We start from the raw sequence: 121,896 nt of genomic DNA, 5'->3' as shown, positions 1-121,896 counted from the left end.
AAAAAAAAAACCATTACTCCCTTAACCAACCAGTAAGCAAACTGCTATGTATATGATATTCCATATGTGTAGTGTGAATAAAGGAGGGAGGTATTTCAAGGTTTCCTGGAAAGAGTGCAGAACAATTCTAAAATTATATGTGAAGAGTCTATGTTTATTTTTAGCAAAACTCAAAAATCTTCTGAATTTGGAGACCTAGGATAAAAATTCCCACTCCTCCATACAGGAACATTATTTATTTACTATGTATAGCTAACCATCAATATGTCACTAAAACAAAAATCACTCCTACCACTTTTATGCTTTAGCAATTCCTTTTATTCCAATACAAAATCCCAATTTCCACATAACTAATTTGAAAAAAATAAAGAGTTTCACACATTTTTTTAAAGATTTTTTACGAGAGCATGAGCTGGGGGGAGGGCCTAAGAGGGAGAGAGACGCAGACTCCCCACTGAGTAGGGAGCCCATGCAGGGCTCAATCCCCAGCCCTGAGATCATGACCTGAGCCGAAGGTAGATGCTTATTAACCAACTGAGTCACCCAGGCACCCCTCACACTTCATTTTTTAAAATTAAATTCCGAGGTTGGGCCAGACAAGATTAAAGCTCATATATTATCTGATTTTAAAAGCTTTCCCCTAAGGAAAAGATTCCAAAATTTAAGATTCTTACTTAATCTGACTATGCTGCTTTAGCTTGCTTTCAGCAACTTACTCTCTAAACTTTTTTTTTTTTAAATTCTATTTATTTATTTGACACAGAGAGAGAGATTACAAGTAGGCAGAAAGGAAGGCAAAGAGAGAGGGGGAAGCAGGGTCCCGGCTGAGCAGAGCCCAATGTGGGGCTTCATCCCACAACCCAGAGATCCTGACCTGAGCCAAAGGCGGAGGCTCAACCCACTGAGCCACCCAAGCGCCCCTTATTCTCCAAACTTTTAACAGCTCTTCTCTCCCTTACTACTTCACTCAACTATCAGGGATTTTTTTTTTTTAAAAAAAGATTTATATATTTGAGAGAGCACACACAAAGAGAGCGGGGGTGGAGGGGGGTGGGGGCAGCGAGAGAGGGAGGGAGTCTTAAGGGTGTGACCTGAGCCAAAACCAAGAGTCGCATGCATAACCAGCTGTGCCACCAAGGCGCCCCTCACCTACAAGGGTTTAATTATAGCAGACTCCTGGCATCCATAAGCCACGCCCTCCCCACCCACCCCACTCCTTAGTCTATGGCATGTCGCAGTCTGTTGTTTTGCTCAGGCTGTAGCTAAGCCTGAACCTAGTGTGCAATGAATGAGTTTGGTGGGCAACAACAAGAAGTTGCTGCTTTTTGTTCTTCACTCCACTCTTTGCTCATTGTGAGGTAATGTGCTACATGTGACAGGAGTAAGAGATCTCAAAGAGTAGTCGTTTTTCATTTCCTTCCATTCACTCTCTTATTAACTGGTATACTCATCTTGGAAAAGCTGAGAAATCTGATACTAAAGCAACTCAAAGTCAGCAGGCCTATGTCTGAAGCATGCCTAATCTAAAAATTCACAGCACAGGACTGTGTCCTGCACCCAACAAGCACTGAATTATTTTTTTGCACCTTTACAACTTTTAACAAACATATTAAATAATAATTTAAACGGTTTAAAAGCAATGGTAGCAGCTCACAGGAAGTAAAGGCTGCTGTCTTTGTAGTTTTTCAAGTTAATACTAAATGACTTGCTAGAAGCTAACTCAAATGGGTCCTGGCAGAAACTAGATGTTACCACAAACAGAAAAAAAGATATTCTTAATACACTGAAAACAACAAGCAGTTTTACTCAAACCTATCTGGGGTCAATAATGTAATCTAATTTCATCCAGAAAAATTAGGAGTTTTAAGAAATCTTTGACCTGTACATGAATGGTTGAAACAAAGTGAAACCATGCTCTGCTGTGACTTCCAGTAATATATGAAGAATCCCTAAACAAGTCACAAGGGTCTCTTGTCTGAAATCAGAGGCACACAAGTCTTTAATAAATCAGTCACAAACACAAGATGGTATTTTAAATATACAGTAGGAACATTTATTTTAACACTTCTAAAAGATACTTCTCCATGCCTGATGATTTGATATAAAAATCAAACACATCATACTTTCCCCCTCAGTCTTTCCACATCAAGGGCAATCAGAAATTTGTACAACATGAATATTTGCTTCTGAAACAAAAATTACAAATTAAGTGATAACAAAAATACACAAATCAACTGGACCCTAAACAAATTTCTAATGCAGTCTTTCCCCTTTCCCCCAATCACCTAGAACTTCTTTCTTCAGCCTCATTCTGCTCCTTTTCCTTTCTTTGCTTGGCCATGAACTTCTGTTAAAAACAATTTGCAATATAAAATATCTATTAGGTGTTGCTCTGCTCTGTGTGAAAACATATCTAATATATTTCACTGAATTTATAATTTGTAAGAGCCTGATCCTACAGAGATTAGAAACACAGTGCCTTACATTAACATTCTTTCCTTCCATTCACCAGTCATCTGATATTTATGACATACCAGGCATTACGCTTGGTGCTTGGGGATTCAGTGGTCAACAAGATAGGTAAGGCCCTTTACCTCATGGAGCTTACATTCTAGTGGGGGAAGAGAAACAATAAAAGAATAAATAAGACAAATTTTCATGCTGGTAAGCACTATAAGGGAAAGAAATACAATAAGGGAAGTGACTGAGGTAAAAACCCTTCTTGGCAGTAGGAGGGAGTTTTGTACTTCTAGCTAGGTCTGTCTTAAGCAAAAGTCTTTCTGGAAGATGACATTTGAGTCTAGACTTAGCTAAAAGTGGGGAAGAGGCAGCTATCATTAAATTTTTCAAGGAAAAGAAGTGGGACTGGGAGAGGGCAAAAGGAACAGGGATATAAAGGTGCAAAAGTAGCAAAGGGGCCTTTTATATACAGGAAACCAAAAAAAAAATGAGAGTACCAGAAAAACTGCAACATAGTGAGTAATAACAGAGAGTAAGGCCAGAGAAACAGAAAGGAATCAGATCATGTAGGGCTTTACAGACATAAAGCCAGTGGAAATTTTAAATGGAAAAATGACACAAGTTAAGAGCACAGACAGTGTAGCATAATGGTTAAGGGTTTGAGGCTAGAATAAAACAGAGCTACGTTAAAATCCCAAGTCTGCCACTAACCTGCTATGTGATCTTGGGATTAGATACTCTTAAAGCCTTTTTTCCTACCTTTAAAATTGGAATGATTAAAAAAAAGTAATAAAGAAGTTTGGAATGATACCATCTACCTCATAATGCTGATGGGGAAGGTATTAAATAAGCTTCCAGCAAATAACTCAATGTTAGCTGAGTGTCGGTACCACAAATTCAATTTAGAGGCTATATAAAATAACCTCAAACATTCAGGAGGAATGCAGAACCACTGCTTCAACTATGGTTAATAATGATTCTCTAAAGGAGCACTTCCTAAAGATGAGTACAACTTAAAAGGCGGGTGAGGGGTGTCATTAAATCAGTTTAGGAAATGGGTTAAATAAAGTTAAACAGATTCTCTCTGACTAGACAATTCACAAATTTTAGTATGTTATTCGTCTGTTGACTCTTTAAGGGGCCATCAGAATACACGGTTTCCCACACTTTAATGGAGAGTTCACAGGACTAGTGATCTGTAGAATCTACCCTGGGGAATGCTGCCAGAGGAAAAGGAATAAAGACTAGACATTCCTTGCAGCATACAGTGAAGACTGTACTTTTGACTACAGAGGAATAAACTGGCATAAATCTTCAAAAGCTCTCTCAAAGGAAAAGAATATACGTTCTGGGTGAACACTTAAGTAGTCTGATTACAATACCACCTGGAGTATTTTATGAGGTGTTAAGAAAAAAATTTACCTCTGTATTTTGCTTATGACGAGTACTCTTGCAGTGATTTGTCATTGCTTTTTCACCTGAGTAGAAGAGGGAACAAATTGGACAGAAGAATCCAGCCTTCGGTACAAGGAAGTCTAAATCTAGAGGACAGGAGGAAAGGGGGGAAAGAGAATGGAGGGAAATTAATATCTACAGCTGTGTTAATCAAGTTCTCTAAACATGACAAACATGCTAATCATAGTATATACTTTTATAAACATAATATATATGGCTAAGTATTTAGGGATCAAGAGCAATTAAGCCTTTAATCACAAAACCAAGGGCTTCACTTATTTATTTATTTATTTATTTTCCCCCTTCACTTATTTATTTTAAAGATTTTATTTATATATTTGACAGAGAGGGAGACAGCAAGAGAGGGAACACAAGCAAAGGGGGAGGGAGAAGCAGGCTGAGCAAGGAGCCTGATGTATGGCTCCAGACCATGACTTGAGCCGAAAGCAGATGCTTAACGACTGAGCCACCCAGGCACCTCCCGAGGGCTTTATTTTTAACATATTCTGTAATACTCTAAAGCCTCCAGGAGATCATGAAATTTCTTCAGAATAGCAATTCGTTGAAAAAGAATCTAATGGTGTTTTTGAAATGAACATCTTTGGAATCCCATACAATAAAAGCAGAAAAAAAGAGGCAGAACGATGGACAACTATTTGCCTGAGGAATATGCTGAGTAAATGGATATGGTGCTCCTTTAGCCCGTTTTAGCTGGTCACAGTCTGCTAGCTTTTCAGCATGTTTACTTTACTAAAATTTCTGCCTGGGCAATATAACTTAGCTCTTACCAGAGCAGCAAAGAAAGTACCAGGAATTAAAAAAAAAAGACTTATCCCAAACTTTTAAGGATGGAAAAAAAAAAATCCTTGCTAGGTAAAAAAAAACCATTATTTCTGTTTTCAGAAATGTCAATAGTCATCTAAACAACACAACACTTACTATGGTACTGAATTTTTATTTCATATGGATAAGGAAAAATGTTATGTTTACTTTACCTTCAGGGATATCCGGTACCAATGATTTCCCTAAAGAAGAGTCCTCAATCTTCTTACGTTTTCGTTCTGGTTCTGAATCCTTTAATCCAGATTCCTCATCAACTAAAATCATTAAAATTTTTCAAGGAAAAGAAGTCATTCAAAATACATGTACAGTATATAAAGCTAACACCAGATAATCCCTGCCTTCAAAATTAATTTATGGCTCTTCTCTCTAAGTAAACCTTCCTTGGCTGATTCCACGGGACCACTCTTCCAAGATTCTTCGATGTTAGGAAAAAAACAGACTAAAGCTAATAGCATATTTTATTTATATACTGTTCTCAAAAGAATTTAAAGGGTAATTGGAAGAAGTTCAAGCTCTGTAATTACTGTCAAGAGTTAACTAGTGTATGGAAAGGGCTGGGGTAGGAGAGTGTGGATTGAGGAGGAAAGGATGTGGGCAGAAAATATTCTCATGCCCTGTACTGAGGCCTCCCAGTCAAAAAATACTGAGCCTACACTGATAAAGACCCCTGTCCAACAGGATCACAAGTGACATCACAAATGTTCAAGTCCACTAAAGTAAATAACATGTAAGAAACATGCAGTTTTGGCAGACTCTGCACAATATGATCTTGGGGAAGACAAGAAAGGAACTGGTTCCAAGCAATCCTGCTCACCTTCAGTAGCTATTAATATCTTTTTGTTACATGGTAGCTGACAAGTCCCTTTCACATATATACCCTTCGTTTAGCTTTAATCGCCTGTGAGATAGGCAGGTCAAATCACCATTATCCTTTTTTTTTTTTTTTTTTTTTTTAAGATTTATTTATGTATTTGACAGAGAGAGAGCACAAGTAGGCAGAGAGGCAGGTAGAGAGAGAGGGGGAAGCAGGCTCCCTGCTGAGCAGAGAGCCTGATGCGGGGGCTCAATCCCAGGATCCTGAGATCATGACCTGAGCCGAAGGCAGAGGCTTAACCCACTGAGCCATCCAGGTGCCCCTATCCTTATTTCTTCATAGATGGAGAACGCAAAACCAAGAAGAAACTGGTATGGCCAAGGCTACAAGGTTTTTAAGTGACAGGTTAGAAGCAAAGTTTGTGACTTCAAGTTCAGTGTTCTCTTCATGCACCTGGGCTACTCTTCAACAAATCTGAGGAGATGGACAGGAACCATGAAATCATTTTTTTTTTTAATAAGACTTTATTTATCTGACAGAAAAGGACACAGTGAGAGAGGGAACACAAGCAGGGCAAGTGGGAGAGAGAGAAGCAGGCTTCCCATGGAGCAGGGAGCCCAATGAAGGGCTCAATCCCAGGACCCTAGGATCATGACCTTGAGCTGAAGGTAGACGCTTAACGACTGAACCACCCAGGCACCCCATGAAATCATTATTTACTCCTCTCTTACTCCTTGTGTTTTATTTTTTTTTACTGGTCATCAAGTCTTAAAGAGTTGATTTAAAAAAAGGCCATCTCCCTTTTCTTGACTTGATTAAAATAGCCTCTAGTCTCTTCCTACAACAGTTTATTACCTCATCAGAATAACTAATAAACTTCCTCAAACATATTTGCTCCTGCCATTCCAAAGGGATGTTTATGTTGTAATAATAAATATATGTTATATATAATCATATAAATAATTAAATAGATTAGGAAAATACTTCAGGTTTAAAACTGTTTAGAAAATTACTTTTTCTTCAGCTAGGTTCTTCTATCAAACATATTGTCCATTAACAGAAATAAACAGTTATATAAGCAGTAAATGAGTCACTTTTCTCTATTCTTCAGTTGAAACAAGGCAGTTCTAAGAAAGCTGGTAGCTGCAAACAGAAATCCTGGGGTGAAAACACCCTCATGAAATCATGCTAGGAGCTATCTGCCAGATTACTAAATTACTACCTATGGGCTTGGTATCAAGGAGAGGTTATGGAGAAGAACAAAGGAGTGTACCCACTTGGCCATGGGAGACAGCTTCAAGAAAGAACACATGATCAAGTAATGCATAATGCAGAGAAGTCAAGTTAAGACTAAATAAGGAAGAAAAAAAACTTAATAAATCAAGTTGGACAACAATCCAATGGGGATTTATCAATATAAACTTCAGAATGGTAGTTTACAAAGAAGCCAAAAATACATTCAGTTCATTGGGAGGAAAAGAGTAAAAATAGGTGATTACTTCCAGATACTTCCCCCTGAAAGGAAAAAGAGACAAGGTGGGAGCCAGAGGATTCAAAGGTTAAGGGCATGGTTTTTTAAATGGGAGACTTGACCGTATTTTGTATGTGACTTGTCAAGGAATATAAAACAGAAGCTGGCAGAGAATGGACCTCCCGTACTTGCTCTGGTAAATGGAAATAAAAGCAAGGATATCCAGGATAATGAGCTGGTTAAAGCAGTACATGATGCAAAGCAGGAAAAGACTTATATTACACCTGGTCAGGAAATGGGGAAGAAAGGAGGCCTTATAACCAACAGCCCAGCTGAGATCAGGTTCAATGAACTGAGACTCAATGACAGTTGGCAGTTTTTCCTTAGAGAAGACAGAATAGAAAAGCAAAAGGAAAGGAGGGTGCATCAAAGAGAACATATGAAGGATCCCCTGTAGTGCTGAGTCACCCTAGTAACTGATTTTTCGCTCTAACTCTGAATCTGTTAATTTGAGATCTCGAACTGTGTGCTTCTCTTCCTATCCTTCTATTATTTTTGCTATGAATATAATGGACAAAATGACAAATATCTGAGGGACTAGAGTACCTCTCTTACTAGACACCGGTCCATATTTGTCTCAACATAAATTTTCTCAATGTTACGACATCTTTGGCTGTCTGCATGGCAACCTCCACAAAGCAAGGGATCTGGGTCCACAAATAAGAGGTGGATAAGCAGTGATTTCTACTTGATGCGGCAACATGGTCAGAATAATCTCTCACATATATCAACTCCACAAATTTGTCATATTCTACTGTCACATTCTATCACAAAAGGGATTGCCTATTATTCTGTTATCCATTCCATTATGTTCCATTATCTCTAAATTACAAAGACTAAAATCTTTATCCAGATAAGGTTGCTTTCCCCACCCCCACTCTATTTCACTGTTTTTCTACTTCTCTTCTTAGATGGTAGACCTTTAAGAACTTCAGCCACTAGTTTGTGTTACTCTCTACTCTCCTCCCCATTTCCATCAATCCTGCTTTACCTTCACAAATTTGGAAGGCCTCTTCACCTTTCCTTGGGTCTGCCGCAACAGCTTTTCCCGATGCTGGTGTTTTCCCAATTCTAACTCTCTTGGTTGGTGTTTTAGCTTTAAAGAGAAAGTCTGATTTACTGCTATAGTAATAGCATGCCATTCTTAGTTCAGAAGTTATTTCATCTCCCTAAAGTGAGCTAAACCTTACTCTATACCATCAAAATATTACTTAAAAGTGAAATGACACCTTTACATTTTCTTCTAAATCCTAAATCTGAGAAGAACTGGGAGGCAGCCTGGTGTAATATCCTTCTACTAATGAAAAGCTGTCTTTTCCAGTAACACAAATATACCATTTCCATTCTAACTTGGGCACTGTAGTTTACTTTCCAGCTTTGTCATCTTTTTTTGGAAGTATGATAACTGAGGACAGTCTGCTCTGTAACTAAAAGCAATCTGTAAACTTGTACACATTCCTTTGGAAAATATCACAGGCCCTCACTTTTCATTAACTTCTTATATCAATATAAGGACAATTATGAGTAACGCTACAACATCAAGTTTTAAAATTTTAAATGTAATCCCCTCATAAAGCAGAAAAATTACTACTTCTAAGTATCTACCTGCTACGTGTCTTTGAATCATGGTTTTCAGGTCCTCTTCCATAACATTCTCACTTATTGAACCAGCTTGGGAAAAGGCTTCAAGCTTCACCTTCCTTGAGTCCGTAGCTCTTTTTTTCCTATCCCCTCTTTTATCTGTGGGACGGTCATTTCTGCTTTGTGCTAACTCTGCTTTTAAATCATTGTCTCCATCTTCCTCTTCTCCAACTTCATCAACAGTAACAAAATTAAGTTCTTCTTTAAGGTTGTTAAAATCTGCCAGAGAGTCTTCATCCTCTTCAGTTACTTCATCCAAAGTGACTAAATGCAGATCACTGCTGTCATCCTGTATTTCATCTACAGTAACTAAAGCAGAAGGGTCTTCAGGCATCTGGGAAGAAATGAACTCAATAGGATCCCTTCCAGTACTTCCCTCATCTCCTTTAGCATTTAAAGTGGCAAAAGTTAAGTCGGCTGACTCATTTAAAGGTAGCTCCTCAACTTCTCCAATTTCATCCACAGTTACCAAACGTTCCTGTTTGAGAAGATCTTGCTCTTCAGCCACTGACAATACAGTAACATCTTTAGGTTCACTGTGGGAAATGCAATCATCTTGATCAATTAACTCATCTAATGTAAGGAGTGAATTTGAATTTTTTACCATTTCTTCCATATTTATTTCTTCTTCATCAATTACTTCATCCACAGTTACTAGAGCTTGTGCTAGGTGTGCAGCTCCATCCTCCTCTTCCCCAATCTCATCCAATGTTACAAAAGATAATTCTCCCTCAACAACACGAGGGGCAGGAGTTTTCCCTTTCTTCTTCTTTACGTTAAGTTCAGAGGAAGGGGTATTTTTGAAACTGTCTTTTCTTTTTCCCTTTAGTGGATTTTGCTTGGCTTGAAAAGTATTTACTTCTTCTATAACCTCATCCACAGTGACAAATTCATCCAAATTAAATGGAAATAATGGTTCCTGTTGAAGAGACTAAAAAGAAAAAAACAAAAACACAGACCCGTAAATAGAACCAATTACTGATAACTGGTTAGGTTCCAAATAGTCCCAGCAAATGTGCATGAAATATCATCTGTGAGAATTTCAGTGCAAAGAAGTTTCCTATAGGCTGAAATAAACTTTTTTTAAGGCCACACAAATGAATTAGCTCTAATTCACAGAGCAAATACCAAAGGTAAAATCCTAACAATATCGACCCAATTCCACCTTTACTTAAATTCAGTTAAGACTGCATTTCCTAAATGATGTCCAGGTTTTTGAAATATGAAACACAAAAAAATACTACATTTAAAGTATTTATCAAACATTGTAGAGCATTTACCAAAGCACAATGTGAAAAATTCATTGTTCCCTATTAAATGATACCTAACAAGTGTTCTAGGAGACTTGCCCGGCTATTAGAAGCACCTCGAATGTAGCTAGAAAGTAAATAGCTAACTAGGTATAATCTAGTTAGCTACAACAACATTAATATAAAACATTATACAACATTAATGTAATATATTAATATGTTAATGTTAAACAACATTAAGTTTACATTTAGAGAAGGTTATATGAAAAAATTCTTACTAAATAAGACTTAATGCCAAATGCACTTGAAAAAAAAATAGTATCTCTAATTCGAAAAATGGTGAGACTACTAAAGAAAATAAATTCCCTCCTACAAATTTAGTATGCTATCAATGACTAATTACTAGCATATATAATGACATAAGAACATATACCCAGTAATTTTGGGGGAAAGAAACATTTAAGCATTCATATCATCAATTTATTAATTGATAGTATAAATTTATTAATAAGCCAACAGAAACATCATCCTTATTATGCTTTTTTAAAAAATCCTTATTATGCTTCTTAAACTACTAACATTTCTCCTTTGTGCCCTGATAAAATGACCAAAAAAATATTCTATGAATGGAAAAACCTAAAATATCAAACAACAACAAAAAAATAACACATTTATTTGGCCGGAGAGCTTAGTACCAGGAAAGCAAATCTTAGATCCTATCCAGTTAGGTTAAACTGAGCCATCTCAAAAGGACCACCTGTTCGGAAGTTCCACAAAATGGCAAGGATGCTAGTCAAACACCAGCCTTCTTTAACACACATGATTCTATTGTGTTTATAACCTACTGCTGTCAATAGGAGACTGGAGGGATTTTTCTACTCTAATTCGCTTCCCGTCCCTGCATAACTTTTTGCCCTTCATGAACACGAATAACTTAGCCTAGCTCAAGGTCAAAAAACAAATTGGTGGTAGGGTCAAAAATAAAATACCTCATTCCTGTCTCTTGCTCTGTTATCAAATTGATTATTATAGGAGAGACACTAGTGGTAAGATAGATGAACTCTACTGTGGAAAGACAGAATAGAAGGCTTATTAGTGTTAGTGAATTGTTTCTCACCTCTTTAGATTTGGAACTTCTACCAGTGGTGCTTTTAGGATTCTTAGTGTTTTGCCCAGCCAAGGTCTGAAATATTAAGTAAAAAATACAGAAAAATAGAATTTACAACCATGTTATTAATGTTCTTTTTAAAAAAAAAAAAAAGAATCCAAACACCAAAAAATATCCAAACACATTCAATTATGCAAATAGTTAACAGGTATACCACACTAAGTCAACAATCATTTTAACAACATAGGCATCATCTGTGTAAGTTGTAGGTAAACTCAGTTTCACTGATCTTCTCTTCCCAATACCCACAATGTCTAAGTTAGGCAATCAGTAAGCCGATAAAGGAAGTTTCAATTAAAAGAGAAAACGGTTTCCCATTCAGATGCAGAGTAGTAAATCACCTCAGGAGAGTCACTGCAGACTTTTTTCTTTTTTTTGTTTTTAAAGCACACCTGTATTTCTGACCACATTTTATCCAAACAGTGCTTTTCAAACCTGTTAATAAATTACAAACTTGAGCTTACTATTCTAAATGTCTACTGGCTTCCATCAGTAGAATCATTAAGAGAAATGGGAACTTGGGAGTGGAGTGAGGAGATGAAAGTACAAAACAAGATTACATCTCCTACCCCAAAGCTACAACAGCAGAGATACTCATTTCAAAGATACACTGAGCCATTCTTCCTACCCTCCTCACCTTATTGTTGCTGTCATGCCGTTTCATGACGGAGGGTCTAGCCTCTGTTTCCTGAGATTGTTTTGTAATATCCCTGTAATCCAGTTCAGAATCCTTGCCTTGCAGGGCTGAGATCCTTCCACTGCCTCCTCTGGTAACACCGCTCTGACTGGGTTTGAATTTATTGCTGCTTTCAGCCAAGCCTGACCTGGCACTTGTAGGTTTAAGGAGACCCAACTCCTTGGCTGAAAGCTTCTTTTCAGCATTAATTTGATCTCTGAGTACAGATTTCAGAAAACTTTTCTGGTTCTCGGATTTTGAAGTAGCTTTTGCCTTTAGAGAAGAGACCATACCGGCTTTGATGCTTGATTTAGTGCTAGATGCATTTGATACAGCCAACATACTAGTTTTACTAGTTTCATCAGGCTTATTAGCCTGACCCATTCCTTTATTCGGGTATCCCTTGGTCACAGCATTTTCTGCAGGCTTTTCTTTCACTGCTGCCACGATCTTTTCCAACTTCTCTGTAACCATCCTAGCATCATTCTTTTCAGCCTTCTCTGCTCCTATTTGCAGATCCATTCTGGTTTCCTTACTATTAAATTCATTTTCTTCCTTTTCATCCGTGTTACTTTTCTCAGAAATTCCCTTTGTGCTCACTGCCTTCTCATCCCCAGTGGAAATTCCTGGTACCAAGGCCAAAACACAAGTAGATGGTACTATTTCTGAAACAGTTTCATGTTTGTCCACTTCAGCTACAGCCTCTATCATAGACTGTGTAATCCCAGAAAAGAAATCTTCTGCTTCAGATGGAGATTCTTCTAGAATTCCTTTGATGTTCCTTTCTTCTATAAATGCAGTGTCAGATGTTGATAATTCTGTTGTAGGGTTAATAATTTCTGCCTCTTCCTTCTCAAAGTCACTGGTATACACCTGCTGATTTAAAACACACTCCTCTACATTTTCAGTGAATAATTCAATACTTATTGGAGTGGATGCTACAAGAGGAATTTCCACTTTGACCTCTTCTTGAGTTTCAACTTCCAACGTTTCAATTGCAAAGTCAGAGTCACACAGTGCCTTTTCAGGTTCTTCCTCACAAGTTTCTTCCTGCTGTACGGATGTTTCTGTTTCAACGTTGGGAACAGTTTCTTCAACCTCACTAGGTTTAACAGAGAGACTATCAGCTGCTGTTTGGACCTCACTTTCATCAACTGGACTGTTTTTCAAGTCAGGGCTAAAAGTATTTAAAAACAAACAAAAAAAGAACACAAACAAAACACAAACAAAAATCAAACTATGATGAGAATTCAACCATTATAAATAATCCTGTTGATGCCAACTGTTAAGACTTCTTGATGCATTAGTAATAAGCACTGGGAAATCCAGCCAATCAGAATTAAAATGGTTAAGACGTTGTGATATAAATATGTAAGCAATATAAAATTTTTAAGAGATCCTCCAGTGCCCAGAAGATTTCTTTTTAGTTCAAAGGAAATAATGGCAAAATTATGACCACTGATACAATCCTTACAACCAATTTTTTCCTTCTGTGTCACATTTGCACTAGACATGAGGAGGCTGAATGTGAATCTAAGACATCTCAGATTATTAAGATCTTCCCAACAGTGGTTACTGAAATAATAAAATATCTGTATAGTTCTACAACGAAACTAACAGTCCATGCACTGAAATTTAAAATTTTCAGTGAATCTTATCTAAAATGAACAGAAACTGGTCGGGAGAAAAAGCTATACTCCTAACAATGTCAACTTTTTTTTTTTTTTAAAGATGTGAGACGGATTTGTTTTTCCCAAGAACTGTATTTATTAATAACAATACCGAAAAGAAAACTTCCTTTGGAAATATCTTTTAAATACTCTATTGGATTTAAAGTTAGAGGCAAAACAGAATCATCTTAACATAAATTAGGTGCCTTTGGCTACTTGAGAGGAAGGTATATATTAAAAGAAATCTTTCCAGTTACAGAGAATAACTTAGAATTCTAATACATAATTTAAAATTTTAAGTAAAATTATTCAGAAAAAATGAAGAAAATACATGCCAAGTAAAAGCAACTGATCTTATTTCACTGTGGTCTTTCCAAATCCAAGGTAAATAAAATTATGTGTGGGATTCTGTAATTCAACTTATTTCATGGAGACAGAGATAGAATAAACTAATTTTTATATTAATGTTCCATAGGTCAGAGGTTATCTTGAAGAGTGACAAGAAAAATCTTAGCTTCCAAAACAATGTCCAACATGCAGTCAACACAAATCAAATTTAACTAATATATTCGCTTATTACATTAGAAGCAACTGGTTAGAGGAAGACACCAGAAAGCGATGCCGTATCAACACCTCACAGTAAAGAATATTGGGTTTTTGTTCCTCCTACTTTTCAAAGAAGGAGGGGATGAGACATCCCCTTGATATGTTTCCCCAAAAGTGGCCATAATACCCTTCAGTCAATGCAAAGTGATGTGTATCTGTGTCCCAAGACGTTAATATTTCAAAACTTTGGAAAAAGTACGTGCTACCATATCAGGGTCCAATCATTTAAACCAATAAACTGGTCTTCCCCACCCCCACCGAAGATGGTTAAGTTTAAACTTCCAAAGGAGATCTAAGAGATCAGAGAAACACCTCCTGATGAAGTTATAGAAGCAGAGAGTGTGAGGAATTTAAGTTCAACAGTCTGTAACCACACACCTTAATTAGTATGTATTCTACTTATTTGTATAAGCTTCCTCTGTATGCTGAAAGGGTTTAAAACGTCTACGGCCATACCACCCTGAACGCGCCCGATCTCGTCTGAAAGGGTTTAAAACTTCTTTTTTGAAATTATTCACATCGCTTAAATTCAAAAATACCAATGGCTGATTTTAAGTGTTCCAAATTCTTAGAACTAGTCAGAATAAAACTTGTGGTCCAGCACAAATACAACAATGGTAAGAAGTTCTGACATTCAGTTACAGCAGTTATGTAAATAATACCTTTCAAATGTAAGCTTTCATTTTTAAATTGTAAAACTTATTATCTAAATAAGGAAGATTAAATTCAAATTCCTGCCTCATTACAGAACTGCACCATTAACCCTAAAGGCTTTACAAATTAGGGTTATACAAAAACAGCAATCTACTCAGCTAGAAGGGTAACAATGGAGATTTTTATTCCTGGCTCTAGGATACAGCAAGTCCTTCCCCTTTACCATATTTAAAGTTTGTCAATAGAAAAAGCTATTATATTTTATACAAAATGGATCACTATGCAGTTTCAATACTTCAAACAGAGAATATGGACCTACTTGAAAAAAAATGACTTAATATGCTGTTTGTGTTTGTCTTTTAAAATTACAGGTTTGGTTGCCTGGGTGGCTCAGACAGTTGAGTGCCTGCTTCTGCCTGGGTCACGATCCCTGATCCCAGGACTGAGCTCTGCATCAGGCTCCCCACTTGGTGGGTACTCTGTTTCTCCCTCTGTCCTTCACCATGCTTGTGTTCTATCTTAAATAAATAAATAAAATCTTAAAAATAAATAAAATAAAATAAAATTACAGTGCTTTTTCACAGAATTCATTTACCAAAAAATTATGTCTAGTTCTTTGGCTAATATGGGAAAAAGTCTCCATGTTCATGAAGTTAGCCTGAAAAGTCCATTTGATATGTCAAATAAATGAAATTATTAATACCAGAGTCAAAAAAGACCTCAGTCTTTTAGAGATCAAAGGAAAACTACATCATATTTTGGGAAATGCACAAGAAAGAAATACAAAAGGCATTCAGGATATAGGTATCTAATTTCTACCTCTGACCCACTTCCATCCCCCCATAATACCACGGTTTCAAAACAAAAAAAGCTGGGTGTGAGAACAAAGGTTAACAACCATATGCTATACTTTTCAAGAAACTTTAGACTGCAACTTAACAATACTGGAGATTAGTATTTATTTAAGAGGACCACTGAGTACTTTCCAACATTGCTAATGGGTTGGTGAAAACTGTACCTTGCATCCTTATTTGGAGCCTTAATTACATGAAAGGTAAATACGGTATACATGGGAGGGAATGAGAAAAGGCAAAATGTAGAATATTCCTAAAATATCCGTAAGAGATTTCCTTTAAATAGGAAATATATTTAAAGACTTTACACTAATTATAAACAAAAGGATCACATTCATGATGAATCAGTACCTGCAAGTCCTTCAAAAACAAAAACAACACAACAAGCACCAGTATTTTCCCAGGATCAGTTTACTCCAACCAAGAAATGTGAAGTATTCAGGCCTCATCCCACATCTTTTTTTTCTAATGTCATATAAGTCAGAAAAAAAACTGACTACAAAATGGGAATTATTAGTACTAGAATTTTTAAAATTAACTTTATAAGATTACCATAATAGGTAACTATCTGTAAACTCCTTAAGAAGAATCTTTGATTGGGAAGCCAAGATAATGAGAGGAAAAAAATGACTAGAACACAGACAATAGCTGTTCTTGCAGACCTAAAACTATGTCAAATGAAATCTATAAAATGAGATTAACCTATAAAACGAATTTTCGGAAAAGCCTATACACTTAGCCAATTACTGTGGCCAACTGTAGGTCCATCTATATTATATGTAGCATTACCTATTTATTGCCCTTTGTGGGCTTTTAGAGCCAACAGTGCTGTTAGTATTACTTGTTAGTATTACTTCTTAGACATGGGAACATAATTGGTATGATGGTGTACAACTTAAAAGAAAGTCTGTGCTGGCAATGTATGTATAGCAAACCTAATTGCTTAAAGTTTTTGTTTTTTTTTTTTAAAGATTTTATTTGACAGAGAGAGACCACAAGTAGGCAGAGAGGCAGGCAGAGAGGAGGAAGCAGGCTCCCCGCCGAGCAGAGAGCCCAACGCGGGGCTCAATCCCAGAACACTGGGATCATGACCTGAGCCGAAGGCAGAGGCTTTAACCCACTGAGCCACCCAGACGCCCCTTTCTAAGCACTCGTAATCAACTTTATCATTTAAAAGCCTCATATAAGAATTACTAAGAAAAATCCATAATACACCCCGCTTTTCAGGCATCTTAAAATTAGCGCATCAAATTAAACAAACTTTCCATATTTAAACACTTTCAAAATGCTCTTTCAAACTGGTAAACTCTTACCACACTGACCTCTAACAAATAAGAACAAATCACTTAGTATTAAAAAGAGGAAAGAATTCTAAATCAGCGATTCCCAATGAAGAGCAGTAAAAAGAAGGTTATTAGTTGGTGGGGCAAAGGTGGTGATAAAGGCGGTATTCATCAGGATGAATAAGTCACTGAGAAGAGGGTGTACTATATGTGGTCAGACCAAGACTGTGAGTCACTAGCCTATGTATACACTGAAGAACAAGTTTTCACCTTTCATCCAAGCTTTCATACATTATTTTGCTTTAAAAATATCTTTTCCCCCACTCCAATTGTCTTCAGAAAGTATCAAAATATACTGAATACCTTCTTTTCAAAAGAACGTACAATGATTAAAATTTTATTACTGTGTTTAACAATTTTGGAAAAGAAAAATCTACAAGAATGTAATGCTGATAACGGAGTCGAGCTGTTCAAGAGTTTAGCAAAACATTTCATAAAGAAGTCATATTTATGTATTTAATTCAAACTGTATTTACAAATTTAGTTTTTCTAAAAAAAAAAAAATCAGTAAATACTTGAAAGACACTAAAAAACAGACAAAACAATGCCTGGTCAAACAGTCCAAAAAAAACAAAAAACAAAAAAACACACCAAAAAAACCACATACATACACCGTAACATTCATATATATATACAAAATAGACATGAGAGCTACAAACATTTTACTACAAGTGAACAATTATAAAATACAGAAACAAAATTCAGTAATTAAATACTTGCAAAAATGTTAGTAAGCGTAAAACAACATACCTTTCTTTTCCTAGTTCTGGGTCTTTGTCAGCTTGAGCCTGTAACACAATTCCACATTTCATTAGAGGCTATTCTACAAGATTTTAAATATTTATCCCATCAATGCTATGTTTTCTGTTCTTAAAATCTAAGCAAAAAAACCAAGACCACATCTTAAAACTGTATCAAAACAGTTTTTGGTGTCCACGTAACTATCAGGTTCTAGAATTATTATTATTTTTTTAAAGATTTTATTTACTTATTTGACAGAGAGAGAGAGACATCACAAGTAGGCAGAAAGTCATGTAAAGGGGGCAGAAAGCTCCCTGCTGAGCAGAGAGCCTGATGTGGGCCTTGATCCCAGGACCCTAAGATCATGACCTGAGCTGAAGGCAGAGGCTTACCCACTGAGCCACCCAGGCACCCCTAGAATTATTTTCTCATTAGATAAAAAACCCTAAGTTAGGTGATAGAGAATAATGGACAGAGAGCAATTAATGAGGAAAAAAAGTCTCCTTAATGCTGATATAAAATAAGAAACTCTTTTGGATGCCTGGGTAGCACAGCTGGTTGAGCACCAGACTTGGTTTTGACTCAGGTCATGATCTCAGGGTCCTGATATCAAGCCCTGCATCAGGTTCTGTGCTCAGCTGGTAGTATGCAGGAGATTCTCTCAGCCCCTCACCCTCTGGCCCTCCTCCCATGTGTGTGCATGCATACGTGTATGCTCTCATTTTCTCTCTCTCAAATAAATACAATCTTAAAAAAAAAAGAAAATTTTTTATCTTTAAAGGCTTGGAAATACTGCTTTTTTTTCCAAGAATAAAAACCTGAAATTTCAACATCTTCATTGTCCAATTATTATTTAAAAAGACTTCTATCAATAAGGGAGATGAGGTGACTTAAAAAGCTTTCTACTCAAAACACCTAGTGGTGCCTGGGTGACTCAGTCGTTAAGCATCTGTCGTCAGCTCAGGTCCTGATCCCAAGGTCTTGGGATGGAGCCCGTCACTGGGCTCCCTGCTTGTCAGGAAGCCTGCTTCTCCCTCTCCCACTCCTCTCCTTATATTCTCTCTCTCGCTGTCTCTGCCAAATAAATAAATAAAATCTTAAAAAAAAAAAACCAAACCCACAAATACCTAGAAGCGCTGAACAAAATTTAACAATCCTTTTTTTTTTTTTTAAAGTAGGCGCCATGCCTAGGGTGGAGCCCAGTGTGGAGCTTGACCTCATGACCCTGAGATCAAGACTTGAGCGGAAATCTCAAGTTGGATGGTTATCAACTGAGCCACCCAGGCACCCCTAACAATAATCCTTTTAAACATACTGAACCACCAAGAAAATCAATGTCCTAGGGCCCAAAACAGAAGCAGAATTAAACTTCAATGCCTACGTACCAAGCATAGGTCTAGACCCTGGACATATCAGTGAACAAAACAGCAAAAACTATCTGTTCCTTAGAGCTTACATATACCAGCTACAGGTTGCTTCTCTGCGAATCATGTGCTCTGAGTTAGAATTACCTTTCTTTAGATATATTAAAAACTGAAAATTATACTTTAAAGAAAGTTGAATAATGTGCTTAGAAAGGATTTCTGGTGTAGTAGGTACTGGGAGTCCCAGAGTAAAGGCCTTTATTGGGGCATTTTCTTGGGTATTCATTCTACACTCTAATGACATGTAACCAAAATTAAAGATGATAGTTGATAAGCCCCATCCATAGTATTTACAAGCAGTCTTCCCATTCATGGGAAAAGCTTATGGGGGGAGGAGAGCAGTCTGCATGACAGCGGAGGAAATCTATATCAGATACCTGTATTAGCTAACTTGCTTCCTTATTCATAAAGAGAAAAACAAATGCACAACAGAGAGTAAGATAAAAATACAAGATGGACTAAAGATATTTCAGACAATGAAATACTCCACAAAATCAGTATAGGTGCTAATTCCACAAAGAACATTAAAATTTAAAAAGAAGAAATAATCAAAGAAATAATAAGAGAAAGACCTTTTCAGGTGAAGGAACACACTAATCTTTATAAATTCACTGAGTGCTCTAAAGCAGGATATATGAGTAAGTCCCAAACCAAGATAAAACCTTGCTCACTGGGCTAGCCATACTGACCCTGCCTGGAGTTTCTGAATCATCCAATTTGTCCTTAAGGACTTAACACTTGCCCTTCAGTTTAAAAACCTCCTCTCTCGGGGCGCCTGGGTGGCTCAGAGGGTTAAAGCCTCTGCCTTCGGCTCAGGTCATGATCCCAGAGTCCTGGGATGTAGCCCCACATCGGGCTCTCTGCTCGGCAGGGAGCCTGCTTCCTCCTCTCTCTCTGCCTGCCTCTCTGCCTACTTGTGATCTCTGTCTGTCAAATAAATAAATAAACAAAATCTTAAAAAAAAACAAAAACACCTCCTCTCTTACTTTGTTCAGGTCTCAAATAACTATTCCTCAGAGGGACTATCCCTGCCACTGTAAAATAAACATTCCCCCCAGTCCATTACTGGCTACCCTTTTATCTTGACTGGTCTCCATAACACTTCATAGCATTTCTTAACTACCTGACATTGAGTGTGTGTACATGTATAATCTTTTTATAGTTTATCTTCTCTGCTAAAGTATAAGCTCCTTGAGGACTAGGATATCAACTCCTCTGTTTATCAATGTAGTCCAATGTCTAAAACAGAGCTGCCACAGAAAAGGAATTACACAGGTATTTAATGAACCAATCAATAAATGCTAAAAAGTTTTCAAAAGAAAAAAAAAATACATAATGGTATGATTAGACTCAGCCTTCTTGGGGTGGCTGGGTGGCTCAGTCGGTTAAGCATCTGCCTTGAGCTCATGTCAGGAGGCCAGGGTCCTGGGATCAAGCCCTTTATCAGGCTCCCTGCTTAATGGGGAGCTTGCTTCTCCCTCTGCCTCTGCCACTACCCCTACCCCTGCTTGTGTTCTCTCTCTCTCTCACCCTCTCTCAAATAAATAAAATCTTTAAAAAAAAAAAAAAAAAAAGTATCAGCCTTCTCCTTAACAATACAGTTTAAGGGGCACCTGACTGGCTCAGTAGGTAGAGCATGCAACTCTTCATCTCAGGTGTGTGAGTTTGAGCCCCATACTGGGTGTGTAGAGATTTATTAAAAATAAAATCTTAAAACAAACAAAAAACCTAATACAGGTTAAGAAAAACAATGAAAGGAAAAACAATCTGGGCACAAAATTCTCCATCCAAACTATGAATGAAATATGTAAAAACAAATAAAGTCAATTTCAATTATGCAGGGATTCAAAAAGTTCACAGTTCACAGAGGTGCCTGGGTGGCTCAGTGGGTTAAAGCCTCTGCCTTCGGCTCAGGTCGTGATCCCAAGGTCCTGGGATTGAGCACCACATCGAGCTCTCTGCTCGGCGGAGAGCCTGCTTCCTCCTCTCTCTCTGCCTGCTTCTCTGCCTACTTGTGATCTCTGTCAAATAAATAAATAAATAAATCTTTAAAAAAAAAAAAAGTTCACTGTTCACACATACTTTCTGTGGAAAAATTACTGGATGATGTGATCTAACAAACATAAAAGCCAAACAAGAGAGGAGGAGATACAGAATCCAAGAAATAACAGAAATTAGCCTAGAAGAGCAATAAAAAGAAAATAAAGGTGTATAGCTGCTTTACAAAACAAATGACAATAAATTTAGAACAGGGTGCTTTACCAAAAGAGCAGACTCTATTCAACAAATAGTAATTAATGGCCTGAGAAACATGAAGGCAGTCTTCCCTTTTCCTCTCAACAATAACTGCCCTACCACAATTGTACAGGAAAGCCATAATCCAAAAACTGAAGAAAACAAAAACAGCATCATTTTGAAAAATAAATGGGAATATAAGAAAGTTACCTCCAAGTATACAAGTTACAGATACTCTATTTCCTTCTTTATAGAGCTGTTCTCATACTACTGAATTCTATAGTATCTTCTTCTTTTATTTTTTTTTAAATATTTTATTTATTTATTTGACAGAGAGAAATCACAAGGAGATGGAGAGGCAGGCAGAGAGAGAGAGAGGGAAGCAGGCTCCCTGCTGAGCAGAGAGCCCGATGCGGGACTCGATCCCAGGACCCTGAGATCATGACCTGAGCCGAAGGCAGCGGCTTAACCCACTGAGCCACCCAGGTGCCCCCTATAGTATCTTCTTAATCAAGATATCAAAAAATATAGATATTATCTTTCAGTACTTAGATTTAAGCTTTCATGCTTCTTATGCAGAGTAACTATAGTTACACAACTAAAAGTTGCAATGTATACCTGCGTAACATTACAGTTAAAAAAATGAATGGGGGGGTGTCAAAGAATAATACAAGGATGGTAATTAATTAGTTCACTATAAACATGGTCAATTAAAAACCATAATTAAAAAATTATTTAAAAAATTGGGGGACAGAATTTATTTCCATTTCCTAGTCTAGCTTAGGCATTAACTACTTCTCATACAGACCAAGATAATACCTTGAAATTAGTCTACCTGCCACAGCCATCAATTTATCATTTGTTAAATGAATATAATGGACACTATATGACATGTTCAAGATTATGAGGCTACCTTATCAGGTGTGGGGCTAAGTATACAGTAAAACAATGTGTTTTTCAATTTAATAAGCTGTAAGAATAAGGTTCCGAGTAAAAGCTTGGGAAGTAAAGTATCATTCAGGCAGATGTTTTCTATAATCACTTGTTTCATTTTCTTTACGTCTAAAAATTTGGGACTGTATTTTTAGAAGAAAAATTTCTTCTAAATATGCTCCCCATAATTCTGAATAAAGTAATAACTTCAAAATATCAAAACACAAAATTTTTAAAAATACCATGTATTGCTGAGGGAAAAAAACCCCTAAGAACTTCCAATTTTTTCTGAAATTATCAGGTTAAACAAGCTACTCAAATTTGTGCTGAAATCAGTACCTATCGTGGGGTGCTGGGTGGCTCAGTTGGGTCTGACTCTAGTTTTCTGCTCAGGTCATAATCTCAGGGCCATGATATGGAGCCCCATGCTGGGCTCTGTGCTCAGCAGGGAGTCAACCTGAGGATTTTCTCTTACCCACCCTCAACCCCTTCATTCTCTTTCTCTAAAATAAACAAATCTTAAAAAAAAAAAAAAAAATCAGTACCTACCATGATGCATTTACTTATAGATGCTCTAATTTTATTTTAGACAGTGGAATTTTCTTTATCTTGAGCTAGCACAAGATTTTTAGCATATTAATAAACAAAAAACATGCAGATACCAAATATAGGCCCCATTATTTACCTCCTGTTATGGAGATACAATGAAACTATTAGAGGAAACAACTGAGTCTGAATTTAACTCTTTCAAAAGTGGATTACTTAGAGTTTTCTTACATGTATTATTATTACTGTGTAGCCCAATAATCTGTAAACTCTTAAGTCTTATACAAGAGTTTATAATAAAGAAAAGAATAAGTAAACTTCTTTCTATCTGGAGGCAGCCAAAATGGACTCAAAGTAGATTCTGCACTCTGGAGAGAATCATGATCATGTTACATATATGGAATCATTCTACACATATTTTCATAACAGGTTTCAGAATGAATATGCTACCTTTTTCTTTTTCTTTTTTTTTAAGATTTTATTTATTTATTTGTCAGAGAGAGAGCGAGCGAGAGCGAGCACAGGCAGACAGAGTGGAAGGCAGAGGCAGAGGGAGAAGCAGGCTCCCCACGGAGCAAGGAGCTGGATGTGGGACTCGATCCCAGGACGCCGGGATCATGACCCGAGCAGAAGGCAGCCGCTTAATCAACTGAGCCACCCAGGCGTCCCTATGCTACCTTTTTCAAAATTATTCAATTTATTGTAATTAAGACAAATTTACACTGTTCCATAAATCATGAAAATTGTAGTAGTGACTGCAACACAAATTTCTAAAAGAAAGAATATCTAAACTCAATACCAGTTTAGCTACTCTCTAATTCTTGAAATTTCCTTCTGAGTACATGTTCTAGCTTTGGAAGAGTGACCTTTATACTTTCTTCATTTTCTAAAAGCACAAAAGTTGACAGAAATTCATCTTACCTCTGATGAGTCCATTTTTGGAGATAATGTGCAGGTCAATACATGGTCACCTATGTTCTGTGGATTTTGTTTCAGAAAGCTATACATTGACTGAGCAGATTCAGGGCTATCTAACTGAAGAATTGCCTTTGGAGAAGATTAAAAAATATATATATTAAATAGTTCCACAAAAAACTAAAGTAGAATTACCATATGATCCAGGAAGCCCACTCTGTGGTAGTACCCCAAAGAACTGTAAGCAGGAAATCAAACAGACATTTATACACCCATGCTCATACCAGTGCTATTCACAACAGTCAAAAGGTAGAGCAGACAAAATATCTATCAATGGACAAGCAGATAAACAAAATGAGCATATGCAAACAATGGATTATTATTCAGCTCTAAAAAGGAATGTAATTCTGACATATGTTACAATATATGCTGGAAGATATTAAACTAAGTGCAATAAGCCAACCAAAAAAGATCAAATATTTATGATTCCATTTATAAGAAACCGCTAGAGTAGTCAAATTCATAGAGACGGAAGTAGAGTGGTAGAACATTAGTTGTCAGGGGCTAGGAAGAGAGGTACGGAGGAATTGGTGTTTAATGTACAGGGAGTTTCAGTTTGAAAAGATAAAAGTTCTGGAGATGGACTGTGGTGACAGTTGTATAACAACATGAATATACTTAATGCCAGTGCATGGACATTTAACATGGTTAAAACAGTAAATTTAATTCTATGTATTTTAGCACAAGAAAAACATTCTTTAATTTTTCTGAAGAATAGATAAATTTTTCTTCCAGACTTCAAGTGTGATTACAAAGGTAATCTTCATTTCAAAGGAAACAAGAAAAAGCAATCCTTAAAATGTTCCAAAGTCCAGGCAAAACAGGAGATTATGATAGGTATTTTTAAGAAATTAAAAAAATAACTACCAGAGGATTAAACATATCTAAAGTAAAAGTTCAAAATTCCTTAGACCACCTGTCTTACACTATTTCTTAAGTATCAAACATGCTCTATGGAGCAGTTAGAAGCATGTCAAAGAAATTAGTATCTACCTTTGGTGAATCAGTTCTGAAGCAAACACTGTCAACTTTGATAAAAAATCCTACCTTCCTAGGTAAATACATGGTTGCTCAAAATCTAATTTTACTAGACAAGTATCTGAATTAAATATTAAACACAGAGGGCACAGCAAATATAAACAGATTAACAATTTCTTTTAAGGAAGAACAAAACCCCTAAGGGATGATCACTTTGTACTTCTTTCCATATAATGAAACAAAAAGAGCTAACTCTCTATGTGCTTTACAGCTGGAAGTAACTTGGAAAGTATCTGGTAACACCTTTTTTCATTTTATAAGTAAGAACTAACTAAAAGTGTAAATCAACTCAGCCAAGGTCACAAAGGTAGTAAAGGCTAGATGAACTCACGCTTAAACTTTCCCGTAAGATAATGTTCTTTGCACATACTACCACTCTCCCTTGTGCAAGTTTTATTTTCCATTAAAACTAGGAGTTCTGGGGCACCTGAGTAGCTGGTTAAGTGTCTCCTGATTTCAGCTCACATCATGATCTCAGGGTTGTGGTATCAAGCCTTATGCCAGGCTTCCCACTCAGTGGGGAGTCTGCTTGAGATTCTCCCTCTCCCTCTGTGCGCGCTCTCTCTTTCTCAAAATAAATAAATAAATGAATCTTAAAAAGCAAAACAAAACAAAAACACACTAAGAGTTCTGAGGAGAAAGTCATCATCTCTTTCTTTTTATTATAGCCCAAGAGAAAATATGCTGATCTATCATAGTTCTGCTAAGAAATGATATTTATAGGTGTTTCAGCTCAGAAGACAGATTAAAAGTCACAAACCTGAAGAGTACAGGGCTCAGTCATATATTCTCTACAGAACATATAGCTAAACCAGGAGGGACCTTGTTACCTTGTTTTTATTACTCATGAATACGTGGTGAGCCACTTTTCCAAACTGAAGTCCAACACAAAGCACACACTGAAGCCCATCTTCCGGCAAGTTATCAAGATGTACAAATCGATCGTAAATTTTATCTGTATTTGCCTGTAATTTTTTTTTTAAGAGACAGCACAGAAAAAGAGAAACACAGCTCAAGTATCAAACTATAAACACAGATTAACAGAAATTTAATTTTTCAGAGGTCAGATGATACCCTCTCCCAAGAGTAAGAAAATGACTATTGGAGTGAAGACAGTGAGATCTTAGTTTTAGATTTGAGTGATCAATGAAACGATATACTCAAACAAGAAGTATAATCCTTCTTCTATCAACACAGTATTTACCTAGAACACTTTGTAACTAAGCCACTTAATATAGCTCCAGTATCTAGAAAATATTTCACTTTAGGGATTACCATGATCCTTTACTTCTTATTTTACCAAGAGAAGATCCATCAGACACTTTCATCACCCCCAATATTTTATTTTTTCAATTTAAATTCAATTAATTAACATATAATGTATTGTGTTATCATATACATATAACATACATATTATATATCATATACATATACACATATCATATACATATAACATATAATGTATTAATGTATCAGAGGAAGAGTTCAGTGATTCATCAGTTGCATTTAACACCTAGTGCTCATTATATATCACATGCCCTCACCATCACTTCAATGTTTTAAAATGAGCGGTAAGGTTTTCTTTTATTTCTAACAGGTGAATAACCCAGGTTTCCATCAGTTAAACAAGTATACAAAAGCATTTAAATGCAAAACTTACCTCTGGGTCATTTTCTTTAATCAAGGTTGTAAATATAGCTTCCTAGAAAGGCAAAACACAGGAAAGGTGGAAGATGTAAGTCTTCCCCATACATATATTTATTTATTCAGGGTTTATAATAACCTAACCTATATGAATAAGAATTAAACGCTGTTTCATAAAATGAGAAGTCAGCAGAAGTTTTGTTCCTTCTAAAAATCTTTCCGTCTTCCTGAACAAATTATTCAAGTTCCACCTTAATACACTTTAATTCTTCCCATTGCCTTAAGTACATTAAAGATTAATAACATTGTATTAGGGGGAGGACATTCAAATTCATATATAAGGAATAAGAGATTTAATTTAGCAGACAATTAGAGAATTCAAATTATAAAACAAAAAGTTAACTAAGCAAAGTAGGAGATGAGGAAGAACAGAAATGTAGGCTTGCAAAAAAAACAAAAAAACCACCACACAACAGTTATTTAGTATAGTTATTTAGTACTGTACAGTTATTTAGTACTGTTGACTACAAAGAAGGCTAAGAGTAGCCTGAGACAAAAATGTCAGAGCTGGGAAAGGAAGGGCTAGCTAATGGATGGCTTACCTGTATAGGAAAGGAACTTTAACTTACAAGATTCTGGTTCTTAAACTTTTTTTTTCTTTTCAACAATATTGACACATATAAAACAACTCTACCATTACATCAGAGTGATTCGCAATGGAAGGCTTTCTCAAATAACACGCATTTCCACCTTCCTCTAGAGATTCTAAAAACTGCTTCATGCCTCTTAGTTGATAATAAATAGTTGATAATAAATGTTTGTGTGCCACAAAGAAACAGTGAAGGGTTTCTGAATCAGTTGACTTTGAACAGATTTATATTCTATGTCAGTCTCATTACTTCATGGAGAAAGATTTTGAGGGAGACAAAACTAAAGGTAGGAGACATAAAGAACTACTTTAGTTGGGAGTTTTCAAGAAACAAAGCAATAATGGATGGGATAAAGGGGGAACAAACTACAGAAATGTTTATGATTTAAATTATACAAGACCTAATGATGGATGGCTGTGAGAAAACAGAGAAAAATTAAAGATAACATCCCAGTTTGGAGGACAGATAACAGCAGTAAAATAAGAATACAGAGTTGTCTACAGATAGTAGTTTTCAACTTTTTTCCCACTCTGACATACATGAGGGATTAGATTCCCTCAATACGGAAGTAATTCTCAACCACTGGGATAGGAGACTGTGAAGAGACAGGAAGAAGCTTTTTCTCAATCACTCAGAGAGAACATGTAACCCAAAGAAACAAGCTAGAGCACATAACCAACTACAATAAACCTGATCCAAAAATTTTATAATATTCTAGTAAAAATCATGCTAAGTCTATTATTTACCTCATCTTTTATATTCATGTTTTCAGGAACCATACTTATTGAGAGTTGATTTCCATCCATTGATATTGGAAAGCAGGTATAAAATTTTATCATAGATTCTGCAGATTTTCTATTTATTTCCATAAATATCTTTTAAAATAAAAAGTACAAGAACAAAAAAATGTCTTTAAGTTACTTTTTCTTGAAAAGATTTAATACTAAGAGTCAAATAACTTAGTAAACATTAAGATAATGCATCTTCAGAAAGTGAGGCCAACAGACTCAAAGTATTACAACCATAAGGAAGTAATAATGAATGAATGGACTCACAAGGCAATACTAAAGAGAAATAAGATAGGACATTCTAGTAAATGACATTTACTAGAAAATCTAGGAAGGAAATAAGGAAAATCTTATTTATCTTATTCATCACTGTAGTCTTAGTACCTATAGCAGTATCTAGCATATAGCAGGTTTTAATAAATATTTAAATAAATAAATTTAATGACTGATAAAATATGAGAAGTATGAGAATTGAAAGAACCAAAGAAATGTGTAATGATTACCAATGATTATTTTTAATTTTGTTTTCCTAATTATAAAATTATAGTGCCATACATTTTGGTTTTAATTTTCATCCCTGGGTAAACGAATAGTTGAACATTCTTCTCTGTGTTGGTAGTGGGGCAGAAATCTTCCATATTATTTGATCATAGTTGTAATTTTTTTAAAGGAATTATCTATTTGTGTAATCTTTCAATTTATTTATTGAACTTTTAACATTTTATAGTGTAATTAGGGTATGAATCTTTGTTTCCCTTTTACACAAATATTTTTAACTTTTAATTTGCATCTTGCTTTGTTAATTTTGCTTATATGATTGAATCTGGTATTTTTCCACATAATATCTGGAAAAGTATTAAATCTCTAAATAGTAATTCTACTCAACTCTAATCAAAATTGGACAGATAATAATCTACATTTTCTATATCTGAATTCATATTTAATGTATCTACTTATTCTATGGTATGATTCTGAATTATTCACTTCCAAATTCCCACAATTTCCCCCTATTTCAATGTACTGTCACATAAAAAAAATTATTTTATAAAAAAATTTATTTTTATTCTCATCTCTAAATAAAAACAGCTTTAATGAAATATAATTTACATATCATAAAGTTCACCAGTATAGGTGTAGAATTCATTGGTTTTTTAGTAATTTATGAAGTCATTCAACCATTCAAATAATCTACTTTTAACATTATGTGAAACTGCATTTAACTCACTCATTCACTCTCTTCTTCTACTCTGTTTTCTGAAGCACACTGGCTCTGGCTACCAGCAAACATATATCCTACTCAATGCTCTCTAGTGATCCCCAATCCCTTTCTAATGTAAGAACACTACCATCAGCCACCAGAATGGTGGTTCCATTATTTAAACTTTCCTGAAATCTCACTCCCTATAAGATACCTTCCACAAGTTGTCTGTATTAATATAGTGTTTTTTTTTTTAATTAAAAAAGCAGTATGTACTTATTACTGAAAATGTAAAACACACAGATAACCTAGGTTATTCTAAGTACTGACCACATCTCTATCTGAGAATGGTTACTTCCCATTTGAGTGCAATTGGTAAAACAGAAGCAATACTAATAAAAAAGTGCTACAAAGCTTGTTAAGTTGTTATAAAACTCTGTATTAACATACTGAAGATATAAAACATTTCTTTAGACTAAAATTCTGAGCAAAATTTTGACACATTTAGTAAGCCAACCTCCCCATCGTTAAAACTAGGTCAGTTCAGAATAACACTAAAATACGGGATGTTTTATACTTTAAAAATCCCTTAGCTTGAATGGCTTAATTATTTTGAGGTGCTCCTTTTAAAAAACCTTTCTTTTTAGTTTTTTGAACTTAATGTTTTTCAAAATGTGCTTCAGACAATATGAACAGCTATTATCAACGCTTACCTTTTTATGAGATGATAAAATCAAAATATCCTTTAAACCACCAAATGGTTTTACTAGGTTGTAAACTTCTTCTATAGAATATCCTTTATTAGGCAAATTAGAAATAAGTACCACACACATTTCCTCTGTTTCCTTCAAAACAAATTTAAGAGTTGACATTCAAATTTCTTTAACTGCTTTTATATTTACTTAAGTTTATGCGGCAGATCATGGTATGTTAGTATTTAAACTGCATTTAATACTAAACCTTATCAATTAAGAAGGCCGGTCTGAACCTCAAAACAAAAGAAAATGCAAATTTCCTCTCTTTAAGTACACAGCATAATTTCAGTCATATCAAGGCTTTTCGTTCTCTTTTTCAACCACTGCTTAAAAACACAAGTTTAAGGGGACACCTGGCTGGCTCAATCAGGGATGCATGCGACTCTTGATCTTGGTATGAGTTCAAGCCCCACAACTAGGTAAGGAGATTATTTACAAAAATAAAATCTTTTAAAAAGTAAAAATAAAATAATAAAAATGCAAGTCTATTTATTTTTAAAGTGCAAGTTGAAAAACACCAGTTTGTCTCTGACAACTCCTTCATGCACGGCTGCCATTCCTGTGCTATGCGATGCTAACACCCCCAAGCTCCAAAACAGAACATAGCTTTTCATCTTGCTGAATAAAATAATCTTTTAGGTAAAATTAAAAAGTTTCCCTAGTGCCTTAGAAACCTTTCCCTATAACCCAATTCCCACTACAAAGTAAATACTTTCACTTCTGTCTTCTTTTCTTTCAGATCTATTCTTCAAGAGGACGCTCATCAATGCCAATTTTTCCTTTTAGTGAATTTGGAGAAATATCCCCAAAGGTGTACTAGAGTAAACTGGACAACCTGTGACTTTTCTTTTAGAAAAAAAAAAGTGGGGGATAGGGATGGGGAGAACCAGGAAGTTGTAATTTTCACAAATCAGTTGAGAATGATTTTCAACTACCATGTCAACTGTGTTCATAAATGGTTCCTTTGTAAGTGCTTTAAGTCAATCTATTTGTGCTTTAAAATATTCTTCCTGAGGGCGCCTGGGTGGCTCAGTGGGTTAAGCCGCTGCCTTCGGCTCAGGTCATGATCTCAGGGTCCTGGGATCGAGTCCCGCATCGGGCTCTCTGCTCAGCAGGGAGCCTGCTTCCCCCCCACTCTCTGCCTGCCTCTCTGCCTACTTGTGATTTCTCTCTGTCAAATAAATAAATAAAATCTTTAAAAAAAAAAAAAATTCTTCCTGAAACAAAATAGTTAAGACATACTACCTAGTTACTACTTGAAGAATGCATCTATCAGTCAAAAATAAACTTACTGTTTAGCACTTGAATGATCTCAAGATCTTAACCAGCAAAATATAAATTAAATTAACAAGATATTAATAGTCAAAATCACAGATGAACCACAAAAAAAAACAGTAATGTGAACTTTCTGCCCTTCAAACGAAACTTCAAATCCTACTCACTATTCTAAAAACACAGAGAACTGGTATTCTAAATATTAATTTATCTCCCACTTGCCTCTAAGAAAAAAGAAAACAGATTTCACAAAAATTTTACTGGTTTTAATTTGGCAAACTGCTTTTCTACTCAAAAACCCATTTTGGCCTAAACTTTTTTTCCTGGTATAAGGTAAACGTCAAAAACATGTACGTTTATTGATCATCTGCACTTTAACTTTTATGACTTACTCTGCAACTCAAACTCTATCTAAAAAGTCACAAATGACAGGGGTGTCTGGGTGGCTCAATTGGTTAAGAATCCAACCCTGGACTTAGGCTCAGGCCATGATCTTAGGGTCCTGAGATCCACCCTGGAGCCAGCTTAAGATTCTTCCCTTTCCCTCTGCCCCTCCCCCATCTCTCTATTTAAAAACAAAAACTTAAGGTGAAACAATAAAACTCAAAAAAAAAAAAAAAAAAGACGTCACAAATGACAGGTTTTTCACCATGCCAAATCCTGTAAATTTTTTAGTGGGTTTACAGTAAGTAAAATATATTGTGTCAAAGTTTCCTAAGCTTTTAAATAGTAAGTAAAATATAAAGACTGACCTTGTTAACTGGTTCTTTTTCCGTGGACTCCACAGCAGCTTCTGAAGATACAAAATAAGGTAAGAATTCATGCAGATATATTTTATTTACCAAGATCCCTCTTTTTCCACAATGGATTAAATACTAGCTGCATGAAAATGTACACAAATGACAAAATACTACAAAATGTAAGAAGGAAATAGCTACAGAAATAACATTTCATTTTTTTTCTTATAAGAGCAAAATTTCAGAAAAATCAAGAGGGTGGTGACCTGAATCATAATATTTTAAGTTTCATTAGTATGAGCCTGATATTTAAAAAAATATACATGTATATAAGACACAAAACTAAAAATCTTATTTCCTTAAAATTTGATTTTCCATCTTTAAACATAAGAGAACAAAATGAAACCTTTTTGACCTACCTGAAATAGTTTCCTTAGCACTATTTTCAGTCGCTTTGACTTCCATACTGGTCTTTATTTCAGAGTTTTCTGCATGAAACAGTCTGCTTTAATAGTCTAGAAAAACACGCTAAAATAATTAAACTAATGAATCTAAACAGGAACTTAAATTTGCTTATTTTGTCACTAAGTATCCTCAGACTGACCTGATTTAAGTCAAAGCTAATACAGGCTTTTCTCTGAAAATCAATAAAACAATACCTTTGAAGATTTTAAAGCAATAATTTCAAAATATACCTCAAATGTATACCAAGGAGATCTAAAGAAAGCACTTAAACGAACGAAAGCCTTTGGAGCTTACCTGGTACAATCACAGGTTTATTGGCATCTTTGTTTTTGACAATGCCAGCTTTTTTGACTTCCAAAGACTTCTTTCCACCAGATTTTGCTTTTAAAAGTAGAAGTGAACAGTTATTCCAAGGATCTGTTCAATCATTTAGCATGTTATATACTCATATATATAAGAAATGTGGTCCAACTTCATTATAAAGGCAGTTTCTTTTCCATATATTTATGATTTCCATTTAGGTCTGTTTACCAGTAAGATTAAAAGCAAATTTAAAGGGGTCCCTGGGTGGCTGAGTTGGTTAAGTATCTGCCTTTGGCTCAGATCATGACCCCAGGACTCTGGGACTGAGTCCCACACAGGGATCCCCACTAACAAGCTTCTCTCGCTCCTCCTGCTCGTGCGTTATGTCTCAAATAAATAAATAAATTTTTAAAATATCCCAAATTTAAAATGATACAATCTTGTTGATGGCCACTAGTTTATCTTCCATGTGGCAGAAGCATGTCATAATCGCATAGAAAATTTTTTAAATAATTTCAACAAAGGCTCTTCAAAATTAGCCTATATATTAATAAACAGATCATGTTAGTTTCAACATGTCACATTTCTTTCTTTATGGAGGAAATACATTCTTTTAACAGGGAAAGAAGAACATTTTTTGGAGTAACAAACTGAAAAATTTACCAGCTGGGGAAGGTAATATGAAGCAACAGCTCTAAAAAATGAGGAAAATAAAGATTTGTAGGGGGAAGTAGCAGAACAGTTTATAATTATACAGCTGTCAAAAATGTTTCCTCTGGGGTGCCTGGGTGGCTCAGTGGGTTAAGCCACTGCCTTCGGCTCAGGTCATGATCTCAGGGTCCTGGGATCGAGTCCCGCATCGGGCTCTCTGCTCTGCAGGGAGCCTGCTTCCTCCTCTCTCTCTCTCTGCCTGCCTCTCTGCCTATTTGTGATCTCTCTCTGTCAAATAAATAAATAAAATCTTTAAAAAAAAAAAAAATGTTTCCTCTGCAAAAATCTGCAGTAGCACACTGTCAAAGACCAACATATCAAAAAACAGTAGTCCCATTATGTGTCAGGTTTTAAATATCAAAGAAGTATCTCCTAAACCTTTCAAGATGTTATTAAATACTATAAATCTTATGAATTTCAAACTTGCTTTTGATGGTATCTTTATTATATTCTTCAAGGGAGGATTAAGAACAAACTTAATCCTCTTCCTCCCAAAAGTCTTACCTGTTTTGATTGAAGCTTTACCTTTAGCAGCTACTGTTACCACAGACTTTACAGAACCCGCTGATTTCCCTAAATCACAAAGTTGTAGTCAAATTGGTTTATTTAACTAGTATCAACAATCCCCAAATAACCTCTTAAAGAATATGAGTGACAAACCATATTTTATCCAAAACATAAAATGTTATCTTTGGGGCACAGGTCACTTTCTAAATCAAGCAATGACAATATCATCTTCAGAAAAAAGTATCACTAAAGTAAGAATTCACCTCCCCAGAGAGGTACTTAGAAAGAGCATTCAGGCAAGTTAAATAAATCTCTGAATGTGTGGACCAACTAAGAATTACTAACTGCAAGGATATAAAAACAGTCCCATAATGCTTTTAATGGTTTCATAAACAGTTATAATTAGGGTTTCCCAGCCCAAGCTTACTTGGCTCCCAGCTGACTAAAAAGCATTCAAGAACACCTTAATCATGGTTAAGCCACATAAAGCCTACTTTGACTCATTCCTACTGGACTCTATGTGAACAAGACTCTTTAAATTGCTCTGACCCTTCTTCGTACATACACATCTGTTACTCTTGCTTATTTTCAAAGATAATGTATAAAGACTGTGATCATCAAAGTGTCACTGAAAAGATCACTAGAGAGCAACAGAGGTTTAGCTCTGAAATTTAGGACTCATTAACAACTACCAAGGCTGCTGCACTATGAGGAAAAAAGCTCAGAATCAAATTACCAGTAGATCCAAGCTGAATTCCAAATTAAATCGTCAAGTCTTGGGGCATGAACCAATTTCTATGCACATGTGCCCATGTGTAAACAAGGGTGGTGACTGCTTTAATTACTTGAGGAATCCTTTTAAGAACATGATTATGCTTTTGAAAAGTTATAATACAAATAAAACTAATGACATGTAAAAATCAACTGAACTGTTTACAAATTCACCCTTTATATCAAAGACAGACCCTAACCTTTCCCAAAAAGATTAATACCAATCATTTATAGAGTATCACCTAACCAGTCATTTCTTAGTCAACCCCAAGTTTGGACACACTGCTGTGTCACATAAGCTGAGCCCAAAGGGTCTTTCAGTATTTCTTTCATTATCCCTGTATTATACATCAATTCACTTTAATACTTCTAGCTGGGCACCAGAGCTTAAGGAAAAAATATGGAGAATTAATTTCCCAGCACAGTTAAGGGGTGGCTAAGCAGCTTTAACACCCATTTCCCCCCAAATCTCTACCAGAATTCCCATAAATTTACTATCAAAGTAATACCAAACTGTTTACTAAATAAATGCATCCTCAAAACAAGATATCTAGCTTCCCCTGACCCCTTCAGATTACTGCTTCAAAGAAACTCTTTTATGAAAATTCTGGATCTGCCACTAACAATGGTTATTTACCAATGCAAAGCTGCATCCTTTCTACTATTACAGAGAAGATAATTTAATACATTGATTTCTATCCACTTAAAAAGATGACCCTGGGGGCGCCTGGGTGGCTCAGTGGGTTAAGCCGCTGCCTTCGGCTCAGGTCATGATCTCAGGGTCCTGGCATCGAGTCCCGCATCGGGCTCTCTGCTCAGCAGGGAGCCTGCTTCCCTCTCTCTCTCTCTGCCTGCATCTCCATCTACTTGTGATTTCTCTCTGTCAAATAAATAAATAAAAATCTTAAAAAAAAAAAAAAAGATGACCCTAAATGAACAAGCATTTAGCAGAAATGAGAAGTAGGAAGGATAATGCTAGAGGAAGGAGAAAAAATAATTACTTTAAAATCCTGAAGGGGCATCTGGCTGGCTCAGTCAGTTAAGCGTCCAACTCCTGATCTCAGCTCGGGTCTTATCTCAGGGTTGTGAGTTAAACAACCACCAAGAAACCCCACTAAAGTCCATAACAACTGATAATGAAATATAATTCTGCTGTTTGTTATCTGAACTATTTTATAAAAGAAAGTTTCCAGAGAGACCTCAATAAAAGAGAAAGCGGAAAATTATCTTATTTTGATAATTACTACAAAGAAGGAGCATTACCTAAGTCTCCTTTCTCAGAATTCCTAGATGGCTATAAATTTAAAAAATTAGTATATACCCAGCACATACTTTGTCACATGAAATCCAAGATAACTGTTATATACTTCTTAAGTAATTTAAAGTTAATAGGTCTAGAATTCTAGTAAAAAACATACCTGAAGACTTAATGACTTTGGCTCCAGATGTCTTGGCTTGTCCAGTTTTGGCTAATAAGAAAAACATTATCAATGACGCATTACGAATACTATCATTTAGACTTAGGAAAGAGCTAATCTGGCAATGACTGAAGAAACACTGTAAAAAACATCCTTACGCTCATCTTTGTAAGCTTGTGGAACTATATAGGTAAATTCTGAGACATGCAATTGCTGAGATGAAAGGAAAAGATTTAAATTTTGACAATATTAAATTGTTCTACATGAAGACTCTACCAACTGATATTCCCAAAAACAGTACACAAGAGTAGGGCTTCCAATTTCCACATACAGTAATTAAGAGAAGTTATTAATCACTCCAATCTAAGATGGACACTGGTACAGATTAATTTTTATTTCTTTAATCAGGAATAAAGTTATATTGACTTTCATATGTTTAATTCAACACTAAATCTTTCTCTGTGATCCGCTATTCTAATATTTGCCAATTTATCTTTTGGGTTGTTGAGGTTTTCTTATTTATTAAGAGGGCTTTACATATTAAGAAAATTCATCTGTATCACAGAGGTAACAATTTTTTAAAAAGTTATGCAAAATACTTATGTAAAAATAATTTTTATGTAATCAAGTATTTAAAAGGGAAGGATGCCCTTGCTCTGCAATTAAAACCAAACAAAAAAACTCTCCATATTTTCTTTCAGTACTTTTAATTACCACTTTGTGAATTACAATCCGCTGTGATTTATTTTATTAACATGCTTTACTTTTACAAAGTGACAAGGCAATTTAATGAGTAATTGATCTTTTCCTGGATAATTTAACATATTACCACAATTATTTACTGATATGTAAATATGTTCTAGAAAATACCCCTGGAAACTCTCTGTCCTACTGACCTTTTGTCTAGCTGTACAACTACAAGAAACTATTTTGAGTCTTTACCTCTGTTACTTCTTTTAATATCTGTTGGTGCTCATCTGTCCTAATTACACTTCCTCTGCAGAATTTTTCTGTCTATTCTGTTAATTCTTTATTTATAAACTTTATAATCAACTTGTACAGTTTAAAAGTCTTATTGTTTGTATCAACTATATTCAAATTAAAAAAGAATCTTACTGGCAGTTTTATTGGGTTCCTAACATTTATCTTAAGATAAGAAAAAAAGGGGCGCCTGGGTGGCTCAGTGGATTAAGCCGCTGCCTTCGGCTCAGGTCATGATCTCAGTGTCCTGGGATCGAGCCCCGCATCGGGCTCTTTGCTTGGCGGGAGCCTGCTTCTCTCTCTCTCTCTGCCTGACTCTCCGCCTGCTTGTGATCTCTCTCTCTGTCAAATAAATAAATAAAATCTTTAAAAAAAAAAAAAAAAAAAAGATAAGAAGAAAAGACAGATTATAATGGTGAGAAGCTTTCTATCAAGGAATGAGCTGTTTTCCACATAGCATTTCTTTATGTCTTACAATAGTAGTTTAAAATTTTCATAGTTTTTACCCTTTTTATTTTTTTTATTATTATTTTTTAATATTTTATTTATTTATTTGACAGAAATCACAAGTAGGCAGACAGGCAGGAAGAGAGAGAGGAGGAAGTAGGCTCCCCGATGAGCAGAGAGCCTGATGCGGGGCTTGATCCCAAGATCCTGGGATCATGACCTGAGTCAAAGGCTCAAACCCACTGAGCAACCCAGGCGCCCCCCCCCGCCCTTTTTATTATTTTAAACAGAGTATTTTATTAGATTACATGTAAGTGGTTATTCTTTCTACATAATAAAGCAACTGAAACTCTAAATTAATTTAGAAAATTAAGGTGGCTAATTAGATTTAAAGGCATTTCAGTAGACTCTCTTACATTTTCTGTCATACATACACATTTGCAAATAGTAATATTGAATCATACTTTCCAATTTTTATGCCTGTGACTTGCACTGGCAAGTGGCTGTTAGTTTTAGGACAATATTTAAGCTACTTCACAGAAATGATGAATATCCCTTCTTTTGTCCCTAACCTTAATGAGAACCTTCTACTACTCTCACTATTAAGCCTATGCTGGCTTTTGACTTGATATATGTGTATGTTCATATGTATATAAGCAAAAGTTGTGTGTGTGTGTGTGTGTGTGTGTGTGTGTGTAAATATAAAACACACTATCATATTAAGGTAGTTACCTATTTTAAGAATTTTTTTTTTGATACTAGGAACGGATGTTGAATTTTACCTAATATCCTTAGCATTTACCTTTTCTCTACTTAATATGGTGAACTGAATTTAAAAGATTTTCTAATTTTGAAACACTTTTTTATATTTCTGATGTGATCTCCTCTTGGGCACACCATTACTATCCACTTAATGTGCTCCTCACCTCTACATGCTAAAATTTTACTTAAAAGTATTACAGCAAAAAATGTTTTACATCAATGTTCATAAGAAAAATTGTTCTGTAACTTTTATTATAACCACTTTATCAGCATTCAAAACATTTAACTTGTTTTGTGATAATTGTAAATTCACAAGAAGTTGTAAGAAATAATTGGGAAGAATACCATACGCTTCACCCTGTTTCCTCTAATGGTAATATTTAGCATAACTACGTACTATGTTACAAACAAAACTAATACACTCTACCAACATTTCCGCAGTTTTACATACTCATTAATGTATAGTTAGTGCTATAAAATTTTATTATAGATGTGTAGACTGCTATGACCACTGATCACAATACAGAATAGCTCCATCCTCACAAGGATTACAGCAACAGCTACTTGTCTCCCTCCTCTTCAACCCAACAACCACTTGTCTATTCTCTAACTCTACAGCTTTAACATTTCTACAATGCTGTATAAAAAAAGCTTGGGTTTTTTTGAGATTTTTTTTTCATTCAGCGTAATTCCTCTGCAATCCATCCAAGTGTTTCATCTATCAATAATTTGTGCCTTTTCATTGCCAAGTAGTATCCCATGCTACAGATACATCACAGTTTAACCATTCACCCACTGAAGCACATCTGCCCTGTTCCCAGTTTCCAGCTACTATAAATAAAGATGAAAACATGCATACAGAGGTTTTTGCATGAACAGGTTTTGTGTAAATGTAATTCATCCATCTAGGATAAATGCCCAAAGAGTGTAACTGCTGGGTCCTATGGTAATAACACACTTAATTTTGTTTAAAAAAACCAAAAACCAAAAACTAAAAAACTGCAATACTCAGGGTGCCTGGCTGGCTCAGTCAATAAAACATGCAGCTTTTGATCCTGGGGTTATGATTTGAGCCTCACACTGAGGGCAGAGATTACTTAAATAAATAAACTTAAGGAAAAAAACAAACAAACAAACCTGCAATATTCTTATCTGTACCATTTTAAATTCCCAACATCAATGTACAAGTTTCTCCACATCTTCAATAACATTTGGTGCCACCATTTTCTTAGTTTATCCTTTCTGAGAGGCATACAGTAGTCAGCATCTGATGTCCCTATTAACCTGCTTTTTCCTGTTTCCTTCTCTCCACCCCCCTTTTTAAAGAAAATATTCCTTTTCTCTAAATGTCATGGAATAGCTGAAATAGAAATAGATTTATTAATTCCTTAAAGGTTTGGTGGAACTCATACATGGGAACTATTTGGGCAGAATGCTCTAAATGGAGGAATAAAGGACTTAAAGAAAGTCACTTTTAAAAAAATGTCTAATTCCAGTGTAGTTAACATACAGTGTCATATTAGTTCCAGGTATATAATACAGAAGTTCCATATATTACTCAGTGCTCACCAAGATTAAGTGTACTCTTAATCCTCTTCACCTATTTCACCTAACCCCTCACATACCTCTCCTCTGGTAACCATCTATTTGTTCTCTATAGTCAAGAGTCTGTTTTTTGGTTTGTCTCTTTTTTCCATTTGTTCATCTGCTTTGTTCCCTAAAAGAAAGTTATTTTCATCTGGGAATTGGAAAATATAAAGGTAAGATACATTTATTTTAAAAAAGAGAGAGAAAGAAAGAAAGAAACCAATAAAATCTTATAGAAAGAAAAATAATTAAACCAAGGATGACAAATCAGAAAATTTGGGCTATGTTTACCCATGGGTTCAGTTATAACAATACAAACTTAGTTTGAGTGCCCCCTGTATTCTTCCTCCTACAAATACTTACTAACCCTTACACTACATTTAAGGAATGGAAAAATAAAATATTCCCTTACCCAGCCAAGTGAAAGAGAGAGACTTCTAAGCAAACTACTAATACCATGACTCAATGTATTCAGTATCACTAGAAGGGAACTGAAAGTTTCTAATTGCCTAGGTGAGCTAGGGAAGATATCACAAAGAAATTATATCTGAGATGGGCCTTAAAACATAAACTAGAATTTGCTCCAACTCCACCCCAAAAAAAGGAGTCTTAAAAGACATTCTATCTTCAGTACCTTGCATAAGGCCTGGTACCTACCAAGTAGGTACACAGTAAGAGCTTACTGAAGTAAACTGGAATTCAGACAATTCCAAACAAACAGACAGCATAAAGGTAACAAAACATTAAAAAGGAACCTGGGACAAAGGGTAAAGAGTCATTAATTCAATGCTAAAGAATCTGGACTTTCTCCTATAGGTCACTAAGAGCAGAATAATCAGATCTGCCTTAAAGAGATCAGTGTGAATAATGAAGCTGGTAAAAATACCAGTCAGGAGGCTATTTGCAAAATTCAAACATAAAACAATTAACGGTGTGATGAAGGAAAGGCAAAAGACATAGCCTGAGGTAGATCTGAAAGAGAAGTATTTGAATCAGCCACTGAATGGATGAAAAGAGGAAGGATGTTGTTTAAATATGAACTAGATAGGACAGAAGAGAAAAGCCAGGGAAAGGATTACTTACAATTTCTACATTGGATGATGACTGGTAACTGTTAGGTAACATAAGAAAATAAGAGTTAACTTGAGGGAGTAGAGGTCTGTACATGTATGTAAGATGTCACTGGTCCCTAATGCTGTACGAAGATAAAATCAGGAAGACAAGTATGACTTAAGAGGAACAGACATTTAGGAAAACCATTAAAAGAAGATAAAAGAGCAATCAAAGGAGATTAAGAACAAGTTTTCAGGGCGCCTTGGTGGCTCAGTGGGTTAAGCCTCTGCCTTCTGCTCAGGTCATGATCTCAGGGTCCTGGGATCGAGCCTCAGCAGGGAGCCTGTTTCCCCCTCTCTCTGCCTACTTGTGATCTCTCTCTCTCTCTCTCTGTCAAATAAATAGGGTCTTTAAAACAAAACAAAACAAAACAAAAAACTACGCTTTAAAAAAAAAAACAAAACAAGTTTTCATTCTCAGATAGCTTAAAATAGGTGAAAAGCTTTGAAACCATAGTTTTAGATCTGAATTCTTACTCCAAGGAAGTCATTTAACCTTGAGTATGTTATTAATCTCTGAATCTGTTTTCTTATCTACAAAATGAGGTAATTTGAAAGATTAAGAAAGATAATGTAAATTTCCTAGTGTTAGTGTAACCAATGGCAAGTTTCTTCCCCTTGTTTTCTGTCACCTGGCATAGATTAGGCCCCTTAGAAGACTCTACTTTTTAACAAATCATTATTTTATTCTAAATAGTAAATTCAAACTCCAAATTAACCCTGAATCTCCTTTCTCCTGTTATAACACTTTTCACTTTATAAAACAAGTTATTTACTATATATCATGTCACCTCAAATTAGTATATAAGCTACTTGGATATAGAGATCTTGCCTACTGGTTTACTGATGTATCCTAACACTTTAAAAAGTACATCCAATTTGGGCGCCTTGGTGGCTCAGTGGGTTAAGCCGCTGCCTTCAGCTCAGGTCATGATCTCAGGGTCCTGGGATCGAGTCCCACATCGGGCTCTCTGCTCAGCAGGGGGCCTGCTTCCCTTCCTCTCTCTCTGCCTGCTTCTCTGCCTATTTGTGATCTCTGTCTGTCAAATAAATAAATAAAATCTTTAAAAAAAAAAAAAGTACATCCAATTATGAGGATATAGTAGATGCTCAGTATTCTTTCTTTTTAACTAGTGATAGGTAACGGTCCTAAAGTTTCTCTTTTTGATCAAATTATACTTTTGCCTCCTTCGTGTACTTCTCTTCATCCTTGCTTATCTGTGCATATAGCTAAAGTCTTTAAAACTACCTAATTAGGGGAACTTAAGTGCCTCAGTTGGTTGAGTGTCTGACCCTTGATTTCCACTCATGTTGTGATCTCAGAGTCCCAAGATCAAGCCCCATGCTGGGCTCCACACTCTCAGTGTGGAGTCCGCTTCAGTCTCCCTTCCCCTCTACCCCTCCTTTTTCTTGCTAAGTCGTGGGCACCCATGTGTGTGCACTCTTCCTCTCTCTAAAAAATAAATTAAAACTATCCTAACTGACTTGTCACTACTCAATCTCACATTGCTGATCTCAAAAAAGAAATCATGCACCCTTTGCTTTCTCACCGGACACTTTCTCCACCCTATTCACCAGCCTCTCTGTCTTTCTACACTTCTTTTAGAAGGGAGGGCATATTTGCCTTGAAGTGCTTCTCCCCTACTCACTGCTTTTATTATGTTAGGCCCACTCCCAAAATCTAGACCTTAAACTTAACAATTTCTAAAGTATCCCACTTTCAAATCCATTGACTGGCTGACCTAAGGATATCTCCACTAGGTAAGTTTTTGAGATCTGAAATTCATCAATGTTGAAATCTGAGTTCATGGTTTTTCTCAAAGAAATCACTGCATCTAAGTTTTCCTGTTACATAGATATAATCAATATCACCACACTCTTCTAGTAAAAACTACCTGGCCTGAAACGTTGAAAATTTTAAATTGTTTTAATTTTATATTTTATCCACTAGAACATTCTATAGAATAAACATTCAGATTTTACCTTCTCACACCATTTTAATTAACATTTTTATATTCAGTCCCTGTTACCTTAAAGTGAACCTAACTGTGTTTTCTCAGTAAGATTTTTCTTTTCTCTTTTCTCTTTTTTTTTTTTTTTTGTGCAAAAAAGTGATTTTATTCAAGCATTGGGATCAGGATCCATGGGCAGAAAGAGCTGCTTCAACAGGATTTTTCACTCTCCCTTTGTCCAATCTACATAAAAATCCTAAACAATTAATGGTTCTTTATTCCCGATGGCAATTTCCCAGAGTCTGTACTAAATCTTACAAAGGAAAAATGGCAAGCACCCTAAGCCAAGCTTCATGAATAATGAGTTACATAAAGCTAAATAGGTTTCTCTCCTTCAAGACTTCATAATCGAAATGTGTTCTGGGGATTTTTTTTAAGGAAAAAAAAGAAAAAGAAGCTATAATACAAATCTGATCCAAAACATCTTTTAGGAATTAGTCTCTCACACACATATTTTGAGAAATGCTATTAATGAAGTCAAATCAAAAACTTCCCAGCACGCTTCAAAAACTTCTATGAAGTGATTCCCCAATTCTGTTACCTTTGTTGTATCATCTCCCTAACTTCTCTCTATCCCTCCTTCCCCATACATACACACACACCGATTGCTGAATAGAAATCCAGAACTCACTATACACCTGTCTTTCCAAAAGAGAACATACAAAACAATTTAACTTTCTAAATATAGTTTATATCTACTTTATTTTAGCTTTTCTGTCTCATCCTTCCCTATCAAGCTATCTCTTCTTAAACTTAAGAGTATTTGTTTTGCAGTAACTTCTTTCCAACCCTAAATGGAAAGAGAAAATTCAGTTTATCAAAACTGTATAGAAATTCACTTAGCTAGATTCATAATAAAGACCCACAATGTTTTCCTGAGTATAAAGAAACAACTTTAACACATGAGTGTAACAACTGATTTCTTTTTGGTCTTCTTTGTTCACCTTTGGGCTCTCAGCAAACTTTAAAAATAAAAGGAGACTAAACAAGCAACCTTAACAAGCTTTGTTTTTGTATGTTTTGTCTTACTGGTACGAGATGAAAGTATGACAAAATTAACCTTAACAGAGATTACTTATGGAACTATAATAGGTATTTTACATATACTATCTCACTGAGTCTTCTAGCTTAATATAGGGACCAATATTGTTCCCTTCTATTAAAGCACAATAATGGTTTCCTAGCATCATCTTGCAAGAAGTTTCTAGTAAACTGACAAAATATACTTATTTGGAGGAGTATTAAAAGTAACAACTTACTGGCAGAAGCTGGAGTCATAGTTTCAACAGCTTTGGAAGCATCTATATCTTTTCTATTTGAAAGAAGAAAAAATTAGGCAAAGACTGAAATTCCAAGTTCTAAAACTTCTAAGAATGCAAAAGCTTAAGTCTAAAAAAGCTTAGAGATGCCTGCCTGGATCAGTATGTAGGGCATGAAACTCCTCATCTCAGGGTAATGAGTTCAAGCCCCATGTTGGGTACAGAGCTTACTTAAATTACTTAAATTAAAATTTTAAAGAATAAAGTTTAATTTAATTCAATTTGAACAACTGAATTAAAGCTGGAGTCCATTTAAACTGGAGTCAGGATAATAAATTTATAAATAATGCAATTGTATAAAAATTTTGAAGTTTTCATTCATATGCACATTCATTCCTGCATATGAAATCATGGAATTACTTACTTTAAAGAAGCTGCAGATGCTTTCTTTGAATCTGAGGTCTTTTTCTTCAACTCTTTGTTCTATGAAAGAAAAAGATTTTGAAAAAGAAAATCTTAGTTCCTTCCCCAATTATAAACGGCACTTTAGAAAACACAAGCATAAAGAAATACAATAAAAACATTATTATGAGATTCAGAACAATCTGACATATATTTACTGGCTATTCACCAATTGTCAAGCACAATTTTAGGCACTGGAGAGGAGCAGTAAATAAATAATAAATATTTCAGTAATAAATAATAATTATTATAATATAATTATATGTTAATTATATATAATTAAATAATAATATAATATTAATTTCAGTAAATAAATAAATAACTTCAAGAGGTAAGGAAAAAAAGACCTCAAGGAAATTTAAAAATACATACATACTATGTCTGTTAGCAACAAGTACTATGGAAAAAACTAAAAGAGAAAGAAAACGGAATTGCTCTTATTGGGGAATGAGGAGCAACTATCAATAAGTCTGTTATACAAGTCTCACTGAAAAGGTGATATATGAGCAAACAGCTGAAAGAGGTAAGAGAGCAAACCAAACCATTCCCTGTGTTTAGAGCATTCCAGACAGAAGAACAGCAACTACAGAAAACTTAATGAGATCCATGCCTATTAGCTTGTTTAGAAGTACAAAGGATGTGGGGCACCTGGGTGGCTCAGTGGGTTAAGCCTCTGCCCTCAGCTCAGGTCATGATCTCAGGGTCCTGAGATGGAGCCCCGAATCAGGCTCTCTGCTCAGTGGGGAGACTGCTTTCCCCCTCTCTCCCTGCCTGCCTCTCTGCCTACTTGTGATCTCTCTCTCCCTCTCTGTCAAATAAACAAATAAAATCTTTAAGAAAAAAAAAAAGTACAAAGGATGCTTGGGTAGGAAATAGAGGAGAGAAATAGGTATGTGGTGGTTACGGGGTAGAGTGTGGGTGGAATGGTGGTGTAAACTCAAGCCATTTTGAGTACTGGTTTTTCCTCTGAGTGTAATGAAAGGTTCTGAGTCTAGGAATGACAAGATCAATCTGGTTCTATCTTGAAATACAGTCAAAGTGAGTGAAAAGGCAAGGAGAAAAGGACAATATTGTCGTGATGCTACTGTAGTAACAAAGAAAAAATGATGACACACTGGGCCAGGGTAATAGCAATTAGATCCTGAAATGTCATGGTATTATTTGAAGTATTTTTATAGACAGTGATAAGAAAATGTAGATCAATAGTAAAAGATGGAATTAATGAACTACAAAGAACTGATCTTTCTTCCATTTAACCTTGAGAATGTGTTCCTCTGCTAAGACTAGACTATTCCTTTTCATACCTAAACTGTTTCTTCCTGAGTTACTACAGGCTGCCCCTGCATAATTATAAAATTAAAAATCTTCTTACTACAGGCTGCCCCTGCATAATTATAAAATTAAAAATCTTCAACAGTATTAAAGTGGTGTCCGCTTTCTGGAATTTCAGTTATATGCAAATGGAGTCTCCCGAATATATCCACCAAGTCTTTCCTCTTTATCACTAATAGACCATAAGCTCCAAGAATGAGAGCCCATCTGTCCTGCTCATCACTCTATCTTCTGCAGATACCACAATGCCCGACATATATAACAGATTTTTAAAAAAAGTTTTCAGTTATAATGAAATTAAACTCTCATCCGATGAATTCTTTGGTTTTATTTCTTTACTCATTAGATTTTTCTATAATGTTCAAACCACTGATAACTGTTTCCCAGCATTGTTTTCATTTCCATGCAATCTTCCTGGATCTTAGCTGTCGACTCTGGCTTTTAGATATAATGTTGCCATGAATCTTGCTGAAAATACCAAATTAAAATTTGAAAAGTGTTGTTTTCATTTTGTTTTTGTAGAGCTGAGCTGCAGCACTATTTCACAGTTTCAACAGAAAATCAAGTGTCCTGCTCCATTAAAGACAATTTTGGGAGTATGGACTACTATCCATTTCTAAGGGGAAAAAAAAAATGCTTGCTTTCATCAGATTCTTGGTAGTGCTGGTAGTGAAGGTAGCTCAAAAATGGCTAAAAATCAGTACTAAGAATTGAGGTCTATACTGGCTTATAATTAAAGAAAAGGTAATTCAGTTTGTTAGAGTTGTGCAGATTCGTATTTTAATCCTTCAGGTTTAAATACAGGGATGTGAGAAATTTTCACCTTTTCTGTAACATTTCCTTATTGATTTGAAGAAATAGCCAAATGGAGAGACTATACTTTGAATCAAAGCCAGAGTCAAAGACAGTCCTAACATGAAGTATCAAATGTGGGCAGAAACGTTTTGTCTTAGTTTGACTATTCGTGCCAAAATTAAGATCTGGGCCAAGAAAGCTACAGCACTGCCTTTGTTCCTAGTCTGGGTTCCCAGTCTATTTTTGGCTTGCTCTGGCAAGGAAATCTGATGTCTTCCACTGTAATAAGAGGCAAAGGTTATCTGTACACTTCCAATCTTAAACAGCTATGGCTGGAGTTCTCTATGGGTTCTCCTCCCATTAGTCCCTAGGAAGGCTACTTGATTACAACAGAGAGGTCATTGAGTTAGCCCCATCCAAACTATATTTAGTTGAAGAATTATCAAATTTTTGACACATAGATGGCATGTTTTCTAGATTATAGGGCTGACAGCTTCCCCTGTTCATTACTATGAAAATCAAAATAGTAAATATGGCTGGCTCTTTCTGGACTCCTGTTGCTACCTTACCAAAACGTTATCAAAGAGAATTATTTTAATCTGACTAAAATATTCTAATAACCTAGATGTATCCTTATTCATCCATGTTCCCAGATTAAACTTTTCAATATTAAAAAAGAATGACTTTCTCCCTGGTTCCAAAATTTAATTATCAGTCAGGTCTTGCTTGATAGTAACTGGTTTAAGCTATTATTTCTCCTTCCTATCTCAAGTATACTAACCTACCTGAAACCATTACTATCGTTACAATAAGCTGGCTGGCTAGATGAGTCTTCTAAATGGACTTCATTGTTTTTTTTCTCTTCTCCCCTTTAATCACTCTGCTAAGCTTGCTTTCTTTGCCTTCTTCAGTCATTTGCCTAATTCATTCTGCAGCTCACTCCCAAATGAATCTATTTAACCTATCCATTTTGCATCATAGCTCTATTCAAAACCTTGATTAAAATTTAACTGTCTACAGGATAAAGCTTACATTCTTAAATTATACATTCAAATTCTTGCTTCTCCCTAGCCTCCTCTGCAACTAGAGAAGGTTGCATGTCACTGTTCTGGTAAATCAAATGTAGGTAAAAGTTGCTGAGGAACTCATTCTTCCACAAAAATATAAATTAAAAAATCTTTTTAAAAAATCAAAATCCCTTTTTGCTTTTATTTCTTTTTCCTTTCCTTTTGCTAGGAAGATAAAAATGATGCTAGAAAGTACAGCAACCATCTCACAACCGAGGGTGAAAAGTACATAAAGGTGGTGAATCAAAAAAACAAAAAGCCTGGGTTCCTGATATTATGGAGCTGCTTCACCAGCCATGGGCCACCTACCTATAGATTTCCTATTATGATATAAATAAACCTCTTATTCCTTTCATAAACCACTGGTGAAGTTTCTGCTAGTTGAAAAGATAAGAAATCCTAAGTGATAAAATTGTTAATAACTAGGGTTACCATAAAACTCATTATTTACATCAGGACAATGGAAATAAATAGATGGCACGTAATAGATGTAACCTAGGATCATGGGTTACTCTAGTAGTAACTAACCAGAGAGCATAAATGAAATAAAAAATATAGATCCTTTATGGAATAGTGACTTAAGTAGTAATTATGATATACACAAATAAATATATCAGTAAGAAAGAAACTTAACATCTCCTCCAAAATGTACACTGTGGAAACATTACAAAAGAACGTTATGGAAAGACACTAAATGAAATCTAAATAAATGGAGACAATCCCTGCTTCTGAACAGAAAGAGTATTATAAATCATAAATATAAATTCAATACAATATGAAACTCCCAATAAGATTTTTCAGAGAACTTAAACAGATTCTAAAACCAACAGCAGGAGTAAATGTTCAAGATTAACCAAAATAAAAATTTTTAAAAAGATTTATCTACATATAGATAAATAAATTTATAGATAGAGAATGCATGTGTGTGTACACGAGAGCATGAGCAGAAGAGGAGCATGGGTGGGGGAAGGGAAGGGGAAAGAATTCCAAGCAGACTTAACGCTGAGCATGGAGCCCAACGTGGGGCTTGATCTCAGGACCCTGAGATCAGAACCTGAGCCAAAACCGAGAGTTGGATGCTTAACCAACTGAGACACCCAGATGCCCCAAATAAATTTTATTTTTTCAAAATAAATTTTAAATAAAGAACAAAGAAAAAGAATTCTACTGGAAAGATAGGCAATTATGTAAAATTATAATAACATAAGAACTGAAATTACATAGTATTATAATAGAAATAAACGGACTCATCTAACAATAGTCTGATAGAGATCTATGTGTATAGGGTAACTTATACACATAAAGATAGCTTTTGAAATCAATGGGGAAGAACCAGTTAGGTATAAATGGTGTTGCACTAGTTGGTTATCCACTTTAGAAATAGTATTGATCTCAATAACACATTAACCACAACTTATAGATTAAAATAATAATGGAATTATATCTTTTGGGCACTGGTATAGAGAAGGTCTTCTAAAGACAAAAGAAAAAAAGCAGAAGCTATTAAGAGAGGAAAAAAACAACTTGAGTACACTGAAATCAAAAACTTTATATATGGATATACACATAAACAACATACTGGAAGAAAATATTTCTCATAAGTAATATAAAATTGGTATCGAAAATCATGAACACATTCAAATTAAGCTTTTTTTAAAAAGGTAAATAACCCAATAGAAAGATGGGAAAAGCTTTATACAACTCATTAATACAGTAATAGCTATTATATTAAGATACTGAAGTTTAATAATAATCAGGAAAATGCAAATTAAAGCTCGATAACATATTTTACATACTGGATTTTTAAACTGCAAATCTTAGATATTGTGGATAACACAGAAACACCAGTCCTCTCATTATTATCAAACTACATTCTTATAGCTATTTAACAGGAGATCTGGTATTATTGCATGTTCTGCAACCCAGTAATTCCACTGTAGATATCTCTTTTAAAATAGTACCATAAAAAAAAAAATAGTACCATAAATGCATAAGGCCTGTAAAAGCCATATACAAGGAAATTAACACAGTAGTGAAAAATTAGAAATAACCTAAATATCACATCCATACGGAACTGGTAAAATAACTGTGGTATATTCATACAAAATGATACCACACAGGAGTTAGGAAGGAGGAGGAAAACCTGTATGTACAAACATGGTTAGATCTCCAAATCAAATTGCTGACTGAAAAAATGTGTACTACAGGGGCACCTGGGTGGCTCAGTGGGTTAAAGCTCCTGCCTTGGGCTCAGGTCTTGATCCCAGGGTCTTGGAATTGAGCCCCACATTGTGCTCTCTGCTCAGCAGGGAGCCTGCTTCCTCCTCTCTCTCTCTCTCTGCCTGCCTCTCTGCCTACCTGTGATCTGTCTGTCAAAAAAAAAAGTATACTACAAAACCCTTTTAAAGTAGACATTCTTCAGCAAATACAATAATTACCTGAAAAGAACACTCATACACAAAGTAAAACTTACTGATATTGAAGTACTTCTATAGACATCAATAAATTTATAAACTGAACCATAAAAAATGATCTAGAAAGACTAAATTAATAAACAGTAATATTTCTAAGGAAGCAAAAGGTTCAAAAGAATATATACACTGTAATTCTGTTTATTTAGAGTTCCAAACAGGCAAAACTCAACTATGGTATTAGAAATCAAGTTAGGGGTTACTTTTGGGCAGAATGGAGGGTATAAGGATTCAGAAGAAGTATGCAAGGGGCTTCCAGGATGTTCTCAATGTTTTTTTGTGACCTAGGTACATTTCGGAGATGTTTGCTTATTTTGTTAAGCATCTTCTCCTAGTCTACTGCTTGCCATTTAACATTGTTTGTAGTGCTATTTATGTAGATATAAAGTTGTTAATTTCAATGTATTTTAATCCATATGCATACAATCTACTGAGTGAACATTTATGTTCAATGCATATTTCTATATGTATCATACTTTATAAAGTCAAACTTAATTAACAATAATGAGACACGTTTGATCTAAATCCGGTTTACCTGTTTTTTCTTTCCTGGAACACATATTTTCACATTTTTCCCTTTTATCAGAAGAGGTGTTGTTTCAATGTACTTCATGACTGCAGTAACCGCCTCTCTAAATTCCATTTCCAAGTAAGCCTAAATAAAATGTATTACATTTTTGGTCAAAAATCTAACTCAAAACTCTCTGCATGCCTCAGTACTTTTTGTGGAACATAAAACTATGAAATTACCTCAAGTCCTGGTTGCTTTTACATCTTTTTGTTTTGCTACGTTGTCACTTGATCTCTAGGGTTAGTTTTCATACATGAAATGGACATTTAACCTTATAGAATTTCTGTACCATTACCAAGATAAGAAGAGGGGAAACAAGGGCCCATGGCAGGCTCATGAACAATGAGAAATAGGAAGGCAGGACTCATGGAATAAATGGAGAAAAGACAGGATTTGGCCTTAGTTGCTGTAAACCTGACATTTTTAAGGCTTACTGAAATAAAGAACACTACCAACTACATTCCCATTTTGTCTCACAATTTTATCTTTTTCTTAGTATGGGAGTTGTTCATAATTCTGATGAACTTTACCATGTTGAGTTACAGGACTATATATAATCCACATGTAAAAAATACTGTACAACAAAATCATTTTTTAGCATCATCTTAACCAGTATGCTAAAGAATTGGAAAGCAAACTATAACCTGCCACCTGTTTTTGCAAATGGTTTTTTTGAACACGGCCATACCCATTCATTAGTATATTTTTGGCTGCCTTTGTACTACAATGGCAGAACTGAATAGCTACAATCCTATGGCATACAAAGCCTGAAGTATTTACTATCTGGTCCTTTACAGAAAAAGTATGCCAACTCCTGTTCTAAAAGATATAAAATGGTATTTGGGGACCTTATTCACTGGAATCCAAGCATTTACATTAACTCTCAATTAACAATTACATTTGAAGCAAAAAGTGCTAAAAGATCTTCATAAAGTAATAACCAGACTTTATAATGTAGTAACTTTGTATGTATTTTTAGAACAGAGTGACTGACTCACTTCTTTCCTATAAGGAACAACGAGGACATCATTAACTTTTCCAAATGGTTGAAATATTTTTCTAATATCTTCTTCAGTGCAGCCATCCTCTGGTAATTCAGATATAAGAAGAACTGAACCATAATGTGAAGACTGGTCCTTCCGAAGCTATTTTTGAATGAAAGGAAATTAAAAATAAGCCAAATTAAGCCATGAAGTACAAAAATAATAATGCCCAATATAATTTCTGCCATTAAGCTATGTCCTTGAAACAGCCTTCTCTAAATATGTTAGCACAATTTAAAAAATTTTTAAATGCTAAATAAAATAGAAAAAGATAGGTTTTATATTTTACCATTCGACCCTAACAGTGATCAGAGCTTACTGGTAACACAATCATAGATGCTCTTTTCTGTTTAGAAGCATTCTGTAACAAACAAGACCTATGGAATGGTCCAAAACCACTGAAGAATACTTTTCTACATGAATCTACATGGCCCATCACTAAGAAAGATAAAACTACAGCTTTGTGCACTTTGTATTTTGTAAGCTGCGATGATCTCTAAATAGAGGTATACTATTTTCAAAACTTATATATAGCATGTATAAAATCCGAATTTCCTATAATACCAAGTTTATCAACTGTATAAAAACTGACTTAAAAAAAAAAGTTCCACTGCCACCACCTAGAGTTTTGAAACAAAATGAATAGTATAGATTAATTTAGACTCTTCAAAATCTTCTCTGTACTAAAATTTCTTCCTAACACTCTTCAAAACTGCGTAATTACACGTTGATTATTTTAAGTGTATTATTGTTGATTATTGTTGATTATTTTATCCGTCTAAATATAAGCTCTTTAAAGGCAAGGATTTATAGCTGTTGAAAATATTTAGACAATGTTAAGAGTAATATATACCTAAATACCTGAAGACTTGTTAATATTACATTAAACATCTGATAATCTGCCTAAACACTGGCAACTGTTCTAATGTTCTCAAGATGCTTTATGTAGAACAATACCTCTGAGTATTTTAACTAGCAGGTTACAGTCAAAATATATTAATAAATCAGTAATAGAAAAAAGGCTATTCTATATTGGCCAAGAGAGTATTTGACTTCTGAACTATACTGCAAAAAAGTAAAAAGTAGATTAAAAATGGTCAATTCTCAGTAAAGACTCACTTTTACAGCTTACTGACAAAGATGACAAAAAAATCATTAATGTTGCTGGTGTGATTACATTCACTTCCCCCACCGGATAGCAAACTCATCACAACAACCTGCCTGTGTGGTTAGCCAAAAACAAACCATCAGAATGTTCTCACTTTTGATACACTGAATGCCAAACTGCTAGGATTTGTAAGTTACAAGATTTTGACTTAATGGACTTTTTCTAAATTCATAAGCACAATCAATAAAATATTCCAAATCAACATAATTCAACAAGTTACGATTTCAAACTTTTAAAATATGAAAATAAAAAATTCAAACAACTTTTTTGTATTATAATGACACATGTATGTACACACTTACATTAACAAACTACTGACCTTACGCTGGAGAGAAACAGGTTTTTCAGACACTGGTTTACATTCTGATGAGGTGTCATCTTCAATATTCTTGGCTTTGTAACGAACAGAATGTCCCCCTAAATTTGCATCACTCTTTGCAAGGTTTGTAGATTTAATTGATGCCTTTGATCCACTGCCCATTTTAGGCTTTGGGGCCGGTGAAGGTCCTTTATCAACTATTTCAAGATGTTTCTGTTTATTGAATTCTGGCCCATGCCCAGATCGTTGTACTACATCTTCTAATGCTTTTTTTCTATCTAGTAAAAAGGACATAAATGCAACTTCAACAGAAAAGAACTTAAGATGAAAACCACATTATTTTATAATATAAAATCACATTATTAAAGAAAGAATAACTCCTTAATTGCCCAAATATTTATCACACAGAGCCACTGTCAAGCCAGACAGGAATCAAATATACACAAAACAATTCTCAGTCTTTAATTCTTCACTCATGATCTTATCTTATACCAACGGTCCTCAAACATTTGATTTCAGTATCCATTTTCACTTTTAAAAACGGAAGACTCTAGGGGTGCCTGGGTGGCTCAGTGGGTTAAAGCCTTTGCCTTCAGCTCAGGTCATGATCCCGGGGTCCTGGGATCGAGCCCCACATCCGGCTCTCTGCTCAATGGGGAGCCTGCTTCCCCCTCTCTCTCTGCCTGCCTCTCTCTGCCTACTTGTGATCTCTGTCAAATAAATATAATCTTAATAAATAAATAAATAAAAATAAAAACCGAAGACTCCAAAGAGATTTTGTTAGACTTACCAATATTTACCATAAGAAACTGAAATTGAATTTTTTTTTTTTTAAGATTTTATTCATTTATTTGTCAAAGAGAGAGAGAAAGCACGCAAGCAGGCAGAGAGACAGGCAGGCTCCCTACTGAGCAAGGAGCCCGACATGGGACTCCATCCCAGTACCCCGGGATCATGACCCGAGCCAAAGGCAGCGGCTTAACCCACTGAGCCACCCAGGTGTCCCTGAAATTATTTCAAAATATTTACTAATTCATTTAATAATAAGCTCCTGTGTTAGCATAAATAACATTTTTATGAAAAACAACTTTAATTCCCAAAACAAACAAAAAATTAGATGAGTAGCACCACTGTGTATTTCCCCATACACTTTCATGTTGGGCTTAAAACCTGAATTCTTGGGACATCTCGGTGGCTTAGTCAGTTAAGCATCTCCCTTTGGCTCAGGTCACAATCCCGGTGTCCTGGGATTGAGCCCCACATCAGGCTCCCTACTCAGTAGGGAGCCTGCTTCTCCCATTCCCTCTGCCCCTTCCCCCTGTTCATGCTTGCTCTCTCTCAAATAAATAAAATAAAATCTTAAAAAAAAAAAACCAAAAACCTGAATTCTCGTATCTGCTTCTGCTTCCAATCTGATGGATACATTGCTCTGGTTGAAACATATAAAGGAAAATCAGCTTCACATAGTTGGAAGACGCCCCGGTCGTGGAGACCTTTCTAAAAGATCTCAGAAAACACATATATGAGCTATTTCTAAAAATGTCACTTAACCAATATTAAGACACAGGTTGAAAATAGGAGAAATTTCAAAAAAACTTTTAGATTAATTCATGGGCACACTAAGATGTTGGCATATCAGTGGTTTTTAAATTTGATTTTAGGTAGATACATAAACTCTTCCACATTTCTTCTGATAGTTAATAAAAGGAAGAATGGACTAGGTTGGGATGCGGGTCGATTTCACATAAAATTCTAAAATATAGTAAAACAGAAATTCCATTTATAGCTTATTAAAAGAGCTAAGAAAAACAGCTCAAAACATCAGCTTTTGTTAGATCTTTTCTTTTTTAGAAGATTTTATTTATTTATCTGAGAGAGAGAGAGACAGCGAGAGAGGAACAACAAGCAGGAGGAGTGGGAGAGGGAAAAGCAGACTTCTGGCTGGGCAGGGAGCCCAATGCGGCGCTCCATCCCAGGACCCTGGGATCATGACCTGAGCCAAAGGGAGACACTTAACGACTAAGTCATCCAGGCACCCCAAGTTTTGTTAAATCTTGACAGCAGCAGATTATGTCATGTTTTCAAACTTACTAAAAATACAGAACTGAAAAATTCAAACACAAAAAAATCCTAAAAAATTCAGTCAAAATAAGTAAATTTATTATGTTATATACTGTAGTATGTATTATTATTCATAACCATAGGTGTACCTGATGATTTCACTGATCTCCGTGATGTCCTTTCAGGGCTAACTGATCGGTAGCATTTTGGACTATCTCTAAATGGATTTTTCATTCGATATGGTGAACGGGATCTGGATCTGTATCTGGAAATGAAACGATGGCAGATTTTTGGACTTCGACTTCTTGGTCTGTATATATAGCGTATAGGGCTTCGAGATCGACGGAATCTGTGACTTGAGCTTGATCTTCTAGAATGTCTAGGACTGGGGGAATGAGAACGTCTTCTTGGAGTTTCATTTTCATTTCTATTGCCTTCATTTCTATAAAGTATGGGGGGGAAAATTACAAGATTTAGCAATTTAATGTAAATTTAACTTCTATGACAGAGGCTCCTTCTTAACAACAGACTATAAACAATATCAAACTCTGATAGTATATATTTATTTAAAACAAAAACCTATTTGTTATGACACAATTCACCCTCATAGATAAATAAAAAATAATCATAACAGATGCTCAGTCTTCAAATTGCTTGGATCCCTGTTTTGCTAATATACAGAAGAGGACCCTCTGCCAATTTCTTGGTCTCTTCCTATATCATTTTATAGTCAACTATATATTGGAAGTATTAAGTTATATAAAGGATTTAAGAAATGATTTACATAAACAAATGTTTTCAATATTTTCCTCCCTGAGAGATTATGCCATCTACAAATATTTCTTTGGTTGCTGTTACTTTATGTACAAACATTAAATACAAGTTTAAAACTTATTTATATACAAACATTTTATATATATATATAAAATGTTTATATACAAATATACAAAAAATGTACAAAAATGTTTATATACAGGAGCGCCTGGGTGGCTCAGTGGGTTAGAGCCTCTGTCTTCGGCTCAGGTCATGGTCCCAGGGTCCTGGGATAGAGCCCTGCATCTGGCTCTCTGCTCAACAGGGAACCTACATCCTCCTCTACCTCTGCCTGCCTCTCTGCCTAATTATAATCTCCGTCTGTCAAATAAATAAATAGGATCTTTTAAAAAAAAAGTTTATATACATTTTGCATGTATATAAAAATGTTTATATGCAAACATTTAAATATAAGACTTCCTAAGGAATACAAAACTTAATAAAACCACTCCTAGCCTTCAAAACATTTGTAACATAAGACCCCACAAACAAAACAATAACAAAAGCAGGAAATATTTTCAGAAAGACTAAAAAAAAGGAAAGAAAATGGAAGTTCAGAGAGGCAAGCTATCACATTTAAGCTGGGATAATTAAAGGTTCATAGAGATTATTGCATTCATCTGCTGTTTAAAAGTAAAAATAAAAAAATTTTAAAATAAAAGTAAAAATGATCAAATAGGAAATCAATTAAAAATAAGACCTTTTTTTAAAAAAGCACCTATTTACTTTTTTTTAAACCTTTTTTAAAAAATTTTATTTATTTATTTATTTGATAGAGATCACAGGTAGACAGAGAGGCAGGCAGAGAAAGAGGGGGAAGCAGACTCCCCACTGAGCTCAGAGCCCGATGCAGGGCTCAATCCCAGGACCCTGAGATCATGACCTTAGCCGAAGGCAGAGGCTTAACCCACTGAGCCAACCAGGCACCCCTACCTGTTTACTTTTAAAAGAAAATCAAGTCTCAACAATATCACTATTAAAAAGAATTACCTTCTTGATGGGAGGATCTCAGGATTCCAATCAGGATACCTATTTTGAGAATAAATAGTATTAATAAACAGTTAAAATGAGACTGTATGTCTCAATCCTTCCCTGCAATGTATCATCAGGAGGACTGTTCAAAACCTAAGTTTACATAGTAATTTATTAGTATATTAAGTATGAAAATTTTCTTGAAAGTATGATATTTTGAGTGTCTAATTCAATAAATAATCAAAGCATTATTCTAGTAGGCAATTCAAGGAAAAGAAACACATTCCCAATACATCAAAGATTTCAAAGTTTCTTAAAGTAAAACAGGCAATACACATACAAGTGTTAAGATGTATAGAATATGTGTCATGTTAGGTAGGGGTTAAAAGATAAGGACAGTTCATGCACTTTGCAGAACTCCAGGAGACCCCATTCTACACAAAACAACATGTACAGTGCTCTTTATACTGTACCAGGCAGTCCTCGAAAAGATACATCTGGTGGAAGAATTAGGGGAAAATCCGCAGAAAAGGCTACATTTCAAGTAGCCCTTATGTCTACCAATAGGCATGGTTCAAGCTAGGTTTGATGCAGCGGCCATACATAAAAGAATTGAGAGGCAAAACAAGTGTTCTATTTCATGAACTGGTCTGGTTGCAGCATGGAAATGATAAAAAAGAATTATGGGTGGGGGGAGGTCCTTGAAATCAGGTAAGGAGATTGCACATAAGTAAAAAGTAACAGAGAACCAATAATAATTTCTGAAGTGAAGAGAATACAAGAATATTTTTGGGCCAATTGGAAATAAATATCTGGAATTGTGGGGAAAGATTAGGACTGAGATATTTGAAAACTAGTCATGAAGAAGCCTATACAGTATAAGGGTTGTGTTAGATTAACACAGAAGATCGTTTGTAGGAATAAAAAGGGCTGAGGACAGAATATTATGCACACTAACACTGAAGAGTAAAGCAGACAAAGACAAACGACTAAGAGATTAAGTAGTAATCACAGAAAGAAAAAGTACAAGAAACAGTAATATCACAGAAGACTAAGAAGAAGACATTTTCCTCCTCATCTTTTCTAGAGAACCTGAACTCTGAAGGTCAATTTAGGGGCGCCTGGGTAACTTAGTTAAGTGTCCAACTCTTGACTTCGGCTCAGGTCATGATGAAGATCAAGGCCTGTGGTGATTCTCCGTCTTCCTCTGCCCTACCCCCAACCCTGGCTCTCACACACCCTCTTAAAATAAATAAATAAATAGATAGATAGATAGATAGATAAATGTATGTATGTATGTTAGCTGATTGGAAATTTTAAAAACATTTTTAAATTGGAAATTAAATCATTAAGACAACTAATATTCAAAAACAAGCTTAATAACCAAGAGAAGAGCCAAGTAAGGAAATGGAGGCAGCCATCTCTTTCAGCAAGTCACCTGGCAAGAAGTCCGGTCAAAACCCCAGTAAAAGTAAAGTAGTTTTTATTTGTTGCTATTTGCCTAAGACACTGTTATAGCAGGTTAACACAACAACAATTCTCAACTTTGTTTTTCCTTGTCTGCCTCTACTACAAAGGCTAAAAAAGCTAAATATTTGCTTTCCTAACCTTCTTGGAATAAATATAGCCAGTGATAGGTTCAAAACAGTGAGACAGACGCAAAACCACTGGCAAAATTCTTCTTGCCTCTTGCCCCCTTTGTCCTTCTTTGATAGCAGCCATGATGCCTGAAGCATCTAATTGTAACTATAAGGTGACAAACTATGAAGAACAAAAAAGTCAACTTTAATCCAGTGTATCTATCACCTGGCATCAATAATTAATTGTCAAAACATGGATAATTCTGTTTCATTTACACTTAGGCTTTTAAAAACTTTCCTCAATCTGTTACCATATAAGAAGATAAATTTCTATTTTTACGGTATGGTGTTTAAAAGCAAAACCTCTGGAATTAAGCTATGCTAGGTCTAAGTGTAGGTGCTGACATTTTATGGCCATGTATCTAAAAGCCAGTTACTTAATGTGAGTAAGCCTTAGCTTTCTTAAATGTACAATGCTAGAAATATGCTGGTTGTCAACACACAGATGTTATTAAGTTTCTGGCAATCTCTGGTTTAATGGATTCAAAAGAGCTTATTAGTCAAGAGGTCATAATAATGTTCTGGATCCTCACTAGTTTGACTGCTAGAATACATGTTTTTGTCTCTGGTGCCCAGGGCAGAAAGATAAAGCATGTGTACTATTCTGCGGGTTGAGGTCGGACTGCCTGTACATTGCATAACAAATTTAAAATGTGCTTCAGAACCATGATAACCCTCACACAGGCAGTACAGCACAATGGCAAGAACAAAATGACAGTATCTGTGTCCCAGTGCGGTTAAGTATAAACGTCACTTATAGTTTCTGTGACAAAAATATTCAATATGTATTTAATGATAAGGAAACAAACAGAAAAGTACAAAATGTACTTTGGGACATTCTACAAGACAACTCTCCTTTCCTGAACATTTCAAAATAAGTTAACATTGTGAAAGCATACTTCTCAGATCAATGAATGAAGGAATGAACGAAAGGTACAGGAAGGTAAGAGAAGAAACAAGCAGAGTGGGCTATTCTAGCTTAAGAGACTGCAGCACACGAATCTTGACTGCCTTGTGGTTTGGGGGTAGGCAGGGATTCAGTGTGGCTGTAACAGATAACTACTGCAGAAAATTTTCCTTATTCTTAGGAGAGAGATGTTGAATTGAGGAGTGAAGTTACCATGTTTTCAATTTATTTTCAAATAAAGCTTCAAAAAAGCTTAATAGAAACATAAAACAGATGTGGCAAATGATAATAATTGGTGAATAAAGATGAATATATGAATGTTTACTATCCCTTCAACTTCTGCAGCTTAGAAACTTTTCAGAATAATCTGCTGAACAGAAAATGGGCTAGACAGACTAGCTATACCAACTATTTGCTGTGGTTCAGCAAGGAAGTTGATTCTCTATGCCTCAGTTTCCTCACTGGTAAAATCACAAATAATCATTATACATACATCTCACAGGGTTGTTTTGAAACTTAAATTATGTAAAGGACTTAGAATTGTGCCCAGCATACAAGAAGAATGTAGCTAATACTGAGGGGCCTGGGTGGCTCAGTTGGTTGAGCATCTGCCTTCGGCTCAGGTCATGATCTTGGCATTGTGGGATCGACCCCTGCATTGGGCTCTCAGCAGGAGAGCCTAATTCTCCACCTGCCTGCTGCTCTGCCTTCTTGTGCGCGCGCTGTCTCTCTCTCTGTCAAATAAATAAACAAAATCTTAAAAAAATCTTAAAAAAAAGAATATGGCTATTATTTATTTTTAATACTAAAATTCGGATGCACTGTGTCTTTTCTCAGGTTAACCAACTACTCCTGTATCATAATCCAGAAAGATCCAACAAAGACAAAGAGAGGGAAAAGATAATCAGCCTCAAGAAAAAGAATAAGAAGGGCGCCTGGGTGGCTCAGTGGGTTAAGCCGCTGCCTTCGGCTCAGGTCATGATCTCAGAGTCCTGGGATCGAGCCCCGCATCGGGCTCTCTGCTCAGCAGGGAGCCTGCTTCCCTCTCTCTCTCTCTGCCTGCCTCTCTGCCTACTTGTGATTTCTCTCTGTCAAATAAATAAATAAAATCTTTAAAAAAAAAAAAAAGATTTTAAAAAAATAAAAAAGAAAAAGAATAAGAACCTAAATATACATATACCTAAAAATACATATACATATTTATACCTAAATATAAATATACATATATACATAACGTATATACCTATACATTAAGGTATAGAAACAAAAGGAACACAATGTAGCTTTAAAAAAAACAAAGAATGGAATAGCATATATTTTGCCACAGAAGGATCCCAAGCACCTAATCAAATCTATTTTTTTTTTGTTATTATTTTTTTGCAGTGTAGAGAAAGCCAACAAGGAATCATTCAAGAGCACAAAGCCTGAAAAAGGTAAATATGTGGGCTAGAGTAATAAAAGTGACAGGCACAGAAAGCACTTCAAAATCAGGGCCTAAGTGCATTAAAAGAAAAAAAAAAAGGCCATCTATACAGAAGGCTTTAATAGGCATATGTGCCATTTGCTCTAGTAAATTAATGGCAGTGTATGTAGCTAGAGTCTTATTAACATTAATGCCAACCTACAGCAAATGACTCACTACCACTTAAATCCCTCACCTTCGTAAACATTAGACATCCTACTGGATATCTATGAGAAAATTTGTGGCTTAGAAGAGATTTTCTATTTATAGTGGCAGCTAGGCCTATCTAATTCAGATGATAAATTATCTCCATATAATAACCTGTGTTTGTCTGCACAGCATCTACTTAGGGAAGAAACCATCTCTATTCATAGTCTATATGATTCAGGTTGGGGTTACCACACTCAACAGCAGGAGAAGGTACACAACCCCAACACAGGTAGAGTACCCAATTCTCCCAACTATTATAATTCATTTCGAGATGGACAACTAACTCAAAGTGGACCAAAAAAGTCAAACCTTGGACTTACACAGGAGCTTTGAGGAAAGAGGGTTTTTTGAGAGTATTTTTGTTGTGTTTGTTTTGAACTCCTAGAATTACTAACTACACAGTTCATTTAAGTCCAGAATTACGGGAGTCATTTTGCTTTGTGGAGGAAGTATACCTGGGATCTCAAGAAGCCAAAGCAGAAGAGAACAGAACAGCCAAGAAACAATTTCTGACCACTCTGATTTCTGTTTGAAAATCCAATTCAGCTGTTCCTGAAACTAGAATCATAAATTCCCTTACTTTAAAAATGACTTTGGGGTCCCTGAGTGATGTAGTCGCTTAAGTCTGTAGTCAGACTCTTGGTTTCAGCTCAGGTCATGATCTCAGGGCCATGAGACAGAGCCCTACATCGAGCTCCACGTTCAGTGTAAAGCCTGGTCAAGATTCTTTCCCTTCCTTCTCCCTCCCTCCGTACTCCTCCCCCTACTCAAGGTCCTGCTGCCCTTCTTGGCTCTCTCTAAAAAAAATAAATTAGTTAAATCTTTAAAAAATAAATATAAGGGGCGTCTGGGTAGGGGGGTTAAAGGCTCTGCCTTCGGCTCAGGTAGTAATCTCAGGGTCCTGGGATCGAGTCCCACATCAGGCTCCCTGCTCAGTGGGGGGCCTGCTCCCCCCCCACCTGCCTGCCTCTCAGCCTACTTATGATCTCTGTAAAATAAATAAAATCTTAAAATAATAATAATAATAATAATGAATATAAAATAAAATAAAAACTACTTTGAATTAAGTTTATCACTTATGACTGGAAGAGTCCTGAACAATCTTAAAATATTTTGATAATGTTTTCATAAAGAACAAAACCAAAACCCAAAACAGCTGTGACAAAATCATTTGCCCCAAAACATGTTCCTATCATCAGTTTAGGGACCGGTAACTTCACACAACTGTATCATTGTGTTTAATGAGTACAGGGAATACAACTGAATTTTGTTACTCCATGAGATATATGAGATTCCTGCTGAAGTCACACTTTTCACCTTCATAGGTGTCTGTCTTAGAAAAGCAAAAGGTTGGGGCGCCTGGGTGCCTCAGTGGATTGAGCCTCTGCCTTTGGCTTGGGTCATGATCCCAGGGTCCTGGGATGGAGCCCTGCAATGGACTCTCTGCTCAGCAGGGAGCCTACTTACCACTCCCCCGCCCCGCCTGCCTCTCTGCCTACTTGTGATCTCTGTCTGTCAAATAAATAAATAAAATCTTTAAAAAAAAAAAAAAGGGCAAAAGGTTGAAGAACTGAAGAAACAATGCTGAGGAACCAACACATTTAGCTTGTTTATCTCCCACTTAAGGTTTATTCTTTTTTTTTTTCCCAAGATTTATCTATTTTGAGAGAGAGAGCACAAACACATGAGCAAGCAAGCAGGGGAAGGAGCAGAGGTGGACGGAAAGGGAGAGGAAAAGAATCCCAAGCAGACTCCACACTGAGCAGGGCATGGGGCTCAATCTCATGACCTGAGCCAAAACCAAGAGGCTCTTAACTGACTGAACCACCCAGGTGCCACTAAGATTTATTCTTTTATTTATTTATTAAGGTTTATTCTTAAAATAGGTTCTAAACCAGAGGAGAGCTTTGCACATGAAATTAAATATTGGTGTTTGGTTTGCGGTGGTTTTTAGTTTTTTATCCTTTGGGAAAGTGGAGCAGATAGGAAAAGGGAATGCTATCTACTCTAAAATAGTTAAACCACTGCAAAGCCGGCAAGGAATGAACCCATGATACTAAGTCTACCTACTGGGAATAATTAGAGAGAGAAGAAAACATCATATTTAATTCTCTCCTTTTGGAAAAAGATTAAACATGCTTCATAAAATATTTCAAATATGCAATAGCTTTCTAAAAATATTTTTCTCTAAGGTACCACACTAAAGTTATTAAACAGTCATACCTGAACATTACTATTTCATAAATTTGCTACCTATAAAAAAGAAAAATTTGTTCTTACTGTTGACGTAACTGGCGGCAACTCTCAATATGAGTAGATGTATTTTGATGCTGAATCCAATCCTATTGTGAAAGGAGAAAAGCACTGAAATTAGAATATTCCTCACACTATGAAATTAGGCTTTTAAAAAATGACACAGGATTCTTTTTTCAAAAATTAACAAATGTAGTTATAAATAACATTTGACTACTCAAAAATATTTCACAAAAATAAAGTACCTCCAAACAAAGGTACTTAATACCAGACCTTACTGATGCCATTTTGAAACATTTTAGTATAGAAAACATTTAAAAAATCATACCCATGGATACTCATTTTGAAATCAAATATATATTTAACCTTGGAAAAAATAAAAGCATTTTTCAGAAATAATTCATCTTACAAATAAAAATACTCCAGAAAACACCAAAAACTCCAAATAAAATAGTATCTGAAATGGCATCTCAAAAATATAGTATCAAAGACTTGTATCTCTAAATTCAAGCTAACAACATCAACAACAAAAAATCCTACCTCTTAGGTCAGTACCATTCCAAACAAGGTACCCACTATATTGACAAAGGATAAGATTAGTAAAAATATGAAAAACTGCTGATTAAATCTAGTTTATTTTCAGGATTTAAGGGAAAGTAACACCACTTCAAAGACACAGTATCCCTTACATAGAACTTTACAATGAACAAAATGCTTTTTTAATACATTACTTCATTTATAAATCTGCCCTAAAATTACACTGTGTACCCACAAAACAGCTCCTGGAAGATACATCTGATTAAAACTTTTAGAAAAGACAATGTACAGTTTTCAAAGATACAGTCCCCCAAGTGAAACAGTTAAAAGCAATGTGTATTATTACTCAATGTTTTATTGTTTCTCCGGCATTTGGATAGGTAAAAAAAACTTACTCAACGGTTCTGTATTTTAAAAATGCTCCTTGAGGAAAATATTATTCATATCCATTTCAAAAACATTTTAATATGTCACTGCTACAAACTAGAAGTTTCCACAGTTAAAACCACAGTTGACACTAATTTTGGAATCTGTCTTGTCAAGAACCATCTGAAGACAAGTGCATGCTATTTATAATACTCAGCAACAGGTTAGGAAAAACCCTAAACTACTTCATTAAGCCATGAAACTGATTGTGGATTGCAAAAAAAAAAAATGTCTGCATATCCCGCTCAATGGTACAAATAGAAATCTAGAAGAGATTGGCAGTGAAGAATCTCTAGTACTGCTGAACCCATGTCTTTGACATTAACTGGACATTGTTTACATCAAACAGACACACTGGCAAATAGTAGTTGGGCATAATTTATTTACACCATAAAGCATTTTATTTGAATAAGTTGCCATCATTTAAAAATCCAGTGATTTCTACCCCCAAATGCAAACTTGCAGCTTTTCTTGAAAAAACAATACTGGATGTATTCTGTATAGCAAGTATCAGCTGATGCTGATAGCTGCCCTATTTAAGGCATACTCCCCAGTTCTATACAAACATTCATATATATATGCATATGAATACACACACACACACACACACTCACACCAAGTACTATTTAACAGGCCCACTTCACTCATGATAGCACTTGCTTTAAGCTCAACAAATATACCTATGCCACCCAATTTCTAGACTGTCTAGAGTATTCAGATTAGATAAAAAGGATCCAAAAGCAGTACTGCCTCTCTAGAGAAAAAGTGATAATTACTTACTAAGCAGGAAATGCTTATAAGACTGCAGACTTGAGTAGGCACAGAATCAAACTGTGAAAATACCTACCCATATGAGTTTACTCTATCCTCCAATTATCTCAAAAATCTTTTATGTCAATTAATATTTTCTCAAACTGAATTATTTAAGTCAGATCGATAGCTTCTAAACTGAGGACAGCCCAAAAGACATAACATCTGAACTAAGCACAGCTCCTTCTCTGACATCTGAACCCCAATTTAGAAAAGAAATACATTTTACAGTCTACTGTTGCCCTTTTCAGGCTATAGTTTTAAAGATTCAGCGGTGGGGGACTATCTGTCAAATGACAATTAGCCAAAAAAAAAAAAAAAGGCAGTTGATAATTTACATTAATTGGCTACATTATTTACAATGTCATATAAATGCATATTTACAAGGCAGCAAGATATATCACACAGAAACAAGAGAAGTTGTTTGTACCATCTATGTCCATGTTCACAAATCCCTATCATGGGGTCATCTAGTAGTGAAGAATTCATTAGTTAGATCCATCATGCTGTTATTAAAAGAAAAGGTGTTTTAAATGGCAATCTCTGTGAATTCTAATGAATCAATTACTAATGATTTATTTTTCGAAGTTTTATTTTTATCATACTAACCCAGACTTTCACCATCTTAAACTTGAAGGAACTAGGGAAGTCTCATATTCGGTGCCCTACCATTATCTTTTCTCATTCTTATTCATCCTGCATATATTTGTCAGATTTATCTCCCTAAAATACACTTTGAACATGTCACTTCATGTATCAAAAACCTTAATTAGCTTCCTAATGCCTCTCACCTCAAGTCTAAACTCCTTAAGCTCACCTCAAGTCTAAACTCCTTAAGCTAAGCTTTTGAAGGCCTTTGGTACCTACTGTTACTGCTGACATCTAAAATGTCATACCTCCTCCCCTAGGTATATCTGAAGCCTACTCATTATTCAAGACCTGTATTTAACCAACTGCATGAAGTCTTCCTTCCCAAATCCTTCCAGGCCAGATTCAACATAGTCTCTGTCACTAAATCTTACCCAACTAGTCTTTTGAAGTCAGAAAGTACATTTATACTTTTGGGGGGAGGGGCGCTTTCTTTTTATCTGTATGAGATGATGACGGCAACTACACTTACTACAAAAAACATGGAACATATCACTAACTCACATGTCATCCTGTACACAGGGCATGCTAATCTTCTATTGATTCAATTTTAGCTAAGTGCTGCCAAAGCAAGCATTATTTATACTTCTTTTTAATTATATGCTGCTAAAAACACAATAGGTGTTGATAAATTAATAAAGCTGGCCTGAACCGATATAAGCGTAAAGTCAAGATAGATAATATTAAATCTCTCTCCCCTACAGCACATCCAAAAAGTTAAATGCAATCACTGAACGATGTGATGCCCTCTAATTTTTAAAATTCCTTTGGTGTGTAATTTTTCTCTTCAATGAGACTGTTTAAACTGCTTAAGACCAACATCTTCATTTTATATAGCTCTCATTTCTGCCCAGCATCTAATATAGCCATGTATGAAACTGGTAATCAGTAAATTCCTACTGAATAAATGTATACCTTTTCCATTCAACAAAATAAAAAATTTTAAGTTCTTTATTTTAATATACCTTTCTTGGATTCACCATGACTAGTTAAAAGTTCAAATGGAACACAGACATCCTATTACTCAATTAGGAACTTAGATCAGCACTACTTAAAGGCTAAGTGCTATGAATTATTCTGAGATTTTTCAAGATTTGGCTATCTCCCTTGATAAGGACACCAACTATTATTTTACTAGAACTCCACAAATTTGGCTAAAATGAGGAAGAAAGCCGCTTTCCTTTGCTAGAGTTAACAAAAGCATCAGCTGAAATCTGTGAGTGGATAATACAAAGACAATAAAAAAGGGCAGCACTGGAAGTAGAAAAAAAGAGAATTAAACACCTATAGGTTTTTAAACCTATACAAAGTATATAGCCAATGATATGGCCTTGAATCGAAGCTTATTCCATAGGAAGTACATTCCTTCCTGACCATTTATAATATAAATCCACAAATCCCATTAGTGAACAGAAGAAACAGTGGTTTCCAAATACATGTAAGTAAGTAAATCATACTGTAGAATTCCTACACAAATCCGCCAAGGATTACAGTTGACCCTTGAACACCGGTTTGAAGTGCACGGGTCCACTTACACACAGATTTTTACAGTATACATAAATGTATTTTCTCACAATCTTCTTACTATTTTCTTTTCTCTAGCTTACTTTTATCATAAGAATACAGTATACAATACTATTAACATACAAAACGTATTAACCAACTATCTATGCTGTCAGTAAGGCTTCTAGTCAACAGGCTATTAGTAGTTTTTATGGAGTCAACTTGGACTTTCAACGGTGCAGGAGTTGGCACCCCCAAGCCCCAAGCTGTTCAAGAGTCAACTGTACTATCAAAAAAGTATATTCTACATTACTCTTCAGCACTTCTATAAAATACTTTCTTCAAATTATACTGACGATAGAGGTACCTAAGGCCTTTTTTATTTTTTTAAGATTTTTCTCTCTAAAGTTTACCATTTTACACTATTCTGAGTTGACAGCTAACCCCAAAATAATTATTCTTGATTCAATTTTGCTATGGATTAAGTTTAGGAAGCTCCTTCTCATGAAACACTAAAAATCCTAGTCTAGCTAGAATCAGAAAATACTAAAATTAACATTAACTGTCTTTTAGCCCAAGACAGGTAGACACATGCAAGGCTGCAATACACTGTCTCTTGAAAAGTGTGCAGTACAAATATTTTATTCCAACTTTTTATATTTTTATAGTAACAGATTCTATTTAAAGTTGACTCATGAGATGTTGTTTTATAAGTCCATGGTTTATGTTATATAAATTTTATGTTGCATGAATTTTCTGAGAGAACTAATCCAAAAGTTCAAAGTACATGGACAAACTAGGTCATGTGCCCAGTCACAGGAATACAGAAAGCCTAACACTCAATCCAGTATTTAGGCCAAGACCACTTAGATTACAACTAAGCAGGGAAGTTGCAATCACAAATAATTTCTGCCATGTCCTCAATGCCTAGTTAAGACCAGCACAATATAAAAATTTAGAGGAAATTTGGGCGCTGAGTATCATTATACAGTGATCTTTAAAAACACTCACCTTCAAATGACTACATTCTACGTTACACAGAGAACACAAATGTGGAAATATTCTTGGAGACGCTGCATAATAATCATTCATCATAGAGGGAGTTGGAAGTCTCTTCATCTTCTGGGCATCAGCATGTGAAAACTTTGGTAACCATGATGCTTTCACAATCCCAAAGGGCGACTGAATGGGAATGTCAGCCTCTGACTGGTAATTCTTTTTGCTTCCTCCTGATCCATGTACACTAGATGAATTAATCACAGGTTCATGTGGGATCCGCTCTTGCTGGCTTACAGCTGAAATTAATTCTGATGAAAAAGGTTGCTGGTTCATAGGTGGAGGAATAAGAGACTGATTCATTGTCTGGTTAACTGTTTGGCTAATGGATTGACTGACGGATTTTACTGGTTCAAGGACTGACTGTCCTGAAATGTGTAAGCCTGACATCTTAGTTCCACTCTCAACTGGGAAAAAGGACTGATTATTAGAGGACTCACCGGGGAAGTCCATCTGTCGAAACACATCTTCAACAGGAAACATAGAATTACATATCACATTTGGAGTGGGAACAGAAGCAGAAATGCTCTGCTGTGACCGAAATTCATTCTTGACCTCATCTGTTGGAATTTCAGGATCATAAATACGTACTTCAAGTGGATCTTCTGTGTAGCCGTATTTGCTTGCATGCCCATAATCAATCACATTACTTGAAACTGCCTCATTACCAAGCGTTTCTTTATTTCTGCTGTGAGAAGGCAAATTGGGTAATCGACGCCCCATCTTTCGCATTCTTATATCCCTCAAAATTAATGGCATATTTTCAGGTGTTAGCTGTTCATCAGGATAGCGACTGAGTTCTTCTAAATCTTCATTAGATAATCCAAAACTTGCTAAGATACTTGAGGCACTCTCTTTTGTATAGCGGCTCTGCACTTGAGGACTCTGCTCTGTAACCTGGGTTAGACTCTGTTTCACTCCCACTGATGCAGATATATGATGCTCATCATCCCACCGGCTACCATGAGGCTTCCCCTTCTTTTGTTGAACTTCATGAAAATCCAATTTTTCTTTGGTCAATCTTGGGTCAGTTCGGTGTTGAGTTACCTGAACATTCATTCTCTGTGGTCCCATGTTCTGATAAGATTCATGGCCAGCAAATCTGTGCGGAATTCCACGGGCTCTCCCTGCTGGGTAAAATCTTGGAAGACCCATGGATCCAGGCCTCATAAATGGTCCTGGAGGCCTCATCCCAGAAGGGTTAGGTGCTCGTGGCCTCTGAAGTGGAAAGTTTCCTCGAGGATTAAACCTGGGTCTCGACATGGCTATTTTCAAGAAAGCCTGATTTAATAAAGTATAAGGTGGTGTTGAACTATGTGAGGCAACGGCATTCAGCTGCTGAAGCGCCAACTGAGTCTTAATCTGAGCAAAGTGCAAAGGAGATGGGCCCAACAGAAGTGGGTTTGCAATGCCCAGGTTCAAGGAATTCACAAGTGGTGCGAAATTTTCCAAGAATAACACAAAGCTGAAAGTTAAAACACAAATATTAGATCATTTTAACTTAAACTACGTCATGAAGTGGGTTCTACAGCCAGTGTAAAGCATTTTGAAATAAAGCCATGAAACCATCCGCCATTTCATATACTTTTAGGGTGTTTACGAGAATTGTTAACTTTCCCAAAATGTTCTCTTCTTTTCTTTCCCGAATCCAGAGCACACACCCCAAACCTCAAGCCAGAGTTCATGTACAAAGTGTTGCACTGGGTGCTGTCCTAGGTGCTGAGCGGTAATTACAAATCCTTTTACATAATCTTGAAAAACACTGGGGATTTATTTCATGCTTTGTTACTGGAAAAAAAGAGGAAGTCATTAAAATATTTAGAATGTATTATTCTTAATATGTACGTTAGGTACGAACCATTAAAACAAAAACTGTAAGCCTAAAATTTTACAAGACCCATTTCTCCAAGACACAGTGTTCCTTGAAATCATATCTCACAAATTCCGTATAGTAATTAGATTATGCTTAAGTTTCCGTTATTAAACAAATGTTTCTTTTAAGAAGAAAACTTATCATCAATAACTTGACTAGAGTCTGACAAAAGAGTGCGCAGGAGCATAGATTGATTATAACAGACAACATAATATGCAGCACAACCACCAGTCACCTTTCTCTTGGATTCCCTCCAGTGTATAGGCAAATATGTATAGATAATACCAAAGACTACGTTTATACTGTTCATGTGCCAGTGACTGTTCTAAGCACTTTACATGGATTGATTAATTTAATTCTCACAACAACCCCTTCAAATATTAAGTTTTACAGACAAGGACACTAAGGCACAGAAATTAAGTAACTTGCACAGATAATAAATGACTGGGCCAAGATTTGCACTCAAGGTAATTTAACCCCATAACACATGCTCTTAACCACTAAAAGATGTGAGCAAGAATATTTTGCAGTTCCAGACACTGTATTAAACTGGTTGCTGTCCAGCCATGAGAGCACAACCCAACTCATTCTAATCTGAGTCTCAGAAAAACAGTAGTTTAGCTATCATTCAGGACCAAGGTCAGCGACCACTGAACTTGACTTCCTCTCCCAGTTTAAAAAAAAAAAAAAAAAAAAAGACTATGCCTGTTTACCTACTTTTATACCTGACAGAAATGCAAGGTGGGAAACACAAGGTCTTGTGACATCTACACTTACTGTGAAAATCCACACTACAGATCATATTTGATGATCATCGCTTTCTGGTTCAAGCCACAACTTCACCCATAACTCCACTACATCCTTTTTTAATTTATAATGGTAGTGAAATGTTAATTTGGCTGAGAAATGGGCTTTATCTGGTTAACACACTCCCTTCTAATCATCTGTTCCAATCAAAACAAACAAAATAACTTTGCCCTGGACCCTCATGACTTACTTGATTTTACTCAATGGTCAGCCCCCATTAAACCTTTCTGACCACAAAGGCCCACACTTTCTTATTTGTTGCTTGTTCTATTTGGGATTCATACATTTTGTGTTCATATGTGTGGTCTTTTTTTAAACTATCCACTGTCAATTAAAAGCATGTTTATTGCTGTCTTATCTTCCAAGCATAAACTCTACTCCTACTTAAAATACCCTCAAATAGTGAACCATGAGAGACTATGGACTCTGAAAAACAATCTGAGGGGTTTGAAGTGGCGGGGGGGTGGGAGGTTGGGGTACCAGGTGGTGGGTATTATAGAGGGCACAGCTTGCATGGAGCACTGAGTGTGGTGAAAAAATAATGAATACTGTTTTTCTGAAAATAAATAAATTGGGAAAAAAAATACCCTCAAATAGGGGCACCTGGGTGGCTCAGTGGGTTGAAGCCTCTGCCTTCGGCTCGGATCATGGTCCCAGGGTTCTGGGATCAAGCCCCACATCGGGCTCTCTGCTCGACAGGGAGCCCGCTTCCTCCTCTCTCTCTGCCTGACTCTCTGCCTGCTTCTGATCTCTGTTAAATAAATAAATAAAATCTTAAAAAGAAAAAATACCTTCAAATATTTGTTAACCTGTTTGATCACATCCAGTCATTAACATACATAACTAATTTTCAAATCGGAATGAAACACAACAACAAAAATTACACAAGCTTCTAATTCAACAGATACAAGCAGCAGACACAAGTTTAGCAAACAATGAAATGATATCCGAAATCTGTCAATAATGTTCATTTATAACAAACTCCAGGTCTTTTTAGACAACAGCCATACGAAACCGTGCCTGTTTTCCATAAAATAGAATTATTTCCAAGAAAACTTTGTCATACATAAGCAGTTTGTCATCTAGTTACTCAAACTGTTTCAGCACCGTTTTTCTTAACTGGTGAGGACTCTTCCCACAACATCAGGAACACAAACTCTCCCAAGTACTGTTTCTCCCCCATAAGGAAATCAAAAAGAACAGATTTCAGTCATCTAACTACCACATGGAATTGTGAACAAGGTATCATTTAGAGGTATGTAAGTCCTAAGTTCTTTAAAGGAAAAAAGTTACCTACATATTTCCTAATGGGTCTATGATATATGTTCATAGACTGTAAGAGAGCAGCCCTTCACAAACTGTATTCTGCAGAAATATCCTGTTAAGACTGTAGGTCTTCCACAAACAAATTCCCTGGTCAAGAAAAGTCTGAAATGCATGCACTAGCTACTCTTCCTAGAGAGACATGATGCTTACTGTACATTAAAGGCTGTATGATGCTGTTGTTTATTTAAAAACTTCATTTTGTGCTTCCTAAACTTGAGTCTTCTTCATGCTTATACTCAGAGGTGATATTTCAAATATTTAGTAACTGGTAAAGCACAGCAAGGAACAATTTTAACAGTAACTTGTGTTACAGTGTGCAACAAGGGTCCTGAGCCCCTCCTTTCTCTACCCCCCCTTAAGCTTTTAGTTGCTATAGCATAAGGTGGGGAGTTGGGGAGAGGGGGACAGTCCTCGGGAAGAGACTAAAAGAGTGGGAGAAGTGGAGGTCTGCCCTTGGGGAGAAAGCTACTTACTAATAAGGGCAGAATTATTTCCATGTTTCAACAGCTGCCATTATCTGTATCAGTGTTGTAATCACGAATATCAGTCCTGAAAGATTCAAGATTCATAGAATAGTTTGGAATATAAACGAAGAGAATTAAAAGGCCTTTCCCTAACTTAAATTTCAACTCTCAGTAAGCAGAGATTTGGCTTGTTTGCATTTTTAGCCTTAAAACACACACGTGTGCACACACACTAGATGTCCTATCTCGTCTGACATGTAGTGAGTGACTTACATGGTGAGTCCCAATGTGAAATCTAATGAGGACACAGCAGTCCTGGCTCTCCCAAAGAGGCTGTCTTCCCTTCTCTCTTGGTACAAGTTAGGGGCTTAGTCATAGTTATATATGAAGCATTCTGATTCCAGGACCTACTGTTGGCTAGAGGTAAGAAAGTTTCTCTCCAGATATGTGTATCCTGGAAAATCCATTATTATAAGCAAACATCACTCTTTCAATAGGTCTCTTTAACTAACCTCCCTTCTAAGAACAAGTTTAATCCTTCTGAACTTTAAGCCAACACTTTTAACTTTTATCCCAAGACTCCTTCTGGATTTAAGACCTATTCTAAGTATATTTTCATTTTAGATTGCATTTAGTTACTATTTTCAGACACTGATTGACTGATGTAAAATCATCAAACACATTCTTATGCTACCACTATCACATTTAATCCTGGTAGAAAAGTTTCTGACAAAGTAGTCCATCAAACATCACTAATGAGGAATTACGATTAAATTACTTTACTATATATGTATAGTAAAATTATAGTATAGTATAAATTACTATACTATACTAACATATGATAAATTACTATACTATACATGCTCAGCTGTCTCTAGTTCTATTTCCACTACAGTGGAAATTTTCACTACAGTGACATGAATGTTAAGTGTGAAGCATGAAACACAATGCTCAACACTGGTAAGAACTGACAGAGACTATTTTTAAAATATACGAAAAAGTATGCCTACAATGCATATGCCAAGTAACAGATCTTCCATGGCTAAAAAAACATTAAGTAACTTTATGAGTTTTCTGTAAATGAAATTTAAGGAGTACACCCATATTTCATTTGCATAATTGTCTTTTTATTTTGTAAGTGTAAGCATATTTCCTAAATGATTAAAAAATCACTTAGGAAAGTTATGGTTTAGTCTCTCTTAAAACTATCATTCACATTAACTGCAAACAAAACGTTTTGATTAAAAAGAAGCTGGTAATTGTAGTTCAAGCGTTTCATTTATAAAGTATTACAAACTTTCTTTTTGCAGTTATATAATTTTCAAGCTTCATTTCTTCAACTCTAATGTAAAGACAGGCAAGCCCCACCGATCAGCATCCTTTCCTTTGTTGCTTAACTTGTCTCCCCTTTGTTTAAACTTCAGCCCTACCAAAAATGCCTCTGGGTACAAATACTCAACGCAAATGCTAATCACTAAATGAGGCATAGGAATTTATCACCTCAACAGATTCAGAAGAATAAAATTCAAAATCAACTATCGGATCTTTCAAGATACCTAAAAAAAATTCTAGGTATGCCTCAAAACTTAGAGAAACTGTCTTAACATAAATATGTCACAGTAACTTCAAACCCAACTCTTATTCACCCACTAAACAAATACTTTAACAGTGCTGATCTACATGGGGAAGTAGCAAGGCTATTAAGCCAGAACAGAACCCTTCCTTTATAAAGCTAATGCTCCAGTTTTTAAGATGGAGTTAGTGTCTCATAAGAACCAGAGAAACCAAAATGATAAAATACAGTTAGAAATTTGGATATTTCCCTTTTCACATTTCTCTAATTAAGAGGGTTTGCAAAGACTGGAGATTGGTCAAATAAACTATGTTACACCATATTTTGCACCTATAAAAAGGAATATTAAATATCCTTGGTGGGACATACCCTAAGGATAATAACTAGTACATAAAACCCTCCAAATTGCTTTCCTCTTTTTTAACTGGCATATGGACAAAACATAAAATGCTGATTAGAGATAAAATATCCACATAATAGTATACTTATATAGATACATAGTACTACCATCACATATGTCTAAAGTCAAGCTGGTATCTAAACCAAAAATAGCAAATATAAGAGAATCCTTGTTCTCCAAATCTGCTATTACAAGAAACCCAAAGGGTTTCACCAAGAGTGGCATTCAGTTACAGTTATTTGTAAATTCTGGCAGTATCACAGAATTTTTACAAAGTAACAAGTGACAGCCAAAACTCCGAACAAATGCCTGACACAGTAAATATAATCTTTATTAACTATAACTATTTGGGAATATGCCATTTTCTGGATAACTGAGCTTTAGCCCTAAAGAGGATGGTTCACCTACAGTAATTTATGAAATCACTAAACTAACTCTGAAAAACTGGAGTTAAGATCTGAGTTTTCCATTATTAACACCGCTTTGAAAACAACTATAACTAAATATTAATACTTAAAAACAAATTTTATTCCTATCATATAAGTAACATATGCTTTTCATAGAAAATAAAAAGTAGTAAATTAAAGCCTTACCATTAAAACCATGATCCTAGAATGAACTAGTATTTTGATTTAATTTCTTTCAGGTTTGTTTATGTGAATACACACATGAATGAGAAGGGCAGGAAAATACACCAAACTTTACTGTATGAAATTAGAAATACACTGTTTTCAGTTAACATTTTATTTTCCTATATTAAGTATCTTTAAAAAACCAGGATATTTACTGGTCACGAAACATTATGAACTCCTCAAAAAATTCTATTATTGTGATAAGTAGCAGTTAACTCTTTTCTATGCCCCTTTAAAAACTGAAACATGCCACTCTGAAACAACAAATATTCAATAAAATGTCAAACATAAAAATTCTTTTAGAAACACTTAATAGAAACTGACCTCTGAGGCAGGCATGCAGAAATGGCTTGATGGATTAAAAATATATTGACACTAGATCCCATAAATTCTTTCTGAGATGTTCACCACCATGGAAAATCAAAAACTGCCTGTTATTTTAACATAATCTTTTGAAAGAAAGATAGTCCTTTATTTTCTTTTATAGATACTGTTAAAGAAACCAGAAATCTAAAAATCTACAAGTATCATCAAAAATTAGTCAGCCTGATCATAATGGCTCCATTAGCCATAATGAAAAATTCATATCAAAACCCAAAGGTGAACTTTACAAAGCACTTTAATATTCATTATCTACCTGGAACCTCACAACCACACAGTGAGCAAGGGAATCCCAGTTTTTACAGATTAACTGAAGCCTCAGGACTAAGTTGCAAGACCATAACTAGAATCTATACTTCCTCTTCTGTATTTTTCCATACAATATTCTAGATACATAAAATGTAAATTTTATAGCTTTGCTTTTTCTCATTGTAAAAAGAAGTAATAAATGTTCATTATCACCACCCCAAAATAAAGAAAAATTACCCTCATGACATACAGAAGAGTTTTTTCTATAACTTTAACATAAAGGAAAACAACCACTGACTTTTCCAGATATATACCTCTTGCTGGAGTGACTGCCAACATATAAATCCACTTTTCTACCTAAGAATACGGGTATTACACTGGCCAGTTAATATAAAAGAGAGTACCTATCTTTCTACGCTTTACTCAGTTTAAATGTCACTCAATCTGCTAATCTCTTCTACTATACAGATGGATCCATTAGCCAACTGTTTTCTACCACAAATTGTGTCCCTTCATGTCTCACAGTAGGTAAGTCATAACTCTGACAGTATCACAAGTTTGGCTGGACAAGATCACTAGAACTTAAAATGCCAAAATGTGGTACACCTCAAAGAAACTGTCAAAAAAGAAACAGAAAAAATAAGCAGACGATTAGAAACATCATTTGATATCACGGAGGGCACCACAAACTTCACTGTCACCTGAGCAGGCTGATAAACATGATTCCATATATTAAAAAAAAAAAGGAAGCTCAACTTGCTATAAAGCACAATGCCAAGAACAGATCACCATGAGAACCATGCATTAACCATCCCATATAGCAATGATTTAATAGTTACTATTTCCAGGAAAACAATTTTTTTTTCAGATTTTATTTATTTGACAGAGAGAGAGAGCAGGGGAGGGAACACAAGCAGGCAGAGTGGGAGAGGGAGAAGTGAGCTTCCTGCTGGGCAGGGAGGCTGATTTGGGGCTCCATCCCAGGACCCTGGGATCATGACCTGAGCGGAAGGCAGATGCTTAATGACTGAGCCACCCAGGTGCCCCAGGAAAACAACTTTTTGATAAACAGGATGAATATAATTATATGTACTTTTTTAAAAAGCACTGCATACAAAAATGGATCTTGAGAGACCACTCTGTATTCATAGTAAATGATGCCTCCCTGAGAAGTGCTTTGGTGGGCCTGGTTACCTAGCTACCCTCAAGAAATGTAATGCATTAATCAAAGAGAAACTGTCTAATCCAAGATGGAATAAAGAAATCTCTCCTGGGACTGTTTTTAAAACTAGAAATGAGAAAAGTGGTGGATGTTGATAAAACTCATATGCTACCAATAGCATTTTTACTGCCTCAGTGAGAAAATACAACCACGGAAACAAAATAAAGCCAACGTAACAGAGGTCAGCAGGCCCAAGAAGTAAATACAGTATGGAAGACATTCACTACCCAGATGCAACCGTTCTGAGGCATAACTGTATTCCTGCCTTCTCTGCAATTAGGCTGTTCACTTTCATGAAGCGTACAGGCCAAAATATGTCTGTCTCTGCCTAAAATGAGTTTCTAGAATCTTTGATTAAGCATACCTAAACTATCTGGTCAAATGCCTTAAAATGCTAAATTCCTTTAAGTCTTCACAAAGCATAAAAAAGCATATATATCATGTTACCTTTTTTTTTTTTTTGAAGCTTTTATTTATTTGACATGAGCGCTCGCGTGCACAAGAAGGGGGAACAGAAGAGGTAGAGGGAGAAGCAGGCTCTCCATTGAGCCACGGATCGTGACCTGAGCTGAAGACAGACACTTAATGGACTGAGTTACCCAGGCACCCCTAATATGCTATATTTTGTATAAAAAATAAGAAAATACATATATTTGCTTGCAGTCACAAAAAGACACAGGTAGGATAACAGAAACAAGCTGATTACCTATATGGGATACTGGACAGAAAGGACTTAAAGAAAATGGGAATATTTCATGGAGTACATCTTACTATACAGTCTGACTTTCAGAAGCATGTTAACAACCAACACTTATTTAAATTAAAACAAGGATGGAAGAAAGTAAAAAATCTAAAATTGAAAGCAAACTAATCATTTTTCAAATGCATACTATAACCCACTTAAAAAACTGATACATATAACTTACGAACCCCCTATTTGCTTTATATATCCTCTGTTTTCGAGGAGTTGGGAAAAAGGGGAGAACTACAATAAATTCTTACTCTTTTTAGTAGTTTGTTTTTGGGAGACTTTTTTGGTAATGATAGAGCTGAAGCAATTCTTAAATTACTTTAGATATGTTATAGGATTAAGCAAATAAGTAAACATTTGATAGTCTTGGGAGCCAGGGCTTTCACTGTGCAAGACAAGATATATATATATGAAATGAGAAAAAGAAAAACTGGACAATAAATTATAAACCACTGAAAAAAACAAAAGTCTGTAACTCCATAGCAATCAAACACTGCAAATGTAGAGTACTGACTTGAAAAATCATCATTTTGTAACCATAATAGTAAAGATTGGTTCAGACAAAAATATCTGTGCATGTTAAATCTAGAGGAAATTTTAATAAGTAGGACATCTGCATAGTATTAAAATGTCTCTCCACCAATCAATTAGTTCTGGGGGGATAGGGAAGAAATCAAATATTTTGACCAAATATGTTATCAAACGTATTATCATTCATGGCAGACAGATGGACATCATGCACCTCCAGATTTGATACCATGGGGACCCAGCACCACTTATGTGATTTTTCTGGCCAGGGACACATAATCTGAATCTAATCAAGAGGAAACATTAGATAAATCCAAAATGAAAAATGTTCTATTACCAAAAAAAAAAAGGAAAGAAAGTAAAAAGAACACAGAAAGAAAGAAAGCAGGCTGTACTTTTCAAAAATGTCAACTTTACGAAAAACAAAGAAAGGTTATAGGAAATGTTCCAAAGTAAAAAAGACTAATGGGTGTAACAATTAAAAATACAGTTATCTGACCCTAGACTGATTCTGTACTGGAAAAACAAAACAAAACAAAAAACCCATAAAGTGTTATAAAGAATACTACTGAGTCAACTGACAAAATCAGAAAATGGTCAAGAATTTTATCAGTGTTAAATTTATTGCGGTTGCTAACTATACTCTTACAACAAAGGAAAATACTCTGTCCTTAGGAAATAAACTAAAGTTAAGGAGTACAATAATATGCAATTACTCTCAATCAGTTCAGGAAGAAAAAAAATCACATGTGTCTATGCGTGTAAAAATGGAAGAGCGGATGCAGGGACAGATAGGGTATTCCTACCAAAGATTTAATTAATTCGAAAGTTCATGACCCAAACTCCACAGTCCAACACCAGACTAACCCCTTATTTATATATGAAGTCAAAAAAAAAAAGACTGGGTGGCTCAGTGGGTTAGGCCGCTGCCTTCGGCTCAGGTCATGATCTCAGGGTCCTGGGATCGAGTCCCGCATCGGGCTCTCTGCTCAGCGGGGAGCCTGCTTCCTCCTCTCTCTCTCTGCCTGCCTCTGTGCCTACTTGTGATCTCTCTCTGTCAAATAAATAAATAAAATCTTTAAAAAAAAAAAAAAAAAAAAGACTCCAAGTATGGCAACAGGCAGAAAACATGCAACACAATAAAAGAGCATCAGCCCTAAACACATATTTGTTTTTCTTTTTCTACATCCTGCTCACTCCCTATTGACTATTAGTCAGCCCATTATGCAATTCAAAACAATCTCATCTTTGGGGACATTTCAACTAATCTGATGATATCCACCCTGCTAGGAGGGGTGCCAGTGAATTACTTCATGCAAAATTGGTTAACTCCCGTAAGTAAAATTTAACACTAATGTAGCATAGTGTCTTCTAACAAGTTAGACCTTAGATTCAGTGTATTAATTCTGGTCCTGCTGAGTGCTAAAAAAGTGACCTTCAGCAAGCTGGTTAACCCAAGCCTCAGTTTCATCATATGAAAAATGGGAATAAAAACAACACCCACTGCAGAATGGTGATTATACTTTTAGGGGCCTGGGTGGCTCAGTTGGTTAAGCAACCAGTTCTAGGCTGCCTCTTAATTTCACCTCAGGTCATGATCTTAGTGTCCTGAGTTAGAGCCCTGCCTTAGGCTCTGCACTCAGCAGAGTCTGCCTGAGATTCTCTCTCCCCTGCCTCTGCCCCTCCAAAATAAATTAATAAATCTTTTTTTAAAAATTATACTTCCTAGCTTTGCGCAGTGGCAGTATCGTAGCCAATGAGGTTTATCCGAGGCGTGATTATTGCTAATTAAAAATTATACTTCCTGACTCACAACAGGTGCTGCTCAGAAACTGTTAAGATAGTAAACAAAATGCTTTACTTAAGAAGTAGGTAGGTATCTGCTTCTTTTATTAAGACTTGGTTTATTTCTGAAAATGTCAATATAGCTGAGATAGAAATTAAACTAACACATGTATATACACACTGTGAGTGTGGTATATGAGACATAACTGGGGAAATTTGAATACTGGCATTAAGGAATTATCATTTTAGCAGTAATAAGCATGTTTTTCTCTAAAGACTGTAGAGAAAAATTCTGAACTATAAATTGAATGATACAGGATTTGATTAAAAATAATACGGTGGAGGTAGAGACATGACCACTAGCTTGCAATTACTGAAGCTGGGCAATAATTACATGGGTTAACCATTACATAATACTCTCTGCTTTTGCATATGTTTAAAATTTTCCATAATAAAAACTTTTCTAAAGAAATGAAGACATTCAAAAGAAAATAAGACTGGAACAAGAATTATTTTGGTATTCAAGGGATTCAAGAGTTGAAAATAACCCAAAATATATAAATGCCCAAGGTAACCACAAAGAAAATACCAAAATATGTGTACCTTAAAACCTTCCTGTCCTCCCTAAACTCTTCTCAGGACAAAACCCTTGCTCTTGGGGCCCCTGGGTGTCTCAGTGGGTTAAGCTTCTGCCTTCCCACAAGGTCATGATCTCAGGGTCTTGGGATTGAGTCCCACGTCGGGCTCTCTGCTCAGTGGGGACAATGCTTCTCTCTCTCTCTCTGCCTGCCTCTCTTCCTACTTGTGATCTGTCAGATAAATAAAATCTTCAAAAAAAAAAAAAAAAAAAACCCTTCCTTTGACCCTCGCTGACCATTATAATAGCTATGTTTTATTTCTACACCTCATCTTCCTCCTTTCCATTGTTATCTTCCAAATAGCTGTTTTCATTTTCATTCTCAGCCACAAATTTCAAACTATTATAACTATATAAAGTTAAAGTAATTAAGGAGCAAGTAATGTTGAATACAAACAGGGGCTTATTGGCTTTAGCCACAAATAAAATTACTTTCAAAACCTGTAGATCTAAACCACCACATGCCAACATTCAGTAGCTCCTCTTTCCTTGCAAAACAGCCCAAACAATGTTACTGGGTACCCATACTGGAAGCACTGATTCTTAGTATATAAAGCATTTTATGAGGAATTTGGACAGATTTATTCAAACCTTATGACCAGTACACATTAAGTCATGCTAGAAAGAGCACAATTTGGACTCCAAGGGCTAGACAGGTTCTTACCCAGGCTCTGGTAACTACTAGCTGAGTTCATTCACTCAACACAGGAGCATGGAGCCCTGGGACAGATACAAAGATGAAGGTAACAATCATATAAATAAATGGTTACAATATATTTGGTAAGTGCTACAAGAGAGGTACATACAAAATGTACAGATATACCAAAATTTTAATGAAATATTAGATGATTTTTCAACTCCAAAATTCTATCAATTTAATCTGAATTCCTTTAAGCCTCTTTTTAACTAAAAGGGAATATCCACAAGAAACAATCTTTTATCAAAAGATGCTGCCTGAAACTTAAACACTTGTAATAAAAGTATCACCTAATATTTATTAAGCACCTAGTATATGCCAAAGTATACCGGCTTTCTATTCATTGTCTCTTTCAAGTCTCACAACAATCCCAAGCAGGAAGTAGTAGTATCACCAATTTACAGGTAAGGAAACAAAAGTTTAGAAAGAATAAAGTAAGTTACCCAAAACCTTAGACATTCAGTAAGGGAAAACAACAGACATCTGAATCCAGATCTCCTGATTCCAAAGCTTATTCTCATTTCACTAAACTATTTGTCTCACATTTTCTTTCACCATAAAAATTTCCAGAGATCACCTTAAGAGCACCCAAGAGAAAATCTTTATGACAACCATGAAGTACAAAGTGATCTCTGATTTTTAATAAGCATTTTTTTAAACAAGAGTATCTGCTATATACACTCTCCAAGACAAAAAGATTATAATACTAAAATATAATATTCAGGGTAAAAAATATGTGACATGAATAAATACATTCTGAAAACTAGTTAATAGAAACTAATGAGATTTTGCGACTTCTTCCAACTGTTTTATCTTTCCCCTTAGCAGATAGCAACAATGAAGCAGGGAATGGCCCAGCATATTTTACTGTATTAACATGATGGATTCCACACAATTTTTTAAAAGTGCATATTACAAGAGTATGCATAAGAGCCGTATATGAAACGTTGTCAAATTAAAAAAAATAATGCAACATAAGCTAAGTCTAGAATGCCTAATAAAATTAAAGCTATGTTGAAATAATGTAAATTATGCACTTATTTTTCCATATAAACTCATTAATCATTTTTTGGAAACTAATTTTTCTGATTTAGCAATACTAATTGCAAATCTGAATCAGCAAATATCCCCAATAAATAAATCAACCCTTTAAAACAAATGGGGGGTGGAGGGCGGGAAACGACGAAGAAATTTTTTTGTGCACAATTCCAAAGCCGGTTAGAAAAAAAAAAATTAATCAACTTCATTTGCCGGATCCTGGTAACAAGTTTTTCTTCAAAACGCCATCAGATTAAAATAAGGTTCCACACCCACCCCCAAATTTCTCCTTAGAGTAAATCTTGAAAAAAATTAGCTAGAGGCAGCCGTCATTGTCTAGTTCAATTAAAGATTTTGTACTAACGTTAAGTCTCCCTCATTCGCAATTATCTCAAACAACAAAAGATCCGTTTCAAACGTCCTCAAGGGCTGAACTGTGCGTAATACACTCTCCCCCCAGCTTTAACAGAACGGGGCTCAGCCTAGGAATCACACACAAACCATTAACGATCGGTATTCCGATTCCTTGGAGAAATTTGTAAGTAAGTATCAGAATCGTTTGTGAGCCCTCCGTATCCCGCACAGAGGTGACATTTTCTTTGCTTTCAAGGCTGCAAAAGGCAGGCACAAGAGACAGCGACAGCAAAAGCCGCTGGATCTAATATTCCCCCCTTCACCCCAACTCCCTCTTCCCCAGCCCCAAACACAAACATGCTCTTCTCTGCACGCTTCTTGCACAACGCCGCTCGCCAGGGGGTTTAGCTCCAGCTCCGCCGCCTCTCTTCCTGGCCCGACAGGAATGGTTACTCCCTCCTCCATGCTCCCGCACCACCGCTTCCTCTGGCTGTCAGGCCTGGCGCGGCCTCGGCAGGCCCTGCGCCGATGGGGAAGGGGCCGCCACGGCGTTGCCAAAGGGCTGTCCTCATTCCTCCGCCCAGTGCACCCGCCGTGGGGTGGCTCTTCCTGAAGCAAGGTCCCAGCGCAGTTACCCGACCCGGCCCTCCAGAGCAGCGAAGTGAACCGACGCGGTAGCGGAGCAGCCAAGCTTCCCTTCCCATCCCGGGGGTCCCCCAACCTCCTCCCGCCCCCGCCGCCTGCCCGCCGCCATTTTGTGCGCAGCCGCTGCGACACAGATACAATAGTCGGCCCGGACCGCACCGGAAAGGCTCAGGACCCCACGCTATGGGCTCCCGCCTTGCAGCCCCCTACTCCCCACAAGGCAGCGGTCCTACCTATGCCTACCCGACTAACAGCCGGATCCCATTTGTGCCCCACACAGTTTAGCACTCAGCCTCCAGTCTCGACGCCGAAGAAGCTACCGCCTCCAGAGAACTGCACGCATGCGCGCCTGTCGAGCCTTTGCGAGCCCTCATCTGCTCCCGGCGCCTGCGTACCGCTGGCACCGCGCTCGCCAGGAGGCACGAGAACGGAGCCTGAGTAACTTGTTTCCGAAAGGGGGCGCTCTTGGGCGTAGCGTTCCCGGAGCCCAGCGTGTCCTTAGGCACGCGTTGTCAATGCCTCTACCGGCTCTCTACCTGTCCAATCCATATGATGCTCAAACTTTAAGACCTGTGTTTTCTCGCCTCCGCGATGTCTTCCCTGACCATTTTTGCCTTCAGTAATATCTTGCACTGGATATCATAATACTTGGTATGGTTAGGAGTTTGCCTGCCTTTAAGCTCTCTCCTTATATCTATTTTTGCCATTCTATAGCGGTGATGTGATGTATATCACGACCACTGAAAATGTCAGAAAATTAGAAGGCTGTTGAAGCTTATTAACCTAAATGCTTAACCCTCTAAAAATCTTTCCATGTGTCATTTCACAATCAAAATACCTCCCTTTGTGGTAGATATTCATAACCTTCATTTGGTTTGAGAGAACTTGAATAACTCAAGGTTACTCTGCTACACCAACATAAAGGCTCAATCCTTGGGCAAAAATCTGGCAAAATTCCCAAGTCTCGCCTATGGATACCACAGAAATCACACCACCTAAGTCTCATGTGTCAGTTACCAAGCAGATGTATATTATTCTTTTTTTCCTATTCCTACAAATATCTTATTTATTTATTTGACAGAGAGAGAGAGATCACAAGTAGGCAGAGAGGTAGGCACAGAGAGAAGGGTTGGGGGGGTGGGGAACCGGCTGCCTCCTGAGCAGAGATCCCTGTGTGGGTCTGGATCCCAGGATCCTGAGACTATGACCTGAACTGACAGCAGAGACTTAACCCTCTAAGTCACCCCGGCACCCCCACTTTCTTTTCTTTTCTTTCTTTTCTTTCTTTCTGTTCTTTCTTTATTCTTTCCTTTCTTTTTCACAGAGATGTATTTCTTTTATTCATGTTAAAATACATAGAAAAAGAAAATACATAGAATATATAGATATAGATATCTATATAGAATATATACAGAATAATATAGAATATAGATAGAACATATAGAATAGTATAGAATATATAAAGAATATATATAAAAGAAAATATATAAAATCTATCTTACCAGATTTGCATTTCAAACTAAAAATACTGCAGAGGCAACAAACCAAAAACAACAAAGAGAAAGCCAACAAGCCAACTCCACATAACCAATGTTAAAGCTTCAAGTGTTTTCTTCCATACATTTCTATATATTCATACTAACATACACAAACGTGTTATTTGCATGCAATGGGAAATGTTCTTTTTCTTTTTTGCCAAAAACTTGACATTAGCCTGCTAGTTCCTTTTCTGATTAGTGACATTTCTCCAAGTAGATCCCCTTTCTTAAATAGCTGTGCAATATTCATAGCATGGCTCCATCACCAATTATTCAACCTGTTGACACTGAAGTTGTTTTTAGTCTTTCTGACACTCTAAACATTGGTGATACATAAACAGTCTTACCAACTGATATTTTTATTTCTAAAGGCTAGAATCCCCAGAGTTAGACTTCTACATTAAAGATATTATATATGTGTAGTTAGATTTAATTCTATTAGATACTGTCAGAATCCTTTTTGAAAAGTTTATCCGAAGTCCCACTTCCACCAGATGCATAGGAAAATGATCATTTCTCCACAACCTCACTTCTTTCTCTAAACTCTGAAATGACTTAAGTATCATGGGACATGTCCATTCTTTAAAAGTTGGTATAGGGGCGCCTGGGTGGCTCAGTGGGTTAAGCCTCTGTCTTTGGCTCAGGTCATGATCTCAGGGTCCTTCCTGCTCAGCAGGAAGCCTGCTTCCTCCTCTCTCTCTCTCTCTCTGCCTGCCTCTCTGCCTACTTGTGATCTCTCTGTGCCAAATAAATAAAATCTTTTAAAAAAATAAAACTTGGTATAATTAGGGACACCTGGCTGGCTTGGTCAGTAGAGCATGTGACTCTTGATCTCAAGGTTTTGAGTTTGAGCCCCACATTAGAGGCAGAGTTTACTTAATGAATGAAAGAAAGAATAAAAGAAAGAAAGACAGACTGGGTGCCTGGGAGGCTCAGTCGGTTAAATGTCTACTTTTAGCTCAGATCATGATCCCAGGGTCCTGGATTGAGTCCCACATTGGGCTCCCTGCTCTTTGGGAGTCTGTTTCTCCCTCTACCCCTCCCCACTCCTTGTGTTCTTCTCTTTCTCTGAAAAAAAAATACATAAAATCTTTGTTTAAATTTAAAAAAATTAAATAAAAATTTAAAATTTAGGTTGTTATAATTAACCTTTGAAATATCTCACCTAGTGCTTTTTTCATAGGGTGGCCCTTAAACAACTTTCTCCAGATGGTTTTATGATATATAATTGGATTAGAATTTCTCTCTCTTCCCTGCAATCATTTTTGTAATTTTTTTAAAAATTTTATTTATTTATTTGACAGAGAGAGATCACAAGTAGGCAGAGAGGCAGGCGGAGAGAGAGAGGAGGAAGCAGGCTCCCTGCTGTGCAGAGAGCCTGATGCGGGACTCCATCCCAGGACCCTGAGATCATGACCTGAGCCGAAGGCAGCGGCTTAACCCACTGAGCCACCCAGGCGCCCCATTTTCGTAATTTAATTCTCCTCAAAAAACATATATTTCATCTGGTTTTATTTATTTATTTGAGAGAGAGAAAGCATGGGGAGAAGGAACAGCAAGAGAGGGAAAGAGAGTCCCAAACAGAGACTCTGTCCACACAGAGCACAGAGCCCAGTCCATGACCCTGAGATCATGACCCCAAGATCACAACTTGAGCTGAAACCAAGAGTCGGATGCTCAACTGACCATGGCACCCAGACATCACTCATTTGGGTTTTCAAATTCATTTTCCTAGAGTTGGGCAAACTAACTTCATAAATTCCTTTTTTTTAAATGTTGTCCCCTTAAATAGTTTTATTTATTTCTACAGCACTTATCACCTTCTAACATACCATATAATGTATTTCTTATTGTTTGTTATCTGTCTCTCTCCACTAGAACATAAGTTCCATGATGTTAGGGATTTTGCCTCTTCTCTTCACTGCTTTATCTCCAATATCTAGAATAATACTTGGTACACAGTAGGAAAATCAGTGTATTTTTTATAAAAAAAAAAAAAAAAAAAGAACGACCCTGATGGTTAAAAAAATGTGTGTGTGTGCATGTGTGTATGAAGTTGTTCGGTCTCCTTTCATATCTACTGGCCATGTACATTTCCTCTGTGAAAAAAATCTTTTTAATATTCTTTGCTTATATTTCTAATAAGCAGATTGTCTTTTTATTAGAAGATAATTCTTAGTATATAAGGAATATTAATCCTTGTCAAATATGTCAATTGGCTTCTCCCCACTCATATTTTCTGAGTGTCTTTTGCCATTATAAATTTCAAATGTAATCAAATTTGTCAGTCTTTTCCCTTATGACTTCTGAGTGTTCTTTTTGTCTAAGAAGTCTCACACCACCCCCAAGAAGCATGCATCCCTAGGAATTATATAAAAATTCTCCTAAACTTGTTAAAATTTCATAATTTTATTTTTTACAATTTCATAATTTTATTTTTTACAGTTAGACATACTAAATCTAAAATTTATTCTTGGGGGGCCTGGCTGGCTCAGTTGGAAGAGTGTGGGACTCTTGATCTCGAGGTCATGAGTCCAAGACCTGCTCTGGAGACACAGATTACTTACATGAATAAAGAGGTAAATAAATTTAAATAAAATAAAATTTATTCTCTTTGTATGAGGTAAAGATCTAACTTTGTTTTCTTTCAAATATATTAAATCAATCATGAAGTTTCCATGTACTAAAAAACCATGCTTTCTCCCCCTTCATTGAAGTGGCCCTTCCCTTTAAAAAACAAACAACGAAGAAGTAAGTTCCCATACATAAAATGGATTTATGGAACTTCTAGCCTGTCCTAGTTATCTATTTGTCTATCTATGGGCCAGTACCATTTGTTCATTCATTAACTGATGCACTAAATATTATCTGAGGGCCTACTTTTTTCCAGGAACTCCTCTGGCACAGAAGAGTCAGTGGCAAACTACAAGGCAACACTGACTCGTGCCCTCATGGCACATACAGCCTTGATGGGGGAGACAGACAATAAACAAGGCAATATATAGTATGTCAGATGGTAAGTGTTATGGAAAACAACCAACCAAGATCAGGACATAGGGAATAAGGAAATGACAGAGGTTTTAAACATTTAAACAGGATGGTGGCCAAGAAAGGCATAACTAAGAGATCTCTGGCTCAGTCAGTAGATGATCCAACTCTTGATCTTAGGGTCATGAGTCCTAGCCCCATGTTGGGTGCAGAGAATACTTTAAAAATAAATAGATAAACTTCTTTAAAAAAGAGAGAGAGAGAGATGACTAAGAAAGCAGCATGTGAGCAGAAAGCTGACTGAAGTGTATGAATAAGCAGTAGAGAAATCTGGAAGGAAGAGTATTCCAGGAGGAGTGAACATAAAACACAAGAACTCTGAGGCAAAAGCCAGCTTGTCATACTAAAGAAACTGCAAGAAGGCCAAAGAAGCTGCAACAGCGTGAGTAAGAGGGGACACAGCAGATGAGGTGGAGGAGAAGCAAGCTATATTAGTCTGCTATGGTTGCCATTAACAAAATATCACTGGCTGGGTGGTGGCTTAACCACAGGGATTTATTTTCTCACAGCTTTGAAGTCTAGAAGTCTAGATCAGGGTATAGTCACAGTTGGTTTCTCCTCAGGCTTCTTTCCTTAATTTAGCAGTTGATCACCTTCTTTCTGTGTCCTCACACAGGCTTTTCTCTATGCACACACATCACTGTTGTCTCTAACCCCTTCTTAGAAGGACACCAGTCATACTGGACTAGGCCCACTCACCTGCCTCCACTTAACTGTAATCACCCTTGAAGGCCCTACCTCCAAATACAGTCCTATTCTGAGGAATGCTGGCTGTGAAGACTTCAACATATGAACTTGGGAGGAGAGATTCCGTTCATAACAAAGGCCATGTTGAGGCCTTTGATTTTTCCTGTGAATGAGATGGGAAGGTTTTAAACAAAGGGGCGACATAAATCGACTTACATTGATTATTTACTCTGTGTCACTATTCTAAATACTAGGGGACACAGTAGTCAACAAAAACCCAGAATCTCCTTTCAGGGAATTTCCATTTTTGTGGAAAGAAACAATAAACAAAGGAATATATAATGTGGTAAAGTAAAATAAGGGAGATAAAGCAAGTAAGGGAAAAAATGATGAAGCAAGGGCTAGGTAATGCCTTAGATAGGATAGTCAGGGAAGTCCTCCATGGTAAGGTGAGAGTGAAACAGAAATATAAAGGAAGAGAGAGGGAAAGTCTTGCAGATATCTGGAAGAAGAGATTTCCAACAGAGGACATAGTAAGTACAAAAGCCTTGGGATCAGAGCACTTTGGGTTTGTTTAAGGAAAAACTAGAAGGCCAGCACAGTTGAGGTGGGATGACATAGAGGAAGGACAAGATAAGGATGGAGAAGTACAAGGGATCAGATTGTGCAAGTCTTTATAAGCTCCTTATGGTTATACAGAACATTGAATACATAGTGGAACAGGAATCACAAAGAGTTTCCCTTCTAGCTCCTGCTCTGATACTAACCTCACTGGATTTCAGTTTTCATAAGGGGAAAGGGGGAAGGGAAGAGACTAGATTATCCTGCCCATCAGATGTGAGTCTGGAAATCTATAAACTGAAAGATGCTCATGAATATCTGTGGCATGCCTAAGAATTTTTTTTTTAATTTTAGAATCTACCATATCCACACCTCTCCAGATTTTTATTATCTTCTCGCCACCATGGACCACTTGCAGAAATTCTCATTCCCATCTAAAAATGTCAATATTATTAACACAAAAAAAGTCATCTTACTCCACCCACTCTTCTGACCATGACTTTTGTCCACAATCCTCCTCCCCATTTTTATCCACTCTGTTTTCTGATTGGTCAGGCAAGTACTGAACAGCTCTGTCCACTGCTCAGCTCCTGCCTGCTCAGCACAGCTCAATGCCTGAAAGGCTTAGAGAAAAGAAGAGTCATCACAAACCTTTCCCTGGGATTTGCTAACATACAAGGGGCTTTGTCTCAATGACACAAAGGATCTCATCATCATTTCATCTCAAGTACAAGGGTAGTAAAAAATGGGATTTGGGGGTAGTAATTGCCCTCCATATGTCTTTAGAATCTAATGATTGGGATAGACACATGGCCATGATGAAAACCATACCATGCCTGCTAATTTCATCAACAAAACTTGGCTCTTACCAATCCCTGAATTTTGCCTCCTTGGTGACAGACTATAAGGTGTACCCATGTAGCACTTAGAGAGGAGTTCAGAAACGAACTCAAAAGAGCAAGCAATTATTTTTCTGAGTTTTTATCAAAGCTCATTCAATGGTAACTAAAAAGCAGATTGTCCCTTCTTGTTAAGACCACAGAGTCTTTGATAGGATAGGATTGGATAGGATTTGATAGGATTTGATAGGATTCACGTCACAAGGTAAAGCCTAATTCCACACTCACTGAATGCAGATGGGACTTAGCCTATTGTTTCTAATGAACAGAATGTTGTGAAAAGGATACTATGTGACCTCTCAGGCTAAGTCATAACAAGGATAGCTTTCACCTGACTTTCCCTTCTTTTTTTTTTTTTGTATTGCTTATACTAGGTAAAGTCAGGTTCATGAGAACATTCAAACAGCCTATTTAGAAGCCCAAAAGGGAAGGAATTTGAAATACTAACAGAAGCAGACAGCACAACAGATCAGGAAAAGAGACTGTCAAAGAGAGTCCTGCTAGGGCGCCTGGGTGGCTCAGTGGGTTAAGCCGCTGCCTTCGGCTCAGGTCATGATCTTGGGGTCCTGGGATCGAGTCCCGCATCGGGCTCTCTGCTCAGCAGGGAGCCTGCTTCCCTTCCTCTCTCTCTGCCTGCCTCTCTACCTACTTGTGATCTCTCTCTGTCAAATAAATAAATAAAATCTTTAGAAAAAAAAAAAAAAAAGAGAGAGAGAGTCCTGCTAATACATTGTCATCCAAAAGTAACCTGTGTGCATCCAAGGCTCACTCTCTAAGGAGCAAGAACCCTACACATTGACGGGGCAATAGGCTTCACTAAAACAGTTCAGTTAAGTTACTAAGCAAATGGGGCACTCAGGTGGCTCAGTCGTTAAGCGTCTTCAGCTCAGGTCATGATCCCAGGATCCTGGGATTGAGCCCCCGCATCAGGCTCCTTGCACCTCTCCCTCTCCCACTCCCTCTGCTGTGCTCCCTCTCTCGCTGTGTCTCTCTCTGTCAAATAAATAAATAAAACCTTTTTTTAAAAAGTTAACTAAACAAATAAACAACAACAAAAACAAGTCCCAGGGGAAAAGGATAATCAGGATCTAGACTAAACTAAACTAAAATGTCTAGTTTTCAGCAATAAAATAATTGCAAGACACACATAGAAACAAGAAGGTGTGACTCATACACAAGAGAAAAAGACAACAACTGCCTGTGAGAAGTTCCAGATATTGGATTTAACATAAAAAGATTTCATAATAATTATTAGAAATATGTTGGAAGAACTAAATAAAAGGAACCATGCTCAAAGAAGTAAGTAAATGTACAGCATGTTGCAACAAATAGAGAATGTCAGTAAAGATAGAGGAATAATTTTTTTAAAGAACCACATGGACATTAGCTAAATCACACCATGCTGGGCCCCATCAAATACTATAGAGCCCTCTTCTGTTAAGATAGCACTGATGCGGCAACAGGTCTGGATGCAATTCTGGATCCAGCTTGGATCAGAGCAGGGGTGCAGGCAAGCTTGTCACAGATAAACATCTTATATTCTTTTGGGGAAGCAGAGAGAGATGATGTGGATGGCAGGCAATGTAAGCTCCTCTCCCACTTCCTCTCTTCCAGGAAGGTGGTGGCATGGCTGCAACAGAAGTCAAAGGAGTAGGGTTCTTTTTCATTTTCGAAGGACAGTTAGATCAGATATAGAATTTTTGGTTGACACCTTTTTTTTTTCTTTTAGCATTTTAAATATGTCATTCCATTGTCTTCTGGCCAACATGACTTCTGGAGAGAAGTCAGTTGTCACTGTTACTGGGGCTCTTGTGCAAGATAAGTCCCTTCTCTCTTCCTACCATCAAGATTCTTGGTCTTCTAACAATTTGACTATATTGTGTCTCATGTGGATCTCTTTGGGTTTTTTTTCCAAGACTTTATTTATTCATTTGAGAGAGAAGGAAAGAACACAAGGAGAGGGAGAAGCAGAGGGAGAGGGAGAAGCAGACTGCCTGCTGAGCTGGGAGCCCAATGTAGGGTTCAATCCCAGGACCCCAGGATCATGACCTGAGCCAAAGGCAGACCGTTAATGGAGTGAGCCAACCAGGTGCCCCTCAATGAACTATTTTCAAATGTGTTGGTTTCTTTCTTCTGCCTGCTCAAATCTGCTATTAAACACCTTGTTTTAGTTTCTTACTAATCACCCCATTAGTGAGAGCGGGATTCCCACTCTGGGATTACTGGCATGGATGAACACACGACACCCAATGCTGAAAATATGAGATTGTTAGCAGTTTATTGTCACGTATACTTACAACCTGGGGGAGGAGGACATCACATAGGGCCCTGTGAGAGTCATACTTAGAAACAAAGTGAACAACAATATGTGGGAGATAGGCTTTGTACTATCAACAGGGTGGGTTTGATACCTGGCTCCTGCAATAAGCTATGATTATTTTGTTTGAATACTTTCAGGGACTTGCAGGGCCTGGAAACCTGTTACTCAGGAATAGTCAGGAACTGCAGCTAGTCCCCATGATAAGAAAATTTGTTTGGCTAAGGGTATATGGATTTTCTTTTTAAAGTGATGAAAATTTTTCTAATATTTATTCCAGTGAGGGCAGTGTAGAACTCTGTGAATATGCTATAAAGCACCGAATGGTACGCTTTCAGTGGGTGAGCTGTATGGTACATGAATTATATCCCAATAAAGCTTTTATATTAAATGTTCTGTCTATAATTTATGAGACTTTATTTTAAAGCTACACAGAAAAAAAAAAAAAAAACTAGAGTCTCCAGTTCAGCCTTTCAAAAGCCAGATCTCAAAGAGCAATAGAATATGAACTTTTCATCACTCATGACCCAACAGCAGCACTGCGGACTTTGTCATCTCCTCATTCCCTCTGAAATAGGCAAGGGTTGTACCCTACTTAAATAAGTCTACCATGCAGATGACTCTGTATTTCTAGGTTTCTGCTTCTCCTCTAATCTTGGCTTCTGCTTCTGTTTTCTGTGAGTTTTCAACTCGGATTTGTGTGAGTCCCCTGGTCCTCTTTTTGGCAGAGTTCTCATACTAGTTCATTCATAAGTCACTGGTCTGGCTAATATAATGTCTCTTTTAGCTAAGGCACTTATCCCTAATTTAATTAACTGTGGCAAAGGCAGTAAGGTAATATGATACATTGCTAGTGCAAATCTAAAATGAATGGTACAGCCATTCTAGAAAATGGTTTGGCACTTTTTTTTTAAAGCTAAACAAGCATTTTCTATATAACCCTACAATCCCACTTCTGAGAATCTAACCTAGAGTAACAAAAACTTACACTGACACGAAAAACCTATACACAGATGTTATTAGTAGGTTTATTTGTAAAAGCCCCAAACTGGACACAACCAAACAACCTTGAAGGGTAAATGGATAAACAAATTTGGATACATCCATACAATGAAACTTAGTCAGTAGTAAAAAGAAACACATTTTTTAAAAAAGGAACACATTACTGATACATGCTACTACTTGGATAAATTTCAAAACATGCTGGGTGAAAGAATCTGGTCTCAAAGGTTACATTCTATGTGATTCCATTTATATAACATTATCAGAACCACAAAACTGTAGCGATGGAGAGTAGATCAGTAGTTGTCAGGAGTTATAGTTGAAGGGAAAGTGTGACTCTAAAGGGTGTTTTGGAAGGATAAAACTATTCTTTATTCTGATTATGGCAATGGTTATACAAATCTATACTTGAGTTAAAATACAAAGAACCGGGGCGCCTGGGTGGCTCAGTGGGTTAAGCCGCTGCCTTCGGCTCAGGTCATGATCTCAGGGTTCTGGGATCGAGTCCCGCATCGGGCTCTCTGCTCATCAGGGAGCCTGCTTCCCTCTCTCTCTCGCTCTGCCTGCCTCTCTGTCTACTTGTGATCTCTGTCTGTCAAATAAACAAATAAAATCTTAAAAAAAAAATACAAAGAACCAGGGCACCAGGGTGGCTCAGTTGGTTAGGCGCCTGCTTTCAGCTTAGGTCCTGATCCCAGGATCCTGGGATCAAGCCATGCTTTGGGCTCTCTGCTCAGCAGGGAGCCTGCTTCTCCTTTCCCTTTGCCTGCCACTCTATTTACTTGGGCTCACTCTCTCATTCTTGATCTCTATCAAATAAAATTTTTAAAAATCTAAAAAAAAAAATACGAAGAACCATACAGCAAAAGAAAAAAAAAAAGAATAAGTTTCAGTCAAAATGGTCCATCTGAAAACAAATTAAAAAAAAATACCCTAGAGCCTTGCAAAGAAATCTCCAGAGACAGTGATCTTAAAATGGGTGTGGGTCATATAATTACTAATCTTAGTAGGTTACAAAAGCCAATAATCTGCTCAAGCTAATGCAAAGGAGACACAATGGAAGATCTATCTGATCAGGGTCCAGGAAGACCCAAAGAACTGGGAAAGCCTGAAGGGCCAATGTCCCTCTTACCTCCTCCTGCCTCACCCAAACCAATTCTAGGTTGGACAGAGGTGAATATCACATCATAAATGAGCCAGCTGAAATGCACACTGGGGACAAGGGGAAGATAAGCAGTGCCTCCCCACCTCAGAAATGCCCCCAAGACCTAGGCGAAGATTAAAACAGTTAAATTGAGTGAAGGAGCTTAACAAAGAGGCCTATTCTGAAAGAACAGAAATGAGTATTCACATTCAATGTTGATGGGAGCAGTCTTTCTGGAAGTTGATCTGGCTTAACAGAAACCTTTTAAAAAAATGTCTTTATTCTGAATATGGCAATTCTATATCTAGGAATCAATGCTAGAGAAATAAAACCTTTTATTTTTAAGATTTTTATTTATTTATTTGAGAGAGTGAGAGAAAAAGAGCACATGAGCACAGGAAGAGGGAGAGGGAGAAGCAGAACCCCTGCTGAGTGGGGGGAGCCCAATGCGGGGCTTGACCCCAGGACTCCCAGATCATGACCCAAGCCAAAGGCAGATGCTTAACCGACTGAGCCACCCAGGAGCCCTTAAAGAAATCAAGTCTTAACTACAGATACAGTCATGTGGTATTTAAAATGGTCACCACTGGGGGTCCCTGAGTGGCTCAGGTCATGATCTTTGGGTCCTGGGATTAAGCCTCAGGATCGTGCCCCAACATGATCTCTGCTCAGTGGGGAGTCTCCTTCTCTCTCTCCCTCTTTGCTCGTGCGCTTTCTCTCTCTCTCTCTCTCTCTCTCTCTCGTAAATTAATAAATAATAAAAATCCTTAAAATGGCCACCACTGAAAGCAACTCGAATGTCCTCAAATTGCTAACGTTATATTTTTTATTTCACAAATATTTATTAAGTGTCGTCTGTATGCCAGCCATTCTGTTAAGCACTAAAGACGCAACAGTATGCATCACATTAAGGGCAAAAATGGAGAGTGTTCAGAAACTGCAGAAGCTGCTTTCAGGCAGACAGGCTAGAGTGACAGAATGCAGAAAGGTCCACAGCCACCAACTGGCTGGGTATAGATGGACCCATCAGGTGCCCACCTCAAACTATCCCTAAGTCCTGACTGACCAATGGGCTCCGTACAACCAGGCACAGCTCCCAGGAAGATTCCGTGTGTCACCATACCTCTTCATCTTCCCACTTTAAAAACAACCCCCACCCACCGCCTCCTGGCCAACAGCATCTCCTCTCCTGTTCCACCTGTCGCTCCCTTGTGGTGTAGTCAATAAACTTCTGTCTCCTTTGTTCTGCTGGTCAGGTGAATTCTTTCACTGCTTCTACACAATTGCTGCCCCACATTTGGGGGCCTCCATTGTATCAAGAGACACCCCACTTAGGCACCACAGAAATTTTATACCAATTTAATGCAGCAGTTTTATATCTTAAATTTAATAACAATTCATGGCTATATTTTGTATATATTCAAGTTTTTAATTTCATTTTTTCCAATAACTTATTTTATTACATTTCACAAAAATATTGGTCTGTGATATTGAAAATTTTTTAAAAAATTGGTCCTTCACCACAGATACTTGGAGAAGCATTGGTGTAGAGAATTTATAAGATGGAGTCTGATTGGGTGCAGGAAACCAATTATTTTGGCCAAGAATTATAGCATAGACTAAAATGTTGGCAGTGGAGATAGTAGGAAATGGGAAGACAACATATTTAGGAGGGAAAATTGGTATAATTTGGTAATACAGTAGATAAGTGGGAGAGGTGAGAGATGTGTCAATGGTGATTCCTAAGTTGATCGCTTATTCAGTGGGACAGATGATCCTGCCATTCACTTAGCTAGGCAACACTGGAAGACTGCCAGGTTTGGGGGGACAAGGAGGACTCATGAGTTCTATCTAGCTTGGATATGTAGAAATGCTAAAGTAGACAAAAGTAGAAATGCTAAATAGACAATGAGATATCTAGCATAGGTCTCTCTCTGTCAGATAAATACAGAGATCTCTCTCTGTCAAATAAATAAATAAAATAAATAAATAAATAAATAAAATCTTAGTTATCTAATAACTGAAGCTGTGAGCCATTGATGATGAGATTACCTGGGAAGATGATACTGAATGAGAAGATGGTTAAGGCCAAGTGTTGAGAATAGGCAATATTTAATGACTATGAAGAAAAGGATGAGCTTGCAGAAATAACTGAGGGCAAACTACACAATTGCTTTACATCCACATAATAGAATACCACTCAACAATTTAGTTTTTTAGATTGTAATGTTAACTGAAAAAGTTTAAAGTATTTGTCATACGTTCCCACTTTGAAATAGAAAAGTATACATATATGCAGTCATATAGCCAGAAGTAGATGCCATCAAAAGCCCGGTGTTAACAGTGGGAAATACTGGGAGAGTATTTTTCCCTGCTCATTTTTATTTCTACTTTTATTTTTTTTTAAATGACCACAGTTTTTTCCTTAAGCCAAAACAAACTTTATAAAATTTATGTGCACACGAAGATACAGCTCTCAGATTTAAAACTTTACCTGAAACCTAGGATGTATATTGATGTTTTTTCTTTTGCTTATAAATATCTTCATTTTAAAAAGATCGTTCTGGGGGCACATGGGTGGCTCAGTGGGTGAAAGCCTCTGCCTTCGGCTCAGGTCATGATCCCAGAGTCCTGGGATCGAGCCCCGAGTGGGATTCCCTGCTCAGCAGAGAGCCTGCCTCCCTTCCTCTCTCTCTGCCTGCCTCTCTGCCTACTTGTGATCTCTCTCTGTCAAATAAATAAATAAAATCTTAAAAAAAATAAAAATAAATAAAAAGATCATTCTGTGAAATGGTTTTTCCCCCCACACTTATTAAAAAAAAGATGTTGACAACTCTTAGAGAAAAAAAAGGTGAAAGTATTTCTTATTAAGTTAGGGTTACACAAAGATTATATTAAGAGCCCTCAAGTTTTGACTAAAGATTGCCAAAGTCACTTAAGGATTCTTTGAAAATACAATCCTTGGACGTACTGAATTTGTATTTTTTTCTGGTCTGGCACCCTTGGCACCTGTCACAACTACACACTAGCACCATGAAGAGAAACTATTTACAAAATCAATCAATCACAAAATCAGTAAGTATCAAAAACATAGTTAAAGAAATTTTAAAATACTTCTAAAATATTTTAGTACTAAAGTAAATATATCTAGGAAAATTTTTATAACTCACATTACAAAGGACTAGTTCCCCTATCTAGGACCTATACATCAAAAAGGAAAAAGAGCTCAATAGTAAAATGGACAAAAGATATGACAACAAAAGAAGTACAAAGGGCTACTAAAGGGTGCCTGGGTGGCTCAGTGGGTTAAAGCCTCTGCCTTCAGCTCAGGTCATGATCCTAGGGTCCTGGGATAGAGCCCCACATCCGGCTCTCTGCTCAGCAGGGACCCTGCTTCCTCCTCTCTCTCTGCCTGCCTCTCTGCCCACTTGTGATCTCTATCTGTCAAATAAATGAGTAAAATCTTTTAAAAAAAGGGGGGGGCTTTAAACATGCAATGATATTCAACTAACTAAAAAAAAATGTAAATTGAAACTACATAGGAATACTACATTCCCCCCACCACATTAGCATAGATCAAAAAGTATTGCTATGTTGGTTAGCATGTGGGTGATCAGCATATTCCTATGTAAAATGTAAATTGCTGTGATCTTTATGGAAGGCAATTTGGCAAATATCCAGTCAAATTTAAAACACGTGCTCTCTGAGATAGCAATACCACTACTAAGTTTTTATCCTACAAATGTACTCATAATTATACAAGCATACCGATTATTCACTGAATACTACTTGTAATTACAAAACATTGGAACATCTTAAATATCCATCAGTAAGGAATAGTTAAACAATGGTACATCCAACCACTAAAAATAACACTAAGTAAATAAAATCTTATAAAAAGGGTGCCTTGGTGGCTCAGTCAATTAAATATCTACCTTCAGCTCAGGTCATGATCCCAGGGTCCTGGGATGGAACCCCACACATGGAGTCTGATTCTCCCTCTGCCTCTGCTCCTCCCCCTGTTTGTACTCTCTCTCTCAAATAAATAAATAAAATCTTTAAAAAGAATACTACCAAGTTATAAAACTGAGTAAGGAATCTGTATAATGATCAGGGATGATCACTGAGCTATACTTAGTGAAAAGTAAGAGGCAGAACACTGTGTAGAGTGGGTAGCTAGAGCATATCCTTTATTACCTTTTAAATTTGAACCATTTACATTGTCTATTCAAAATCATTTTTTTAAAGACCGTAACATAAAAAGAAGTTCTCTCAAACGTAAAGCTAACAGGAAGAGAGAAACGAAATAAGTAAATAAGGTGGTAATGTCTAGAAAAAGATAAAAGGCATTAGTTCCCTAAGGCTGAGATAAAAACCAAAAATTGGGTGGCTTTAAAATGACAGAAATTTATTCTTGCATTTCTGGAGGCTAGAGGTCCAAAAGCAAGGTGTTAGCAGGTCTGGTTCCTTCTGAAAGCTTGGAGGAAGAAAGTGACATGTCTCTCCTCCCAGCCCCCAGGTGGTTGCTGGCAATCCTTGACATTCCTTGGTTTGTAGATGCATTACTACAATCTTCGTCTCTACCTTCACATCACCTTCTCTTTGTGTCTGTCTGTGTCCTTTTCTGCCTCTTCTCAGAAGGCCTTCATCATTAGATTTAGGACCCACCCTAATCCAGTCCAATCTCATCTCATTCCTTAGTTATGGCTGCAAAACCCAATTTCCAAAAAAGGTCACATTCTAAAGTTACCAGTGGTCATGAATTTTGAGAGACACTATTCAATCCACTATACCCATTACTCCTGCTTTTTCTTGGCCTTACACTGGAAGTCCTAGCTAATGAGTTAAGACCAACAAAAATGGTATAAATATTAAAAAGAAATAGAATTATAACTCTTTGAAGATGATATGACTATGTACATAGAGAACTCCAAGGACTCTACAGATAAATCACTAGAATTAATAAGATAGTTTAACAGGGGTGCCTGGTTGGCTCAGTTGATAGAGCATGTGACTCTACATTTCAGGATTCCATGTGGACAAAATAATAAAACTTTACTGAAAGATATTAAAGAACATCTAAAGAAAGATATAAAGAACATTAAAGTAATGTAAGCTATATATTAGGTTCACAGATAGTAACATTCAATACTTGTATATACAGAAATTTTGCCCTAAAGACATGTATAAATTCACCTGAATTTCGACCAAAATCTCAATTGCACATTTTTTACAATTTGATATGCTAATTCTAAAATCTATATGGAAGAATGAGGAGCCAAGCATTCTCAGGACTCTCCTAAGGAAGAAGAATAAGGGGAGAATTGCCCCACCAGATATTAAGAGGTATTAAAAATTAATAATATGAGTGGGCTTATGGACATTGGGGAGGGTATGTGCTATAGTGAGTGCTGTGAAGTGTGTAAACCTGGCGATTCACAGACCTGTAGCCCTGGGGATAAAAATACATTATGTTTATTAAAAAATTTTTTTTAAGATTTTATTTATTTATTTGACAGAGCGAGATCACAAGCAGGCAGAGAGGCAGGCAGAGAGACAGGAGGAAGCAGGCTTCCCGTTGAGCAGAGAGCCCGATGTGGGCCTCGATCCCAGGACCCTGAGATCATGACCTGAGCCGAAGGCAGCGGCTTAACCCACTGAGCCACCCAGGCACCCTATTAAAAAATTTTAATAAAAAAATGAAAAAAAGGGAATATAAAAAAATAAAGATCCATTTTCAGAATAAATATTTGGAAAAAAAACCACATAATTTTAGAATCCGAACAATAAAAACTAATTTTAATTCTAAAAAATTAATAATATGAAAAAACAAAAAAAATGTAGCATTATGTAGGAATAAACAAAAAATTAATAGGACAAAAAGAGAGAGCTCAGAAAAAGAACTAAGCATTTATAGAAACTATGGAAATATAAACAGAAAGTATATATAGATTTATATATCAATTTATACTTATATTTATACAAAACAGATGTGGCATGCAGATCAACAGGGGAAAGGATGGCTTTTCAAATGGAAAAAACAAATGGACTCCTACCTCACAACATGCCCCAAATCCATTCAGGTACATTAAATACTTGAAAGTGAAAAGCAAAGCCTTGAAACTTTTACAGAAAAACATAGGTAAAGGCTTTTATGCCCTCGGGATAGGAAAGAATTCCTTACACAACAGTCAAACAACACAAACCATAAAAGGAAATATTAATGGACTTCATTAAGATTGAAAACTGTTTATTAAAGCTGTTTAAAAAGTTAGAAATTAAGTCACAACGTGTAAGCATATTTATTTTACAAGTAATTAACAAAGGCTTACAATCTGGATTTATAAAGAACTCCTGAAAGTCAAACAAATGTTAAACGACCCAATAGAAAAATGAGCAAAAGATATGGTGAGGCATTTCACCGAGGGGGTTAGTATAAATAGCCAACAGAAACCTGCTCAATCTCACTAACAACAGCGAAAATGAAACCTCAATGAGATTCATTCTGTTCAGTCAATGAATATTTATTAAAGTCTAGTGCATACTAGTTACCCTCTAATCGCTAGGGATACAACAGTGAACAAGACATACAAAGTCCCTGTCCTTGTGGAGTTAGCTTCGGTGGAGAAAGGCAGTGTTGATAAGGGCTCTGGAGAAAAATGAAGCAGTGAAGGGAGATAGGGAGTGGGAAAGAGGACCATCAGATTTTAAAGGGGATGACTTGGGGACTCCTGGCTAGTTCAGTCAGTAGAGCGTGCAACTTTTGATCTTGGGATTGTAAACTGGTACCCCACGTTGAATGTAGAAATTACTTAATATTTAAAAAAAACTAATAAACAAACAAACAAAAGGGATGGACTAAGAAGGCCTCACAATTCAATAAAGGCCAGAAGGAGGTGAAGGAGTCAACCGTGCAGCTCTCAGGGGGCCAAGGACAGGATTTTATGCACACCAACACTGTAGAGTAAAGCAGACAAAGACAAACCAATAAAAGAGAAAAAAGTAGTACTAACGGAAAGAAAAAAGGACAAGGAACAGTAACATTGCAGAAACCTAAAAAAAAGACATCTTCCTCCTCAACTTTTCTAGAGAATCTGAACTCTAGAACTGAGGGGGGCTCCTAGGTGACTTAGTCAGTTAAGTGTTCAACTCTTGATCTCAGCTCAGGTCATGATCTCAGGGTTGTGAGCTGAAGTCCCACATTAGAGTAAAATAAGTTTTATATTTAGAAAAAATATGAATTACACAATATCTTTTGGATACTTTAAGTATTTTTAACCTACAAAGGTTTTTTTTCAAAGATTTTATTTATTTGTTTGGCAGAGAGAGAGAACTTGCACAAGCAAGCAGAGGGAGAGGGAGAAACAGGCTCCCCACCAAGCAGAAAGCTGGACCTTGAGCTTGATCCCATGACCTGAGCCAAAGGCAGACGCTTAACTGACTGAGCCACCCAGGAGCCCCAAAAGTGTTCTTTTCTGAAGAGTGAATATACAAGTGTCAGATTTCCTCAGTAGATAGTTTTAATATGATTCTCAAATGGTTAAATAAGTAAAGCACAGTATCCTTTAAAATAAAAGCTTCCGGATTATTAAGGGGCGCCTGGGTGGCTCAATCATTAAGCGTCTGCCTTCGGCTCAGGTCATGATCCCAGGAGCCTGGGATTGAGCCCCACATCAGGCTCCCTGCTCAATGGGAGGCCTGCTTCTCTCTCTCCACTCCGCCTGCTTTTGTTTCCTCTCTCACGATCTTTTTTTGTCAAATAAATAAAATCTTTTTAAAAAAATAAAAAAATAAAAGCTCCCAGATTATTGAAAAGGTCTTTTTTCTGTTCAGACAGAAAATATCTAAAAAATAAAAAAACCTATCCTGCTTTTTTTTTTTCTTATTTCTGGGGTTTTTGGTTTTTTTTTTTTCTTATTTCACTACTGGGAATATAATAACCCTACAACCTTTAATAAAAAATCCACTGTATAAATAAATACAGTCCCTGTCATAGTCTTTTCAGTGACTAATCTAAGGGCGGGAAATAGGAAAACATGCCTGACAGAAAAAAAGTTTATGAAATACCATCTCTAACAAAAACACCTAAATTTGATTTGGATGTTTTTGGGGGTTTTTTTGTTTTTTTTTTTTTTTAACAAGAGAAAATCCTCAAACAGTTCACTCATCTACTTAACAAATGAAAACAAGGTAATTCTGTAAATTAATAGAAAAAAATTGAAACTTTAATTCCATAAAAATTTAACATTTTTTATCTGCCAGGCATTGTTCTAAGACCTTTTACACACATCAATTTATTTAATCCTGAGAATAATTTGATGAAGTGGGCAGTATGATGTTCCCCATTCCATGGAAAAAGGAACCAAGGCCCAGAGTAAAATCATTTGCTGAATGTCACATAGTTAATAACTGGTGGCCTCTATGTGTACTCTGACAGTAGGGCTCAGTAACCCACACCCTTAATCACATTATATTGCCTTCCTCATATGAAGATGTCTTGGCGGAAGGAGACAAAACAGAGGTCAGAATAAAAAAAAAAAAGAAGGCGGCAGAAAACTAAGGAGGCAATATTGGTTGCCTATTAAGTATCTGATACATCTGACTAAGAAATCCTTAACTCATCTACCAGAATTGCTCTTTTTTTCTTTTTTTTCAGCTTTATTCTTTTTTTAGCTTTTTTCTTTTCAATTTTTTATTTGAATTCTAGTTAGAACTTTATTTTTATTACAAATAAAATTGTAAGATATTTCTACATCATGATGATTTGATATACATAGAAATTGTGAAAGGATTTCTTCCATCTGGTTATCTGTCACTATTTTTTTTATTTTATTTTATTTTTAGATTAACACAACAGGTTTATTTTTTGCTGTGCGGCATGTCCAGTGCAGCTTGGTAAATGGGTTCTGTCCCAAGCAGTTACACAGTGTCCCTGGCTGAGTCTGTATTCTTGTGATACTGACATCTTAACATGTGGTTTTGTGTGTGTGTGTGTGTGTGTGTGTGATGGATGTGTTAATAATTACTATACACACACAGGATACATACACACCTATATATACTTTTTAACATATATATGTATATTTTAAAGATTTTATTTATTTATTTAGAGAGAGAGGGAGCACAAGTAGGCAGAGCAGCAGGCAGAGGCAGAGAGAGAGAGAGAGAAATAGAGAGAGAAAGAGAAGCAGACTCCCTGCTGAGCAAGAAGCCCAACACAGGACTCAATCCCAGAACCCTGGGATCACGACCTGAGCCAAAGGCAGCCACTTAACCGACTGAGCCACCTGGTGCCCTACATATATTTATTTTCTGATGAGAACATTTGAGTTATACTCCTGGCAAATTTCGATTATACAATACAGTGTTATTAATTATAGTCACCATATTTTACATTAGATCCTCAGACCTTATTCATCTTATAAGCAAGGGTTGCAAAAACTTGCCAAAGCGAGTATTTTGATCATATAAGCTTTGAAATACAGACATTGTTTAATTTTCTTGTCCTTGTTTTCATCAGGGAACATCTGATCTGATACTGCCTCTCCCAAATCTACCTTTAAAGGAAAAAAAAAAAAAAAGCCATTTTAGAGCTTTTCTGCCATCTCGTGGTCTTTTGCAATATTGCTACTGAAAATTTCAAACGTCCCTGGGCTGGGCTCTGCTCCTGAAAAAAATGTCAATGCCAATCTTAGGGCTGATAGTTTGCCTGCTTTTGATCATTTTGATCACCTTCTGTGGACTCCTAAATTTATCTACATCTTTTTAAATGTGTGGTAACCAAAACTGGGCACAATCCAAAACCTTTTTGAGGAAAGCTGGCCCAGCAGGCCCATGCTGGGAATGGGGGATGGGGGATGGGGGGGTGTCTTTGTGACTTTTCACAGTTGTAACAGTTGCAAGACAGTTTGTTTGTTTTTTTTTAAGGATTTTATTTATTTATTTGACAGGCAGCGATCACAAGTAGGCAGAGAGGCAGGAAGAGAGAGAGTGGGGAAGCAGGCTCCCTGCTGAGCAGAGAGCCCAATGTGGGGCTCAATCCCAGGACCCTGAGATCATGACCTGAGCTGAAGGCAGAAGCTTTAACCCACTGAGCCACCCAGGCGCCCCGCAAGACAATTCTTTATGCCGAATTCATTCTGGGTCTCCTTGGTCTAATCCAGTAACACACTGCATCAAATCAAAACTCTTTAATTAGTCAGTACTCCCTTTCTTCCTCAGGGCTGGTCTGCCCCCTCAAGGGTATTTCCCTTTCCCCTTTGCTGGAAGGGAGGAGGGACAGGCTGGCACTGGGTAAATAAGGCAAATGCCAGGGGAACACTTCACAGTGAGGCTCCCATGGACAGATTGATGTGTCCCTTGGGCACATGGTCATTTCCTGACAGCTCCTTGGTGTTGGCAACTGAGAGCCTAACTTAAACGGCAGATAAAACTCGAGGGTCCCCACCCGACCTGCTTTTCTGCCTTGCTCATGGGCAAACTAATATTTGAAAAGTCCTTAAATTCTTTAATCAAATACAGCATACACACTTCTGTATAACCAATCCTAATGACTTCTACGTCTTCATTCAGCTTTCTTATGACCTTATATTTCTTCTTTTTCTCCTCTTCTGTTCCCAACTTGAGACAGCATGATGCCAACCTCTGCCCCAACCACATCTGTTTGAAGATGTGTAGGGGTAGTTCTTTGTTTGACCCAATAACTCAGAAACTCCTGCTCGAGGGCCAAATACATTAAAATCCTGCAATGTGGGTGACACCCTCCTAAAACAAATAGTCCTATGCGATTGTTGAGAAAACCACTACTGTTCACTTGGCTGGCCTGAATTATGCGTAATTCTTCTCTATAAATAGTCAATAAAACCCTTGAAATTATTTGGACGCTATTTCCATAGACTGGTACAAGATGGAGTGTATAATCACAATGAGGGAAAAATGGTCAGGTTAGTACCCTGCCCTTGTTTAGCAATATTATTTCTCTACTTTTCATTGATATGCTTTAGTTGATTTTGAATAACTTAAGTGAATATGTGATGACATTCCACTGTATCTATTCCTCTGCCAATTTTTATTTTATTGTATTGTATTGTATTGTATTTTTAGAGAGGGCTGTGGAGGTGGGTGGGGAATGGCAGAGGGAAAGGGAGAGAAAATTAATGTTAATCTTTTTTTTTTTTAAGATTTTATTTATTTATTTGACAGACAGAGATCACAAGTAGTCAGAGAGGCAGGAGGGGCGGGGTGGGGGTAAGCAGGCTGAGCAGAGAGCTGGATGCAGGGCTTGGTCCCAGGAACCTGAGATCATGACCTGAGCCGAAGGCAGAGGCTTAACCCATGATCTCTTAAGAGATCATGACCTGAGGGGAAATCAACAAGAGTTAGCCATTTAACTGACTGACTGAGCCACCCAGGGCCCTCCTCTACCCTTTATTAAACATTTTTAAACATGCTGTTCTGCACCTTGTTTTTGACTTAACAATAATTCTTTGAGATTATTTTATATTAGTACAAAGAGCTCTACCTCATTTTTTTAAAATGATGGCAGAATACCTCATTTTCTGGAGATACCTAGAATTTACTTAACCAGTCTTTGTGGAAGGATTTAAGCCAAAGAGTACCATAATGAAATGCATATTTTGAAAAGATTATTCTGGCTGATAATTGCCAGCTATCATTCACTCTGCAGAAGGGCTTGAAGATTTGCAAGAGTTGATGTGAGGATACCAGGGAGAGGACACTACCACAGTATTCCTGGTAAAAAGTAATGTCTTTTTATTGTTGCTCTGAATCTGGGGAGGGAGGGAGGAAGGAAGGGAGGAACTTTATTGTTTTGCTGTTCACATTAAAAACTACCATCCAGGGGCGCCTGGGTGGCTCAGTGCGTTGAGCCGCTGCCTTCGGCTTGGGTCATGATCTCAGGGTCCTGGGATCGAGTCCCACGACGGGCTCCCTGCTTGGCGGGGAGCCTGCTTCCCTCTCTCTCTCTCTCTGCCTGCCTCTCTACCTACTTGTGATCTCTCTCCATCAAATAAATAAATAAAATTATAAAAAAAAAAAACTACCATCCAGCGGAGAAAGGGGAACCCTCCTACACTGTTGATGGGAATGCAAGCTGGTGCAGCCACTCTGGAAAACAGCATGGAGGTTCCTCAAAAAGTTGAAAATAGAGCTACCTTACAACCCAGCAATTGCACTACTGGGTATTTACCCTAAAGATACAAACGTAGTGATCCGAAGAGGCACATGCACTCGAATGTTTATAGCAGCAATGTCCACAATAGCCAAACTATGGAAAGAACCTAGAGGTCCATCAACAGATGAATGGATAAAGAAGATGTGGTATATATATATACAATGGAACACTGTGCAGCCATCAAAAGAAATGAAATCTTGCCATATGTGATGACGTGGATGGAACTAGAGGGTATTATGCTTAGCGAAATAAGTCAATTGGAGAAAGACAAATATCATATGATCTCCCTGATATAAGGAAGTGGAGATGCAACGTGGGGGTTTGGGGGGTTGGAAAAGAATAAATGAAACAAGATGCGATTGGGAGGGAGACAAACCGTAAGAGACTCTTAATGTCACAAAACAAACTGAAGGTGACCCAGGGGAGAGGGATAGAGAGAGGGTGGTGGGGTTATGAACATTGGGGAGGGTATGTGCTATGGTAAGTGCTGTGAAGTGTGTAAAACTGGCGATTCACAGATCTGTACCCGGGGGCTAATAATACATTGTATGTTTATGAAAAAAAATTTTTTTTAATTTAAAAATTTTTAAAAATTAAATTAAAAAAACCTACCATCCACCTGGGACTTTTTTTTAAGTATTGTGAACTTGGGTCAAATTTTGGTTTGGTTTTTAATTTTGTATCTTTCTTTAAGTTTTTTTTTTTTTTTAATTTATTCATTTGACAGAGAAAGGGTGAGAGGGAGCACAAGCAGGGGTAGTGGCAGGTGGAGGCAAAGGAAGAAGCAGGCTCCCCACTGAGCAGGGAGCCCCATGTGGGGCTCAATCCATGAACCCCAGATAATGACCTGAGCCGAAGGCAGATGCTTAACCAACTGAGTCACCTAGTGCCCCTCTTTATTTCTTCCTTTAAAAAATAATATGTGATTGTTTCAGCACTATTTACTAAAAAAGTCCTTTTTCTTCTCTTTAGCATCAACTTTGTCATGTATCAAGTGTCTGGATATATGGGAGTCTGTTTCTGGGCTCTCTATTCAATTCTGTTGATGAATTTTTCTATCTTTCCATTAATATTTCACTTTCATAATAAATGCAGCTTTATTTATTTATTTATTTTAGGATTTTTATTTACTTACTTGGCAGAGAGAGAGCACAGCAGGGGGAGTACCAGGCAGAGGGAGAGGGAGATGCAGGCTCACCCCAAACAGGGAGCCAAACACAGGAATTGATCCCAGGAGCCTGGGATCATGACCTGAACCCAAGGCAGATGCCTAATGACTGAGCCACCCAGGTGCCCCATAACTGCAACTTTTTACGAGTACTTACAGCTAACACAGCTAGTCCTTCCTCAATTGAAGATTGTTTGGGCTACTTTATGGCCCTTTGCATTTCCATGTACATTTTTTGTTTTGGTTTTGGGTGTTGTTTTTTTTTTTTAAGATTGATTCATTTATTTTAGAGAAAGAGAGAGAGAACATGCACACATGAAAGAGAGCAGGGAGAGCTGCAGAGGGATATAGAGAGGGACTCCTCAAGCACACTCCCTGCTGACCATAGAGCCCAATGTGGGGCTCAATCCTAGGACCCCAAAATCGTGACCTGAGCAGAAATCAAGAGCTAGCCACTTAACGAACTGAGCCATCCAGGCACTCCTCCGTGTACATTTTTAAATCAGCTTGTCAAGTTCTCAAAAAGACTTATTGAACTTTGGGTTGGGATTACATTGACTCAATAGATCAGTTTGGTAAGAAGTGAAATCTTTACAATACTGAGACTTCCAATCCTTAAACACCATATATCCTTCCATTTAACCAGAAGTTCTTTAATTTCTCACAATAATACTTTGTGGCTTTTTGCATTCATATAATATATATATACATTATTTAGATGTATTTAATATTTCTGGTGTCTTTTATTTTAAGGCAACAGAAGTTTATTGAATAGACTGCAAGGAAGCTGCTGGCAGGACAGTAGAGGAGAAGCTGTCTGCTATTTCTGATGCTTTAGAAAATACTGTATTTTTAAAAAATTTTGTTTGTTGTTGCAATATATAAAAGCAATTGATTTTTGTATACTTGCCTTGAATCCAGCAATCTTGCTGAACTTACTTAGTAACTCCCTAGCTGCTTTAGTATTTTCTATACACAATCATTTACACATTGACACATTTACGCATTTACACATCATTTGATCAATGGCAATTACAGTTTATTTCTTCCTTCACAATCTTTAGAATAGTTTAGCAGGTTTTTTTTTTTTCTTGTTTACTGTACAAGCTAGGAGCACCAGGACAATACTGAACACAGGGGGGTAGTGGACATTATTGTTTTAATCCCAATCTCAAAAGGAAATCTTTCACCTTTCACTGTTAAGTATGATGTTTTGTTGCAGGGGTTTGTTTTTGTGTATCACTTTTATTGGATCAGCAAAGTTCTATTTCTTATTTATCAAGAACTTTTTCATCAACAGATATTCAATGTTATAAAATATACTTTCTGATTATCAAGGTGGTCATAAGATTTTTCTCTTGTACTCTGTTCATGCGTAACACTAATTAGTGTTAAATCAACTTATTAAATAAGTATTAATTAATTAACTAACTGACGTTAAATCAGCTTAACATTTCTTGGTGTTAGCCGGAATACTGATTTGTGATTCATTTTATATATTTTATATATCCCCAAATCTGGTTTTCTAATGTTTTATTTGAGATTATACTGCTATGTTCCAATGTTCCCATCTTGTTCCTTTGTTTTGCATGTGCGTAATTTAACCTTCTCAAAATATTATTGATAGGCTTTGGTATCAGGGTCATGCTGGCCTATTAGTTGGGATGTATTCCTGGTTTGGTTTGGTCTTGTTTTGTTTTCTATTTGGGGGGAAGGTTTGTGAAACACTGGTATTATTCTTTCCTTAAATGCTTGGAAGAATTCCTTAGCAAAGCCATCTGGGCATAAAGTCTTCTTTAGGAAATTCTTTTCTTTCTTTTATTGTGGTAAAGTACACATAACATAAACTTTACCATCTTAACCATTTTCTTTTTAAGTAGACCCCACACCCAAAATGGTGCCCTGCATAGGGCCTGAACTCAGAATCCTAAGGTCAACACCTGAGCTGAGATCAAGAATTGGATGCTTAACTGACTGAGCCACCCAGGTGCCTCCTGTCTTAGCCATTTTTTTTAAAAAAAAGATTTTATTTATTTATTTGTCAGAGAGAGAGAGCGAGAGCGAGCGAGCGCACAAGCAGGGGGAGCAGCAGTAGAGGGAGAAGCAGACTCTCCATTGAGCAAGGGACCGTATGTGAGACTGGATCCCAGCATCCTGGGATCATGACCTGAGCTGAAGGCAGCCGCTTAACTGACTGAGCCACCCACGTGTCCCCCGTCTTAACCATTTTTAAGGTTACAGTTCAGTGGTACAAATGCATTCACACTGTGTGCAACCATCACTGCCATTCATCTCCATAACTCTTTCATGTTGTAGAATGGAAACTCTATACCTATTAAACAATAATTCCCTTTCTCCTCTCCCTCTAGCCCTTGGCAATCACCATTATACTTTCTGTCTTTGTGATTTTGATTACTCTATGTACCTCGTGTAAGTGGAATCATACAATATATGTCATTTTGTGATTGGCTTATTTCACTTAGCAAAATGTCTTCAAGGTTTGTCCAGGTGGTGGCATATGCAGAATCTTTCCTTTTTAAGGCTGAGGACTATCTCATTTTGCTAATACCTTCATCTGCTGATGGACACTTGGGTTGCTTCCCAAGTGTTTTAGCTTCTGTGAATAATGCTGCTATGAACATGGGTTTACAAAAATCGCTTCTAGACCTCGCTTTCAATTCAATTGGGTATATACCCAGAAGCAGAATCACTCAGTCATATGGTAATTAAAAAAAAATTTTTTTTAATGACAATATTGTTTTCCACAGCAGCAATACCTGTTCACGTTCCCACCAACTGTGCACAAGGGTTCCAATTTCTCCACATTCTTGTCACTATTTGTTGTTTTCTCTTGGTTTTTCTTTTTATTGTAGTCATCCTAATGGGTGTGAAATAGAATCTCAATGCATTTTGATTTATATTTCCCTAATGATTAGTGATGTTGAATATCTTTTCATGTATTTATTGGTCATTCACATAACTTCTTTGAAAAATATATCTAAGTCCTTTGCCCATTTTTGAATCAGATTGTTTGTTTCTTGTTGTTGAGTTTTGGTTTTATATATATTTTAAGTATTAGTCCTTTATCAGACATTTGATTTGTATATATTTTTCCCATTCTGTAGGTTGCCTTTTTACTCTGTTGATAGTGTCTTTGGATGCACAAAATTTTTTACCTTTATGAAATCCAATTTGTCTATTTTTCTCCTGTTACCTGTGCTTTCGGCATTATATCCAAGAAATCCTTGCCAAATCCAATGTCTTAAAGCTTTGTCATAAGTTTTCATTTAAGTTTTTTTGCTTTAGGTCTTACATTTAGGTCCTTGATCCATTTCGATTTAATTTTTGTATGTGGTATTACATAAGGACACAACTTCATCCTTTTGCATTGTGGATATCCAGTTTTCAAAAAACCATTTGTTGAAGATACCGTCCTTACTGTCCATTGAATTATCTTGGCACCCTTGTCAAAGATCATTTGACCACATATGTGAAGGTTTATTTCTAGGCTCTCTATTATATTCCATTGCTCTAGATGTTTGTGTTTATGCCAAATCCACACTATTTTTTTTTTAAAGATTTTTGTTATTTATTTGACAAAGGGATATAGAGAGAGAGCACAAGTAGACAGAGCAGCAGACAGAGATAGAGGGAGAAGCAGGCTCTCCACTGAGCAGGGAGCCTGATGCAGGGCTCGATCCCAGGACCCTGAGATCACAACCTGAGCCTAAGGCAGTCGCTTAACCGACTGAGCCACCCAGGTGCCCCAAATGCACACTATTTTGATTCCTGTAGCTTTTCAGTAAACTTTGAAATCTGTAAGTGTGAATCCTCCAGATTTTTATTCTTTTTTAAGATTATTTTGGCTCCTTGGGATCCCTTGAGATTTCATATGAATTTTAGGATTTGTTTTTCTATTTGTGCAAAAAAACATCATTGGCATTTTGATAGGGACTGCATTGATGTGTAGATCATTTTGGGCAGCATGATACTTAACAATTTGAAGTCTTCCAATCCATAAACATGAAAAATGTATTTATTTGTTTGAGTCTTCTTTAATTTCTTTCAGTAATATTTTGTAGTTCTCATTATATAAGTCTTTCACCTCCTTGGTTAAGTGAATTCCTAAGTATTTTATTGTTTTTTAAGCTATTGTAAATGGAACTGTTTTTATCATTTCTTTTACAGATCATTTATTGTTTATATATAGACATACAGTTGATTTTTGTGTGTTGACTTTGTATCCTGCTATTTTGCTAATTCATTTATAGAAAAAACTTTTTTAAAGATTTATTTATTTACTTTAGAGAGAGAGTGCGCATATGAGTCAGGGGAGGGGAGGAGGGAGAGAATCTTTCAAGCAGACTCTCCACTGAGCCAGAAGCCCCATGTGGGCTTCGATTGCATGGACCATGACCTGAACTGAAATGAAGAGTCAGACACTTAACTGACCAACTGCACCACCTAGGCACCCCTAGAAAAATCTTAAACTTTTCATAATTGTAGATCCATAGGTAGTCATAAAAAATAATACTGAGAGGACCCCCGTGTTCATTATCCAGTTTATCCTAATTGCAACATTTTGTAGATCTATAACACAATTTCACAACCAGGATATTGACATTGATACAATCTAGATACAGAGTATTTCCATCACTACAAGGATCCTTCCATTACACTTTTATACCCGCATCCATTTCTGTCTTGTACTCACCTCCTTCCATAGCCTGGGGCAACCCTAATTTGCTCAACACTTCTATATTTTGTCAGTTCAAGAATGTTATATAAGGGACGCCTGGGTGGCTCAGTTGGTTAAGCAGCTGCCTTCGGCTCAGGTCATGATCCCAGCGTCCTGGGATGGAGTCCCACATCGGGCTCCTTGCTCGGCAGGGAGCCTGCTTCTCCCTCTGCCTCTGTCTGCCATTCTGTCTGCCTGTGCTCGCTCTCTCCCCCTCTTTCTCTCTGATAAATAAAATCTTAAAAAAAAAAAAAAGAATGTTATATAAATGGAATCAGATGGCATGTTTTCTTTTGGAATTGGCTTTTTCATTTAGTATAAGCATCTGGAGATCCACCTAGATTGTTATATGTACCAATAATTCAGTCCTTTTTATTGCTGAATGGTATTCCATAGTATGGATGTACCACAGTTTAATATTTTTTAAAACGTAATCTCAACATTTCTGCCAAGAAGACATCCAAATGCCAACAGATAAATGAAAAAGTACTCAAATCACTAGACATCAGGGAATTACAAATCAAAACCACAATGAGATACTACCTCACACCAGTCAGAATGGCTAAAATTAACAAACAAGGAAATGACAGATGCTGGTGAGGATGTGGAAAAAGGAAAACCCTCTTACACTGTTGGTAGGAATGCAAGCTGGTGCAGCCACTCCAGAAAACAGTATGGAGGTTCCTTAAAAAGTTGAAAATAGGGCTACTCTATGACCCAGCAATTACACTGCTGGGTATTTACCCTAAAGATACAAATGTAGTGATCAGAAAGGGCACATGCACCCCAATGTTTATAGCAACAATGTCTACAATAGCCAAACTGTGGAAAGGGCCTAGCTGTCCATCAATAGATGAATGGAAAAGAAGATGTGGTATATATATACAATGAAATACTGTGCAGCCATCGAAAAATGAAATCTTGCCATTTGCAACAAAGTGAATAGAACTAGAGGGTATTATGATAAGCAAAATAAGTCAATCAGAGAAAGATAATTGTCATATGATATCACTGATATGTGGAATTTGAGAAATAAGACACAGGATCATGGGGTAAGAGAGGGAAAAATTAAACAGGACAAAACCAGAAAGGGAGACAGACCATAAGAGACTCTTAACCTCAGGAAACAAACTAAGGGTTTCTGGAATGGAGGGATGTGGGAGGCATGGAGTGGCTGGGTGATGGACACTGGGGAGGGTATGTGTTGTGGTGAGTGCTTGTGAATTGTGTAAGACTGATGAATTGTAGACTTGTACTCCTGAAACAAATAATTCATTTTATGTTCATAAAATAAAACACACACACACGCACACACACTAAAAAAGTAATCTCTACATCCATTGTGGGACTTGAACTCACAATCCTGAGATCAAGAGTCATATCCTTTACCAAATAAGCCAGCTAGGTGCCCCTGGACATACTTTAGTTTAAATATTCACCCTTTGAAGAACATGTAGGCTGATTCCAGTCTCTGGTTATTACAAATACAGCTCCTTGGAACATTGGCATATAGGTTTCTGTGTGAACAAAAGCTTTCATTTCTCTAAGACAAATAAATGCCCAAGTGCTGTTGGGGTTGTATGGTTACTGCATGGTTAATTTTATAAGAAACTGCCAAATTGTTTTCCAGAGTGACTATGCCATTTTACATTCCTACCAGCGAAGTATGAGTGGTCCAGCTTCTCAGCATCCTTGTTAGTATCTGGGGTTTTCACTATTTTAAAAATTTTAACCATTCTGATGATTATATAGTGACAACCCACTGTGGTTTGTTGTTGTTGTTGTTTTCTTTTTTAAAGATTTTATTTACTTATTTGACAGACAGAGATCACAACTAGGCAGAGAGAGAGGAGGAAGCAGGCTCCCTGCTGAGCAGAGAGCCCTATGCGGGGCTCAATACCAGGACCTTGGGATCAGGACCTGAGCCAAGGGCAGAGGCCTTAATCCACTGAGCCACCCCACCACCCCCTGCCACTGTGGTTTTAATTTGCACTTCTTTAATGGCAATGATGTTGAACATTTACTTCATGTGCTTACTTACTATCTGTATTATCTTCTTTGTTGAAATGACTCAGTGTGTCTTTGCCCATTTCTTTCTTTTTTTCCTTCTTTCTTTCCTTCTTTCTTTCTTTTGAGAGAGAGATCAAGTTGGTGTTGAGGGGGGGAGTAGTAGAAGGAAAGGGAGAATATTAAGAAGGCTTCCTGCTCAGTGTGGACCATGATGTGGGACTCAATTTCACAACCCTGTGATCATGACCCGAACCTAAATCAAAAGTCAGACGCTCAACCAGCTGAGGCATCCTGGCATCCCTCTCTTGCCCATTTTCTAATTTGATTGGTTTTTCTTTATTAACCATTTGTTAACTATTGTTTAACTCATATTTTCCCTAGTGGGTATGCAATTTCTGCAGCACCTTTTTTTTTTTTTTAAAGATTGTATTTATTTATTTGACAGAGAGAAATCACAAGTAGATGGAGAGGCAGGCAGAGAGAGAGAGGGAAGCAGGCTCCCTGCTGAGCAGAGAGCCCGATGCGGGACTCGATCCCAGGACCCTGAGATCATGACCTGAGCCAAAGGCAGCGGCTCAACCCACTGAGCCACCCAGGCGCCCTTCTGCAGCACCTTTTGTTGAAACGGCTCTCTCCTCCATTGAATTGCTTTTGCGTCTTTGTAAGAAATCAGTTGGGCATATTTGTGTAGGTATCCATCTGGGTTCTCTATTCTTTTTGGGGGTGTGGGGTCTCTATTCTGTGCCATCAATCTACCAACACCATAGTCTTGATTATTATGGCTACATATAGTAACTCCTAAAATCAGATAGCCTGACTTCCCCAAAGTCTTAAAGAAGGCTTCCTCTTCTTTAAAACTGTTGTAGCTCTTTTAGTTACTTTGTTTTTCCATATACACTTTAGAATAATGTTGTTTATATCTACAAAAAATATTATTGAGATTTTGATAGCAATTGCATTAAACCTATATTTCAATCTGGGGAGAATCAATATGTTCCCTACATAGAATCTTCCAATCCACAGTATTTTTCTGCAAAGAAAATACTTCTTTCATCAGTGTTGTACAGTTTTCAGCATACAAGTCCTGTACCTTTTTTTGGTAGAAGTACACATAAGTATTTCATATTTTTCAAGTGACTTTAAATGATATTGCATTTTAAATTTTAGTATCCATGTGTTCACTGATAACATTTAGAAATACAACTGATTTTTGTACGTTTTTCTTTTATACTGCAACCTTGCTGAACTTGTGTATTAGTTCTAGTTTTTCTGGTGATTCCTTGAGATTTTCTATGAAGATAATTATGTCATATGCAAACAGGGACAGTTTTATTTCTTCTTTGCTGATCTGTATACCTTTTATTTTCTGCAATAATTTGCAGCACTGTTCTGTTCCCAATCTTAAAGAGAAAGCATTTAGTCTTTCACCATTAAGTATGATTTTATCTGTAGGCTTTCGTAGATGCTCTTTACCAAGCTCTTCTTATTTTTTGAGAGTTTTTAATTATGAATGAATGTTAAATTTTGTCAAATGCTTTTTCTACATTGAATAATATAACCATGTGGTTTTTTTCCTTTACCTTATTAATATGGTGAATTATTATGACTAATTTTCAGATGATAAACCAGCCTTACATCCCCAGAAAACACCTTACTTGGTTATGGTATATAATTCTTTTTATATCTTGCTTAATCTATTTTCCAATATTTTGTTAAGGATTTTGTATCTATATTTATGAGAGGCATCAGTCTGTGCTTTTTTTTTTAATATTTTTCCTGTTTTGGTATCAGAGTAATATAAGCTTCATAAAATGAATTAGAAGGGAAATAAAGGGGCACCTGGGTGGCTCACTGGGTTAAAGCCTCTGCCTGCGACTCAGGTCATGATCCCAGAGCCCAGCATCAGGCTCTCTGCTCAGCAGGGAGCCTGCTTCCTCTTCTCTCTCTGCCTGCCTCTCTGCCTACTTGTGATCTCTGCCTGTCAAATAAATAAATAAATCTTTTTATTTTTAAGGGAAATAAAGCATGGTAATCTCAATTGATGTAGAAAAAATACTTGACAAAATTCAACATCCTTTCCTGACTTAAAAAAAAACAACACTCAACAACTAAATAGATTGAAAGAGTTAAAATTGTTAAAATGCCAATAATTCTCCCCTCCCCATTCTCTCTCTATCTCAAAATAAACAAATAAAATGACAATAATTCCTTAAGTGTTCTACACATTCAGTGCACAGATAAAAGAAAAAACATATAGATAGGATTTTATCAAAATTAAAAACTTTTGTGCATCAAAAGACAGTATTAACAAAATAAAAAGGTAACCCACAGAAGGGGAGAAAATATTTGCAAAGGTACTAATATCCAGAATATATAAAGAGCTCCTACAATTCAAAAACAAAACACCCAATTAAAACAATGGGCTAAAGACTTAAATAGATATTTCTTCAAAGAAGAATACAAATGACCAATAAGCACAGGAAATTAGGGAAACACAAATCAATTAAGATGTGCTTTTTATGCATTAAGATAACCATTATTTTAAAAAAAACTTGAAAATAAAAAAGTGTTGCTGAAATTATGGGAAAATTGGAATATTTGTGCATTGCGAGTGGGAATAGTGCAGTCACTGTGGAAAATAATATGGCAATTTCTCAAGAAGGTAAACAGAACTACAGGATCTAGCAATCCCACTTCCAGGTACATACCCAAAAGACTTGACCAAGTATTTGTATTATCACTGTTCACAGCAGCATTGTTCACAATAGCCAAAAGGTAGAAACCCAAGCATTGGGCGCCTGGGTGGCTCAGTGGGTTAAAGCCTCTGCCTTTGGCTCAGGTCATGATCCCAGGGTCGTGGGATCGAGGCCCGCATCGGGCTGTCTGCTCTGCGGAGAGCCTGCTTCCTCCTCTCTCTCTTTCTGCCTGCCTCTCTGCCTACTTGTGATCTCTGTCTGTCAAATAAATAAATAAAATCTTTAAAAAAAAAAAAAAGAAAGAAAGAAACCCAAGCATTAACTGTCAGGGAAATGGATAAGAAAAATGTGGTATATACATACAACAGAACTTCATTCAGCCTTTAAAAAGCATAACATTCTGACACATGCTACAACATAGATGAATCTTAAGACATTATGCTGGGTGAAATAAGCCAGCCACAAAAGGACAGAAATTGTATGATGAGAAACCTAAAATAGTCAATTCATAGAGAAAGCCAGAAGAGTGGTTATCTGGGGCTATGGAGAGTGTGGAGTGGGTAGTTATTGCTTAATAGGTACTGAATGCGGTTTGGGATGATGGAAAAGTTCTGGGGAGGATGGTGGTGATGGTTGCACAATAAGGTGAACATGCTTAATGCCACTGAAATGCACACTTAAAAATGTTTAAAATGGTAAATTTCACGTTATATACATTCTACTATAATAAAAAATATCGAACCACAGTTTTAATACAAAGTCATATAGTCAATGTTTTTTTTTTCTCCAATAGTTTACTTATATTAAGTAACCAGACAAGAATGATTAAGTAACCATGTCTCAAAACTAGCTTTCCCTCTAATCAACAGTTCTTGGGATGCTCACTCTGACTTCTTCTGGAAGTGCACAAGGATCCGTCTCACTCATGACCTCTACAATTAGTAGCTGTCATTCAAGGAAATTACCTTGATGGTAGCCACCAAGAAGGCCACAACTAAAGCTCCCCACAATACATACTTTATCCAGGTTCCCACCCCAATGCAATGAAACGGAAGCAGGAAGACACTACAGGAGTTTGAAAACTTTTATCAGTTTCCACATCCAATTCTAACATAGGGATAATTCAAGTTATATGAAGAGCAGCTCTCAAATGCCAGTGTATACCTGAATCATCTGAAAGGTCTGTTAAAACACAGGTTGCTGCCCATCATACTCTTCAAGAGTTTCTCATCCTGTAGGTCTGGGATGGGGCCCCAAAATTTGCATTTCCAACAAATTCCCAATGCTGGGAACTGCTGGCACAGGGACCACACTTGAGAACTGCTGAAGAGTGTATTCTGAAGTGTAATTCTATCTGACCCCAAAGAAGGATCAAAGGGAGTGAGGAGAAATGGGAAGGGTGGTAAGTTGTCATTCTTCTCTCCCCCCACATACTATCATTTCTTTTCTTTTTTTCTTTTTTAAAATTTTATTTATTTATTTGACAGACAGAGATCACAAGTAGGTAGAGAGGCAGGCAGAGAGATAGGAGGAAGCAGGCTCCCCACTGAGCAGAGAGCCCGATGCGGGGCTTGATCCCAGGACCCTGATCATGACCCGAGCCAAAGGCAGAGGCTTTAACCCACTGAGCCACCCCGGTGCCCCTATACTGTCATTTCTTAAATATGTTTTTTTCCCCTAAACATTCAGCAAAATTAAAATTTACACACCCAACTAGACATTGAACTTTCTGGATGAAAAAAGTATATATTCATAGTGACAGTTCAGTATCAGCAATTATTTAGGATTTAGAAAAACATTTTCCAGGGGCGGCTGGGTGGCTCAGTGGGTTAAAGCCTCTGCCTTCAGCTCAGATCATGAACCCAGAGTCTTGTGCTCGAGCCCCACATCAGGCTCTCTGCTCAGCAGGGAGCCTGCTTCCTCCCCTCTCTCTGCCTGCCTCTCTGCCTACTTGTGATCTCTGTGTGTCAAATAAATAAATAAAATCTTTTTAAAAAAATTTCCATTGTTCTCTTTTTCTCTGCTTTCCTTGAGCTGGTTTGGGAACATTAGCAAAAATAAATAAATTAATAGATAGATAAATAAATAAATAGTGTGTGTGGTCAAAAGCTTTACTAGAGAGTCTTTAAGGTCTATAATTCTATGAAAAGGCAACAAACAGCAAGCAATTGAGAGGGCAGAGCCATAGCTGCATCCGAGCCAGGGAGAGGGTAGCACTGCCAGGGACAGGAGAGTACCAGGCAGCTTCTCACAGGCAGCAGCCGTCATCTGATCCCCAACTAAAGAATTTCAATGAGGCAACAAAGAAACTCAGGAGTTATTACAAAACACAGCACAGACTCTGATTCCTCACCTGAACCCAAATTACTTATCTAAACTGAGTCTGGTTAGACCCTCTGATCCCAACAAACTTCACCAGTGTTATTTTTTAATGGTTTGCCTTGAAGATTTCATAAGGAATTCTCATGGAATATTCTGCAAGGGTGAGAGTAGGGAGAAGGGAAAAAAGTCTTGTTACATGATGCTGGGCTGGCTAGTATGTACTTATGATACTGAAAGAAATAGGCAGGAGTTTTTCAGGTTCACTCCCTAAAACTGCCACCATGAACCAAACCACCATAAAAATATGTTTAGTGTCTAAGGTAAGGAAAAGTGGTAACAGTGTAAAATTAATTAAAATGATGAGATTGCCATATTTTCATTGGCATCTTCCCCAAGAATATAGCTAAGATTTTACCTTCCACCGATGGCAAGGGTCACAAACTCACATACCTATAGGGAACCAGCCCATAACTCATAATAATTGGATAATATATATTAATAATTAGATATACTGAATTAAAAATAATTGAATTGAGTAATAATAAATAACTGAAATGCTCAAAATCAAAGAAAATTCAAATACTAGATACAGAATCAAACATTATTTTTAACAAACTATGATTTAGGCATATACTATAATATAAGCATTTATGACAGGAGAGATCATCAATTTCAAACTGACAAATACAAATTTAAAAAATAGGAACACTTAAGGTTTTCTTGTAGCTCACAGCACCTCAGACCTAAAACCAAGAATCTGACACCCTTTCCCTTGTACCAAGATGTCAATGTAGTTAGAATTGCATGCAATGTGTAATATGGTATTCGTCGTTGAATCCTCAAAGTAAGAGCAGTATTTTTTTTAAGATTTTATTTATTTACTTGAGAGACAGAGCACAAGCAGGTGTGGGGGCAGAGGCAAAAGGAGAAGGAGACTCCCTACAAATCTCAGGACCCTGGATCACAACCTGAGCTGAAGGCAGATGTTTAACTGACTGAGCCACGCAGGTACCCTAAGAGCAATATTTTTTTTAATTGAGTTTCATAAGAGAAAACAACTCCTTTTAAACACAGGCACTCTCAAATAAAAATGAAATTTCTGCATAGTGAGTTTTGAATTTAGGGTAATTCAAAGGCAGTTATGGAATTCTGTTGCTCCAATGTTATAATATTTAGTTTCTATACTTTCATTTGTAGCTATCCCTTAACATGATTGCTATTGAGAAATCTTAGCTCATTTTCATAAAGTATAAAATCAAAGAGCCTGCCTTAGAATTTAGTCTTAGATTCCATCATTTTAGGAATTAAGTTAAGACTATAATTTTCATTGCTGGAAACTTCAGCATATAAAAATGATCCAGATTATTCCTTACCAAATGTTTGCCAAAAAACATACATTTACTAAAATGGAAGAACTGAATCATATAAATGTGGTACACCCTGTGA

The 121,896-nt window shown here is 36.6% G+C and overlaps 1 protein-coding gene and 2 pseudogenes across 4 annotated transcripts; 1 reads left to right on the top strand and 2 right to left on the bottom strand.

Moving 5' to 3' along the window:
- Positions 1 to 2,028: 2,028 nt before the first annotated feature.
- Positions 2,029 to 70,228, bottom strand: ZNF638 (zinc finger protein 638). Of its 4 annotated transcripts, none has more exons than XM_044261344.1 (27): positions 68,721 to 70,228; positions 63,813 to 63,874; positions 57,332 to 57,370; positions 55,678 to 55,970; positions 53,468 to 53,745; positions 51,936 to 52,082; positions 50,902 to 51,021; positions 44,664 to 44,722; positions 44,240 to 44,292; positions 36,080 to 36,130; positions 33,888 to 33,956; positions 32,664 to 32,750; positions 32,324 to 32,392; positions 31,920 to 31,960; positions 29,851 to 29,982; positions 27,898 to 28,026; positions 26,518 to 26,559; positions 25,688 to 25,822; positions 23,766 to 23,891; positions 17,716 to 17,753; positions 11,800 to 13,015; positions 11,112 to 11,177; positions 8,709 to 9,675; positions 8,095 to 8,214; positions 4,911 to 5,012; positions 3,883 to 4,001; positions 2,029 to 2,347 (listed from the first exon to the last, which is right to left on the bottom strand). In XM_044261344.1, exons 1-27 carry the CDS (start codon positions 70,026 to 70,028, stop codon positions 2,282 to 2,284), a joined length of 5,934 nt encoding a protein of 1,977 aa, XP_044117279.1. In that variant the 5' UTR covers positions 70,029 to 70,228; the 3' UTR covers positions 2,029 to 2,281. The 4 variants fall into 4 exon arrangements, with proteins under 4 accessions (XP_044117279.1, XP_044117275.1, XP_044117278.1 ...); XM_044261340.1 differs by having other exon boundaries at positions 8,095 to 8,199; positions 68,721 to 70,111; XM_044261343.1 differs by lacking the exon at positions 8,095 to 8,214 and having other exon boundaries at positions 68,721 to 70,111.
- On the bottom strand, positions 66,683 to 66,782 carry LOC122916650 (annotated as a pseudogene).
- Positions 70,229 to 80,698: 10,470 nt separating the features above from the next.
- Positions 80,699 to 80,898, top strand: LOC122916575 (annotated as a pseudogene).
- Positions 80,899 to 121,896: the final 40,998 nt, after the last annotated feature.

This window comes from Neovison vison, chromosome 8, assembly GCF_020171115.1.
Source record: "Neovison vison isolate M4711 chromosome 8, ASM_NN_V1, whole genome shotgun sequence".
NCBI lineage: Eukaryota > Metazoa > Chordata > Mammalia > Carnivora > Mustelidae > Neogale > Neogale vison.
The sequence above is the reverse complement of the archived record's forward strand: the minus strand, read 5'-3'. Positions and strand labels throughout refer to the sequence as shown.

Coding starts and splice junctions, on each gene's coding strand:
- ZNF638 (XM_044261344.1), bottom strand. CDS start 70,028: ATGTCGAGACCCAGGTTTAATCCTCGAGGAAACTTTCCACTTCAGAGG. Junction 63,875..68,720: donor TAGAATGTAGTCATTTGAAG/GTGAGTGTTTTT, acceptor CTTTCACAATAG/GATTGGATTCAGCATCAAAA. Junction 2,348..3,882: donor GTCATAAGCAAAATACAGAG/GTAAATTTTTTT, acceptor TGTTTTTAACAG/AAGTTCATGGCCAAGCAAAG.